This window comes from Triticum urartu, chromosome 6 (assembly GCF_003073215.2).
Source record: "Triticum urartu cultivar G1812 chromosome 6, Tu2.1, whole genome shotgun sequence".
Lineage (NCBI taxonomy): Eukaryota > Viridiplantae > Streptophyta > Magnoliopsida > Poales > Poaceae > Triticum > Triticum urartu.
Window position 1 is genome coordinate 309,567,734 of NC_053027.1, and position 144,179 is coordinate 309,711,912.

The window sequence follows — 144,179 nt, forward strand, 5'->3', positions numbered from 1 at the left end:
AACGAGCCAATAGTTAACGCTTGGCCGTGTTACCTCCTAGGTCATTAACAGGCCGACATCGAAGCGGGCAATAAGTGGGCCCATTCGACTTCACGGGCCGTTAACAGGCCGATACTAAGGTCGGGCTATACAAAGGCCCAATTGTACTGTGGGCCTTTAGCAGGCCGAAAGAGACAGTGGGCTCGTACTAGATCATGAAGAGCATGGGCGCCTAAGAGGCTGAAAGTCATGTTGGACTATATATGGCCCAACTGTGTTGTGGGCCTTTAGTAGGACGAAAGAGAAACTGGACTGGTATTGGCCATGAAGAGCATGTGCTGTTAAGAGGCTAAAAATCTGGTCCGATTGCAAATTTCCCAACTCCTTTATGGGTCGTTAACAGGCTGAAAGACACACCGGGCTAGAAATTGGCCAAACACTTAAATGGGTCACTAAAAGGCCAACCGTGGTACATTCTGAAAATTGACCCATCCCTTGAATGGGCCGTTAACAGGCCGAAACCACATCGGGCCGATATTGAGCCCAAATATATAGTGGGCTATCAACGGGCTCGAACTAATGATGGGATGCAATGGGTTAAATAGTTAATGGGCCGAATTGGCACATCTCATATGGGTCGTGGGCTTAAGTGTACCAGACACAAGTAGGCCCTATATGGGCCAGCCTAGTAATTTTGACTAGGCCAGCCTCTTCTAAATAGGCACTGTTGGACCTTGCCACGTGCCGACGTATCATAGTTTCCTATCATACAATGAGTGGATGGAATTTTTCCCAATGCTGAGCCGACACGTGGATGGTGAATGAGAATTTTACACGTGGAAAATCCCCATTGGTGGTCGTTGTTAACGGCTTATCAGATCCAAACCGGAACCCGATAACTTAACGACAACCTGTTATAGTGGATGCCACGTGTCCTTTACCTTGATGAAAACACTTCCATGACACACCATTTATCATGATGGAAGTGGACACTTCCGTGATGATAATTTTGGTATTGTCATGGAACAGTTCTACGACAGCACATGTATGACTATCTTGATTCTGTCATAAAATCGTCATGGATGTACACGCATGACAGAAAACTTGACCTACTGTAACAAACACGTATCATAACGAAAGTTTATTTTTTGTAGTGTAAGCTTGCTGGATGGTGATGGGTTGGATGAGATTTATCATGTAATCGATGTATTTTTGTTAGGGCTTGATCCCTAGTATCCACTATGTTCTGAGATTGATGTTGCTTTCAATTTTCTAGTGCCATGATTTCATATCTGAATGCTTTATGTTTTCATGAATATATTTGTGTTCTAGATCCGATCCTGCAAGTTGTATGCACTTGCTACATGATATGATCCGCATACCCCAATCAGACAATAATTGGGATTCTTTCCGGTGATTACCGTAGTTTCAGGAGTTAATGTATTCACTATGAGTTAATTCTTTGTTCTGGTTCTGTATTAAAAGGAGACCTTAATATCCCTGAGTTTCCTTATGGACCCCGCTACCACTCGAGGGTAGGACAAAAGATGTCCTGCAAGTTCTTATCGCAAGCATGCATGACTATATATGAATACACGCGTACGTTACATTGATGAAATGGAGCTAGTTCTATGTGGCCCTAGGTTATGACTATAATATGGTGAATATTATCCAACATAATCACCGATCCAATGTGTCGGTGCAACAAATCCAGGGTCAGTTTCCCAAACTGTGCATAGGCACAAGAACAAGATCACAACACCAAGGTTAGATTGAAGCACAAGGGACCAGTCATTTGAAGGATCCAAGTACAGATCAGGAAGACCAAGCAGAGCCAAAAGAGCAAGTTAACCCTAAGGAAAGAACCTCCCTTGTCGGGGAAACAAGCCTGGCGAGGTTAGGTTTGCCCCAGAAGCAAGATTCTAGATCGTCCCGGCAGGCCCGTCGGGGCTAGCGGAGGCAAGCCACGCTGCCGCTCCACCTCACAACCAACCCAAGTCGTGAATCAGTGCGGTGTCAAGCTGCAAAGAGACTAAGTGGCTGCTATTTTCCACATCGAAGCCACTTCCTATAACAAATACCTCCAAGCGAAACCCGTCCTACGATGTGTCAAGCAACGAGGCATGAAGCTGGCAAAACAGCCCAGCAGGGCCTGCGAGGCGAGTTGTGATGTGATGTTGAGCGGTGCATTTAATGCACCCTGTCAGCCTGCATAGTTAGGTAGGATAGCACTATTTGCTATCTAATCAGTGCGTAATGATTGATTTGCCACTGTGGTGAACCCTTAATCTGTAAAAGGAGGCCCATGGCGACTGTAGAAGGGGTTGGTTAGCTGGTTGGCTATTCCACACTCTCACACACTCCTACGTGCATAGCCGTTCTCGCCTCGAGGCAACACTGCCGGGAAAGCGTGTTGCGGTGACCTCCATTTTCCACCATCAATCCACCAAAGCAGGAGTAGGGTTTTATGCCTCACGGTGGCCCAAACTTGGGTAAGGATTAGCCGCGTGATCTCTATCGTGTTGTTCCACGCTCCTCCGCTCTTTGTGCAACATGCCATCCCCCCGCCGAATGAGAAAGGGGCTCTTGGTCCCAGGTGTCCATGGTTTCCCATGACATCTTTGGCGTGCCAGGTAGGAGGGTCACTTGCACGAACCTAAAAGCGTGAGTACCGCGTCATCTTCATCGCCATTTTCATCATGGACGGCTCCATCGACTATGGCGCCCAAGAAGAAGCCCGGTGCCACAGCTCACTCGTCCACCTCGAAGGCTCTGCCACCCGCGGCCACCAACGCCACGGGGAAGGCGGAGGCCGACGAGGATGTGGGCACTGCGGGGGACGTGGTCGGCGCTGGAGGCGTTGTCACCACCTCCCCCGCGGCCGAAGCAGGAGCGGGAGGCACTGGTGGAGAGAAGAATCAGCAGCATCCTAGCGGTCATGCTCCATGAGGTATGAATGATGGGGTTATTCTTCTATACCTCTCCCCCTCGCCGAAGGGCACAGCCAAAGTGGTGGCACCCGGTCTTGCACGAATCACCACCCTCCGGCCGCCCCCGCCACGGGCGCGACCACAGGGTGCGCTCCTCCCATGGAGCGGGTTGACCCAGCCACTATGCCCAATGGAGCCACTGGCCCTCAAATGCCTTCACCACATTGCCATGCCATCCAAGTGGCTGGTTGGCAATAGTCAGGACGTGACGCAGTCGCCACCGGCACCGTTAGAAGCCGGGCAACGATATGATCTAGATCATCATGATGAATGCCAGGCACCGCTACGGAGGCCATGGCGTGGGCCTAGCTGCTATTGAGGTTCCCGCTAGTGGCCGATCAGATGGATGACTAGAGAGCCACCATTCAGAGTCTGATTGCCTTCGCCAAGGCTGGGGGCTCATAGCGAGTTGGCCCGTCACGGCCTCCCCAGGCGATGACAATGGCTCGCGCTGCTGGCCATACGGAAGGGGCCACCCCCACTTTGAAGTCACCACCATGGCAATCAGTGTGGGAGCCGCGAAATAAAGAACCCAACAACGTCTCGATGGCTTCTTCCGACCCTTGAGCATCTCCAGGCCAACGGCGATCCTCGAAGGACAGGCGGAGGGGAGGCACGCGGGTCACCATCGAGCGGCGCCGTGACGACCGCCGCCGGACCAACTGGTGCGATGGCCCAGACGTCGACGAGCCTGCGCTCGAGGATGGCGGGTGCCTGCCTTTCGAGGTTTGTGCCCTGCCTTTACTCGTGAGCTACGGCAAGTGCGTTGGCCATCCGCTCACATGCTCAAGCCAGAGATACCCGAGAAGTATGATGGGAGGATGAACCTGGCAGAGTTCTTGAGCATCTACACCATCGCTGTTCAAGCTGCCGGGGGAAGAGATGAGAAGGTGTTCGCCAACTACTTCCCTTTGGCACTCAAGTCCAATGTGAGGTCTTGGCTCATGCACCTGCCGGAGAACTCCATTTCGTCATGGGCTGACCTATGCCATGAGTTCATTGGGGCCTTCACGGGCGGCCATCAAGAACCAAGACAACCCGACGATTTGCAGCTTCTCCAGCAGAAAGAAGGAGAGACTCGATGCATGTATTTGCAGAGATTCAGCAGAGTCCACAGAAACATCCCAAATATCCACTCGACGGCTGTGGTAGCTGCCTTCCAATCCAATGTGCTCAACCGTGGCATACATTCCAAGATGAATGTGCAGTTTCCCAAGACTGTGAATAATGTTTACACCTTGGTGGACAAATGCGCTAGGGTGGAGGAGGGAAGGAAACTCCATAGAGAGGAAGATTGTGTCGACATCAACTGAGAGGATGATGATGAATCCTCGAATCAAAAGAAGAAGAACAAGAAGTGAAACGAGGGGTGCAAGGATAAGGCAATGATGATCGTCGAAGGATCGGGCATGCTTAGTACCGGCAAGAAGGCTAAGGCCGAAGCCCCCGTCAAGGAAGCTCCCCCGTACGATGAATGCTGGGAGGCTGCGGCTGTCGAGAGGGCTGGGAAAGGTGATGGGCAAGATTCATCAGACCAAAGGCCACGATCTCCAAGAGTGTCATCAGGTTGAGCAGTACGTCAAGAGGTAGAGGGCCGAATATGAGAAGCGTGATAAGGAAAAAGGTCAGAGTGGGACTGGCGGGAATGGCCGAGGCAGTGAAGCAAATCGCCACGGCTAGGCTTTTCGGAACCAAGGAAAACCCTCCAGGGGACGAGAGAAGGAAGGTTGCAATGGTAAGAGTGATGGAGGGGTTTAAGAGGAAATCAACAAGGAGGAATTCCAGAAGGCCACTGATGCCCTGTGCATTGATGGGGGTGCATCTTTGCACTCCTCTCACCGCCAACTTAAAACGGTGGGCATGTGAGGTCAATGACATGGAGCCAGCGGTAGAGTCTTGGAAGTCGCTCAAATGGTCACGCACGCCCTTCATCTTTAACGAAGAGGACCATCCTGACCATACCACCATGGTAGGGTGTTTTCCATTGTTGGTGTCTCCAATAATTTGCAACCTCAAAGTCACAAAGATGTTTGTTGACGGCGGGCCGGGTTGAATCTAATTTCCCCAAAGGTTATCAGCAAGCTTCAGATAGCGGAGGAAGGGCCTAAGTTCATGGGCACGTTTCAAGGAGTCAATCCCGGCAGGAGTCATCCCAAGGGAAATATCATGTTGCCAATGACATTTGGGGAGAATTGAACTACCGGACTGAGAAGCTTGTGTTTGATGTGGTCGATCTCCCCCTATCATACAATGGGATCCCTGGACACCCAGCTCTGGCAAAATTCATGGCGGAATCCAACTATGCCTACAACACTTTGAAGATGTCAGGGCCGGTAATATTCATTTCCATTCTGTCAGATGAGAAAGACGCAATCATTTGCATGGATAACATGTACCATGACGCAGTCACGGCAGAGGTCGCGGCGGCAGCAGTACCCGCCAAGGAGAGAAAAGGGAAGAAGAAGGATGACAGGGACACCAGCAAGGAATCTGGGAAGCATACCTCTTAGGAGTGTGCTACACTTGTTGATGACTTGCCAGAGAGTTCCAACAGCACGAGATCCAAGGCTGCTGCACCACATGTGAAAAAGGTCCCGACAGGGCTGGCTGGCGTTGATGGTACCTTCACTATCAGCGCCACCCTTGATGACAAATAGGAAAGCATGCTCATTGCCTTCCTGCGGGCGAATATCGATGTGTTTTCCTGGCAACCATTTGATATCCCCGGTGTTCCCAGGGAGGTAATCGAGCACCACCTTGCTGTCTGCCCACATGCCCGACCCGTCAAGCAGAAGGTTCGAAAGTAGGACTTGGAGAGGTGGTAGTTCATTGCCGAAGACATTAAGAAGCTTGAGGCAGCTCGTCTGGTCAGAGGAGTACTACATCTGACATGGTTAGCAAACCCAATGCTCGTATGCAAGGCTAACGGAAAAATGGAGGCTTTGCATAGATTTCATAGATCTCAACAAGGCTTGCCCGAAGGACCTATTTCCCTTGCCGCGCATTGACCAGATTGTGGACTCCAGTTCAGGTTGTGATTTGCTCTCTTTTCTGGATGCATACTCTAGGTATCATCAGATCTTCATGTCCAAGGAAGACGAAGAGAAGACCTCATTCATCACCCCATGTGGTACGTACTGCTTTGTGCACATGCCTTTCGGGTTAAAGAGTGTTGGATCCACTTTTGTGAGAGCAGACCATATTGGTTTTGAACCACAGTTGCACAGAAACATTGAGGCTTATATGGATGACATTGTGGTCAAGACCAAGGACAGATCAACCCTCGTCCAGGATTTGGAGGAGACATTTGCTAATATGTGCAAGATGAACTTGATGCTAAATCCAGAGGAGTGTGTGTTTGGTGTTCCCTCCAGCAATCAACTCGGGTTCTTCGTGTTCCATCGTGGGATCGAAGCCAACCCCGAAAGATCAAGGCTATCGAGCAGATCCAGGCACCCATGACAGTCAAGGCTGTGAGGTGTTTGACAGGGTGCGTTGCCGCACTTAGCAGGTTCATCTCCTAATCCTCCGAGCGCACCTTGCCATTCTTCAAAATTTTCAAGAAGGCAGGGCCCATGAAGTGGACCCCAGAAGCAGACACATCATTACAAGATTTAAGACCTATTTGTCCTCTGTGCCCACTTTAATTGCTCCCAAACCACAAGAGTCGTTGCTGCTATACTTAGCGGCAACTAATCAAGTGGTTAGGGCAGCCCTAGTGGCACAGCGGGAAGTAGAGGAAACAGAGAGTGAGCAAAGCCGAGCAGGACCGGATGAGGATAAGGACAAAGAAGAGCATAGTGGCAAGGGTAACCCCAAGGACGCGACAAGGAAGAAAGTGGTGCAGCGCCCAGTATACTTCGTCAATTCCCTGTTACAGGGGCTTGATCGAGGTACTATGGTGTGCAAAAGTTGATTTTTGGCCTCATCATGGCCTCAAGGAAACTGCGTCACTACTTCCAAGCCCATGAGATTATGGTTGTCATCCGCTTTCCATTGCAAAGGATACTCCGAAACCCTAAGGCTACCGGCAGAATAGTGGAGTGGCCTTTGGAGTTATCCAGCTTTGGCCTAAAATTTGAGAGCACATCAACAATTCAGAGCAGGGCATTGGTAGAGTTTATTGCAGAATGGACACTAACCCCTGATGAAGAAGTGCTGGAAACAGTTACCCCCGGCAAGGAGGCACCCCAAGAATGGATTATGTATTTCGATGGTGCATTCTCCTTGCAAGGTGCAGGGCTGGCATGCTTCTCGTTTCTCCCACTGGGGAGTACTTGAAGTACGTGGTCTAGATGCATTTTCCTTGGGAGGAGGCAACCAACAATACAACAGAGTATGAAGGGCTCCTTGTCGGGCTTAGGATTGCCCTAGAACTGGGAATCAAGAAGCTGATCATTCAAATAGATTCACAACTTGTGGTGAGACAAGTCAACAAGGATTACCAAAGTCCATTGATGGAGGCGTACATTGAGGAAGTGAGAAGATTCGCGGAGCGCTTTGATAGATTGCAAACAGAGCACATCCCCCATGCAGAAAACGGCATAGCTGATCATCTGTCAAAGTTTGTTGTGCACAAACTTCCTGTGGAACCAGGAACTTTTGTTCTCCATCTTACTCTACCCTCTGTATCCCCAGCAACAATGGCCCGATAGAGGAGGAAGTAGGACTATGGTAAGTGAGGGAGTCCTGGATTAGGGGGTGTTCGGGTAGCCGGACTATACCTTCAGCCGGACTCCTAGACTATGAAGATACAAGATTGAAGACTTCGTCCCGTGTCCGGATGGGACTTTCCTTGGCGTGGAAGGCAAGCTTGGCGATGCGGATATTCAAGATCTCCTACCATTGTAACCGACTCTGTGTAACCCTAACCCTACCCGGTGTCTATATAAATCGGAGGGTTGTAGTCCGTAGGACAGAATCAACTCCATACACAACAATCATACCATAGGCTAGCTTCTAGGGTTTAGCCTCCTTGATCTCGTGGTACATCTACTCTTGTACTACCCATATCATCAATATTAATCAAGCAGGAGTAGGGTTTTACCTCCATCGAGAGGGCCCGAACCTAGGTAAAACAAAGTGTCCCCTGTCTCCTGTTACCATCCGGCCCAGACGCACAGTTCAGGACCCCCTACCCGAGATCCGCCGGTTTTGACACCGAGAGTTCCTCTGTGCCATCACAATCAGGAAGGATGCCTTGTCCCGTCTTTAAAGATGGTGCCGTTGCTAAGGGAGCCTTGGCTGTCGGCCAAACCCTCCGGCTAGGTGGTTTCCTCATGACCGCCTGTTCGGCTGTTGCACCGACGGTGACCTCTCGGGTCATCAAAAGCAACCTAGACAACAGCTCGGAGCTCGTCGAGCAGCTAGATCCAATGGAGCTCTCGTCCGTAAATGAGCTCTTGGATCACATCGCCGCCCTGGGGGTCGCTACGGATTACGACCAGGTTGGGCTTAAACCCGATCTAAGAGAAATTAACTCTCCCCAAGTCACCCACCACGTTGTCGTGGTAGAGGCGCAGTGCGGCGACCCTTCATCCATTTTAAGGACTATCTACGTCCGAATTCCCGACTCCTCCAAGCTGGACACCTGCGGAGGGGGGGATGTAACTGAAGACCTGAGCTTAGAATCAGGCAACGGGCTAGATTCGTTGGACAACATCCAAAAATCCGAACTTCAGAGTTCAGAAACTCTTCGGCCTCCGAATCTTGGATTGGGTAAGGTTTCAGATTCAACGACACCCGCCCACCCGAACATAAGCGATCTCTCCCAAATCAGGCAGAAGCCCGAGGAAACAGTACATCATTATTGGGCCAGATTCCTCCTGGTTATGAACAGGATAAAGGATTGCCGCGAGGAAGACGCAATCTCAATTTTCTGCAGTAATTGCACGGACGAGGGAATCCTTAACGCCGTAAGTCGTCGTGATATTACACGCTTCGCTGACTTGGCGTCCATAGTACAAAAATATTGTGCGATGGAAAGCGCCTGGAAAACCAAAATTAAATTTTGGGATAATCCGGCCTTGAATAGTAATCCTGTCCGAACTAAGAGGGTGCATCATCATAGGACACCCGGGATAAACACCAAAAAGCCAAAACCTTCTACAGGGCATGGAACCGTACTAGAAAGGTGGCTTGATGGACCCTGTAGAATTCACAGTACAGAGGACTCCACACCAACTCATAGCCTTAGAGCATGTTGGATACTCCGGCAGGTGGCCAAAATTGGCGAGGACCTCTTAATTCGGGAGGCCGCAGAAAACCAGCCCGAGGACACTAGTACCATTCTCACAGTCTCCGAGACTTTCACATCAAACAATGTGTGAAGAAGAACACTCCGCAGCCTAGCCGAAGTCTATCAAGTTGCATCAATAAATCCATGGAGCGACACTACTATTACCTTCAACGCAAGTGATGAACCTAAATTCCGAACAGCCCGAGCACCAGCCGCATTGGTCCTCAGTCCCATAGTGGACGGCTTTCGCCTCAGCAAGGTGCTCATGGATGGAGGCAGCGGACTGAACCTCATTTATGAGGAAACCCTTCAAAAAATGGAAATAGACTGGAACCGCGTCGAGCGAAGCAGCACAACCTTTAGAGGAATAATCCCCAGTCGGGAAGCGCGCTGCACAGGAAAAATCAAACTAGATGTGGTGTTCGGCACGCCAGATAATTACAGGTCCGAAGAAGTCACGTTTCAGGTGGCCCCGTTCAAGAGCGGACATCATGCTTTACTGGGACGGGAAGCATTCAAAATCTTCCAAGCAATACCCCATTACGGGTACATGAAGCTTAATGCCCGGGCCGAACGGAATTATCACTCTAGCTAGTGATCCGGATATAGCACTCCGCGCCGAAAACAAGACGGCCGCATTAGCCCTTAAAGCACGATCCGAAGCCTTAGCGGCCGAAGAACTGACTGCGCTGCGCTCCACGGTTAACAGGGATGATGTGATACTCGATAAGAGATCCAAATCCACATCCTTCAAGCCAGCCGACGAAATAGTCAAATTCCAGGTCCATCCAACGGACCCCAATAAAACAGCTTCCATTGGGGCATGACTGAGCCCTGATGTAGATGCCGCACTGCGAGAGTTCCTACAAGAGAACTGGGACATTTTCGCCTGGCACCCTTCAAACATGCCAGGGATCCCACGCAGGTTGGCCGAACACAGCTTAAATATCCTAAAAGGATACAAACCTGTCAAACAAGCCCTTCGGCGTTTTTCCGAACCCAAGAGATAGGCCATGGGAGAAGAGCTAGCCAAGCTATTGGAGGCCGGATTCATTAGAGACATAAAACATCCTGACTGGCAAGCAAACTTGGTAATGGTACCAAAGAAGGACAAATCCTGGCGCCTGTGCGTCGATTTTAAAGACCTTAACAAGGCTTGCCCAAAGGATCCCTTCCCCCTCCCCCGTATCGATCAAATTATCGATGCCACCGCAGGACACGAATCGTTGTGTTTCCTCAACGCATACTCCGGTTACCATTGAGCAAGATGGCAGAATCAGACCAAGCTGCAACAGCATTCATCACACCATACGGCCCATTCTGCTTCAACACAATGCCCTTCGGGCTGAAAAACGCCGGTGCAACATATCAGTGCATGATCCAGACATGTCTGGCAAATCAGATCGGCAAAACAGTGGAGGCGTATGTGGATGATGTGGTCGTCAAATCAAGACATGTCGAATCTCTAATAGACGACTTGAGGCTTACATTCGATAACCTCCGAAAATATGAGATCAAGCTCAATCCGGAAAAATGCGTCTTCGGCGTTCCAGCCAGAAAGCTCTTGGGCTTCATTGTATCCGGTAGAGGAATTGAAGCAGATCCAGCCAAGATCCGAGCTTTGTCACAATTGGATATCCCAAAGGACCTCAAGAAAAATACAAAAATTAACCGGATGCGTGGCGGCTTTGAGCCGCTTCATCTCTCGCTTGGGAGAAAAGGCACTACCCCTCTATCGCCTCCTTCGGTGCACCGAACACTTCGAGTGGACGGAGGCCGCCACGACTGGACTTGATGAAATAAAAGCCATATTGGCAACAAACCCAGTCCTGGCCGCGCCGAACACCGGCGAACCAATGTTATTGTACATTGCAGCAACACATCAAGTTATCAGCGCAGTGCTCGTTGTCGAGCGGGAAACGGATGGACACAAACTCCCCCTTCAAAGGCCGGTCTACTACGTATCCACCGTCCTCACTCCATGCAAATCACGGTACCCACATTATCAAAAGATTGCATACACGGTATTCATGGCATCTCGGAAGCTACGACACTACTTTCAAGTGTGTTCCATAACAATAGCCTCGGAAGTACCACTCAACGATATTATCAACAACCGCGACGCAACGAGCCGGATTGCAAAATGGGCCTTCGAGCTCCTCCGTTCGATATAACCTATAAGCCACGGCGAGCTATCAAATTGCAAGTTTCGGCCGACTTCGTCGCAGAATGGACGGAGGCCAAGCTCCCTAAAGAGTACGGCACATACTCAAACTGGATTATGCATTTCGACGGCTCCAAAATGTTGGCCGGACTGGGGGCTGGCATCGTCCTGACGTCCCCCACAGGAGACACAGTCCAATATGTGCTCCAGATCATGTACACGGATTCCAACAATGCAGCCGAATATGAGGCCCTCCTACATGGTCTTCGGATAGCAGTATCCATGGGTATCTAGCGCCTAGAGGTACGCGGGGATTCAAACCTCGTGATATCCCAAATAAATGGAGACTTCGACGCCAAGGATCCAAAAATGGCAGCTTACCGCAAAGCCGTCCTAAAAATGTCAGCTCGATTCGAAGGGCTGGAGTTTCACCATATAGCCCGAGAAAACAATCAAGCAGCGGACGTCCTGGCACGCATCGGAGCAAAACGCGATGCAGTCCCCCCAACATCTTTTTGGAAAGATTGTTCAAGCCATCCGTAACATGGGAGGGGGAACCCGTAAATAACAGCCTGGACCCAGCTGCACCACTCGACGCCGAACAATCTGACACAATTGGAGGCCCTGCCAATGAAATTACACCTTCAGCCCACGTAATAATGGCGGTCATCGCCCCGTGGACAGAACCTTTCCTAGCCTACCTTACTAGGCAGGAACTCCCGGAGGACCAAAACGAGGCCCGCTGCATAGTGCGGCGATCTAAAGCCTATAGAGTCCATGAGGGAGAGCTTTACAAGAAAAGCACTACCGGAGTCCTTCAAAGGTGCATCTCCGAAGAGGAAGGACGGAACCTTCTGGCTGAAATTCATACCGCACTCGGTGGTCACCACGCCGCTGCTCGGTCCCTTGTTAGCAAGGCTTTCCGTACAGGCTTTTATTGGCCGACGGCCCGGGTAGACGCTCAGGACTTAGTCCAACGATGCGCTGGTTGCCAACTTTTTGCCAACCAAAGCCATATGCCACCCACCGCACTCCAAACTATACCCATCACCTGGCCTTTTGCGTTCTAGGGGCTTGACATGGTCGGACCCCTTAAAGGTGGGACCGATAGGAAAAAATACTTACTGGTCATGGTGGACAAATTCACCAAATGGATAGAAGCCAAGCCTGTTAAAACGGCCGAATCCGGACCTGTGATAGACTTCATATCCGGGGTGGTACACCACGATGGCGTCCCCCACAGCATCATAACCGATAACGGTACAAACTTTACCGCCGACGAGGTAAAACTCTGGTGCAAAAACATGGGCATCAAGCTCAATTATGCTTCCGTCTATCACCCACAAACCAACGGCCAGGTCGAACGTGCAAATGGTCTTATCATGAGCGGCATTAAACCCAGACTGGTGCGGTCCCTCAAGGAATCTAACACACACTGGGTAGAGGAGCTCGACTCCGTGTTATGGGGGCTGCGGACCACACCAAATCGCACCACCGGATACACACCATTTTTTATGGTGTACGGCGCAGAGGCAGTCCTGCCCTGCGACATAATTCATGACTCACCTAGAGTGCGCATGTACGAAGAAAGAGAAGCTGAGCTCGATCGGCAGGACAACTTGGATGCCCTGGAGGAGGAGCGTGGCGTGGCAAAAGCCCATTCCGCATTTTATCAACAGCAGGCCCGAAGATATCAAAGCAGAGATGTACGGGCAAAAAATTACAATGCTGGTGAACTAGTTCTACGCCTGCCGGATAAGAAAAAGGACAAACTCAAGCCCATGTGGGAAGGTCCATTCATAATCGACCAAGTCCTGACTCGCGGGGCGTACCATCTGCGAGATGCGTCGGATAACCGACTCGAGCCGAACCCGTGGAACGCCACCCGTCTCCGAAGATTCTACGCCTAGCGCCGGACTCTGTGTTTGTCTCCTTCCTCTGTCCATTTTTTGCATTTTTCTGCCTTACATTTCTCTCCTTCCCCTCTTTTCTTTTGTAGCCCTTAAAGGCTTACCTAGTGACGCGCCACTCGCACTCATTAAACCTGGGGGCTGCTTTAACAGAAGCTTATTTATACGGGCTTCACGCCCAACACATGCGTCAAACTTCCGCATGTACCTTTTTCTTCACCATTATATGCATCAATATGACTTATGTTTTGGCCAAGCTGGGTTGCCTGGCTCCTGTGCTTACCCCTACGTTCCCGATTGTTCGGCTAGGTGGTAAAGGGAGCACCTCTGCGATTGTTACTTCCGGGTCAGCCGGATGTGTACCTCAGACTAGGTGAAGCCGAAAGCTAGCGTTCTTAAGAGAATATTCGGTCGGTGAGATAAAAGATGATCTTTTGGATTTTTCATATATGCCCCCAGATGCTTTTTTCTGTGTCTTTTTACGCAGTCCGGACATGCACTTTAGGGCATGCCTCCCAGCGAAAGGAACCCCTAACGGAACTATTCTCTCTGGAAGATGTTTCTTACTAACCATGTAATATAACATAACTAGTTGGGCACTTGTCTGATAAAGCACTAATGTCCCCTACGCCTAGTCTCCATGCATACCACGGTTCTTATATAACCGCTATGGTATTCGGACACACTCCGGACCGTCAGGTCTCGAGGTCAAAGCGAAAAGGTCGGCAACGACAAACGATCTACAATCCGGCTAGAAGGCATTACACATGTCAATTCAAAATTACATAGTCATTCTGACTGAATGTATTCCTCTTCTATACCATCTAACAGGCTGTCTAATTTACAGTCCTGCTGGGAATACTTCGCGGCCAACTCTACTTGGCCGTATTCTAAGCTCACAGGGATCTCCTTCCCGTCAGGCCCCATTGGTCCGACCTCGGCCATGTGGTTTGGGTCAGACTTCATAAAGCGGGTCTTCACCATGGCCCAGGCTTCCCTAGCGCCTTGTCGGCAGGCTGATATCTTCCACAACCGGAAGCGCCGCCGAGCTCCCTTCAGCTTCTCTACAAGCTCTCCAAGGCCCTCGGGCATGGAGTGGGTAGGCCACAAGGCTTGGGCAACACCTCGCATTGCCTGCCGAATTCGCTCGTGCAGTTGCATGAGTTCGGGAAGAAGGTCACCCATAGAACCGGGCATCTCCTCTGCAGGACGACCCGTGAGCATACCTACAGACATTACTCTGTTAGTCGACTTCTTCGCCGAACTCCTTTTTCAAAGTTCGTTCAAGCACTTACTAAAAATGCCACGTCGAAGCCGCTGATTCTCCTTCGTGGAGTCCGACAGCTGGCCACGAACATCTTTAAGTTCGACGTCCAGCTTGGTGTTGGCATCCTGAAGATCATTCTTCTCTCGCCTCACCCTTGTAAACATACTCTCACCAGCCTTTAGCTGGCGTAAGAGTTGTTGTTTGTCCGAATCAAGTCCGGCGCCATCTGCAATATGATTTGTCAGATTTACACCCACACCGCACAATACTAATCTTTCAAAGTGTATCTTACCTGAGGGGGTCTCTTTGGGCTCCCCTGCTGCGGCTAGTGCGGCCTCTAGTTGGGACTTGCACTTTTCCAGCTCCTGGGATAGTACGGTATTCTTCTTTGTAAGAACCTGCATATTAAATGATCCTTAAATCAGTTGCTCTAACTGTTTCAAATCTCGGGGGCTACTGGTATATATATATTTGACTAAAATTTTCTTACCCGTATGTCTTTTACATACTACTCTGTGGCTCTGGCTAAACCATTTTGAGCGGCACGGAGGTACGCATCTCCCGAATTAAAGGCATCTAAAGCCTCTTGGGAGAAACAAGCGTCGTGTAGAACTGTCCGGAGACGCCTGTGGTTCATGGCACTCTCCACTTCAGAATTTGTGGCAGACAGCCTGTCCTCATCCTCTGTCGGAGGTGCATCCGGTACGCGCCTTGTGCTCGCCTCCGCTTCCTGGCCAGCCGTTGGAGCCTAGCTGGTGGAGGCGCGATTGGCAACCTCTCCGGATATAGTCCGGCGAGGTCTCTTCATTCTGAAGATAGCACGAACGTTAAATATGCCCTGACAGAATAACACCAGGGAAACAGAGGTTGCGCTATACCTTTGTGCCGGCATTTCAGTCCGGACTTCATTCTTTTTTGCCCCACGGGGCCCTGCAGCCCCTCGTTGGCAAACCGCCGCAGGTTCGGTCTCCTGCCTCGAAAAACTCCCCTGCAAAACACGGTTGTCGTCAGAAACACCGAAATACGCGAGAATGCAATCTCTCTTAAGGGAATGAGACTCCGGTCTCTGTCACCTGGGAAGCCGGAATTAACCCTGGGTAATCAGCTAGGATGGCTACCAAGGTATTGTCCTTGCTTAGCTGATGGAACACCCCGTCGATAAGATCCACCGATATGTCCGGATCCTCTTCGGAGTCCGGATTGAGGGACCGTTCTGGGTCCTCAGGCTGTGGAGGGCGGCTGCTTATGTCCTTTACCTCCTGTCGCAGTTCCTGCATTGAAGTCGTTAGACTACCTATCTAACCATGGGAGTATAAAATAAACGGGCAAGTGCAATTGTTCACTTACCCAACTTGGAGGATCGTACATACTGAATCCGGCCTGTGGATTGACGTGGAGGAATTCCTCCTTTTCTCCCTTATACAAAGAGGATAAGATCTTTACTAAGGCGGCGGATGAGTTCGGCCCCTTACGACCGTAACGCGTGGCGTCATCCTCCCCATTGAAATCCCACATGGGGTGGCCTCTATATTGAAGCGGCTGCACCCCCCGCATGATGCATGCAGCCATGACTCCAATCATGGTTAGTCCGGAATGTGCCAGCAGTCTTATCCGGCCCATCAGGTAAAGGACGTCTCTGTCACTTTCTCTCTGAGAGCTCTGCGGACGCTAGCTCAAGCGTTTCTTCAATGGAGCACTGTTGAACTCAGGGAGACCGGCCCGGATAGGGTCCGGTAGCGGGACGTCATCTATGTAAAACCATTCCGAAGGCCAGTCCTCGGACACCTTCTTTGGGGTTCCGGATAGGTATCCGGTCCCAGCGATGCGCCATACTTCGGCTCCGCCCACTTGATATATAGACCCCTTTTTAGAACGGGGCACAAGGCAGAATAACCTCTTCCACAGCGCAAAATGAGCCTCAACGCCTAAAAATAACTCGCAAAGGGCGACAAAACCCGCAATGTGTAATATGGAGGCGGGCGTGAGATTGTGCAGCTGGAGGCCGTAGAACTCTAGAAGCCCGCGGAGGAAGGGGTGAATTGGAAATCCCAGTCCCCTCATTAGATAAGGGACAAGGCACACCCGCTCTCCTTTAGAAGGATTGGGGGTGCTCTCCGCTTGTTTTCCGCCATTATAGGTGGCGAGACCGGCTCGGACCGGGACCATACATGCCTGAGGGAGGAATCCCTTGGCCTGAAGTGACGCTAACTTGTTGTGCGGGATGGTGCAGCTCTCCCAGTCCCCGGGTTTGGGACCGGAGGGGCGAGGGGAGGAGCTGCGACGGCTGGTCATGTTGGAATGGACCTTTGCTGGAGGCTCTCTGATGATGACTCGCGGAAAGGAGAAGATGTGGTTCGGACCTAAATCCCCATCCCGTTAAATAGGCTGCTCGTTTATACGACTAGGGGTGTAGATGTAAAAACGCCCCGGCTTTTCGCATTTGTTTAAATACGTGGAAGACGGCCATTATTGGGCATGGAAGCCGAGGAGGACTACATTACAAGAATCGGACATTATTCCTACAGGTACACAAGATTTGGAGAGGAACCCGCCTTGCAATGCCGAACAATCTGCGCGCCGGACTCATCATCATTGAAGCCTGGTTCGGGGGCTACTGAGGGAGTCCTGGATTAGGGGGTGTTCGGGTAGCCGGACTATACCTTCAGCCAGACTCCTGGACTATGAAGATACAAGATTGAAGACTTCGTCCCGTGTCCGGATGGGACTTTCCTTGGCGTGGAAGGCAAGCTTGGCAATGCGGATATTCAAGATCTCCTACCATTGTAACCGACTCTGTGTAACCCTAACCCTACCCGGTGTCTATATAAACCGGAGGGTTGTAGTCCGTAGGACAGAATCAACTCCATACACAACAATCATACCATAGGCTAGCTTCTAGGGTTTAGCCTCCTTGATCTCGTGGTAGATCTACTCTTGTACTACCCATATCATCAATATTAATCAAGCAGGAGTAGGGTTTTACCTCCATCGAGAGGGCCCGAACCTGAGTAAAACAAAGTGTCCCCTGTCTCATGTTACCATCCGGCCCAGACGCACAGTTCGGGACCCCCTACCCAAGATCCGACGGTTTTGACACCGACAGTAAGCCTCTCCCGGTAGAGCCTCCCGGGGCTCGTGGTAGGGACCCTTCCGGAAACAACTCCCCATCGATTGCAGGGCTGTGCCCTCCTGCCGGGCCACTGGTCCCCACGGTTGAGGAATGCACTCCTGCTGATGAGGAGGTGCCGCTAGTCCTTGTGACCGAGCCCCACGCTCCAACTGGGGCAAGGCACATAGTCCATTTCCTCCAAACTAGAGATCTTCCCGATGGGCAAGATGAAGGTGAAAGATTAGCCTGTAGGGCCAGTGTGTATCAGTTTGTCGATGACACTCTATAAAGAAGGAGGCCCAATGTTGTGAAATTGAAGTGCATTTGCCAGGAAGAAGGAAAGGAACTGCTGGCAGAAATACACAAAGGCATGTGCGGCTCCCACATTGGATCAAGGGCATTACTTGGGAAAGCATTCCGGCAAGGATTCTATTAGCCTACATCCCTCCAAGATGCGGTTGAGCTAGTCACCAAGTGTGAAGCCTGCCAGTTCCATTCCAAGAACATCCATCTGCCTGCACAAGCTCTTCAGACAATCCCTTTGGCATGGCCATTTTCGGTCTGGGGGATCTATATCCTCGGCCCTTTCCCCCGAGCTGCCGGGGGCTTTGAATTCTTGTTTGTTGCCATCGACAAGTTTACAAAGTGGCCGGAAGTAGATGCCATGTGAAAGATGACTGCTCAGTCAACTATCAAGTTCTTGAAAGGATTTGTGTGCCGCTTCGGAGTCCTTTCCCGGAACATCACCGACAACGGCACCCAATTCACGAGCCACGCCTTCATGCAATCCATTCATGCCCTCAGAAGCAAGATCTCATTTGCCTCTGTTGCACATCCCAGAAGCAATGGACAAGTTGAGAGGGGGAACACTGAAGTGTTGTGAGGACTCAGGACAAGAACATTTGATATGCTGCAGAAGTGTGGCAGGCGATGGATCGATGAGCTGCCGTTAGTTTTCTGGTCCCTCAGAATGACTCCAAATCGAGCTACCTGGCAAACTCCCTTCTCCCCAGTTTATGGGGCAGAAGTAGTTATCCTCACATAACTCATTTTACCTCGAGTGCTTGCCTATGATGAAGTAGCGCAAGATCAACATTGGCGTGACGATGTTGTGCTTCTCGAGGAGAACCATCTCCGGGCTGCTACACATGCTGCACGCTACTAGTAAACCCTGTGTCGCTATCACAGCCACAGAGTTAATGCACGGTGTTTTGAGGAAGGTGACCTTGTCCTTAGGTGCGTTTAGTCTGCGAAGGGTGCAAACAAGTTGACCCCGAAGTGGGAACGCCCTTACCGGGTACTACGAGTCACCAGGCCTGGCGTAGTCCATCTGGAGACCAGAGATGGCATTCAATTGCAAAACTCATCGAATATTGAGCATCTCCGCATTTCTACCCATGAGGCGCGGCTGTCGGGCCCTGCTCGGCAGCCAACCTTTTGTACAGGCCTTGCCTCAGTTGCATGTAACCCCTTGTACAAAGCCAGGCGCAGACCCTAAGCAACAAAGAAATAAATGAAGCGTGGAGGCCCCCGACAAGTTGCATGCATGCATAAGCATTTCATGAGGATCACATGTTCATGTAGATAAGATTGCATCTGGCATCATTTCCATCTGCATAAAACTGCAAGTTCATGCCGAGAACTTGGCCTCCAAGGGAAGCTGGAAAGATGAACCAACACTACGATCTCCAGCAAGCCAAACAAATAAGCTCTATCTCTTGTCCATACGTGTTCTATAAGAAAAAACTTGTGCATAAGAGTACCTCACCATTTATTTTAAGTTTAAGTGCTCCCATCCCTTGACTCGAACGTTGCTTCGGTCAGGATGGTCTCAGTGGACATTGATGAAAAAAAGATTGGCGGGGGGCTGGTACATCGTCACTATTTGTGCCTGGTAGGCTTAACTCCCCAACAACGAAATAGAGGGTACCGACAAGATAGCCTGCCGGGGGAAACTCGTTTATATAAAAATATAGAGGCACTCCACCTCTGTATTGACATATACGTGCACGAGTCCCCGACAAGGTTCATCTTTTCAATTAATATGCTGATCAAAAAAGTACAGACCTTACAGGACACAGACATGGATTCAAGAGATTACATTATTTGAACTAAAATTTGGCAAGTGCCTATAGATTTAATATTGACAAAGGATAAGTGCCCCGTAAACTCCTCTCCCTGTCTCTCTTGTCCCGGGTATTGTAGTGGGAAGAAAGGGTGGCAAAAGGGATGCATAGGTAGATGCCACCCCAATCCCGTCATGGCCTGCCAGGCGCAGCTTGACAAGATCGAGAGTGGCAAGCCTATGAAGGAGAAGGATGGCAGGAGTAGCTCGGGCGGTGCCCTCGGCACTGCCTCCACGGTCAGTCAGAAGCCCCAGCACAAGCACTGGTAGGGAAGGCCGTCGGAACTCAGCTGGAAGACTGCTGGAGGAGGCGAAGGAACTAGGAGGGCACCCGTTCCCCAGCGACCGAGAAGTCGGTGATGACAGTGCCGGGGAAGGGAGGGGAAAGACGAGGTAGCAGGTCGGCAGTTCGAGATGAACGTGTCGATGCTATCGTACTCCGACCTGGCGGTCTGCCTCCCACCTTCTCTGTCTTCCCTAGCTTCATCTTCATCAAAACCACTCCAGGTAAATGATAGGCCCCCAGGCCGACGCCTTCCCCGGAGAAGCAACTGAGAGCCAAGACGGCCAGGGGGCTGGGGACGCGCCGCTCCCCACCTTGGTGGGCAAGAAGGTGCACCTCCTTTCAACATCAGCCTAAAATCCACCGAGAAGGGCAGTGCTGGGATTACCAACAATCCCTAGCCATGTATCCCGGGCAGGCATCGAGGGCTCCAAGAACCTGGTCACCTGACCAACAAGCGGCAGCAACTTAAGGCAAGATGCTGCGTTACCCGACGGACGACCGACCGAGGCAGAGGAGACAAGCATTTAACTACAATGGAAAAGCTTGATATCTCCCACACCATGGACGATTCATCTGCCGCGTCTTCTTCGGGCCTGGACCAGACTCACTCCCCAAGCATCAGCACAAGAATTCGGTATAGCCAACCTCAAGCTACTGCCTAGGGCCTGGCCCCAGGCTCTTCCCTTCAGCATAACAAGCAGAAAGTAGAGGATGGGGGAGAAGGGATGCGAGGATGAATGCCTCCGCTCCTCCCCCACCCCTCCTTTCATAGGCGGGGCGAGAAAGAGAGCCGATCCCTCAACGGGAAACCACCGCCCTCCTCCACCAAGTGAAGAATACCGGGCCCCTTCCTTGATGCTCTCCCGCACCACATGCCTCTGCTACCTACCCCGCGTAATGCATGCAAGATACGTGGCTGAGGATAAGGGCGTGGTGGGAAGAGCGAATTGGTAGTTACTCCCCCGTGCATTAAAGTCATTCACAGGCCATTACAAGATTGGCCCGACCAAAATTGGCTTTATGCGACACATAGGAAAACCGGAAACTGGCCCAGACTCAAGTTAATGAAGAAGCAAAGAAGATCTCAAGGGGCCATCCACTCCCACGCCCCTGCCTGTGCACTGGTTAGGGCCTACCCCGACGATGCCCGGCAGCGCATTCGGGCCAGGCCCAAGGTCTTCTGTCGGTTCATTAAACCTTGGGTCTGTTGCCCAGACTGTGCACATGCACGAGAACAAGATCACAGCACCAAGGTCAGATTGAAGCACAAGGGATCTCTCATTTGAAGGATCCAAGTACAGATCAGGAAGACCAAGAAGAGCTAGAAGAGCAAGTTATCAGTACGGAAAGAACCTCCCTTGTCGGGTAGACGAGCCTGGCGAGGTTAGGTCTGCCCAGGAAGAAAGCTTCCAGATCATTCTGGCAGGCCTGTCGGGGCTAGCGGAGGCAAGCCACGCCACCACTCCACCTCATAACCAACCCAAGTCGTCAATTAGTGTAGTGTCCAAATGCAAAGAGACTATGTGGCTGCTATTTGCCACATGGGAGCCACTTCCTACAACAAATACCTCCAAGCGACACCCGTCCTGTGATGTGTCAAGCAAGCAAGCGCGAAGCTGGCAAAACAGCCCGGCAGGGCCTGCCGGGCGAGCTGTGATGTGACGTTGAGCGGTGCATTTAATGTGCCCTATCAGCCTGTATAGTTAGGTATGATAGCACTGTTTTCTATCTAATTAGTGCGCAATGACTGATTTACCACTATGGTGAGCCCTTAATCTATAAAACAAGGCCCATGGCGACCGTAGAAGGGGTTGGTTAACTAGTTGGCTAATCGACACCCTCACACACTCATACGCGCGTATCCATTCTCGCCCCGAGGCAACCCTACCGGGCAAGCGTGTTGTGCTCACCACCAGTTTTCCACCATCAATCCACCAAAGCAGGGGTAGGTTTTTATGCTTCACGGCAGCCCGAACCTGGGTAAAGACTGCTCACGTGATCTCTGTTGTGCCGTTGCACGCTCCTCCGCTCTTTGTACAACGTGCCATCCCCCCGCCGAACCAAAAAGGGCCTCTTGGTCCCATAGGTGGCCGTGGTTTCCCACGACACAATGCCTACAAGATTTTCATAAATTGATCTTTGCTAAGTTACTATTACTATTGGTGTTGTCGCTGTTGTCACAATTGCTACAATACACTACTGCTACAACTACTGTTATTGTTACTGTTGTTCCTACTACAATCAAACTACCATATTACTGTCCTACTTCTCACTCTGCTGCAGATATTTAGTCTCCGGGTATGGTTGAATTGACAACTCAACTGCTAATACTTGCAAATATTTTTTGGCTCCCCTAGTGTTGAATCAATAATTTGGGTCGAATACTCTACCCTCAAAACCTCTTGTGATCCCATATTCTTGTGGGTTATCATTGGTGACCATGAAATTGAGCTGGCATGTTGAATTCATTGATTCTAAGTAGTTTGAATTCTTGATATAGCCTCTAAACACTTGTAGGAGTTGTTGTTATCAATTTTTTTGAGTTTTTATTAACCTCCTTTTGTGGCCCAAAAAATCTAGAAATTTCTAGTAAAATGAACATGTCCAGGAGGAGGTCTTCAGGGAGTTCCTCCAGCCACAGCTCGGCATGACAGGCTTACCATGAGCCTCATGCATGTTTAGTGTGAGGTGCCAAAGTAAAATCATGTCAGTGCCTTTGCGACACCTTCATGATAGTTGCTGGCATCAAGCAAGAATTTGATCAATATATTGAGAAGACCGAGTTAACCGCCTTCCTCGCAGATAAGTGCACCCAGCATTATCATCTCACTAACTCATTTCTTTAGCAATTTGAGTTTTTGTCTGCCACTCCTAGAGTTCTTTTTCATCTTTATGAGAAATCCTAATTTACCTTTGGAAGAATCTTGTCGTGCCAGTAAGATTTTGTATTCGGAGGATAGAGGCGTGACACGGGCCAGAATTAGGAGCATTCAATTTCCTGCCATTTGGTACTTTGCTTATTTCATCGGGAGGTATTTAGTTGGCAAGCATGACAGTAGTGCCCTTTGTGCTCCTTACTTGAGTATCCTTCATGGTATCGTATTTTAACTTTGGGGCCATTATTGCATGATTGTTGAGTAGAAATGCGGTGATGGTGATCTGTATGGTGGAATTTAGGCCTCTCACTTAGCCGTTGCCTTGGAGTTTCTATTATATCCAATGATCATGTGCTCCCTGATAAGTATTTCAATTTTGAGGCGATGCAACACCATAAATTTATTAGGAAGGATACACATGAATATAAATATAACCTGACAATTAATAAATACCCTAATGTGTCTATCCTTTTGCCTACACCTGCCTTGTTTGACTCTCAAGGTAAAATGAGATACTATGTCCATTTGGATGAGGTCAAGGCCCACAACACGGCAGTGGAGGCTTCTCACCTCGGTGAGGAGGCGGTGCAGAGCATGTCCCCGAGCTACCATTACGATTATTACCCTGACTACCAGTGCCCATAGACCAAGTTAAGCCAAAAGCCTAAGCTTTGGGGAGTACATATTCTCACGAACACATGTTAACACATTCATTGCACTTGTCGGTGTTTCTCGTTTTTTTTGTATGTGTTTGTTTAATTTCTTTTGTTCATTTCAAAAACATAAAAAATTCAAAAAGATTCTCGCTTCTTTTCAGTTTTTCTTTCTTGTTTTGTTAGTTCGTAGTGGTAAAAGAAAACCCAAAAAGATTTCTCGTTTCTTATTTTGCTGTTTGTTAGGAGTACTTCGGTGTTAATAGTTTTTCTCTATCTTAGTTTTTCTTCTTCATTTTTCTTTCTTTAGAATAACAAAGAACTCCAAAAATATTTTAGTTTGTTTCTTTGAATTTCATTTCATTTCTTTGAGTCATCTTGAGGAGAAGACTTAGGAAGAATTGTTGAGTGGCTCTTATATGCTTTGTAGTTAACCTAACAAAGGTCCAATATGTCCTTGTCTTCTCCATTGAATAAAGTGTTTGTAGATTCTAGATTAGTCCACAACACTCTTACACTATTATTATTTTCACATCATTCGCCCATGAAAATGAAAGGTAACAATGACGAGGGCTTGATGAAGTGAATGTGGCAAAGGAAATCTGGTATGAACTCTTCTTGTTTTTGTTTTTGTAAGTATATTTAACTCAGTAGTCTTGATTCAGCATGTTATGAGTAAACATCTTTGTGATGACAATTAGATATTCTAGTTGATCATGTCATGCTTAAGTAGCTAGGAGTGAATAATGATTTGTCTTGCGTGTCAACATGCATTAAAATGGTTGTGATGTAGTATGTCAAAATGGTATCATCCTCTGAAGAATTCAACTGGCTTGACTTTGCACATGTTCACACATGTTGTTGATTCAAAACCAATCCAGCCTTTGTGATATTTATGTTTAGAGTGTTTATCTCCCACTCATGCTCATGTTCGGTGACTAATTATTCGTTGCATGATTATGACTGTTGTCGCTCTCTAGTTGGTTTCTTCTCAATATATTTGGTTGCCTTCACCTGTATTAAGCGGGAATACTACTTATGCATCCAAATTAATGAAAACCAAAGTTTGTGCAAAAAGAGTCCACCATATCTACCTATATACGGTATTTCCCTGCCGTTCTATGTTAATTTGCATGAGCCATTTATAACCATTCAAATAAACATTTGTTTTGTGTGCTCGTACCACTCATGGAGCAACGGGGCGGTCAATATCTTGCATGCTAAGCTGTTTATTCTCACAATGAGAGTTTATTCACTTCTCCTTCATGAGAGAGGCTGGTAAAAGGGATCCCTAGTCATGCATAACTAAATAAGAATAAAAACAAAACTCCCCCTGGAAAGTTGATTTATTCGAGGGTATACATGGATTCGTCTAGCCATGGCTTCTGATTGTATGGTTGTGGGGGAGTAAAACAAAATTCTTCTTTCATTTTGGGAACCGCCACTAATGTATTTAGCATGGAAGATGTTGAAATTCTTTGCCGTGGCATTGATAGGAAAAGCACACCACTCAAAATGTATTCATCTCTGTTTTAAGCTCTAAGCTCTGGCACCTCTGCAAATCTCTGCTTCCCTCTGGGAAGGCCCCTTCTATTTACTTTTATTTTGAGTTATCACCTTCTCATTCAAGCACAAACATAGAGAGCGCTATTGTCATTCTTACTTTAACATGCATTGAGTCTAGTTAATGTTGGATGTGAGAATGACTGGATCTCTTCTACCCCGAATTACAATGTTTAGTCACTGCTTGAGCTTCAGAGGAGCTCTGCAATTATGTTTTGTGGTCTCAAAAAGGGCTCGCAAGCTACCATTCCATCATATTATATCATTGTTGTTTTGACAAAGTGTTGGCATTTGAAATATATTATTATTGCTCGCTAGTTGACTATGCCATTGATATGAGTAAATGTGAGTTGTAAGTGTTATCATTCACATGGTTAGTTCATGATCTTTGCTAAAAACATGGTTGCTAGTTAAGCTTATTTGCAACAACAGAAACAAAAGAGTTTGTAAAAGTTTTTCTTTGTCACCCTCAGTTTATCAACTAAGTTGCTTGAGGACAAGCAATGAATTAAGCTTGGGCGAGTTGATACGTCTCCAACGTATCTAATTTTCCAAAAACTTGTGCTTTCATTTTGGACTCTAATTTGCACAATTTGAATGAAACTAACCCGGACTAATGTTGTTTTTGGCAGAACTACCATGTTGTTTTTGTGTAGAAATAAAAGTTCTCAGAATTGGACAAAACTTGGCGGAGATTTTTATTGAATAAATAAAAAATACTTGCACAAATATCCTCTAGAGGGGGCTACCAGTTGCTCACAAGGCAACAAGGCGCGCCCACCCCTGGGTGCGGCCTGATGCCTTGTGGGGCCCACATGGCTCCGTCTGACCTAATTCGACTTCCATAACTACCGTATTCCCGAGAAAAAAATAAAATAAGAATTTCTTCACATTTTATGATACAGAGTCGCCGCCATCTCATGTTCTTCATCGGGAGGGCTAATTTGGAGTTCGTTAGGGGCTCCGAAGAGGGGATTCATCATCATCATCATCATCAACCCTGCGTTATCCCCAATTACATGATGCTGACCACCGAGAGTAAGTAATTCCTTCATAGGCCTGCTGGACGATGATGGAGATGGATGAGCTTTATCATGTAATCGAGTCAATTTGTTGGGGCTTGATCCCTAGTATCCACTATGTTTTGAGATTGATGTTGCTATGACTTTGCTATGCCTAATGCTTGTCACTAGGGCCCGAGTGCCATGATTTCATATCTGGACCCTTTATATTTTCAGTAATATATGAGTTCCTGATCCTATCTGCTAGTTATATGCACTTGTTATTGTCCTAAACCGTAGACCACAAGGTGACAATAATTGGGATACTTTTCGAGGATGACTGTGATCCGAGAAGTTCATGTATTCACCATATGTTAATGCTTTGATCTGGTTCTCTATTAAAAGGAGGCCTTAATTACCCTTAGATTTCCTTATGGACCTCGCTACCATGGGAGGGTAGGACAAAAGATGCCATGCAAGTTCTTATTATAAGCACTTATGACTATATAAGGAATACATGCCTACAATAAGTTAATGAATTGGAGTTATTGTGTATCACTCTAGGTTGTGATTGTTACATGATGAATGACATCCATACAAATATCCATTGTTCATCAAATGCCTACGGTTTGCCCATATTGTCTCTGCTAGTTTACTACTATTGTTGTTGCTACGGTTACAATTCCTACAAAATTACTATTATCACTGTTATCGATACTATTGCTACTGCTACCTCTACCGCTACTATCAAATTAATATGCTACTAGTAGTTTGCTGCAGAGAAATAACTTCTTAGGTGTGATTGAATCGACAACTCAATTACTAAGGCTTATATATATACTCTTTGGCCCCTGTTGTGTCGAATTAATAAATTTGGTCTTGTTGAAACATGTGAAATTATGCAAGTGCATACCAGCATCTTTAGAAGTAGAGCCTCCAAATTGGTCTTGTTGAACCATGGAAAGTAAGATTGGCTTAATCTCATACTCAGTGACAACAACTTTAGGTTGTACTATAGGTTCACACATAAAGTTATTGCTGGGAGTAGTAAAATTTCCAAGATTACGAGCCATGGTAATCTTTTTGGGCATTTTCAACTGACAAGACTTGCAACAAAAATAAAACTAAAACTAAAACATCAACGAAAACTCCAAACACAAAGACTAGCAACACTCAATGCCTTGCCGACAATGGCGATAGTAAAAGGCCTTCATACTTCCTTTTTGTGATCCTGATATGGAGCAAAAACTATTCACACATATTTCCCCATAGTAGACCCTGACTTATCGAAGCAACGGGAGGAAGGTGCCCTTTGTCGGTGTTCGGGAAATCGGGGTACCCAGACTTGCCTGCCTATGGCCCATGGTGTGGCTCCCTCGAGGGCCTAGTGTGGCCCATCAGCAAGACCACCAAGACAAGATCATAGCGAGTGGCCAGGCCTCGCGTGGTGGGCGACACAAAGACCTCCAGAGGGTGCGGCCTCCTAAGGAGGAGATATTTCTATGCAGGTACGTAGCCTCACGAGGCAGCGATGACGTGAGCCATGATGACCAAGGCCAGGCGAGCGCCAGCTGGCGCAGAGGAGGTGATACGTCTCCAACGTATCTATAATTTTAGATTGTTCCATGCTATTATATTATCAACCTTGGATGTTTTTGTGCATTTATATGCTATTTTATATGATTTTTGGTGCTATACATACCATTAATGATGAGAGTGATTATGATTATGATATGAAAAGGCCCAAGCTTGGGGATGCTATGTTTGATGAGAATGACATGTTTGAGAATGTATATGCTGCAATTAATTTTTTTGCCAAGCTTGGGGATGCTATGATTAATGAAGATGATATTTTTAGTCTCCCAAGTTTTGATTAGCAAATTTACTATGATGATAGCAAGCTTCCTATTTATCATGATTATATTGATGAAAGTGGGTTCGGAAGAGTGTCACCTTTAGGAAGTAATGATCCCACTATTTTGGAGGATGTTGAATCTTATTGTGATAATTTTAAAAGTGGATTTGGAGAGATCATGACTTTATTTAGTAATCATTCCACTATCTTGGAAGAGGTTTCAATTGATTATGATGAGAGCAAAGTTGCTACTTATGATGATTATTGTGATGACACTTATGCTATAACAAGTAGTGATGATTATATTTATAAAACTTGTCATGATTATGATTACCCTCTTTCTGAACATTACTCTTTTAATGTGGAAACAATTTATAGTATTCTAGTTTCTTATGATACTCCCACCATTCCAATTGAGAAGAATCTTGCTTATGTGGAGAGTAGTAAATTTTATATGCTTGTAGAACATGAAAATAATGCTTTATGTGATAGTTATATTGTTGAATTCATTCATGATGCTACTGAAAATTATTATGAGGGAGGAACATATGCTTGTAGGAATTGCAATAATATCAAGTTTCCTCTCTATGTGTTGAAAATCTTGAAGATTTGCTTGTTTTACTTTCCTATGCTAGTGGATTATTGTTCCCATAAATTGTTTGCTCACAAAATCCCTATGAATAGGAAGTGGGTTAGACTTAAATGTGCTAGTTATATTCTTCATGATGCTCTATTTATGTTTCAATTCTTATCTTTTATGTGCGCATCATTGAAATCATCATGCCTAGCTAGGGGCATTAAACGTTAGCGCTTGTTGGGAGGCAACCCAATTTTATTTTAGTTCCTTGATTTTTGTTCCTGTTTAGTAATAAATAATTCATCTATCCTCTATTTAGATGTGGTTTTATGTTTTAATTAGTGTTTGTGCCAAGTAGAACCTTTGGGAAGACTTGGGTGAAGTCTTTGCGATGTTGCTCTAAAAAACAAAAACTTTTGCGCTCATGAGAATAGCTGCCATTTTTTACTGGAGAGTGAGGTTAGGCTGATCCGTTTTGAATATGATTAATAGACAAACTACTAAGGTCCACCAATTTATTTCAGAATTTTTGGGGTTATAGAAGTATTCGAAACCTACAGATTACTAAAGATTGTTCTGTTTTTGATAGATTCTGTTTTCTATGTGTGGTTTGCTTATTTTGATGAATCTATGAGTAGTATCGGAGGGTATGAACCATAGAGAAGTTGGAATACAGTAGATATTACAAAAATATTAATTTATAATGAGTTCACAACAGTACCAAAAGTGGTGATTTATTTTCTTATACTAACGGAGCTCACGAGTTTTCTGTTGAGTTTTGTCTTGTGAAGTTTTCAAGTTTTGGGTAAAGATTCGATGGACTATGGAATAAGGAGTGGCAAGAGACTAAGCTTGGGGATGCCCCGGAAGGCATCCCCTCTTTCGTCTTTACTGGTAACTTTACTTGAGGCTATATTTTTATTCACCACATGATATGTGTTTTGCATGGAGCATCTAGTATGATTTGAGTCTTTGCTTTTTAGTTTACCACAATCATCCTTGCTGTACACACCTTTTGAGAGAGACACACTTATATCTTTTTAGCTAGATAATTTTGCTCTAGTGCTTCACTAATATCTTTTTAGAGCACAGTGCTGGTTTTATTTTATAGAAATTATTGATCTCTCATGCTGCACTTATATCATTTTGAGAGTCCCTTAGAACAGCATGGTAATTTGCTTTGGTTATGAAACTAGTCCTAATATGATAGGCATCTAAGATGGGTATAATAAAAACTATCATAGAAAGTGCCTTGAATACTATGAGAAGTTTGATACTTGACAATTGTTTTGAGATATAAAGGTTGTGATATTAGAGTGTGCTAGTTGAGTAATTGTGAATTTGAGAAATACTTGTGTTGAAGACTGCAAGTCCTATGGCATGCACGTACGGTAACCGTTGCGTAACAAATTTGAAACATCAGGTGTTCTTTGATTGTCTTCCTTATGAGTGGCGGTCGGGGACGAGCGATGGTATTTTCCTACCAATCTATCCCCCTAGGAGCATGCGCGTAGTGCTTGGTTTTTGATGACTTGTAGATTTTTGCAATAAGTATGTGAGTTCTTTACGACTAATGTTGAGTCCATGGATTATACGCACTCTCACCCTTCCATCATTGCTAGCCTCTTAGGTACTGTGCATTGCCCTTTCTCACCTTGAGAGTTGGTGCAAACTTCGCCGGTGCATCCAAACCCCGTGATACGATACGCTCTATCACACATAAACCTCCCTATATCTTCCTTAAAACAGCCACCATACCTACCTATTATGGCATTTCCATATCCATCCCAAGATATATTGCCATGAAACTTTCCACCGTTTCATTTATGACACGCTTCATCATTGTTATTTTGCTTTGCGTGATCATGTAGTTGACATCGTATTTGTGGCAAAGCCACCATGCATAATTTATCATACATGTCACTCTTGATTCATTGCCCTTCCCGGTACACCGCCGGAGGCATTCATATAGAGTCATACTTTGTTCTAGTATCGAGTTGAAATCATTGAGTTATAAATAAATAGAAGTGTGATGATCATCATTAATAGATCATTGTCCCAAAAAATAAAAAAATAAAGGCCAAATAAAAAAGGAAAGTCCAAATAAAAAATAAAAAAAGAAATAAAAAGGGACAATGCTACTATCCTTTTTTTCCACACTTGTGCTTCATGATAGAGAGTCTCTTGTTTGGTCACTTTCATATACTAGTGGGAATTTTTCATTATAGAACTTGGCTTGTATATTCCAACAATGGGCTTCCTCAAATGCCCTAGGTCTTCATGAGCAAGCAAGTTCGATGCACACCCACTTAGTTTCTTTTGTTGAGCTTTCATACATTTATAGCTCTAGTGCATCCATTGCATGGCAATCCCTACTCCTCGCATTGACATCAATTGATGGGCACCTCCATAGCCCGTTGATTAGCCGCGTCAATGTGAGACTTTCTCCTTTTTAGTATTCTCCACACAACCCCCATCATTATATTCTATTCCACCCATAGTGCTAAGTCCATGGCTCACGCTCATGTATTGCATGAAAGTTGAAAAAGTTCGAGATTATTAAAGTATGAAACAATTTCTTGGCTTGTCATCGGGGTTGTGCATGATGAGAGCATTTTTGTGTGCCGAAAATGAACCATAGCCAAACTATATGATTTTTTAGGGATAAGCTTTCTTTGGCCGTGTTATTTTGAGAAGACATAATTTCTTAGTTAGTATGCTTGAAGTATTATTATTTTTATGTCAATATTAAACTTTTGTCTTGAATCTTATGGATCTGAATATTCTTGCTACAATAAAGAGGATTACATGGATAAATATGTTAGGTAACATTCCACATCAAAAATTCTGTTTTTATCATTTACCTACTCGAGGACTAGAAGGAATTAAGCATGGGGATGCTTGATACGTCTCCAACGTATCTATAATTTTTGATTGTTCCATGCTATTATATTATCAACCTTGGATGTTTTATATGCATTTATATGCTATTTTATATGATTTTTGGGACTAATCTATTAACCTAGAGCCTAGTGTCAGTTTATGTTTTTTCCTTGTTTTTGAGTTTCACAGAAAAGGAAAAGCAAATGGAGCCCAATTGACCTGAAACTTCACAGAACTTATTTTTGGGCCAGAAGAAGGCCATGGAGTAAAAGAGTTGGGCCAGATGAGTCTCGGGCTGCCCATGAGGGTGGGGGGGGCGCGCCCACCCCTCTAGGTGCGCCTCCCTACCTCGTGGACAGCCCGGAGACCCCCTGACTTGTTCTCGATGCCAAAACCTCTTATATATGCTGAAACTTCCACAAAGAAACCTAGATCGGGAGTTCCGCCGCCAGAAGCCTCAGTAGCCATCGAAAACCAATCTAGACCAGTTCCGGCACCTTGCCAGTGGGGGGAATCCCTCTCTGGTGGCCATCTTCATCATCCTGGCGCTCTCCATGACGAGGAGGGAGTAGTTCTCCCTCGGGGCTGAGGGTATGTACCAGTAGCTATGTGTTTGATCTCTCTCTCTCTCATGTTCTTGATTCGGCATGATCTTGGTGTATCGTGAGCTTTGCTACTATAGTTGGATCTTATGATGTTTCTCCCCCTCTACTCTCTTGTGATGAATTGAGTTTTCCCTTTAAAGTTATCTTATCGGATTGAGTCTTTAAGGATTTGAGAACAGTTGATGTATGTCTTGCATGTGCTTATCTGTGGTGACAATGGGATATTCACGTGATATACTTGATGTATGTTTTGGTGATCAACTTACGGGTTCCGTGACCTCGTGAACTTATGCATAGGGGTTGGCACACATTTTCGTCTTGACTCTCCGGTAGAAACTTTGGGGCACTCTTTGAAGTTCTTTGTGTTGGTTGAATAGATGAATCTGAGATTGTGTGATGCATATCGTATAATTATACCCATGGATACTTGAGGTGACATTGGAGTATCTAGGTGACATTAGGGTTCTGGTTGATTTGTTTCTTAAGGTGTTATTCTAGTACGAACTCTGTGATAGATCAAATGGAAAGAATAGCTTTGTGTTATTTTACTACGGACTCTTGAATAGATCGATCAGAAAGGATAACTTTGAGGTGGTTTTGTACCCTACCATAATCTCTCCATTTGTTCTGCGCTATTAGTGACTTTGGGGTGACTCTTTGTTGCATGTTCAGGGATAGCTATATGATCCAATTATGTTATTATTGTTGAGAGAACTTGCACCAGTGAAAGTATGAACCCTAGGAATTGTTTCCTAGCATTGCAATACCATTTACGCTCACTTTTATCATTAGTTACCTTGCTGTTTTTATACTTTCATATTACAAAAACCTTTATCTACCATCCATATTGCACTTGTATCACCATCTCCTCGCCGAACTAGTGCACCTATACAATTTACCATTGTATTGGGTGTGTTGGCGATACAAGCGACTCTTTGCTAGTTGGTTGCAGGGTTGTTTGAGAGAGACCATCTTCATCCTATGCCTCCCATGGATTGATAAACCTTAGGTCATCCACTTGAGGGAAATTTGCTACTCTCCTACAAACCTCTGCACATGGAGGCCCAACAACGTCTACAAGAAGAAGGTTGTGTAGTAGACATCAGGAGGCGGTTTCCTCTTTGGTGCTAAGGAGGCCAAGACATGTGTGGGTTCCCGAGGAATCTCCCATAGGTTTCCATTCCAGAGCTACAAGAACAAGACCATAGGCTCAGTAGGACGGATGTCATCACCGCGCCCACTGCTTCGTCATGACCAGAAGCTTTGCAGGCAAAGACCACCTTTCATCAGGATTAGATATTCTACTTGTTCCGCTTCAAATTGGCCATTATGGGATCCCTTCCTACCTAATTTTTGAGGGAAGGGGACCAAGGCCACTATAAATATAGGTTAGCCACCACCGTAGAGAGGGATTCGGATCCAACCCTTTCCACCCACACAGAACAGCCCTCCCGAGGTTGTTCATCCACTATGCTAGCTCATCCTCAGCCCCTCGTGAGGCCAATTCACCACAAAGCAGGAGTAGGGTTTTATACCGCAAGGTGGCCCAAACCTGGGTAAACTATCGTGTTCATCTTCTTCCTTCTTCATGTGAATTTGGCTAGGCTAGGCTAAGGGGCAAATGACGCCAAGCTTGGGAGGTTGAGATCGTCGCACACACCCTAGAGTTCGAACCTTCTTGGGTCTGTAGAGCCCTGAATCCGACATTTAGCGCACCAGGTAGGGGCGTGTCGAAACCCTGCCTCCTCATCAACCATGCTCCATCCTCGCCTTGCCGCACCAATGACAAGGGCCAGTCGAGCCCGTGCCAACTAGTGGGCCACGCCCTCCGATTAGACGGCACCATACAACCGAGGCATCTCCCGACGTGCCCCACTTTCCTCTAAGCGGCGTCGCCAATGGCAGGATTCGTCGCCATCACCCTGTAACACCCACAATGCGGCTATATCTCCCACGTGTCGGGGCACGACTTAGAGGCATAGCCGCATGGTAGGTTTGTCTCAAGAGGGGTAATCTTCACACAATACCATGTACTAAATAAGAATGGGATAAAGAGTTGGCTTACAATTGCCACTTCACACAAATACAAGTTAAACATACATCATCCGGAATACAATCAAGGTCCGACTACGGAACCAAAATATAAGAAGACAACCCCAAATGCTAGATCCCCGATCATCCCAACTGGGCTCCACTACTGATCAACAGGAAATGAAACAACACAACGAACACGATCTTCATCGAGCTCCCACTTGAGCTCAGTTGCGTCACCTGCACTGGAATCATCGACACCAGCAACTGTTTGGAAGTATCTCTGAGTCACGAGGGCTCAGCAATCTCACACCCGCGAGACCAAGACTATTTAAGATTATGGGTAGGAAAGGTATTGAGGTGGAGCTGCAGCAAGCACTAAGCATATATGGTGGCTAACATACGCAAATAAGAGCGAGAAGAGAAGCAATGCACGGTCGAGAAACTAGAAGTGATCAAGAAGTGATCGTGAAACTACTTACATTCAAGCATAACACAAGAACTGTGTTCACTTACCGGACTCCGCGGGAGAGAGACCATCACGGCCACACACTCTGTTGATTCATTTTAATTAAGTTAAGTGTCAGGTTTTCTACAACCGGACATTAACAAATTCCCATCTGCCCATAACCGCGGGCACGGCTTTCGAAAGTTCAAACCCTACAGGGGTGTCCCAACTTAGCCCATCACAAGCTCTCACGGTCAACGAAGGATATTCCTTCTCCCGGGAAGACCCGATCAGTCTCGGAATCCCGGTTACAAGACATTTCGACAATGGTAAAACAAGACCAGCAAAGCCGCCCGATGTGCCGACAATCCCGATAGGAGCTGCACATATCTCGTTCTCAGGGCAACACCGGATAGGTCAAACTACGAGTAAAACCAGCTCTCGAGTTGCCCCGAGGTGGCCCCACAGGCTGCCCGGTTCGGACCAACACTTATACAAGCACTAGCCTGGGGGGGGGGGGGGTTTAAAATAAAGATGACCCTCGGGAGCGTGACTCCCAAGAGAAAAGTAGGTGGTGGTGAGGCAAATGGTAAAACCAAGGTTGGGCCTCGCTGGAGGAGTTTTATTCAAATCAAACTGTCATGGGGTCCCCATAACACCCAACCGCATTAGGAACACAAAATCAAGGAACATAACACCGGTATGACGGAAACTAGGGCGGCAAGAGTGTAACAAAACACCAGGCATAAGGCCGAGCCTTCCACCCTTTACCAAGTATATAGATGCATTAATATAAATAAGAGATATTGTGATATCCCAACATATCCATGTTCCAAACATGGAACAAACTTCAGCTTCACCTGCAACTAGCAATGCTATAAGAGGGGCTGAGCAAAGCGGTAACATAGCCAAACAACGGTTTGGTAGGACGGTGGGTTAGAGGCTTGACATGGCAATATGGGAGGCATGATATAGCAAGTGGTAGGTTGCGCGGCATTGCAATAGAGCAAACAACTAGCAAGCAAACATACAAGTGATTTCGAGGGTATGGTCATCTTGCCTGAGATCCCGCAAGGAAGAAGAACGAGTCCGTGAAGAAGACAAACAGACATAGTCGAACGGATCCTCACAACTCCGGAATGAAACCAAAGCTAACGTGATAAGGAACCCGGAAAGAAGCAAACAACATAGTAAACAACCACCACATAAACATGGCATGATGCGCAACCAAGTATGATGCATGTCCGGTTTAATTAGGCATGGCATGGCAAAGTGCACAAACAATACTACAAATTAAGTGGAGCTCAATATGCAATGAGTTGCATATTGATGGAACAACACATTCAAGTTATTTGGTTCGATCTCGTTTATGTACCCAACAATATTAAATGTTGATTAAAATGGCAAGAGGTGAAGCATAATTACGCTAACTATCTAGTCAAGTTTAAATGAGGCCGGAAATAAAAAACAACAATTCCGGAAAATCCTCATGTGCATATTTTAGGTTCGGTACTGGTCTGCCCTAAACCATATTTTAGGTTTGTTAAACATGCAAAGTGATGCCACCATGTTAAACTAGGCATTTTTTTACCCATTCACATATAAAGTTTATTAAATTTGGAGCTACGATTATTTAGTTATGAAATAAATCATTTTAACATGGCATTAAAGCAAAATATATGCAAACAACATTTTAGACATTTTAAACATGATTGAAAGTGGTATATTATGAAACTACACGCCGGTGAACCAAACGAACCGCGCCAGTTCGCCGGTCCAGGGCGGTTCACGAGCGGGGCGGAGGTGTCACCGGCACCGGCAATGACAGCGCGACGGCGCGGCAGCAGGGGGGCTCTGGCGGGGCTAGAAGAGGCCAGGCAGGCAGGGCAAGGCGGATCTGGCCACTCCCGGCCAGATCCAGTTGGCGGAACCAGTGGTGGCGACGGGATCCGGCCAGTTGGGCTCATCGGAGATCCAAAGCGGCGCAAGCGCTGCTGTTCTAGGCAGAGAGAGGAGGGAGATTAGGGAGCAGTGAGAGAGTGGAGATGGAGGAGACGGGTCGGGGTGAGGTCGACCTGGTGGCGGTGCGGAGCACCTGAGCGGAGGAGGTCGCCGGCGGCGACTCCGGCGGGAGCAAGCCGGCGAGGGCAACGCGTTGGTGCGGCCAAGCTTCGGGAGCCATGGGGAGGCAAAGCGGGCTCACGGTCGCTCCAGATAGGCTCTGCGGGCCGACCCCGGGCCCGGGCGGGCCGCGGCGGCAGGGTGCGAGGAAGGGGACAAGTGGCAAGCTAGGGATGGGTGCGGGTGGCGGCTAGGAGGTGAGGTGGCGCGAGCGGGTTGGCTGGGGGCGGCTCGCGGTGGCGCTGCAGCGTTAAGGGCGCGCCAAGTGGCTGTGGGGGTGCGGCCGGCACGGAAATGGAGGTGGGCGGCGGCGCTGATGATTAGGAGGCATTGAAAACGAGGAGGAAGGGAAGGGATGTCCAGATTTGGAAGGAGGGTTTCATTTTATAGCAAAAGTGGCTAGGGTTGGGGGTTTCTGGACCCTTCCGGAGCCTCCGATCACGATCCGACGGTTCCGGTCAAAGGGTGGATTTAGTGGGCTGCAGGTGGGCTGAGCAACGTGTGAAGAGCTAAGAGGAGAGAAGAGAAGTGCAGCCCGGCAAGGTTTCCGGAGACCGAAAACGTCCGCCGCGCGACCGACTATACTGCCGCTATAAGTTTCACGGTTGGGCTATCAAACGAGCTCCGAATGCGATGAAACTTGGTCGGCAGCCTACCTACACTATAACAAGACCGCACGCCAACTCTCATTCCATTCCGAGAACATTTTCCAGCCACTTATAAAATAATAATTCGAACATGTCGCGGGTGCGTGCAAGTGTGTCTGGGCTCAGAACGGACAACGTACGGAATTGGGGGAACCCGGACGAATGCAAGTTTTGAAAACAAGATGATGCAATGCACATGATGACATGGCAAGATGCAACACGCTAGCAAAGGACAAGGCAACAACAGCGGATAACTGGGAGACACCTGGCGCAATGGTCTCGGGGCGTCACTCGCCCCCCCGCACCGCGCCACGCGTGTGCAGCCATGCCTTCCGCCACCGTCACCATGGCGTCGTCCCTCCGTGCCATGTGGGGGCTAACAGGTGGTAGGCCGCACACCTTTCGGCGCGCGAATTATTGCGCTATCTCCCCGTGAATAGTGACCATGTCGTTTTGCTCGACCGGGTCACTGAGCTACTCGACGTCCCCTGCCAGGGTATAGAGCCCCTATGCGACCCTCCCCCTCCCCCCTCGCCCATGGTGCGACCCTCGCCACGGGCCCGAGCGTGCCCTTGCTGCATTTGCTCGCCCCTTTGGGGAGGACCTGGTGGGCCAAATGGCGGAAAGGAGGCTAGCGGGGTCCTCCCCTCGACCCAGGAAGCGTTCCCCCGAGCTTTGGGCAGGGTGGACGGCCCCCCGTTGGAGGCGCCGCAACGGGCAACCTCTCGGCCATCGTGACCCGCCAGCAAGGGTGGCAGTTGCCCCGGATGTCAAAAGCCAGCCCACGCTAGGGCCTCGACCATGCCGTTAAACGCCCTTCCCCTACCGCAACAAGTACTTTCAGAACATGTGTGCTAATTTTGGGATGCAGGTGAACTACGCTTCCGGACAAAGCATGAAAAGGCACGTCGGGCGTATTGTGGTGCCCCAAGTGAGGACAGGGCCCCAAGGGGGCCCAAGGACCTGAGGGGCCCACGAGGTCAGGGAGCCTCATGAGGGTCCGGGGTCTCCAGTGCTGCAACCGCTCGAAGTGGGGGCCTAGAGACCCAAAGGCTCGGGAGGAGTCCGAAGCCTGCGCCACGAGCCGGATAGGCGGCACGCGGCCAGCGGGAAGGCGCATTGCACCGACTGCTAGCGCTCACCGGGTCGGCGACCTTGCCCTAGGCCACCAACGCCTTAGGCTCGGCGGCGCGCGACCAGAAGGCCAGGGGTGGGGTACCCTCTGGGGAGGAAGGCGTCCGCCTTGCACCCATCCAGTCTCTGCCCTTGACACTCTCGTGAAATAATGAGTAGGGATGGACACGCCATGGAGTCTCCTGGGCGCTGCCCTCGAGACTCACGGGGGCTCCCACCCACGCCCAAGTGGAAGCCCCATGCTCTGCGCTGGCTGATGACACGGTCAATCAGCGACTATGCCCATGCCTGGTGGAAGCCACATGCTCCACACTGCCCGGAAGACTAGAAGACTAGCGTAGGTGCCAAACGCAGCTGTTCTTTGCTTTCTCTTGTAACCGAATTTTCTATTTCTTGGGGTGAATTTGAAGTCCTTGCATCTTTATTTTTTTTAAAAGGGGGGCTCGCTTTCTTCTTCTTGCGGTGTTTCCTCTCTTGGTTTTCGTCTTTGCGAAGGTGGCAGGCACCTGTGGCTCCACACATCGTGCCTTGCAAGCCGGGGCTGAGCGCGGTGCACACGCTTGGGTCAGCCCAGCGGTGCCGAAGATGCCCTGGGGCCCAGGCCACGGCACCCGTGGGCTTACCCGCGCACATACTGATACGTCCATTTTGCATCATGCTTTTATATCGATATTTATCGCATTATGGACTGTTATTTCACTTTATGTCACAATACTTATGGCTATTCTCTCTTATTTTACAAGGTTTACAAAAGGAGGGAGAATGCCGCCAGCTGGAATTCTGGTCTGGAAAAGGAGCAAATATTAGAGACCTATTCTGCGCAACTCCAAAATTCCTGAAACTCCACGAAGCGTCTTAAAAGAAATAAAGAAAAATCCATGCCAAAGATGAAGGCCAGGGGGCCCACACCCTTCTCACGAGGGTGGGGGGCGCCCCCCGTAGGGCGCGCCCCCCTACCTCGTGGGCCCCCTGGTGGCCCTCTGATGCCCATCTTCTCCTATATGAGGTCTTTCGATGAGAAAAAAAATAAGAAGGAACTTTTCGGGATGAGACTCCGCCGCCACGAGGCGGAACCTTGGCGGATCCAATCTAGATATCCGGCAGAGCTGTTCTGCCGGGGAAACATCCCTCCGGGAGGGGGAAATCATCACCATCGTCATCACCAACGGTCCTCTCATCGGTAGAGGGCAATCTCCATCAACATCTTCACCAGCACCATCTCATCTCCAAACCCTAGTTCATCTCTTGTATCCAATTCTTGTCTCAAAGTCCGGGATTGGCGCTAGTAGGTTGCTAGTAGTGTTGATTACTCCTTGTAGTTGATGCTAGTTGGTTTATTTGGTGGAAGATCATATGTTCAGATCCTATATGCATATTATTACCCCTTTGATTATGAACATGAATATGCTTTGTGAGTAATTATGTTCATTCATGAGGACAAGGGACAAGTCTTGCTATGAGTAGTCATGTGAATTTGGTATTTGTTTGATATTTTGATAAGATGTATGTTGTCTAGCCTCTAGTGGTGTTATGTGAATGTTGACTACATAACACTTCACCATTATTTGGGCCTAGAGGAAGGCATTCGGAAGTAATAATTAGATGATGGGTTGTTAGGGTGACAGAAGCTTAAACCCTAGTTTATGAGTTGCTTCGTAAGGGGCTGATTTGGATCCACATGTTTCATGCTATGGTTAGGTTTACCTTAATACTTTTGTTGTCGTTGCGGATGCTTGCAATAGAGGTTAATCATAAGTGGGATGCTTGTTCAAGTAAGAAGAGCACCCAAGCACCGGTCCACCCACATATCAAATTACCAAAGAATCGAACGTGAATCATATGAACATGATGAAAACTAGCTTGACGATATTCCCATGTGTCCTCGGGAGCGCTTTTCCTATTATAAGAGTTTGTTCCGGCTTGTCCTTTACTACAAAAGGATTGGGCCACCTTGCTATACTTTATTTACTTGTGTTACTTGTTGCTCGTTACAATCTATCTTATCACAAAACTATCTGTTACCACTTATTTCAGTACTTGCAGAGAATACCTTGCTGAAAACCGCTTATCATTTCCTTCCGCTCCTCGTTGGGTTCGACACTCTTACTTATCGAAAGGACTATGATAGATCCCCTATACTTGTGGGTCATCAAGACTCTTTTCTGGCTCCGTTGCCGGGGAGTGTAGCGCCTTTGGTAGGTGGAATTTGGTTAGGAAAAATTTATATAGTGTGCTGAAATTTACTGTCACTTGTTACTATGGAAAGTAATTCTCTGAGGGGCTTGTTCGGGGTATCTTCACCCCGTCCATTAGAGTAAAGAGTTGCTCCTCAACCTACTGAACGTATTGAAAATGAAATTCCTTATGAGTATCCTTCAGGTATGATAGAAAAACTGCTAGCTAATCCTTTTACAGGAGATGGAACAAAGCATCCTGATGAGCACTTAATATATGTGGATGAAGTTTGTGGATTATTTAAGCTTGCAGGTATACCCGATGATGTTGCTAAGAAGAAGGTCTTCACTTTATCTTTGAAGGGAGACGCATTGATATGGTATAGGCTATGTGATGATATGAGATCGTGGGACTATAAAAGATTAAAGCTGGAATTTCATCAAAAGTATTACCCTATGCATCTTGTTCATTGTGATCGCGATTATATATATAATTTCTAACCTCGCGAAGGAGAAAGCATCGCTCAAGCTTGGGGGAGGCTTAAATCAATGTTATATTCATGCCCCAATCATGAGCTCTCAAGAGAAATAATTATGCAAAGTTTTTATGCTCGGCTTTCTGAAAACAATCGCACCATGCTCGATACTTCTTGTGTTGGCTATTTTATGATGAAGACTATTGAATTCAGATGGAATTTATTGGATATAATTAAACGCAACTTTGAAGATTGGGACCTCGACGAAGGTAAGGAGTCAGGTATGACACCTAAGTTTGATTGTGTTAAATATTTTATGGATACCGATATTTTCCGTAAGTTTAGCACTAAATATGGACTTGACTCTTAGATAGTAGCTTCTTTCTATGAATCTTTTGCTACTTATGTTGATCTCCCTAAGGAGAAGTGGTTTAAATATCATCCTCCCATAGAAGTAAAAGTAGCTGCACCTATTAAAGTTGAAGAAAAGACTGTCACTTATAATGATCCTATTGTTCCTACTTCTTATATTGAGAAACCACCTTTCCCTGTCAGAATAAAGGATCATGCTAAAGCTTCAACTGTTGTTCGTAAAAGCAACATTAGAACTTATACACCTCCTGAGCAAGTTAAAGTAGAACCTAATATTGCTATTGTTAAAGATCTCTTGTCTGATAATATTGATGGGCATGTTATTCAGTTCAAAGGTGAAACTGCTAGAATTTCTAAACCTTGTGATAAGGATAAACATAGACCTGTGGTAGGCGTGCTTGTTATTTCGGTTAAAATATGAGAGCATTGTTATCATGGCTTATGTGATATGGGTGCTAGTGCTAGTGTTATACCTCATGACTTATACAAAGAAATTAAGAATGAAATTGCACCTGTTGAGTTAGAAGATATTGATGTTACTATTAAACTTGCTAATAGAGATACTATTGCACCAATTGGAATTGTTAGAGATGTCGAAGTCTTGTGTGGGAAAACTAAATATCCTGCTGATTTTCTTGTTCTTACTTCTCCGCAAGATATCTTTTGTCAAATTATATTTGGTAGACCCTTCTTAAATATTGTCAATGCTACCATAGACTGCACTAAGAATATTGTTACTGTTGGTTTGGATGATATGGTTCACGAGTTTAATTTCTCTAAATTTAGCAAACACCATCGTGAGGAAGAATTACCTAGTAAGGATGAAATTATTGGTCTTGCTTCTATTGCCGCACCTCCTAGTGATCCTTTAGAAAACTATTTGCTAGACCATGAAAATGATATGTTCATGAAAGAAAGAAGGGAAATAGATGAAGTATTCTTTAAACAGGAACCTATTCTGCATCACAACTTGCCCGTTGAAATCTTAGGGGATCCTCCTCCACCCAAGGGAGATCCCGTGTTTGAGCTCAAACCTTTGCCTGATAATCTCAAATATGCTTATCTTGATGAAAATAAGATATATACTGTTATTATTAGTGCTAACCTTTCAGAGCATGAAGAAGAAAGATTATTGAAAACTCTAAAGAAGCACCGTGCTGCTATTGGATATACTCTTGATGTTCTTAAGGGCATTAGTCCCACTCTATGTCAACATAAAATAAATTTGGAAGCAGATGCCAAATCAGTTCGTGATCCTCAACGACGTCTGAATCCTAAAATGAAAGAAGTGGTAAGAAAGGAAATACTAAAGCTTCTGGAGGCATGTATAATCTATCCCGTTGCTGATAGTGAGTGGGTAAGTCCTGTCCATTGTGTCCCTAAGAAGGGAGGTATTACTGTTGTTCCTAATGATAAAGATGAATTGATTCCACAAAGAATTATCACAGGTTATAGCATGGTAATTGATTTCCGCAAATTAAATAAAGCTACTAAGAAAGATCATTACCCCTTACCTTTTATTGATCAAATGCTAGAAAGATTATGCAAACATACACACTATTGCTTTCTAGATGGATATTCTGGTTTCTCTCTAATAGCTGTGTCGGCTAGAGATCAATCAAAGACTACTTTTACATGCCCTTTTGGTACTTTTGCTTATAGACGTATGCCTTTTGGTTTATGTAATGCAACTGCTACCTTTCAAAGATGCATGATGGCTATATTCTCTGACTTTTGTGAAAATATTTGTGAGGTTTTCATGGACGACTTCTCTGTCTATGGTTCCTCTTTTGATGATTGCTTGAGAAATCTTGATCGAGTTTTGCAGAGATGTGAAGAAACTAATCTTGTCTTGAATTGGGAAAAGTGCCACTTTGTGGTTAATGTAGGTAATGTCTTGGGGCACAAAGTTTCCGAAAGAGGTATTGAAGTTGATAAAGACAAGGTTGATGCTATTGAAAAGATGCCATGTCCCAAGGACATCAAAGGTATAAGAAGTTTCCTTGGTCACGCTGGATTTTACAGGAGGTTCATTAAGGACTTCTCAAAAATTTCTCGGCCTCTAACTAATTTATTGCAAAAAGATATACCATTTGTCTTTGATGATGATTGTGTAGAAGCATTTGAAATACTTAAGAAAGCATTAGTCTCTGCACTAGTTGTTCAGCCACCTGCTTGGAACCTACCATTTGAAATTATGTGTGATGCTAGTGACTATGTTGTAGGTGTTGTTCTAGGGCAAAGAGTTGATATGAAATTAAATGTTATTCATTATGCTAGTAAGACTCTAGACAATGCTCAAAGAAATTATGCTACTACTGAAAAAGAACTCTTAGCAGTTGTATTTTCTTGTGATAAGTTCAGATCTTATATTGTTGATTCTAAAGTAACTATTCAAACTAATCATTCTGCTATTAAATATCTCATGGAAAAGAAAGATGCTAAACCTAGACTTATTAGATGGTTTCTCTTGCTTCAAGAATTTGATTTGCATATTGTTGATGGAAAGGGAGCTAAGAACCCCATTGCAGACAACCTGTCTAGGTTAGAAAATATTCTTGATGACCCACTACCTATTAATGATAACTTTCCTGATGAACAATTAAATGTTATAAGTACTTCTCGTAGTACTCCATGGTATGCTGATTATGCTAATTATATTGTTGCTAAATTTATACCACCTAGCTTCAGATACTAGCAAAAGAAAAAGTTCTTCTATGATTTAAGACATTACTTTTGGGATGACCCACATCTTTATAAAGGAGTAGATGGTGTTATTAGACATTGTGTACCTGAGCATGAATAGGAATAGATTCTACACAAGTGTCATTCCGAATCTTATGGAGGACACCACGCTGGAGATAGAACTGCACATAAGGTATTGCAATCTGGTTTTTATTGGCCTACTCTCTTAAAGGATGCCCGTAAGTTTGTCTTGTCTTGGGATGAATGTCAAAGAATTGGTAATATTAGTAGATGTCAAGAAATGCCTATGAATTATTCTCTTGTAATTGAACCATTTGATGTTTGGGTCTTGGATTATATGGGACCTTTTCCAGCCTCTAATGGATACACACACATTCTAGTTGCTGTTGATTACGTTACTAAGTGGGTAGAGCCTATTCCAACTAGTAGTGCTGATCATAACACTTCTATTTAAATGCTTAAAGAAGTTATTTTCCTGAGGTTTGGAGTCCCTAGATATTTAATGACTGATGGTGGTTCACACTTTATTCATGGTTGTCAGTGTCAAAACCGGCGGATCTCGGGTATGGGGTCCCGAACTGTGCGTCTAGGCCGGATGGTAACAGGAGGCAAGGGACACGAAGTTTTACCCAGGTTCGGGCCCTCTTGATGGAGGTAAAACCCTACATCTTGCTTGATTGATATTGATGATATGGGTGTTACAATACTAGATCTACCACGAGATCAGAGAGGCTAAACCCTAGAAGCTAGCCTATGGTATGATTGTATGTTGTGATTGTTGTCCGACGGACTAACACCCTTTGGTTTATATAGACACCGGAGAAGGTTAGGCTTACACAAGGTCGGTTACAAAGGAGGAGATGTCCATATATGTATTGCCTAGCTTGCCTTCCATGCCAAGTAGAGTCCCATCCGCACACGAGACGAAGTCTTCAATCTTGTATTTTCATAGTCTAACAGTCCAGCCAATGGAGATAGTCCGGCTGTCCGGAGACCCCCTAATCCAGGACTCCCACAGTAGCCCCTGAACCAGGCTTCAATGACGATGAGTCCGGCACGCAGTTGTCTTCGGCATTGCAAGGCGGGTTCCTTCTCCGAATACATCACAGAAGAATTTGAATACGAGGATAGTGTCCGACCTTGCAAAATAAGTTCTACATTTCACTGTAGAGAGAATAATGTTTTCGCAGATCTAATAAGCTAGCTTGTTTTGGCAACATGACATTACGTCATGGCCCGGTGATCATTCGAACTATTTCTTTTAACCAGCCCCACACATAACGCGAGGCAGTTTTTCGACATGTCTTGTCAAAGTAGAGACCGTGTCCCCTTATTACGTGATTCTCATCAATATGGGCATGGGTAACCCAACCACGCCATCAATTGCGGCGCTTGGGGGATAAGCGAGTTTTACCAGGCAAGTGGGGACGCTTAGTTTTGTCCGCCCATATAAAGGGATAAGGATTCACCTTTCTATCCACGCCTTCTTCCTCCTCTGCTCATTTGCTCCCGCACACTCGAGCTCTAGCACCCAAGCCCTCACTTCCATCTCAACCTTCTCCAACCATGTCCGGAGCAGGAGGCAAGTGGATGGTCTCCTCCATCAAGGAGGGAGACGTCAAGAAACTGAGGAGAGCCGGATACCTGCCCGACGATATCGCGCACCAGCTCCCAGATGAGGGGCAACTCATCCCCACCATCGAGCCCCATGAGAGGGTGGTATTCCTCACCCATTTCCTCTGCAGATAGGGATTCCCTCTCCATCCCTTCGTCCAGGGTCTCATGTTTTATTACGGCCTGGATTTCCATGATCTGGCCCCGAACTTCATCCTCAACATCTCGGCGTTCATCGTCGTGTGCGAGGCCTTCCTCCGCATCAAGCCCCACTTCGGCTTATGGCTGAAGACCTTCAATGTCAAGCCAAAGGTAGTGAGCGGCCACCAGGCGGAGTGCGGAGGTGCCATGGTGGGAAAGATGCCCAACATCACATGGCTCGAGGGTACCTTCATGGATACCATAAAGGGGTGGCAATCGGGTGGTTCTATATCACCGAGCCGCACGACCCCGCATGGGTAGCGGCCCCCGAGTTCTGATCTGGCATCCCCATGCGGCTCACCTCCTGGAAAGAGAAGGTCCTGTCCTGGGGTAATTCAAAAGAGCTGACCGGACTCCAGTCATGTATTCAGAACATGGTGGACAAGAAGCTCAAGCTTGTCAACATAGTCCAGGTTATGCTCGTCTGCCGGATACTCCCTTGCCAACAACGGGAGTTTACCTTGTGGGTGTTCAATCCGGCGCAGCACCGAACTCTGAACAGGCTCTTCGATACGACTCATGAAGATGCCTGGAGGGTGTTGTTCAAGAGCGTCGAGGTCCCTCCCCCCATTACTGAGGATCACGGATTCAGCGCGAAGCGCCATGCTAGTGCGGTAAGTTGTTTTACCTTTCATAGGATACTTATTTTTATATAGATTGACTCTATGCAGGACCTAAACTCCTGTAATTTTGGCAGGGCTGGCAGAAGATGGCCGGACAGATCGACTGTCCGGCTCCCTTGCCCGAAGGCCCCGCAGACGCTCTTCTGACGAAGATGTTGGCTCCGGCCCATTATAAGGTGCCGGAGAAGACCAAGAAGGCCAAGGGAAGTCGAAAGAGTAACGACGCTAGGCGTCGTCGGACTCACCGTCCGATGACTCTGCGGCGCACTCTTCCCCCGAAGACGAGGAAGAGGAAGAAGAGGCTCCCCCACCGACTGGGGGAAGCAAGAAAAGGAAGGCCGCCCCAACTGGGGAGGCCGGAGGGTCCAAGAAGGGAAGGACTCTCCTTCCAGACAGCTCCACCGCTGCCGATGAAGGTGGGGACGAGTGGTTGCCCAGGGCGAAGCCCCAGGGGAGATCGTATGTATTCAGATACCAAAGTAACCCATAGGATTCCTTTGTCGCATTGCTTTCCCTAATACCGAACTCAATTGTGCAGGCCGCCCCGGACCAATATCGAGGTATCCTCAGACGGCTCCCTGGGCTCGTCGGACATGGATAGCGATCCAGTCCCCACCGCCACCTCCCCTCATCCAGCCGACAACGCCGAGGTGCTGTCTCAAGAGGCACCGGATCGAGGGGGGACAATCCAGGAGGCGCCTCGAGGCGACCTTCCGGACTCTGGGAGCCGAGGGGACAGGGTCCCCGAGAGTTCCGATTTCGGCCCTCAGTCGAACACCGTGCTGGACCCTCCAACGGTTCCGAGCTCGGGCGGGCGGTCCCCTTCTAAGTGGGGCGAGACGCCTGTGCCGGTGACTTCTGTCCATCCAGAGGCGCCGGACACTATGTTGGAAGTGCTTCGCAGAGCTTCCATCGAGGAGGAGCACCGCACTATCATGAGTGCGGTGATCCAAAAGGTTCAGTCCGCCAAGAGCGGATTGACTGAAGCCTGTACTAGTCTTCTAACAGGCTTCGAGGTAAGTGTTTTAAAATGTAGTAGAAGTGTTACCGCATAGACAGTAGCCCCTGATGCTTTGTTCGGTGTTCACAAAGAAAAGCCGAACAGAGGATCAAATAATATCCCAGGAGTCTAATATAAGTATGTCAATATGCATATGCAGGCTTCGCTGCTGGCATCCGCCGCACTAACTGCGGAGGTCGCCGTACTGAAGGAGGCCCTCGAGGGGTCCCAGAAGGAGCTCGGCCTTGCTAAGAGGCAGCTCAAGGAGAACAAGGTTAAGTAATACCCCATCTGTAGATGAGAAAAAGGACGCGATTGCTAAATGACAGGATCATTGTATGTTTGCCAGCGGCCACGATCGAGGTGGCGACCCTGAAGCAAGCGCTATCCGAGGCCGAAGAAAAGGCAACCCAGGAGCGCACCGAGCGAGAGAGGCACGAGGCTCGGGTGGGCGAGGTGCAGCAAGAGCTCCAGGCTCTCGTGACAAAGCACGAGCCGTTGGAGCTTGACTTGAAGACGAGAGAATCTGAGCTTGCCGCGGCCCGTGAGAGCGCGAAGAGTGCTAAGGCCGAGACCCAGAAGGCCCTTCAGGAGATCGACGCGATGAAGAAGATAGCGGCGGGTAAGGCTTTCTATATGCAAAGCAAGCATGTAAAGGTGCATTACCGATTACTTACCCGAATCCGGAGCTCTTCAGGAGCATTCGCAGTTTTGCCCCGCAGTGTGTCCGATGCCGCATTATTCTACCAGGCCGAGGACGGAAGCTCGACGGAGAAGTTGTTCTGGTCTCAGTATGCTGAGGCTGAACATCCGGTGCCAATGAGCGACCAGCTGAAGCAGATGGCCGAGCTACATAAGGCGGCCGATCAGGCCATGAAGGGCATCATACTCGGGTTGTGGCCTGGCGACGCCCTTCCGAACAGCTTCTTCAGCCTGGTGAGGCGGCTTGTGGATGCCTGCCCCAGGCTGGAGGTCGTCAAGCGAGCCGTCTACATTGAAGGTGCATGCCGAGCCTTCGCCCGTGTAAAAACGTAGTGGGTCAAGCTAAACGCCGTGAAGCTGATCAAGGAGGGGCCGCCGGAGGGCAAGGAGCACCGCCACCCCGAGATGTACGATGAGGGTGTTCTGTCGGGCGCCCATCTTATGGCGGATGAGTGTTTGCAAAATATAATATTTGAATGAGACTTGCTTGTTTTGTCCTGTATGTATGAAAACTTGTATCGTATTCGCTATGAAACGCTTGTGCGAATTTAAAATATTACCATATGTTTGGCTGTTTATCCAGTCTGAGAGATGGCTACTCCTCGGCTTCTGCCCCCATGCCACGAGTGCCGGGGTGTTCGGGATAAACCTGAGTACTCTTGTTCCCATGTTTGGGTCCTTCGAGGGAGGTGCTCAACACAACGAACAAGGCAACCAGACTAATAATGATTTATCACTCTCACTGAGCCATAGAATTCTATAATTTTAAATTTCGGCGAAGCCCCTGGTATTCAGAAGGCCGAATTTGGGGCGCGATACACACCTATAAGCCGGACGGAGCCGGCCCCTCGCCCTAAGCGGCATAAGTCTTTAGGGACTCAAAAAACCTCGCCGAATAGCGACCAGTCTCTCGCCTTATCATGACAGTCAGTTTTAGCTTTCTCTACTAAGGTGCTCGGCCCGGCAGAACCGGGGCACAATCGCAGTAGTTCTCCTAGCGCTAACTTATCCGATAGAGCGGAACGTAAGGTACCAAAACATAGGAGCCGGGCAAACCCAACATTTGACCAAAGACATGATTCGAAGCTGATGCATATAATGCTATAAGTTCGGGGTGCCGCACTTGTGAAAGTGTTCTGACTTTTCACACCATATTGTGGGTACGTAAGCCCCTGGTGCATTGGCCGTACTAGAGTGTACAGTTGCTAGGCGTTATTAATGAACACATAGATATGTATATATATAACAAAAATGCGATAATAGTTGTAATGTCATGTATTGTATATTGAAAAATTGCATTAAAGCAGAGTGATACAGATAGTGTAATAAGCAAAAGAGTAGGACTATGTCCCTTCCAAGGGCGGGCTTAGGAATTATATGAAATCTGTAATCCACCTGGGAACTCCGTAGTTGTCGGCCTCCTTGGTTGCTGTATCATGTGTTCGGCAATAGAGCTGCCGGACAGTGTTTCCGGAGATTGATGTCCTGAAAGAAAAAGAAAAATAACCAAATGGGAAGCCCCTGGTGCGGTTGAGGCCGCATTTTGGGGCGTGCCGTAGTTGCGCCTCCCCCTCCCCATCGGTGCACATGGTATTTTTAATGCGTAATTATGTACGCGTGGCATGAACAACGCCGTTGGGCTGGGATTGGGGTGGCCGCCGTATTGCTACGCGAGCTCAGATCGTGCCAGGCGGTCTGTTTGCCGATTGCCCCGAGCACGCTTGAAGGTGTCCGGGCTTTGAAACGCCGAACGGGTTGATTGCCTTGAGAGGTTGCTTTGCGCTTCTGCTGCAAGGGCCGCGGTGTGCTCCTCTGTTCGGAGAGAGCGGTCTGTGTTTCCATTGACTGTAATAACTCCGCGAGGTCCTAGCATCTTGAGCTTGAGGTATGCATAATGTGGTACCGCATTGAATCTAGCAAATGCGGTTCGTCCGAGCAACGCGTGATAACCACTGTGGAACGGGACTATATCAAAGATTAACTCTTCGCTTCGGAAGTTATTCGGGGATCTGAAGACCACTTCCAGTGTAATTGAGCCTGTGCAGTGGGCCTCTACGCCTGGAATGACGCCTTTAAAGGTCGTTCTTGTGGGTTTTATCCTTGAGGGGTCTATACCCATTTTGCACTCTGTGCTGATAAAGCTTGTTCAGGCTGCTGCCGCCGTCCATAAGGACTCGAGTGAGGTGAAATCCGTCAATGATTGGGTCTAGGACCAGTGCGGCGAATCTGCCATGACGGATACTAGTGGGGTGGTCCCTGCGATCGAAGGTGATCGGACAGGAGGACCAAGGGTTTAACTTTGGGGCGACTGGCTCCAACGCATATACATCCCTGAGCGCACGCTTCCACTCCCTCTTGGGGATGTGGGTTGCGTATATCATGTTAACCGTCCGCACTTGTGGGGGAAACCTCTTCTGTCCTCCAGTGTGCGGCTGCCAGGGTTCTCCTCGTCATCGCTATGCGGCCCCGTGTCCTTGTTTTCGGCAATTAACATGCCGGCCTGCTTGAACACCCAACAATCCCTATGGTGTGATTGGCTGGCTTGTCTGGGGTGCCGTGTATTTGACACGAGCGATCGAGTATACGGTCCAAGCTGGATGGACCCGGCGTACTTTGTTTGAATGGCTTTTTCCGCTGACCAGGTTTAGAGCCTTTGAATCCGGCATTGACTGTCGTATCCTCAGTACTTTCGCCGTTAATGCGGCGCTTATGCTTGTTGCCCAGGGGAGATCGTAAGTATTCAGATACCAAAGTAACCCATAGGATTCCTTTGTCGCATTGCTTTCCCTAACGCCGAACTCAATTGTGCAGGCCGCCCTGGACCAATATCCAGGTATCCTCAGACGGCTCCCTGGGCTCGTCGGACATGGATAGCGATCAAGTCCCGACCGCCACCTCCCCTCATCCAACTGACGACGCCGAGGTGCTGTTTCAAGAGTCACCGGATCGAGGGGGGACAATCCCGGAGGTGCCTCGAGGCGACCTTTCGGACTCTGGGAGCCGAGGGGACGGGGTCGCCGAGAGTTCCGAGTTCGGCCCTCAGCCGAACACCGTGCCGGACCCTCCAACGGTTCCGAGCTCGGGCGGGTGGTCCCCTTTTAAGTGGGGCGAGACGCCTGTGCCGGTGATTTTGGCCATCCAGAGGCGCCGGACACTATGTTGGAAGTGCTTCGCAGCGCTTCCATCGAGGAGGAGCACTGCACTATCATGAGTGCGGTGATCCAGAAGGTTCAGTCCGCCAAGAGCGGATTGACTGATGCCTGTACTAGCCTTCTAACAGGCTTCGAGGTAAGTGTTTTAAAATGTAGTAGAAGTGTTACCGCATAGACAGTAGCCCCTGATGCTTTGTTTGGTGTTCACAAAGAAAAGCCGAACAGAGGATCAAATAATATCCCAGGAGTCTAATATAAGTATGTCAATATGCATATGCAGGCTTCGCTGCTGGCGTCCGCCGCACTAACTGCGGAGGTCGCTGTACTAAAGGAGGCCCTCGAGGGGTCCAAGAAGGAGCTCGGCCTTGCTAAGAGGCAGCTCGAGGAGAACAAGGGTAAGTAATACCCCATCTATAGATGAAAAAAGGACGCGATTGCAAAATGACAGGATCATTGTATGTTTTGCCAGGGGCCACGACCGAGGTGGCGACCCTGAAGCAAGCGCTGACCAAGGCCGAAGATACACCAGCCAAGGAGTGCACCGAGCGAGAGAGGCACGAGGCTCGGGTGGGCGAGGTGCAGCAAGAGCTCCAGGCTCTCGTGACGAAGCACGAGGCGATGGAGCTTGACTTAAAGACGCGAGAGTCTGAGCTTGCCGCGGCCCGTGAGAGCGCCAAGAGTGCCAAGGCCAAGGCCCAGAAGGCCCTTCAGGAGATCGACACGATGAAGAAGATAGCAGCGGGTAAGGCTTTCTATATGCAAAGTAAGCACGTAAAGGTGAATTACCGATTACTTACCCGAATCCGAAGCTCTTCAGGAGCATTCGCAGATTTGTCCCGCAGTGTGTCCGATGCCGCACTATTCTACCACGCCGAGGACGGAAGCTCGACAGAAAAGCTGTTCTAGTCTCAGTATGCTGAGGCGAACATCCGGTGCCAATGAGCGACCAGCTGAAGCAGATGGCCGAGCTACATAGGGCGGCCGATCAGGCCATGAAGGGCTTCATAGTGCGGTTGTGGCATGGCGACGCCCTTCCGAACAGCTTCTTCGGCCTGGTGAGGCGGCTTGTGGATGCCTGCCCCCGGCTGGAGGTCGTCAAGCGATCCGTCTGCATTGAAGGTGCACGCCGGGCCTTCGCCCGTGTAAAAAGCAGTGGGTCAAGCTAGACGCCGTGAAGCTGATCAAGGAGGGGCCGCCGGAGGGCAAGGAGCACCGCCACCACGAGATGTACTATGATGGTGTTCTGTCGGGCGTCCGTCTTATCGCGGATGAGTGTTCACAAAATATAATATTTGAATGAGACTTGCTTGTTTTGTCCTGTATGTATGAAAACTTGCATCGTATTCGCTATGAAACGCTTGTGTGAATTTAAAATATTACCTTATGTTTGGCTGTTTATCCAATCTGAGAGATGGCTAGTCCTCGGCTTCTGCGCCCATGCCACGAGTGCCGGGGTGTTCGGGATAAACCTGAGCACTCTTGTTCCCATGTTTGGGTCCTTCGAGGGAGGTGCTCAACACAACGAACAAGGCAACCGGACTAATAATGCTTTATCACTCTCACTTAGCTATAGAAATCTATAATTTTAAATTTCGGCGAAGCCCCTGGTATTCGGAAGGCCGAATTCGGGGCGAGATACACGCCTATAAGCCGGACGGAGCCGGGCCCTCGCCTTAAGCGGCATAAGTCTTTAGGGACTCGAAAAACCTCGCCGAAAAGCGACCAGTCTCTCGCCTGATCATGACAGTCAGTTTAAGCTTTGTCTACTGAGGTGCTCGGCCCGGCAGAACCGGGGCACAATCGCAGTAGTTCTCCTAGCGCTACCTTATCCGATAGAGCGGAACGTAAGGTACCAAAACATAGGAGCCGGGCAAACCCAAAATTTGACCAAAGACATGATTCGGAGCTGATGCATATAATGCTATAAATTCGGGGTGCCGCACTTGTGGAAATGTTCAGACTTTTCACACCATATTGTGGGTACGTAAGCCCCTGGTGCATTGGCCAAACTAGAGTGTACGGTTGCTAGGCATTATTAATGAACACATAGATATGTATATATATAACAAAAATGCGATAATAGTCATAATGTCATGTATTGTATATTGAAAAATTGCATTAAAGCAGAGTGATACAGATAGTGTAATAAGCAAAAGAGTAGGACTATGTCCCTTCCAAGGGCGAGCTGAGGAATTATATGAAATCTGTAATCCACCTGGGAATTCCGTAGTTGTCGGCCTCCTTGGTTGTTGTATCATGTGTTCGGCAATAGAGCTGCCGGACAGTGTTTCCAGAGATTGATGTCCTGAAAGAAAAAGAAAAATAACAAAACGGGAAGCCCTTGGTGCGGTTTAGGCTGCGTTTTGGGGCGTGCCGTAGTCGTGCCTCCCCCTCCCCATGGGTGCACATGGTATTTTTAATGCGTAATTATGTACGCGTGGCACGAACAATGCCGTTGGGCTGGGATTGGGGTGGCCGCCGTATTGCTACGCGAGCTCAGGTCGTGCCAGGTGGTCTGTTTGCCGATTGCCCCGAGCGCGCTTGAAGGTGTCCGAGCTTTGAAACGCCGAACGGGTTGATTGCCTTGAGAGGCTGCTTTGCGCTTCTGCTACGAGGGCCGCGGTGTGCTCCTCTGTTCGGAGAGAGCGGTCTGTGTTTCCATTGACTGTAATAACTCCGCGAGGTGCTAGCATCTTGAGCTTGAGGTATGCATAATGTGGTACCGCACTGAATCTAGCAAATGCGGTTCGTCCGAGCAGCGCGTGATAACCACTGTGGAACGGGACTATATCAAAGATTAACTCTTCGCTTCGGAAGTTATTCGGGGATCTAACGACCACTTCCAGTGTAATTGAGCCTGTGCAGTGGGCCTCTACGCCTGGAATGACGCCTTTAAAGGTCGTTTTTGTGGGTTTTATCCTTGAGGGGTCTATACCCATTTTGCGCACTCTGTGGTGATAAAGCTGGTTCAGGCTGCTGCCGCCGTCCATAAGGACTTGAGTGAGGTGAAATCTGTCAATGATTGGGTCTAGGACCAGTGCGGCGAATCCTCCATGATGGATACTAGTGGGGTGGTCCCTGCGATCGAAGGTGATCGGACAGGAGGACCAACGGTTGAACTTTGGGGCGACTGGCTCCAACGCATATACATCCCTGAGCGCACGGTTCCACTCCCTCTTGGGGATCTGGGTTGCGTATATCATGTTCACCATCCGCACTTGCGGGGGAAACCTCTTCTGTCCTCCAGTGTGCGGCTGCCAGGGTTCTCCTCGTCATCGCTATGCGGCCCCTTGTCCTTGTTTTCGGCAATTAACATGCCGGCCTGCTTGAACACCCAACAATCCCTATGGTGTGATTGGCTGGCTTGTCTGGGGTGCCGTGTATTTGACACGAGCGATCGAGTGTACGGTCCAAGCTGTATGGACCCGGCGTACTTTGTTTGAATGGCTTTTTCCGCTGACCAGGTTTAGAGCCTTTGAATCCGGCATTGACTGTCGTATCCTCAGTACTTTCGCCGTTAATGCGGCGCTTATGCTTATTGCGGTGTGACCTGCTGTTGCCGTCCTTGGTATCTGAGGTACCATGGTTCTTTGATATGTTGTTACTGCGAGCCAACCAGCTGTCTTCTCCCGGACAAAAGCGGGTCATGAGCGTCGTGAGGGCTGCCATAGATTTCGGCTTTTCCTTGACCAAGGTGCTGGCTAGCCAATCATCTCGGATATTGTGCTTGAAAGCCGCTAAGGCCTCCGCATGCGGACAGTCGATGATTTGATTTTTCTTTGTAAGGAACCGAGTCCAGAATTGCCTAGACGACTCTTCTGGCTGCTGAATTATGTGGCTCGAGTCATCGGCGTCTGGTGGCCGCACATAAGTGCCCTAAATGTTGTCGAGGAATGCGGCTTCCAGATCTTCCCAACAGCTAATGGAGTCCCCTGGCAAGCTATTAAGCCAATGCTGCGCTGGTCCTTTGAGTTTTAGTGGGAGGTACTTGATGGCGTGTAAGTCATCTCCGCGGGCCATGTGGATGTGGAGGAGGAAGTCCTCAATCCATACCGCGGGGTCTGTACTGCCGTCGTATGATTCAATGTTTACAGGTTTGAAACCTTCCGGGAATTGTTGTTCCATTACTTCGTCTGTGAAGCATAAGGGGTGTGTGGCGCCTCTGTATTGGGCTATATCACGACGCAGCTCGAATGGGTCCTGCCCGCTGTGTTCAGCCCGGCCAGATTTGCTTCTACTGTATCTGGCGTGACGTTTATCGTCTGGTAGTGTGGTGCGCCCTCGTGATCCGTAGATCGATCTTGAATGCTTTGCTTTGTCCTCGAATATGTCTCGCATGTCTGGCGTATCTCACCATGCATTTTTATTTGAATGGCGTTGGGGTGGAGGCTGAGCTTTTGGCCGGAATGCCTCTCTATCGCGGCCACGAGGTGGCGATCAGCCGTTTCATACGCTTCTTCCTCTAGTCGGGGAAGTAACCTGCGCCTTGGATAACTCTTGGAGGGACACTCAAGTTTATATTGCTCAGCCACGAGGACTTCAGTCCATTTGTCAGCTAGCAGTTCTTGATCAGCATGAAGCTGCTGCTGCTTTTTCTTTAGGCTATTTGCCGTGGCCATAAGCCTGCGCTTGAAGTGCTCTTGTTCGACGGGATCCTCTGGTACGGCGAATTCATCGTCGCCGAGGCTTGCCTCATCTTCGGAGGGGGGCATGTAATTTTCATCCTCCTGCTCTCCGCCGGCCGCTCTCTCAAGAGAGCTAGCTCCTTCATCCTCCTGCTCTAAATCTTGCTGGAGGGGGTTGTTGTTGCCTTCGGCGCTATCCGGAGTGTTATTATCTCCTGCTCCATTATCACCACCTTTGCTTTGGCGGGACTTAAAGCGGCGCCGCTGACGTCGGCGCTTGGGTTGCTTCTTGGAGGGGTCATCCTCCGCTATCTCATCGTCGTTGCCTTCATTGGGTGTATCCACCATGTATATGTCATATGACGAGGTGGCTTTCCAGTGCCCTATAGGTGCTGGTTCATGTTCCTCTCCTACATCGTCCTCCATAGCGTCGATGTCTTCGGAGTCAAAGTCGAGCATGTCGGTTAAATCATTGCCAGTGGCTACAAAGTGGGTGGTGGGTGGGCGTCGAATTTCTTTGTCGTCCGCATCCCAATCCTGTTGGCCATAATCCGGCGAGGGCTCTCCTGTCAAAGAGAGAGACCTTAGTGAATTCAGAATGTCGCCAAAGGGCAAGTGCTGAAAGATATCCGCGGCGGTGAATTCCATGATCGGCGCCCAATCGGATTCGATTGGCAGGGGCGCGGATGGTTCGGGGTCCGGAAGAGAGTCCGACACCTTGGAGTCACAGGCTGTCCAGAGGATTATGCTGGTGTTCGGCTCGATCACCATTGAAAATGCAGCCCCTGAGGCGGTGTCTAGCCACCCGTCCTCGATTGGCGCAGTTGGCTCCGGGCTAAGGGTCGGAGCTGATGCGGGTGCTACTTTTGGGGTACCGTCCGGTGGCAGAGCTAGGTCATACTCATCGCGACAGTGCGGCGCGCCTGGATGTGGCTCGAATCCGTCGAAGATCAAGTCCCCATGGATATTGGCCGTGTAATTCAAACTTCCAAATCTGACCTGATGGCTAGGGGCGTAGCTTTCAATCTGCTCCAGATGGCCAAGCGAGTTAGCCCACAGTGCAAAGCCGGCAAATACGAAGATCTGTCTGGGGAGAAAAGTCTCACCCTGGACCGCATCGCTATCGATGATAGAAGGAGCCATCAAGCCTAACGGCGATGACATAGAGGAACTCTTAATGAAAGCACCAATGTCGGTGTCAAAACCGGCGGATCTCGGGTATGGGGTCCCGAACTGTGCGTCTAGGCCGGATGGTAACAGGAGGCAAGGGACAGGAAGTTTTACCTAGGTTCGGGCCCTCTTGATGGAGGTAAAACCCTACGTCCTGCTTGATTGATATTGATGATATGGGTGTTACAAGAGTAGATCTACCACGAGATCAGAGAGGCTAAACCCTAGAAGCTAGCCTATGGTATGATTGTATGTTGTGATTGTTGTCCTACGGACTAAAACCCTTCGGTTTATATAGACACCGGAGAGGGTTAGGGTTACAAAAGGTCGGTTACAAAGGAGGAGATATCCATATACGTATTGCCTAGCTTGCCTTCCACGCCAAGTATAGTCCCATCCAGACACGAGACGAAGTCTTCAATCTGGTATCTTCATAGTCTAACAGTCCGGCCAATGGAGATAGTCCGGCTGTCCGGAGACCCCCTAATCCAGGACTCCCAAAATGGTGCTTTTCGTAAAATGCTTGCTAAATATGATGTCAATCATAGAATTGCATCTCCTTATCACCCACAGTCTAGTGGTCAAGTAGAGTTGAGCAATAGAGAGCTCAAATTAATTTTGTAAAAGACTGTTAATAGGTCTAGAAAGAATTAGTCTAAGAAACTTGATGATGCGTTATGGGATTATAGAACTACATACAAAAATCCTATGGGTATGTCTCCGTATAAAATGGTTTATGGAAAAGCATGTCACTTACCTCTCGAACTAGAACATAAGGCATATTGGGCTATTAAAGAGCTTAACTATGATTATAAACTTGCCGGTGAAAAGAGGTTATTTCATATTAGCTCACTTGATGAATGGAGAACCCCAGCTTATGAAAATGCCAAGTTGTTTAAAGAAAAAGTTAAAAGATGGCATGACAAAAGGATACAAAAGCGTGAGTTTAATATAGGTGATTATGTATTGCTATACAAGTCTCGTTTATGATTTTTTGCAGGAAAACTTCTCTCTAAATGGGAAGGCCCCTATGTTATCGAAGAGGTCTATCGTTCCGGTGCCATAAAAATCAACAACTTCTAGGGCACAAATCCGAAGGTGGTAAACGGTCAAAGAATCAAACTTTATATCTCAAGTAATCCCATTAATGTTGAAACCAATATTATTGAAACCATAACCCCGGAGGAATACATAAGGGACACTTTCCGGAATGTTTCAGACTCCGAAAAGGAATAGGTATGTGGTACAGTAAGTAAACCGACTCCAAAACAATTTTTAAGGCAATATTTCTCCGTTTTGGAATATTTAGAAAAATAAAAAAAATAAGTAGCAGTCCGAGAAGGACACGAGGGCCCCACGAGGGTGGTGGGCGCGCCCCCCTACCTCGTGAGCACCTCGTGTGCCTTCCGGACTCCGTTTTCTTGCATGTTACGTATTTTGGTCGGTAAAAATTCATTATATATTCTACCGAAGGTTTTGACTCCTGTATCACGCAAATTTCCTTTGTTTTTGTTTTCGAGCTGTTGCTACTACAGATTAAAGCAAGATGTCTTCTCAAGAGTCGATCGGGGAGAGCTGGGTATCTAATCCGGCACCGGAACCAAGGCAAACAGCGACGCTGACCACTTTGGGCCAGCAACGGAGGAGGAGACGGAGGCTGACTTGATGAGAGTAGATGCTATGGAGGATCAAGAAGTCACCTCTCGCCTCCGAGCTGGGTTCACGATGGGGGAACTACAGAGCTCAGCTATTCCAAACTCGGTTATCCCTTCTAATGTTAGATTTCTTACTTATGAAAATATGAAGAGGAGTGTCACTTGTTCTCCCGTAGCTATGCAACACCCTTGGGTGGAAGGAGCTTTAGCTGTCACAGGAAAGCTTCATAAGGAAATAATGGACCTCAAGCCGCAAGTCAATAAGCTCGAGGAGGAGAACCGTATCCTGAGAGGAATAATCGCCAAGAATATTACCCCAACAACAAAGAAGGACATATAATCACATGGGTATGGGCACTCCCCTTGGCAACTGCCAAGCTTGGGGGAGGTGCCCCGGTATTGTATCACCATCACTTTTACCTTTACCGTTTTTCTTAGTTCGATCCTTTTGATAATATCTTGATCTAGTAGAATAAAGTTTATTGCATGATCTAGTTTTGAGTTTTGCTTTATGATCTCTCTATGTAATCGAGTCCGTGAGCTATATATAATAAAGATTAGTGTTGAGTCAATGGCTTGATTATTTTGCCATGATCTTGGGTGAATAAAAGAAAAGAGAAAAAGAATAAAAAGAAACAAAAAGTTCATATTGATCTTATTGAGAGTAATGACTTCACATAGAAAGAGTATGATGATTAAAAGTTGTTGGGAGTTGTCAGACATAGCTTTGGTCATTGTTGCAATTAATAGGAAGTAATAAGGAAAGAGAGGTTTTCACATATAGATATATTATCATTGACATCTTTTATGATTGGGAGCACTCATTAAAATATGACATGCCAAAGAGTTGATGTTGGACAAGGAAGACAACGAATGAGTTATGTATTTCTTATATCTGAGATAAAGTATGTTGTCATGGATCCTCTAACTTGTTGAGCTTGCCTTTCCCCCTCATCCTAGCCAAATTCTCAGCACCATGTAGAAATACTACTTGTGCTTCCAAATACCATTAAACCAGTTGTGCCATGAGAGTCCACCATATCTACCTATGGATTGAGTAAGATCCTTCAAGTAAGTTGTCATCGGTGCAAAGCAATAAAAATTGCTCTAAATATCTATGATTGATTGGTATGGGAGAAATAAGCTTTATACGATCTTGTGATGTGGAAGTAATAAAAGCGACATACTGCATAATAAAGGTTCATATCACAAGGGGCAATATAAAGTGATGTTCTTTTGCATTGAGACTTTATATATCCAACCATAAAAGTGCATGGCAACCTGTGCTTCCCTCTGCGACGGGCCTATCCTTTATTATTATCTTCTACCTTATGCAAGAGTCAGGGTGATCTTCACCTTTTCTTTATTATTTAATCCTTTGGCAAGCTCAGCATGTTGGAAAGAACATGATATATATATCTAATTTGATGTAGGGGAGCATGAACCATTATTGTTGACATTACCCTTGAGGTAAAAGGTTGTGGGGCAAAACTATAAACCCCTATCTTTCTCTGTGTCCGATTAAAACACCATAACCACAAAGTATCGCGTGAGTTTTAGCAATTATGGAGGACTAAATGATAGTGGAGTATGTGGGCTTGCTTTTTAGCTCTGACATAGACTCTTTCTGATTTTATGATAAATTGCAATTGCTTCAATGACTGAGGTTATAGTTTGTCAGAGCCCAGTAAGGTTTATGATTTATACTTTTGCATTGTGAGTAGATCATCACTTGAACATAAGTAATCATATGAAAAAATATATATATGTTGCTGTTATGAGAATAATGGTGATGCCTTCATGTCCGTATTTTATTTTTATCGACGCCTCTACCTCTAAACATGAGGACATATTTATTGTTATTGGCTTTTCGCTTGAGGACAAGCGAGGTCTAAGCTTGGGGGACTTGATACGTCCATTTTGCATCATGCTTTTATATCGATATTAATCGCATTTTGGACTGTTATTTCACTTTATGTCACAATACTTATGGCTATTCTCTCTTATTTTACAAGGTTTACACAAGGAGGGAGAATGCCGGCAGCTGGAATTCCGGTCTGGAATAGGAGCAAATATTAGAGACCTATTCTGCGCAGCTCCAAAAGTCCTGAAACTCCACGGAACGTCTTAAAAGAAATAAAGAAAAATCCACGCCAAAGATGAAGGCCAGGGGGCCCACACCCTTCTCACGAGGGTGGAGGGCGCGCCCCCCCTAGGGCGCACCCCCTACCTCGTGGGCCCCCTAGTGGCTCTCCGATGCCCATCTTCTCCTATATGTGGTCTTTCGATGAGAAAAAATAAGAAGGAACTTTTCGGGACGAGACTCCGCCGCCAGGAGGCGGAACCTTGGCGGATCCAATCTAGAGCTCCGCCAGAGCTGTTCTGCCAAGGAAACTTCCCTCTGGGAGGGGGAAATCATCACCATCATCATCACCAACGCTCCTCTCATCGGGAGAAGGCAATCTCCATCAACATCTTCACCAGCACCATCTCATCTCCAAACCCTAGTTCATCTCTTGTATCCAGTTCTTGTCTCAAAGTCCGGGATTGGCGCTAGTAGGTTGCTAGTAGTGTTGATTACTCCTTGTAGTTGATGCTAGTTGGTTTATTTGGTCGAACATCATATGTTTAGATCCTATATGCATATTATTACCACTCTGATTATGAACATGAATCTGCTTTGTGAGTAATTACGTTTGTTCCTGAGGACAAGGGAGCAGTCTTGCTATGAGTAGTCATGTGAATTTGTATTCGTTTGATATTTTGATAAGATGTATGTTGTGTAGCCTCTAGTGGTGTTATGTGAACGTCGACTACATAACACTTCACCATTATTTGGGCCTGGAGGAAGGCATTGGGAAGTAATAAGTAGATGATGGGTTGCTAGAGTGACAGTAGCTTAAATCCTAGTTTTTGCGTTGCTTCGTAAGGGGCTGATTTGGATCCATATGTTTCATGCTATGGTTAGGTTTACCTTAATACTTTTGTTATAGTTGCGGATGCTTGCAATAGAGGTTAATCATAAGTGGGATGCTTGTTCAAGTAAGAACAACACCCAAGCACCGGTCCACCCACATATCAAATTATCAAAGTATCGAAAGCGAATCATATGAACATGATGAAAACTAGCTTCATGATATTCCCATGTGTCCTCAGGGGCGCTTTTCCTATTATAAGAGTTTGTTCCGGCTTGTCCTTTGCTACAAAAGGATTGGGCCACCTTGCTGCTACAAAAGGATTGGGCCACCTTGTCCTTTTCATATTTACTTTTGTTACTTGTTGCTCGTTACAATCTATCTTATCACAAAACTATCTGTTACCACTTATTTTAGTACTTGCAGAGAATACCTTGCTGAAAACCGCTTATCATTTCCTTCTGCTCCTCGTTGGGTTCGACACTCTTACTTATCGAAAGGACTACGATAGATCCCCTATACTTGTGGGTCATCACATACCACTCCAAGACTTTGGCGTCCGGACCCTTGCGCGGCGCTCTCGAGCAAGCCAACGGGTACGTGTGGCCCACGGCTTTCAGCAAGCGTCTGCCTCCGGACCTTGGCCAGGCATTGCGACCCAACCTAACAATAGCAGCCGCCACTACTCAGGGGTCGCAGGCGTGTGGAAAGCAAAGGAAAGGCGAGATCAGGGAGTGCAATATTACTTAGTACATCATGGCGAAGGTTCTTCCAAAAATACTTCCGCATCCCAGCAGGGTCACATCCAAAGTCTTGATAGGAGAAAACAAGCCTAGGGAGACACGTTGTCACTGTCGCTACCGCCACCGTCATCATTGTCAGCCCCGCGTTCCTCGACCACAGACACGCCCGCATCCTCGGCAAGTGTGAGCTCCGCAATCAGGTCATCCACATGATCCTCTACCCAATCCGCCAGGGTGCCTTGGATCACTTTGGGCACGGGGGCTATCACGGCCTCGAAGTCAAAGTCAATATTGAAGTGGCGAAGGTGGCTGAAGGCACGCGAGAACGCGCGCGCAAGAATATCGCCGCTCCTCTCCTTGGCAAGACGGCGCTCCCCCCGGCCCCACCTTCGAGGTGTGCCACGACCTTGGTGAAGAAGTTGAGGTAACTGGCGTCATCAGCAACAAAGCGGGCTAGAACGTTCTCGTCGCAAATGCTTCTCAGGGCCTGGTTGGCCCTGCACCCGAGGGCCTCAAACATCTCGGAGTGCTCATGCTGCAGCACCCAGGCTCGGCTCGCCTTGTCTGAAGCTTTCTCCATGAGGGAGGAAACGCCTTGAACCTACATGTAAAGGAAGGGTAGTTAGGCCTCAGTAGCAGCCCGAGCGTCCATCGTGGCTTTCTTGCGCCGCTCCATCGCGGCCGACTTCTCCTGCAGGCTGTTGTCCTCGCCCTTTAGCTCATCACGCCGCGTGCAGAAGTGAGCCTCCTGAAGCTCCAGCTTCCGGCGGTATTCCTCGGCGAGAGCCTTGCGGACTCCCGCCACCTTCTTGTCGACCTCCCTCTGGATGTTCACCTCCCGAGAGGCAAGGGCGTCCTCAACAGCTGCCACTTGGCGCTCCATCACCTCCAGCCGATTGCGCTCTAGGCTCGATCCAGTGCCTCTAGCGCCAGTGTGTCCTCGAGCATGCGGGGCCTCGCCTCACCTGTGGGCGGCCCACCCGCTGGGGTGGCGGGCGTGGCTTTGCGCGCCTGGACTTGTCACTCAAGGATGGTATTTGAAACTAGGAGCTCCTTCTCGCGCACCTCGGCCGCTTCGTGCAGGCATTCTGCAGCTCCGGCCTCCTCCAGGGCATGATCGCAAGCCTCCCTCATCGCGGCGAGGGACCCCTCCGCCTCTGCGTGAGCATGCTCGCGTTATAGGCGGCCAAAGTTGATGGCGACTTCTAGCTAGCACCATTCACGCGATAGGCGTAGGCGCTCCGCCTCAAGGCAAGCGTCAACGTCACCAAGCTCCACCCCAAGGCGGCCCAGCATGCCCGCCGCTAAAGAAGGCCGTGTAGGATAGCGCTGCGCCCACAAGCGATTTGCATCGCTCGGCTCGGGCTTTCCTCCATGCCATGTATCGGCTGGGGAGGCGCGTGAGGGCTTGCTCGTCTTCGGTAGGAGCCCAGGGTCTAGAACTCCTTCGCCCACTCCACTAGCCCGAGATGGGGCCCGACGCGGACTCACCCTGCTGCTCGGGGGTCGTGTGATCCCACTGGTTGCCCAGCTACCGCCAAGGATCAATGGGGGAGCCCTTGGCACAGCCCGCGCAGTCTGGAGACCACCCCGAAAGATGGACGCCGGGAATCTAGGCCCAAGCCCACTCAGGGACGACCTTGGTCCGGGTGCGGGCGCCCCCTTGCGCACAACCGCAGGGCTCATGTGGCTTGAGGTCGCGGCGGGACTAGTGCCATATGGAGGTTGCACTTTGAACTTGCTTGTTCCCTCATCGGAAGGGATCCTATGGGGCAAGAGTCAGGCAGTGATGCGATATGTCAGGGATCAAGAGGAAGGCAAGAAACTTACTCATCCACAGTGATCCACTTCTTGTTCTTTAGGGTCCTTAGGGAAGGACTACGATGGCCCCCGAGCTCCTTCCTCTTCTGGGCAGCCCCAGGGTCCATAGGGGACGCGCTGGGGCCTAACGTGTAGCCCTCTGCGGCGAGGACAGCAGCTGCATCCACATGCGTGGCACCTCCCACGCCACCCGTGGGGCTGAAGGCGAATGCATGGGGAGCGCATGGTGGGGTATGCCCCCATGTGTCTGCTCGGTGAGCGCGCACCTCAGGGCCTCCGTTCCCTGGGGTCACCAAGAGGGGGTTATCACGAGGCCCCACGTGGCCCGCGAGGAGTAGCCCCCACTCGTCGAAGCGCGACATCTTCTTGGCGAGGGCACACCCCGCTTGGGTGATCATAAAGAGGGCATCCGTCCGAAGGGAGCCCAACAGATTCTTCGCTTGTCAGGAGGCGGAGCACTCCACGCAGCATGTTGGAAGGAAGGGGAGGCTCCTGAAGCGTCATGTCATTTGTGGGGCCGGTGAAACCCCACATCGGACGGGAATGGCATTGGAGTGGAGCGATGCGCCGCTGGACGAACTCCTCCACCACCATCGCCATCATCACCCCCGTCTTCCTCAAGTTGTCCACCCTGGTCATGACTCGAGCAAGCCATGGGTCAACCAGCCCCGCGTGGCCCCATCCGAAGCTCAGATCCGCATGGGCTGATGGGATCAGTAGCAGGGGGCAGTACACAGTGGCGTCCATGTACACCCATTGCCTCTAGAACCCCCCCCCCCCACGTTCGATGCCAGAACCTGCAGTCGCCACCACCGCCTAAAGCGACACGCAGCCCAAGCGCTGCTCGCCATCGACCAACTGAAGGGAGAAGAAGTGTGGAGCAGGGCTACGGATGGGACAATGCCCATGAAGGCCTCGCACAAGAACATGAAGGCGGAGAGAAGGACGACAGAACCGGGATCCAATTGTAGAAATCGGAAAGTAGCGGCAATAGACTGGTGAAAAGGACGTGAAGATGAAGAGGGATCTCGGTGGCCACAATGTCGATTAGAAGTCAGGAAGCTGGCCAGATCTTTGTTACCTTCCACTCGTTGGAGTCGGTGGCAATCGCATGTCGGACCTTTTCCAGCCCCTCGTGGTTGATCATGGTGGACCAGCCCTACGCATGCTCCGGCCCTGCCGGGGGTTCCATCGTAGCCGGGACCTTACCACTCTTCTTCTTGGGGCCATGATGGTGAGGCAATTCTAAGCTGGCGTGGAATCTGGCAAAGAAGGAATAAGCTTTCAAGGAGGAGGAGGAGGAGCAGAAGGCAAGCACGCAGTAGGGCAATGACGGCTCTATGGGCTTGGAGGAAGGCGTCCGCATCTCGTCAACCGCCACATGTCATAAGGGCCAGCAGGCGATTGGGGCTTGCAGCGCTTCATCTTTGCCCTTCGGCTTCTCCTCAGAGCCAGCTCGAGCGCGCCTTGGGCTCGAGGGCTACTATCAGTGTTCTGGGAACTGGGGAACCCGGACTTGCCTACCTGCGGCCCATGGCGTGGCTCCCTCGAGGACCTAGTGTGGCGCATCTGCAAGACCACCAAGACAAGACCGGGCGAGGGGACAGGCCTCGCGAGGCAGACGACACCAAGACCTCCCAAGGGAGCGGCCACCCTAGGTGGCCTCTCGAGGAGCGGAGATTTCTATGCAGGTACCCAGCCTCATGAGGCTATGATGACGTGAGCCATGACGACCAAGGCCAGTCGAGCGCCATCAGGCACAGAGGAGGCAGTTTCCTCTTTGGTGCTAAGGAGGCAAGGACAGGCGTTGGTTCCCGAGGAAACTCCCAAAGGTTTCCTTTCCGGTGCTACAAGACCAAGACCATAGGCTCGGCAGGAAGGACGTCATCACCGAGCCCACCACTGCGTCACGACAAGAAGCATTGCGGGCGAAGAAACCTTTCCTCAGGATTAGATGTACTACTTGTCCCCTTTCAAATTGGCCTATGTTGGATCCCTGCCCGCCTAAGTTTTAAGGGAAGAAGACCAAGGCCACTATAAATATAGGTTAGCCACCACCATAGAGAGGGATCCGGATCCAACCCTTTCCACCCTCACCAGGATAGCCCTCGTGAGGTTGTTCATCCACTGTACTAGCTCATCCTCAGCCCCTCATGAGGCCAATCCACCACAAAGCAGGAGTAGGGTTTTACACTACAAGGTGGCCCAAACATGGGTAAACTGTCGTGTTCATCTTCTTCCTTGGTCACGCAAATCCGGCTAGGCTAGGTTGTGGGGCGAAGGACACCAAGCTTGAGAGGTTGAGATCTTTACACACACCCTAGAGTTCAAACCTTCTTGGGTCTGCGAACCCCTGAATCCGACACTATTGAAGCCTGGGTCTCTAGCAAGCTTACGTTAAACGAACAGTTCCACCTTTTGACCATATCAAAATCAACAATCATGAGTTGAACACTTATAATAAAAATAGGTACACATATGTGTTCTTAATGCTTACAACCATGTATTTGTGATGGGACCAAATATGATCTTAATTTGTGCACTGGAAGTCACTCACTACAAATAAACACTTTCGTGATGGTACGTCTTTGTCACAGCAGGTCACGTTTTCTGTCATGAATGTACATCTATGACAATTTTATGAAAAAATAAAGATAGTCATACCCATGCTGTCTTAGAAGTGTTCCATGACAATACTCAAATTATCAGGATGGAAGTGTCCACTTCCATGCTGATAAATGGCGCGTCATGGAAGTGTTTTTGTCAAGGGAAACCGACTTGTGGCATCCACCGTAATGGTTCGCCGGTAAGCTATCAGGGTCCAGTTAGGATCCAATAACCCATTGAAAGCCTGGACCAATGGCGATTTCCGATGTGTAAAATTCTCATGGGCCAAAGGAACCATGTGTCAGCTCAGCGTTGAGACAAATGTCAACCATCCAATGGATAGGAACCGCCAATGAAACATCACGCGTGGAATGGCCCAGCAGTGGCCCATTTAGGATAAAAGGGCCAGCCCAGCAAAAGGCCCACAAGATTTCGTCAGATACAAACAGGCTGGCCCATTAACAGTCTACCATGTTTTGGGGCAAATTGCGGCCCATATCAGATCCAGCCCGTTAACAGCCTGCCATGTTTTGGGCCAAATTATGGCCCATATCAGATCCGGCCCGTTAATGTCCTGCAATATTTTGCGCCAAATTATGGTCCGTATAAGATCCAGCCCGTTAAAAGCCTACCATATTTTGTTCCAAATTATGGCCCATATTGGATCCGGCCCGTTAACATGCCATGTGCTTTTTGGCTCCTTGAGGGCCCAATTTGCACTTTGGCCTCAAAAAGGCATGTTTAACAGTTCGGCCCAATATTACTTTCGACTGGTTAGCGTCCCTTTGTACATATGGGCCGGTGTCGGCCTGATTTCACTATTGGCCATTTAATGGCCCTTGCTGCATCTAGGCCTATTTCTGGTCTAAAGTGACTTTCGGCCTAGCCCATCGCCTACCGCAGGCGACGTAGCCCATGGAGAGCCTCCGCCACCTCCCAGTCGAGACGTCGCCCTCGGACCAAGGCGCGCGGCCCCATGGCGTGACCCGCCACGCAGGGCGCCCGCGCATGAAGAAGGAAGCTGCCAGGAGGTCCAGCGGCCACAAGAAGGTGCTCCAGCACTCCCTACACCATCACTTCAATACCGCGCGCCGCCTGCAGTGGTGGCGCGTGAGCGCCAAGATCAGGCTTGACCTCCACACTGGACTCCCGTGACCACCGCGGGCTGCCGAGCCTTAACTCTCGAGCTATGCAGCTTCGTCTGGCCGGGGAAGTTCAAGCCCGACTTGCCTCCACGCTACGACGCCACCCCCGACCCTACGGAGTTTCTGCAACTCTATGAGATGAGCATTGAGGCGGCCAACGGCGATGAGAAGGTCATGGCGAACTGGTTTCCCATGGCCCTCAAGGATGGCGCACACTCGTGGTTCCTGAACTTGCCCGCGGGATCAATCTCCTCCTGGAGCGAGATGCGCATGCACTTTGTCGCCAACTTCCAGGGCACTCACGACTACTCGCCTATCGTTGGTCACCTGCAGCGCATCAAGCAGCAGCCAGGGGAAACCCTACAGAAGTACATCTAGCGCTTCAACCGCGTTCCTCTCAAGATACCCAAGGTTTTGGATGAGACCATCATATCAACGTTCTTTGATGGCATCCGCGATGTCAAGATGAAGGTGGAGCTCGCCATCCATGAGGACCTATGCACAGCCTTAGAGATGTTCAACATGGCGACCAAGTATGCGAGAGCTGCGGAGGGCCACCTCTCCCTCCTCGAGCTCCCAGTGGTCGACCTAGAAGACAAGAAGGCCAAGGGCAAGGACATGAAGCGCAAGGGGGCGGTCGTGCTCGTGGGTGAACCTAAGATGAAGCGCGATTGCGACCACCCAGAGTCGTCCAAGAGTAGTCGTCCATTCTGTGTCTTCCACAACATGCATAGCCATAACAGTAATGACTGTCAGGAGCTCAGGGCTATCCACGATGGGCGCCATGGTCGACGCACCAAGTGCAACGATCGAGGCTACGGCTGTGGAGGAGGTCGAAGTGGAGGATGCTGGGATGACCACGGCCCCCGCCAGGAGTGGCACGAGGAGTCTCGTGACAACCGCTGGTAGGGCCAGCCTCGCGAGCATGCCTGGAGAGATCAGCCTCTTGAGAGCCGTCCCCAGGGCAACGCAGGCCTCCCTCCGCTGCCACCACCACCAAGAAGGAATGACGACCACCACCAGGACGAGGGGGTTGGGGGATTTCAGGAGCCTCAGGCCATCGCCTGCATCCTGGGTGGCGCTCAGGCCCCAGCCTCTCATTGCATTTTCATGAAATTCACCTGTGAGGTAAACGTCACCAAGACCCTCATCAATGGCGGTGTGGGGCTCAATATTCTTTCCATCGAGACGTTCGACCACCTCCAAGTGCCCTATGATCAGCTGCATCCCACCAAGCCTTTCTCAGGAGTAACCGACAGCTCCAGCACCTGGATAGGGCATATCCGCATCCCTGTCACCTTCGGCCAGCGTGACAACTATTGCACCGAGCTCACCGACTTTGATGTCGTCCATATCTGCCTCCATACAATGCCATCCTTGGATATCCAGCCCTGGTCAAGTTCATGGCGGTGACTCATCATGGTTACAATGTCCTCAAGATGCCAAGGAACCGCGACATCATCACGATCACCTGCGAGGAGAAGGATGTGGTGTGCTCTCTCGAGCGTGGCTACCAGGCTGCAGTAGTCGAGGACCCAGACAACGATGGCATCATCTACCATCCAGAGGCTGTCCCCAAGAAGAAGAAGCAGCTGCTCCGCCAAGAGCCTCAGGAGAGCGGTGTCACCAGCGGCACTACCTCAGGACCTCAGCCTGATACGTCTCCGTCGTATCTGTTATTTTTTATTGTTTCATGGTGATATTATACAACTTTTACATACTTTTGGTAAATTTTTATATGATTTATTTGGACGAACTTACTTATCTAGTGCCCAGTGCCAGTTCCTATTTGTTGCATGTTTTTGTTTCGCAGAAAATCCACATCAAACGAAGTCCAAACGCAATAAAAATTTACTGGGAATTAAGTTGGAATATATGTGATTTTTAGGTGGTGGAATCAATGCAAACGGGGGCCCATAGTGCCCATAACCCGCCAGGGCACGCCAGGCACCCCTTGGTGCGCCCAGGTTTCTTCTGCCCTGCTCGAAGGTCGGTCAAGGCCCTTCTTCTGGTGCAAGAAAGATAATTTATGGAAAAAATCATGTAAAATTTTTAGCGCAATCGGAGTTACCAATCTCTGGGAATTAGAGAAACTGTAAAGGGCCAGATCTGGGGAATGTGAAACGGAAGAGAAAAGAGAGGGAGATCCAATCTCGGAGGGGCTCCTGCCCCTCCACCGCCATGGAGGCCATGGACCAGAGGGTAAACTATCCTCCCATCTAGGGGGGAGGCCAAGGAAGAAGAAGAAGAAGGGGGGCTCTCTCCCCCTCGCTTCCGGTGGCGCCGGAGTGCCGCCGGGGCAACGATCAGGACGGCGATCTACATCAACAATCTTCCTACCGTCAACAACAAGTTTCTCCCCCTATATCCAGTGGTGTAACACCTCTTCTCCCCTCTGGAATCTCTACTTAAACATGGTGCTCAACTCCATATATTATTTCCCAATTATCTATGGTTATCCTATGATGTTTGAATATATCTCTTTTGTCCCGTGGGTTAATCGTGATCTTGGTTGGTATGATTGTATATTTTCATTATGGTGCTGTCCTATGGTGACCTCCGTTCTCGCGCAAACATGAGGGGCCCCCGCTGTAGGGTGTTGCAATATGTTCAAGGTTCGCTTATGGTGGGTTGCATGAGTGACAGAAGCTTAAAACCGAGTAGGTCGGGTATGGCGTATGGGATAAAGAGGATTTGATACTTATTGCTATGGTTGTGTTTCATGACCTTAATGATATTTAGTAGTTGCGGATGCTTGCTAGAGTTCCAATGATAAGTGCATATGATCCAAGTAGAGAAATTATGTTAGCTCATGCTTCTCCCTTAGATAGAATTGCAAGAATGTTTACCGGTACTTGTTATTGATTGCCTAGGGACAAATAACTTTCTTGTTGACAAAAACCCTTTTACTAAACACCTAACTTTTATTATCTCACAAAGTACTTCTAGTTTTATTCTTGCAAAGTAGTTCTAGAATCACACCTACAAACTAGTTTCATACTTGTTTTTGGTAAAGCAGACATCAAGTGTGCATAGAGTTGTCTCAGTGGTCGATAGAACTTGAGGGAGTATTTGTTCTACCTTTAGCTCCTCGTTGGGTTGGACACTCTTATTTATCAAAAAAGGCTAAATGATCCCTTATACTTGTGGGTTATCAAGAATTATTCTAAGTTGTTCTCTACCTTTAGTTATGGATATGGAACACGAAACACCAAAAAATTAGTGGTACTTGCTACTCATGGAGATGGGGAACCTCCTAAAACCCTCGATGCTCGTTATGTGAGAGATATTATGCACTACTTTGATAATTCTGAGAAAACCGCATTCAACTTGATAATGGGAGTAACGTTGGATCAATGTGAATACTTTAGGGATTATCGCTTGACACAAAAAGGGAAACTTTTATGGGATCAAATTTATATGTTGCATTGGTACGCTTGGGATCTATGCTTGAGACATGATTATATTTGTTGCTCTAGAATGAATGCTCCACATCTTCCCTTTTCATGCAAATTTAATGATAATGAAACCTTAGCTTCTTATGCTAAAGGTATATATGATTACTATGATGTGAAACGGATAGAAGAACTTGTTGCTTTTAAGGGTGCATATGAAATTGAATCTTTGTTTGAAAAGCTTCAAGATTTCGATGATTAAATTTATAGACTAAAAATCTTGATATCCATAAATATTTCTATGATAATTATAAATACAATTACGATATTGATGTATTTTATTGAGAATAACCCTGCTGTCCAAGAAAAGACTAATATTTTGTAGGAATCTATGGAAGAAGAAAATGATGAAACTGTGAGCTCATTGGATGAAAAGAATGTGGAGGAAAGCGAAGAACAAACGGAGGAAGAGCGGATTAGCTACCCGTGCCGACCTTCTAATGAGATTAACTCTTCAACTCGTACATTATTTAATTTCCCTTCGTTCTTACCGAGGGATGAATGCTATGATAATTGCTATGATCTCGTTGATTCATTTGAAATATCCCTTTTTGAGGAACTTGATGCTTGTTATGCTTGGGCCAAGATGGCAATATGAATTATGCTTATGGAGATCAACTTGCTATAGTTCCTTATGTTAAGATGTCAGGACCCCGATTCCAAGTCACATCGATCTAGCCGGTAACACCTCATATCACTTTGCGGCCTCACGCACGGTATCCCATGGGTGACGCCTTACCATGGCCCGGGACCATTTGCGCCTTTTGGCTCACCTATATGACAGTGTCGCTAGCATCCATATGACAGAGAACCCGGGCCGACATGGCTAGTCGTGAACCCAAAGCGGCACAGACCTATGGAGACAGGCATACATGCATCACATCGAACATGTCGGTCATCAACGAGTGATTCCGGGCTGTAGCACTGGGCTAACAGGACTCCGGGGAACCCCGGGCTGTAGCAGGCTAGGCAGGACTCCGGAAGTCACCGTGTGACATTTCCCCGAAGGGACAGACATAGGGACGAAGTGAAACACATGCCAGCCAGTCAAGTGTCCTGAGCAGTAGTGCTGGGCTAGCAGGACTCCGGTGAACCGGGCAGTAGCGGACTACTATGGCTCGAGGAACACTAGACTACATTTCCCCATAAGAAAGGCTGTCAAGGATAAACAACTAGATTGTCGGATCCCACTCATACCAAGAATTTCAATCATACACACAATATGCCTGATATGAGTACATACAACATGGCATCACAACAAAACTCTGCAACTCAAGTACTTTATTTAAAGGCTCCAAAGAGCCATACATAACATGTTCATACAGATAGGGGTCACATGACCCGACACTCAAGTCATACAAACATACAAGCACATGCAGAACCAAATAGTCTCGGTACTGACTCTAGAAAGAAAGAAGGCATCTCGAAGCTTGTCTATCTACATAGGCCCTCCATGGCCAGGGTCACCACCTGGGTGGCTAGTCACTCGTCGACGTCAAGGTCTACATAGAACCCATCGGAGGGGGCAGTGTTGTCGTCTGAAAACATTAAATAAGCAAAACATGAGTACAAAGGTACTCAGCAAGTCTTACATCAGAACCTACTATACATGCTTATTCTCAAGAAGGCGGTGGGGTTGATGCAGCAAGCCAGCTTTGACTCTTGGCTAAGCTATCCTACGAAACTTCACCAGTAAAATAGTTTTCGCACACGAGTCCACTACTCACCAACACAATACTCCACCGGGCATCCTCCCTCTTCATCCTACGAGAGGGCCATCCTCGGTACTCACACTTTATCTTGAGTCTTTTAGTAGTATCCATTAACTTGTCTATGAACTGTATATGCAACCAAGTAGTCCTTTACCGTGGACGCGGCTATTCGAATAGTTTTATACCCTGCAGGGGTGTACTTCGTCACACATGTTTCCACCAGTTAGCGTCTGCACACGACATGTGCTCGGCAGACTTCAAGCAAAAACCGACGTGGGTGTAGACCACGACCTGACTAACCTCACAAGTCTCTAGTCTAGGGTTATCGCCTATTGAGGTTCCATCCGCAAGGAAATCCGGCCGGGGTGTCCTCAACGGCCCCAAATGATGTGAACAGGGTTCCTGCGACACCAAATGGGTGACTCGGTACACCGTGCCACGGTGTATCTACCACAACATAGCCCACCCCTAGGGTCAGCGCTACGCACGACCGCCAACATGTGTCCTACAAACACCATAAACTAGTTGCAACTCCTGGACAAAGGCGAGAGGGGTCAGTAAGTCGAGCGGGGTCATATTTCAGGGCCCAATGTGTGGTAGTAGCTGAATCTTAAATCACGCATACAGATCTCAGTGCTTAGGGATGGCCTCAATGAAACAACCCACCATGTACTCCTACATGGCCTCTCATCGATACCTTTACCAAGACATGTTCAACGCATCCCTCACATTACAGGCATAAGCATTTCACTCTAGCCCATCTCGAAGCCTGTCTATCTACATAGGCCCTCCATGGCCAGGGTCACCATCTGGGTGGCTAGTCACTCGTCGACGTCAAGGTCTACATAGAACCCATCGGAGGGGGCAGTGTTGTCGTCTGAAAATAATAAATAAGCAAAACATGAGTACAAAGGTACTTAGCAAGTCTTACATCAGAACCTACTATACATGCTTATTCTCAAGAAGGCGGTGGGGTTGATGCAGCAAGCCAGCTTTGACTCTTGGCTAAGCTATCCTATGGAACTTCACCAGTAAAATAGTTTTCGCACACGAGTCCACTACTCACCAACACAATACTCCACCGGGGATCCTCCCTCGTCATCCTACGAGAGGGCCATCCTCGGTACTCACACTTTATCTTGAGTCTTTTAGTAGTATCCATTAACTTGTCTATGAACTGTATATGCAACCAAGTATTCCTTTACCGCGGACGCGGCTATTCGAATAATTTTATACCCTGCAGGGGTGTACTTCGTCACACATGTATCCACCACTTAGCGTCTGCACACGACATGTGCTCGGCAGACTTCAAGCGAAAACCGACGTGGGTGTAGACCACGACCTGACTAACCTCACAAGTGTCTAGTCCAGGTTTATCGCCTATTCAGGTTCCATCCACAAGGAAATCCGGCCGGGGTGTCCTCAACGGCCCCAAACGATGTGAATAGGGTTCCCGCGACACCAAACGGGTGACTCGGTACACCGTGCCACGGTGTATCTACCGCAACATAGCCCACCCCTAGGGTCAGCGCTACGCACGGCCGCCAACACCTGTCCTACAAACACCAGAAACTAGTTGCAACTCCTGGACAGAGGCGAGAGGGGTCAGTAAGTCGAGCGGGGTCATATTTCAGGGCTCAATGTGTGGTAGTAGCTGAATCTTAAATCACGCATACAGATCTCAGTGCTTAGGGACGGCCTCAATGAAACAACCCACCATGTACTCCTACATGGCCTCTCATCGGTACCTTTACCAAGACATGTTCAACGCATCCCTCACATTACCGGCATAAGCATTTCAGTCTAGCCCATCTCCCAGATGAACCAGACCTGACACAACTCTAAGCATAGCAGGCATAGCAAGGTAAGAATCACATACATGGCTCAATCAACTCCTACACATGCTAGTGGGTTTCATCTATTTACTGTGGCAATGACAGGTCATGCAGAGGATAAGGTTTCAACTACCGTAGCACACAGCAGTTTGAATCGTGTTGTCTTAATGCAGTAAACAAGAGCAGAAGCGAGAACATGGGTTTGTATCGGAACGATCAATGGTTGCTTGCCTGATGGAGTGGTAGTGGGATACTGCCCTTCAGTTGGATACTCGTGGATATCCTCGGAGGCAGAACCTACCACGAAGAACACATCGTAATACAATCAACACATGACGATATGCAACAATATGATGCATGCTATGACATGGCAATATGAATGTGTCTTGGCCTAATGCAAGTTATATTAGAAAGGAATGAACTCATTTGAATCAAAGATTCAAATATTAGCTCATTAAACATGGCCTTAATAGTGCTTTTCCTTATTGTGCCTAAACAGCAAGGTAACTTGTTTTGTCATGCATGAAACCATTACAGTTGGATAGACTGAATTTTTCTGATAATTTTTCATATATAATTTATATCATTTGGAGCTATGGTTGAATTTCTATGAATTTTTGAAGTTTGAACTATTTTCTGGAATTTCCTGAATAAGAATAAATCCAGAAAATCAATTACTGCGTCAGCATTGCGTCAGGGTGACGTCAGCAGGTCAAAGGCGCCAGCCCAGGTCAAACCTGACTGGTGGGCCCCTTCTGTCAGCCTCTCAGCTAATTAGCAAAATTAGATTAACACTAATTAGTTGTTAGTGGGGCCTGGGCCCACATGTCAGTGACTGATTTAATTAAAATTAATTAAGACTAATCCTAATTTAGTTAGCCGACCAGCCCCACCTGTCATAGACTCAGGGGGGGTCTTCCTGGGCCCACCCAGGGGTCAAACTGGGTCAACTTGCCGGCGGCTCAACGCCGGCGAGGCCTGAGACGGCGGAGGGCTTCGGATTTGGTCCTCCGGTGACCAAATCGACGGCGGAGACGTGCTACTCGTAGCTGGGGCTCATGCGCATCTAGTGGGGTAAGTGGGAGGAGCTGGGGTGGAGCGAGCTCGCCGGAATCGAGCTCGTGGCGGCGGCCGGAGTTCGGGCAAGGTCGGTTTCGAGGCTACGATGCATGGGAGGAAGAACTGGTGGTGGCTACGGGTCCCTGGTGCTGCGCTGAGCATGGTGAGGCGCTCGGACGCGTGCTTGCACGGCCGTAGCCACGACGGCGGCATGGCCGGCGGCGAGGAGCGCTCGGGCTCGGAGGGGGCGGTGGCTACGAGGCGTAATCGAGCACGGGAACTAGGGGGAAAGGAAGAGGAGCTCACAGCGGAGTCGGAGAGGGGGTCAGCGGGCTCGAGGAGGTCCTGGCGGCGGCGAATTCGACCGGAGATGGCTCGGGTGCCCGAGGTTGAAGACGAGGGCGAAGGCAGTGATGCAGGGCCTCCGGCGATGCGTGGCTCGGTGGGGAGGACGAGGGAGTCGAGGCGGAGCTAATGGGCTCGTCGGAGGGGCGAGGGGGTGTCTGTGGTGGCCACTACGGCAATCGGCGGCGAGGTACGCGCTCGGCCTTCGCGGGAGAGAGAGGGGGAGACGAGGGGGAGAGTGAGCGAGTGCGAGAGGGAGACGTGGGGGTCACGTGGCACTTCAGGGCGTCTCCCGGGCGTCGGCGGAAGCAGGAGGTGGCCGGCGTGTGGCCGCGGGCGCCGGCCACGCGCTCCGCGTCCTTCTGGCGCGAGGAGGGCGACGACTGGCAGTGCCAGCAGGCTAGGCCGAGCCAGGTGGCTGGGCCAGCACAGGTAAGGCCCAGGTGGGCTTCTTTCTCCTCTTTTTTTTATTTAGTTTCTGTTTTCTATTTAACTGCAACTGTTTAGCTTTAAATAAAATACTAAAACATTTCCAAAAATCCTGAAAATAAATGTGGCCTCTGTTTAGATTATTTCCAACAGGAAACATTTATTCCCAGAATTATTTGCGCATTTAGATTATTTTATAGCATTTAAATGCCCAAATTCAAATACTTACGATTTAATTCAATGGCCTTCTGTTGACCTAGAAAATTGTGCACCAATTTTGCCAGAGGTTCTAACCTAAGACAAAGAGGGTGAACTTTTTAGAAGGGCATTTCAGGTTCATTGAAAATATTTTTAGTAAACCCTAGTTGTTTCCAAGGGGGGTGTGTTGGGGGTTCTGTCTTCCCCAATTCAAATTTAAGAGGAATTTAAACATGATGCACATTCTAATGCTTGAACTAGCTAGGGTGTGACATAAGAATGACATTATTGCTATTGCACCCACATATGATAGTCCTATTATCTTTTGGAATTCTCCCAACTACACTATATCGGAGAAGTTTGCTCTTGTTAAGGATTATATTAATGGGTTGCCTTTTACCGTTGCACATGATGATTTTGATGAATATAATATGCATGTGCTTGCTGCTCCTACTTGCAATTATCATGAAAGAGGAAGTACATCTCCGCCTCTCTATGTTTCCAACACGAAAGAATTGCAAGAAACTTCTTATGCTATGTATTGGCCTTTACTTGATGTGTATGAATTGTTCTTGTATGACATGCCGATGCATAGGAAGAGAGTTATACTTCGTAATTGCATGATATATGTTGCTTTGTGCTCACTACTAAATGCTAAATCATTGTTGATTCAAATTGGCTTTGATATACCTTGGAATCCGGGTGGATTCATTACTTGAGCACTTTATGCCTAGCTTAATGGCTTTAAAGAAAGCGCTGCCAGGGAGACAACCCAGAAGTTTTAGAGAGTCATTTATTTCTGTTGAGTGCTTTTATAAAGTCTAAAAACAAAAAAAATTATAGAGGGTAACCCAAAACTTTTCAAAAAGGAAAGTGTAAGTGAGAGAGACAAGCACTGTTGAAGTGGGGGAGCTCCTTGAACTTTGTTCATGCTCATGGAAACTTTGTGAATCTTAATTACAGAAACTTTTCAAAAAAAATAATTATCCAATTGTACAATTCCATTGTACTATAAAAATAATGTGCCAAGGTTCGCCTTTAGGATGAATAAATTGCTTGTTGGTTTGTGCGGTGCAAAACAAAAACTTTGGCTATAGTGCTCAATTTTACATTTTTTTACTGGAAAATCAAATGGTTCTGAAACCTTTTGTATTGTCTTTCTATACAAAATGTTTATCTTTCCAAAAAAATCAAAATTTTTAGAGTTACACAAGTATGGTGGATGTTCGAATCTTTACGACTGTCATGTTTTCATTGATTGCTGTTATAGCTTCATTATTTGCGTATGTTTGAATTCTTGTTGAAGCCTCCTTCAGTTGAGACCATAGAATTGTGATAGCATACAGTGGGTAATGTTTGTTTATAATTATACAATAATGTTACAGCAGTACATGATGGGATTTCATTGCCATATTCACTAACCCCGCCACTAAAAGTTCGATTGAGTTTTGTGTGGATGAAGTGATCAAAGATCGAGGAGGTATCGATATGTGGAGAAGGACGAGAGGCAATAGCTCAAGCTTGGGGATACCCACGGCACCCCAAGTAAATATTCAAGGAGACTTAAGCGTCTAAGTGTGATATCCTGACATATTAGGGATGATAGACTACTAATATCAATAAGGAATTCCTTCTTTTCTGGGAGCCCATTAGGACAGAACTCCAAATATAAGTGAGGGAGACCTGGATTAGGGGGTCTCCGGACAGCCGGACTATATCCTTTGGCCGGATTGTTGGACTATGAAGATTCAAGATTGAAGACTTCGTCCCGTGTCTGGATGGGACTCTACTTGGCGTGGAAGGCAAGCTAGGCAATACGGATATGCATATCTCCTCCTTTGTAACCAACCTTGTGTAACCCTAGACCCCTCCAGTGTCTATATAAGCCGGAGGCTTTTAGTCCGTAGGACAACATACAATCATACCATAGGCTAGCTTCTAGGGTTTAGCCTCTCTAATCTTGTGGTAGATCAACTCTTGTAATACTCATATCTTCAAGAACAATCAAGCAGGATGTAGGGTATTACCTCTATCAAAAGGGCCCGAACCTGGGTAAACATCGTGTCCCCTGTCTCCTGTTACCATCCGCCTTAGATGCACAGTTCGGGACCCGCTACCCGAGATCCGCCGGTTTTCACACCAACATTGGTGCTTTCATTGAGAGTTCCACTGCGTCGTCACCATAAGGCTCGATGGCTCCTTCATTGAGAGTTCCACTGTGAGGCTTTTCTCCCTGGACAGATCTTCATATTCGGCGGCTTTGCACTATGGGCCAATTCGCTTGGCCATCTGGAGCAGATTGAGAGCGACGCCCCTGGCCATCAGGTCAGATTTGGAAACTTGAACTATAGGGCCGACATCCGTGGAGACTTGATCTTCGACGGATTCGAGCCCATGCCGGACGCGCCGCACACTCACGACGAGCAGGACGTAACTCTACCATCGGACAGTGTTCGGGAGATCGCATCCGCAGTTACTCCGGCTTTTAATCTGGAGCAAGTCACGCCATCCGAGAGTGGAGGGATGGACCCCGCCATGGAGGCTGCACTTTTAGCGGCGATAGAGCCGGATACTGACTTCACCCCTTACGAGAGTCGTGTCGCCAAACCACTGGATTCATCTGCGGCCATGGACTCCGAGTCGCTCGTATCCATGCCCGTCGAGTCCGACTGGGCGCCGATCATGGAGTTCACCTCCGCGGATATCTTTCAGCACTCACCTTTTGGAGATGTGCTAAATTCATTAAGGTTTCTCTCCCTGTCAGGAGAACCTTGGCCGAACTATGTCCGACTAGAATGGGATGCGGACGACAAAGAAATTCGCTCCCACCCACCACCCACTTAGTAGCCACTATTGAAGTCTTAACCGACATGCTCGACTTCGGCTCCGAAGACTTCGACGGTATTGACGAGGAAGCCGGAGACAAACAGGATCCACCGCCCTCGGGGCACTGGACCGCCACCTCATCATATGATATATATATGGTGTACACCCCCAGAGAAGCCAATGGCAAGGAGAAAGCGGAGGATGACCCCTCCATGAAGCAACCCAAGCGCTGACGTCAGCGGCGCCACTCTAAGTCCCGCCACAATAAGAGTAGCGATACCGGCACAGGAGATAATAGTACTCCGGATAGCACCGAAGACAACAACAATCCCCTCCAGCACGGCGAAGAGCTGGAGGACGAACAAGCTAGCCCTCCAGAGCAGGCAGCAGATGGAGAACCAAAGGAGGACAATTACATGCCTCTCTCCGAAGACGAGGCGAGCCTCGGCGACGACGAATTTATCGTGCCTAAGGACCCCGTCGAGCAAGAGCGCTTCAAGCGTTGGCTTATGGCTATGGCAAATACCCTATAGAAGAAACAGCAATAGCTTCAAGCTGATCAAGACATGCTAGCAGATAGATGGACCGAAGTCCTTGCGGCCAAGGATCATGAACTCGAGCGCCCGTCCAAGAGTTACCCAAAATGCAGGGTGCTACCTCACCTCGAGGAGGAAGCATTCAAACCTCATTCACCAGTGTACAATGCGGCTGACCGGACACTACGCGGCCGAGCAAAAGAGGCGTTTCATCCCAAAGTTCAGCCCACACCCCGTCGCCACTCAGTCAAAGATACTAAGCCCTAGGGCAACATAGAGGACGTGCCAGACATCTTTTACAGCAAGGCAACAATCGCGAGGTCAATATACGGGACACGAACACGTGCGCCACACGGACGATGATCGTTGTGTCGGATACACCAAGAGTAAATCCGCCCGGGCCGAATACAGCAGACAAGACTCATATGAACTACGTCGGGATATAGCCTGGCACAGAGGCGTCGCACACCCCCTATGCTTCACTGATGAAATTATGAATCATGAATTCTCGAAGGGTTTCAAACCCGTAAATATCGAATCATACGACGGCACAACAGATCTCGCGGTATGGATTGAGGATTTCCTCCTTCACATCCACATAGCTCGCGGTGACGATCTACATGCCATCAAGTACCTCCCGCTAAAACTCAAAGGACCAGCTTGGCATTGGCTGAATAGCTTGCCAGCAGATTCCGTCGCCAGTTGGGAGGATTTGGAAGATGCATTTCTTGACAACTTCCAAGGCACTTATGTGCGGCCACCGGATGCTGATGACTTGAGCCACATAACCCAGCAGCCAGGGGAATCGGCCAGACAATTCTGGACACGGTTCCTGACTAAGAAAAATCAAATTGTAGATTGTTCGGATGCAGAAGCACTAGCGGCATTCAACCATAACATTCGCGACAAGTGGCTCGCACACCACCTCGGCCAAGAGAAGCCGAAATCTATGGCAGCCCTCACAACACTCATGACCCATTTTTGCGCGGGCGAGGACAGCTGGCTGGCTCGCAGCAACAACACATTAAGGAATCCGGATACCTCGGATACCAAAGACGTTAACGGCGATAACACCAAAAATACGGCAGTGAATGCCGGATTCAAAGGCTCTAGATCGGGTCAGCGGAAAAATCCATTCAAAAGAAATACTCTGGCTCCATCCAGTCTAGATCGCATACTGGATCGCTCATGTCAAATCCACGGCACCCCTGACAAGCCAGCCAATCACACCAACAGAGAATGATGGGTGTTCAAGCAGGGCGGCAAGTTAAATGCCAAAAACAAGGACAAGGAGCCGCATAGCAATGACGAGGAGGAGCCCCGACCGCCGAACCCAGGAGGAGAGAAGGGGTTTCCCCCACAAGTGAAGACAGTGAACATGATATACGCAAACCACATTCCCAAGAGGGAGTGGAAGCGTGCACTAAGGGACGTCTACGCGATGGAGCCCGTCGCCCCGAAGTTCAACCCATGGTCTGCTTGTCCGATCACCTTCGATCGCAGGGACCACCCCACCAGCATCCATCATGGCGGATCAGCCGCACTGGTACTAGACCCCATCATTGACGGATTTCACCTCACTCGAGTCCTTATGGACAGCGCCAGCAGCCCGAACCTGCTTTATAAGGATAAAGTGCGAAAAATGGGTATCGATCCCTCAAGGATCAAACCCAGCAAAACCACCTTTAAAGGCGTCATCCCAGGTGTAGAGGCCCATTGCACAGGCTCAATCACACTGGAAGTGGTCTTCGGATCACTAGATAACTTCCGAAGCAAAGAGTTAATCTTCGACATCGTCCCGTTTCGCAGTGGCTATCATGCACTACTCGGACAGACAGCATTTGCAAAATTTAATGAAGTGCTGCATTACGCATATCTGAAGCTCAAGATGCCAGGACCTTGCAGGGTCATAACAATAAATGGAAACATAGAACGCTCGCTCCGTATGGAAGAGCACACTGCGACCCTTGCAGCAGAGGCACAAAGCAGCCTGTTCAGACAGACCACTCATTCGGCGATACAGCCCCCGGACACCTTCAAGCGAGTCCGGAATAATCTGCAACAGGATCACCTGGCGCGATCAGCGCTCGCCTAGCAATCCGGCCCCCGTCCCAATCCCAGTGCAGCGACGAAATTCGTGCCGCCCGTACATATCTACGCGCTGAAAATACCATGGACATATGCGGAGGCACAATCAGGACACGCCTCGCATTGTGGCTTAACCACACCAAGGGCGGTATACCTGTGACATTCTTTTTCTCTTTCAGGGCCTAACTCTTGGGAAGCCCTTTCCGGTAGTCTGATTGTCGAACACATTCCGGAAGCAACAACCAAGGCTGCAAGAAGCTAAGACGAACACGGGAACCGCCAGGTGGTCTCTAGTACTACTGGATATACCCACTTTTTCACTATTTATGCGTAGCTTGCCTTGGGATAGGGCATTTCGAATTGTTCTACTTCATGATTATTGCATACTTGTATGAGTACACTTTGACGTATTATTCAAATAAATGCATATTATTAATCTGTCATTACATGCTTTAAGTTTTTCTCTTTCTCTTATATGTCCATTTACGACATTCCACACCTGCCCGTTCGGGTACGGTCAGTACGCCAGGGGCTCTCGTTTACCCCATAGTACGGCTCAAGAAGTCCGAACACTTTTGATAGTGCGGCACCCCGAACTTATAGCATTATATGCATCAGCTCCGAATCATGTCTTGGGTCAAATGTTGGGTTGCCCGGGTCCCATGCTTTGGTACCATACGTTCCGCTATATCGGATAAGGTAGCGCTAGGAGAACTACTGTGATTGTGCCCCGGTTCTGCCGGGCCGAGCACCTTAGCAGAGAAAGCCAAAAACTGACTGTCATGATAAGGCGAGAGACTGGTCGCTGTTCGAGAGGTCTCAAGTCCTTAAAAACTTTTTCCGCTTCGGGCGAAGAGTTGGCCTTATCCGGCTTAGGCGTGTATAGTGCCCCAAATCCGGCCTACCGAATACCAGGGGCTTCGCCAAAAATTTAAAATCATAGACTTCTATGGTTAAGTGAGAGTGTTAAAGCATTATAGTCTGATTGCCTGGTTCGTTGCGCTGAGCACCTCCCTTGAAGGACCCAAAATTGGGGTAAAGAGTGTTCGGATTTACCCTAAACCCCAGTACTAGTTACATGGGGGCAAAAGCCAACGACTGGCCAACTCTCAGATTTTATAAACGCCCGCACAGAAGGTAATATTTTAAATTAAGAAAGCGTCGCATGTCGCAAAAGAACTCGTTTCATATTACAGGATCACATGGGCATGTTCATTCAAAAATTACATCCTTGGCACACTCATCTTCCACTAAGCGGGAACCCTTCAGGACGCTCTAGTAGTAATTCTCATGGCGGCGATGCTCCTTGCCCTCCGGCGGCAACTCCTTCACAAGCTTCACGGTGTCCAGCTTCGCCCAGTGCACCTTCGCCTGGGCAAAAGCTCGACGTGCACCTTCGATGTAGACGGATCGCTGGATGACTTCAAGGCGTGGGCAGGCTTCCAGCAGCCGCCTCACCAGACCGAAGTAGCTGCCGGACAGGGGCTCGCCAGGCCACATTCGGACTATAAGGCCCCTCATGGCCTGTTCGGCCGGCTTGTGAAGTTCGACCAACTGCTTCAGTTGGTCGCTCAAGGACACGGGGTGTTCGGTCCCAGTATACTGAGACCAGAACAACTTCTCCGCTGAGCTCCCCTCCTCAGCCCGGTAAAACTCTGCGGCATCCAGCACACTGCGGGGAAGATCTGCACACGCTCATGGAGTGCTCCGAACTTGGGTAAGAAAACAGAAAGTCTCCTTCACATGCTTGCTTTGCATATTGAATGCCTTACACGCTGCTATCTTCTTTGCCGCATCAATCTCCTGGATGGCCTTGTGGGATTCGGCCTTGGCGCTCCGGACGCTTTCAAACGCCTCCGTGAGCTTGTACTCCCACGTCTTGTAGTCAAGCTGCAAGGACTCATGCTTTTTGCCAAGAGCCTCGAGCTCTTATTGCACCTCGCCCACTCGGGCTTCTTGTTTCTCCCGTTCAGTAAGTTCTTTGGTCGCTTTGTCTTCGGCCACGGACAATTCCTTCCTCAGGGTATCCACCTCGGTCGTGGCCCCTGACAAATTCATGATGATCCTATTACTTTACGCCGAACTGGGGTATATAAACTGGGGTATATCTTACCTTTGCTCTCTTCGAGCTGCCCCTTGGTAAGGCCGAGCTTGTCCTCGGTCCGCTTCAGGGCCTGCTTCAGTGCAGAGACCTCCACAGTACGTGCGGCAGCAGCCAGCAAGGAAGCCTACACATAGAAATAGATACACTCTAGTTAGACTCCTAAGTTATCATTTGATACTCTATTCGGCTTTTCTTCTCGAATGCCGAACAGAGCATTAGGGGCTACTATCTATGCGGTAATATTTTTATATTTTGAATGCTTACCTCAAAGCCTGTTAGGAGGCTGGCGCAAGCTTCGGTCAGTCCATTCTTGGCGGACTGAACCTTCTTAACCACCACACTCATGATAGTGCGGTGTTCTTCATCAATGGAAGCGCTGTGAAGCGCTTCCAGCAGGTTGTCCGGTGCCTCTGGTTGGACAGAGGACACCGGCACGGATGGTTGGCCCCCCTTAATGGGGGACCGCCTGCCATAGTCCGGAACCATTGAAGGTTCCGGTGCAGTGTCCGGCTGGGGCCCAAACTCGAAGCCCGTAGGAGCCTTGCTCCCTTGGTACCCAGGGTCTGGGAGGTCGCCGTGAGGCGCCTGCATGACCGCCTCCCCTTGTGTTGGTGCCTTTTGAGACATCACCTCGGCGTTGTCCGTAGGGTGAGGGGTGGAAGCCGTCGGAGGAGAACCGATGTTCATATCCGACGTGCTCAAAGAGCCGCTCGATGAGGGTACGTCGAGACGAGCTCGGGCCGGACTGCATAAATAGGATCAGCATAAGCAAAGGCAGTACAATAAAACATACCATGAAGTACTATGGTGTCCGGGCACTTACGATTTCGCCAGGGGCTTGTCCCTGGGTAGCCACTCGTCGCCGCTGTCTGCGGCCATCGTGGCACAGTCCGGAGGGAGGGTCTTTCCCTTCTTGGACCCTTCGGCCTCCCCGGATGGGTCGGCCTTCCTTTTCTTGTCTCCCCCGGCTGGGGGGAGAACTTTTCTCCTCCTCCTCCTCCTCCTCCTCCTCGTTTCCATGGGAGGAGTGCGCGTCGGACTCCTCGGATGATGAGTCCGACAGAACCATCCTGCGCCGGAGACCCTTTTGGGTCCCTGCGGACTTCTTCTTGGTCGTCTTTTCCGGCACCTCGTAAGGTGTCGGGGTCAGCATCTTCGTCAGAAGAGCGTTTGCCTGATCTTCCGGCAGGGGGCTGGGCAATCAAGCTGCTCCACTATCTTTATCCAGTCATGTTAATGACATAAAACCTTAGATGCAGCACATAACTAAGCCGGGGCACATAAATAACCTGAGTGATGTAAAAGCCTACCAGATGGGCGCGACGCTTTGTGCTGAGTCCGCGGTCCTCGGTGAGGGAGGCGGGCATCTCGGCGCCCTTGAACAGCACCTTCCAGACGTCCTCATGCGTCGTGCCGTAGAGCTCTCGCAGCGTCTGGTGCTGGGCGAGTCGAACTCCCACAACACAAATGCCCGTTGTTGGCATAGAAGGATCCGGCAGGAGAGCATAACCTGGACCACGTTGGCGGGCTTGATTTTCTTGTTCGTCATGTTCTGGATGTAGGTCTGGAGTCCGGTCAGCTCTACCGAAGAGCCCAGGACAGGCCCTTCTTTTTCCAGGAGGTGAGCCGCTTTGGGATTCCGGATCAAAATTTGGGGGCCGCCACCCAGTTGGAGTCGCGCGGCTCGATGATGTAGAACCACCCCGATTGCCACCCCTTTATGGTATCCACGTAGGTGCCCTCGAGCCAGGTGACATTAGGCATCTTGCCCAGCATGGTGCCTCTGCATTCTGCTTGCTGGCCGCCCACCACCTTCGGTTTGACATTGAAGGTTTTCAGCCATAGGCCGAAGTGGGGCCTGATGCGGAGGAAGGCCTCGCACACGATGATAAACGCCGAGATGTTGAGGATGAAGTTGGGGGCCAGATCATGGAAATCCAGCCCGTAGTAGAACATGAGCCCGCGGACAAACGGTTGGAGAGGAAATCCTAGTCCGCGGACGAAATGGGTAAGCAAGACTACCCTCTCATGGGGTTTGGGTGTTGGGATGATCTGTCCCGCATTCGGCAGCCTGTGCGTGATATTCGTGGGAAGGTATCCGGCTTCCCATAACTTTTTGATGTTCTCCTCCATGACGGAGGAGACCATCCACTTGCCTCCTACTCCAGACATGCTTGGAGTGGTTGGAGAAGAAGAACGCGATCTTGGGCGCTAGAGCTCAACTGTGCGGGAATGGGTAAGCGAGAAGGAAGAAGGCGTAGGTTAAAAAAGTAGATCTTTGTCCCTTTACAAGGGCGGAGGAGGCAATGAGTCTCCCCACTTTCCTGGCAAAACCGCTTACTCCCCAGGCTCCGTAATTGATGGCATGGTTGTGTTACCCACGTCCGTATTGATGAGAATCCCGTGATAAGGGGAACACGAACACGATCTCTACTTCGACAAGACATACCAAGAAAACCGCCTCGCGATATGTGCGGAGCTGGTCGAGAAAAGCGGTTCGAATAATAACCAGGCCATGGAGTGATGTCATACTATCGAAATGTGTCAGCAGATGAGATTTGTGGAAGTATTGTTCTCTGTACGGTGGTATGTGGAACTTATTTGGTAGCGTCGGACACTATCCTTGTATTCAAACTCTTCCATGATGTATTTGGAGGAGGAACCCGCCTTGCAATGCCGAAGACAACACTGCGCGTCGGACTCATCGTCATTGAAGCCTGGTTTAGGGGCTACTGAGGGAGTCCTGGATTAGGGGGTCTCTGGACAGCCGGACTATATCCTCTGGCCGGATTGTTGGACTATGAAGATACAAGATTGAAGACTTCGTCCCGTGTCCGGATGGGACTCTACATGGCCTGGAAGGCAAGCTAGGCAATTCGGATATCCCTTTTTATTTTCCTTCTTTCCATTCGTCTTTTCGTTTGCCTCTATGTTTTCCTTAGCTCGTTGCTTGTTTGCTTGGCATAATTGTGTATTTTATTGAAAAACAGTAAGCAAAGAGTTTATGGATCCTCATCCACTTGCTAATCTTTTTAAGAGATCCAATTATGATGAACCTATTGCTTGTGATTTGAGTGCACTAGATTATCTTTATGAAGTTTTGCTTGAAATTGGTGAATCTGGAAATTGTGATGAAGTGTTAAAAGAAGAAATTTATGAAGTGATTCATTATAGCTCCATGGATGAAAAGCATGATTGCTATGTTTCTACTATAAATTCTATTAATGTCAGTTGTGCTAATGATATGCAAAACCCTAAGTTTGGGGATGCTAATTTTGTTATGTCCAGTACTTGTTGCAATTACCATGATTGGGGTGATTTTTCTTATGATCTTGAAAATTTATTTAAGCCCCATGATGAATATGTTTGTAATAATATTGAAAGTGGGTTTGGAAGAGTGTCAACTCTAGGTAATAATGATTCCACTACTTTGGAGTATGATCAATCTCATTAATTTATTGATAAAAGTGGGTTTGGAGAGGTCATGACTTTAGTTAATGTCAGTCCCACTATTTTGGAAGAGTGTGTACTTGGCATGCATGTGGATCATCTAGAGAATATGTTATGTGAAATCTATATTCTTGAATTTGAATATGATCCCACATGTAATTATTATGAGAGAGGAAAATATGGTTGTAAAAAGTTTCATGTTACTCAATTAAATCTCATCATGTTGAGATTGCTATTGTTTCTTCCTTCTGCATTGCATATGATAGTTTTTTGTTGCCTTGATAACTTGTTTTCTTATAAAATTCCCATGCATAGGAACTATGTTAGACTTAAATATGGTTGTCCCATGTTTTATGATGCTCTCTTCGCATTTTAATTGCCATAAAGAAAGAGCTTGTTGGGAGATAACCCAATATTTTTATTTTCTATTTTTGTGTGAATACACATTATTACCTCTGTAGTAATTTTTTTGGTGTTTTAATTAGTGTTGTTTCTAAGTAAGACCTTTGGGATAGCTTACGGTGATAGTTGATTTGATCTTGCTGAAAAACATAAACTTTTGCGCTAGTCCCAAAAATTTTAAAAATCACAGATGCGTGATAAAATTCTGAATATTTACACAAGATTCATATACAAATTGCCACTGTTGTCCTAATTTTTCAGAATTTTTGGAGTTATAGAAGTATCCAGATTACTACAGACTATTCTGTTTTTGACAGATTCTGTTTTCTATGTGTTGTTTGCTTATTTTGATGAATCTATGAGTAGTATCGGGGGGTACGAACCATGGAAATGTTTGAATACAGTAGATATTACACCAATATAAATAAATAATGAGTTCACAACAGTACCAAAAGTGGTGATTTATTTTCTTATACTAACGGAGCTTATGAGATTTTCTGTTGAGTTTTGTGTTGTGAAGTTTTCATGTTTTGGGTAAAGATTTGATCGATTATGGAATAAGGAGTGGCAAGAGCCGAAGCTCAGGGATGCCCAAAGCACCCCAAGCTAACATTCAAGGACAACCAAGAACCTGTTGGATGTGGGGTTCCGGCTAACCCTTAAGGTTCGAACAATGGGGTGCGCGCGAAGTCTTTCCCTCCTACCGATCGATGCTCTAGCTCGCTAAGATCTTGCGGACGAACTCGACGAACTCACAACATAGAAAGACACGAGGTTTATACTGGTTCGGGCCACCGTTGTGGTGTAATACCCTACTCTAGTGTGGTATGGTGGATTGCCTCTTGGGCTGATGATGAACAATACAAGGGGAGGAACAGCCTCCTGAGGTTGAGGTGTTCTTGTGCATATGAACTTGTGCTTTGTAGATTCCCTGAAGCTAAGATGAGATGCCCCTACTATGGTGGTGGCTAGTCCTATTTATAGAGGCACTGGTCCTCTTTCCAAATATTGAGCGGGAAGGGAGCCAACAAAGGCGGGCTAATTTGAAGGGGGATAGCTAGTACAAGCTCTCCTGACAAAAGCGGTCGTCGCCTGTGAAAGGCTCTGGTGGTCATGCTATCTTGGGCTCCACGATGACCTCCGTCTTGCCGTCCTTCTGGTCTTGGTCTCGTTGCACCGAAATGGCAACCTTTTCCTAGGGCCTCAGTACTCCTCGCCTGCGCTTGCCTCCTTAGCACCAAAGAGGAAATGAGGACGCTGCGCGCACTGGCGCCCGCCTGGTATTGTGCGTCATGGCTCACGTCACGATAGTCTCGTGAGATTCGCTGTGCCTTGATATCTCTGCTCATCGCGAGCCTGCTTGAACAGGACGCTCGAGACGAGGTCTTGCATCGTCCGCCTCGCGAGGGTCTTGGGTGCCTTGTTGACGGAGATGGGCCGTACGGCATGCTGGCTCAGCCACGCCATGGGCCGCATGCACGCAGGTCTCGGGACCCCCGTTCCCAGTACGCCGACAGTAGCCCCCGGGCCCAAGGTGCGCGCGGGCTTGGCTTCGCGGCGAAGCCAAGGGTCAAGTTCGGAGCACCACGGGCCCCAAAAGCCTGTGGCCTCGGTTGATGCATGGCGGTTGATTGGACGTGGGCGTCTCCGCTTCTCCATGTTGCCTCGGCAACTGCTTGACCTGACAAAAGGCTGGCGCGGGCGGCGCTTGCCTTCATTGCTTCTTCATTGCTTCTTTGTTCTGCGTCGGTAGAGCCTGGCCCCGTGCATACCTCAACCGCCATTGGGCCGACTGGAGACCAGGACGGTCCAATGAGTGAGGGGCTACGTGACCAATTAGGCTCCTGAGTCGCGATGCTCAAGAGTCCCCCTTGACGTGCGAACAGCATATAGGGAGAGTTCGTGAGGATAGATTAATGTTCTACGTCAGCAGAGCCTGGCCCCGCGCATACCTCAATCGCCATTGGGCCGACCAGAGACCGGGACGGACCAAGGAGTGAGGGGCTACATGACCAGTTAGGCTCCTGAGTCATGATGCTCAGGAGTCCCCTTGACGTTCAAACAATTTCCATACCTGCCCTCGCCAAGGCCTCGGGAGGGGCGTGCGACGCCCAGGTCCGGAGGACCTGGTTGGGTGGCGTGCGCTTGGGCGTGACCCGAGCGCAGCCCCCGTGCCCAACCCCCTCGCGCGACTCTCCCGAGGGGAGGCATCATGGTGAGGCTGGGCGCTGAGCTCTTGGCTCCCTGAGGTTGGTACGACCATGGGGTCGCCCTCAGTTGTTTATCACCAGCGCGGAGCATAGTGCTTCCGCTTGTGCACGGGCATAGCCGCTCCTCGGCAGTGTCGACAACCAGCGCGGAGCATGGAGCTTCCACTTGGGCATGGGATGGGGACCCCCCTCCGGGAGGAGCCCCCGGGGCATGTATAGCCCCGCCCTGACACGTGGCTTGCACGGCAGGGCTGCGAGGTGTATGTGGGCACTCGTGAGCCAGCACGGGACTCACGAGGCCCTACCTCAAGGCGGGTTGCGCCTGGTCTTGAGTCTTGGTGACTGTATGTCCCTGCAAGGCGGTTAGATGTAAGCACTCTACATCCTCAGGTCCCGGCCCTCGAGCGAGCTCAGCCGCCGCTGGTCAAGGCCAAGGGGTGAGGGATGGAGAGCTAGTAAGAGCCCCTGAGTCGCGATGCTCAGGAGCCCCCCTTTTAACGTGCAAGCGGGTTGCATGGGATAAATAGACCCGCGGCGGGCGGCAACCGAGCAGGCGATAGCCGTTGGAAGGTTAAGCATGAAGAGCAGATTGACTTGGATAAATGCAGGAAAATACATGCCACTGGGTCTAGCCCGAGCGGCTTAGGGATGATGCAGCCCGAGGGGCGCCCCCAGCAAGGTAAGTTAAAGACATAAGCAAAAGGGATACATGCCATTGGGACGGACCCGTGTGGCCTAGGAATAATGTAGCCCGAGGGGCGCTGCCAGCTTAAATGTGCTTGGAAGATGTCACCTGGTTCTGTAGACGAAGTAGAGTTGGTGCAGCTGAAGCCATGCGTTGAAGGAATGGCTCCACATGAGCCACCGGGACCCTGAGCCTTGGGAGGCTCTGGGGGCTCAGGAGGGTTCCTGAAGACCGTCCCCACTTCCTCCAGAACTGTGTGGAACCTGGCCTCCTGAGCCGCTAGGACTTGCCGCACGTTGCGCTGATAGGCCGACGCCACGCTCGACAAGCCGAAGGGCATGCGAACTTAGCTGTGTGGCGGACCCTCATAGCGGCCCGCACGTGATGGCCAGAAGCGTTCCTGAGATGCGGCCCTATTGAGCCCTGGGACGTCGACGCAAACACATAGACCGGCATCCTCGCCTGGATGGGGGGCTGCGCCTAGTGAGCGGCTATGGCCGTGGTGAGTGAATGGCATTGTACGGCAGGAGGATGTGCGCGACGTCGAAGTCGATGAGCTCGGTGCGGTAGTTCTTGCGCTCCACGAAGGTGACAGGCAGGCGGACTTTCCCTATCGGTGTGGTGGAACCATCAGTCACTCCTGAGAAAGGCTTGGTTGGCTAGAGCTGCTCATAGGGCACTTGGAGGTTGTCAAACGTGTCGACGGATAGGACGTTGAGCCCTGCGCCGCCGTCGATTAGAGTCTTGGTGACTTGCACATTGCTGATGACTGGGGAGCATAACATAGGGACTGCGCCAGTGGTGGCTGCGCACTTGAGCTGGTCTGCCGAGTCGAAGGTGATGGAGAATTGGGACCACCTGAGCGGGCGCGTGTCCTCGAGATTGGGGAGCACCGCGTCGCGAGTGAACTGTCTGAAGATGCGCTAAGAGGCTAGGGCCTGAGCACCGCCCAAGATGCAAGCAATTGCACGCAGCTCCCGGAAGCCCCCAGCCCCCTTCGTCCTGGTGGTGGTCGTCGATCGTTCTCGGTGGCGGCAACGGGGGAAGACCAGCATTGCCCTGAGGGCGATCCTCATGAGGCGGGTCCCTCCAGGCGCCCTCGCAAGGTTGGTCCTGCCAGCGGTCCTCACGAGGCTGGTCATGCCACTCCTGGCGCGGGCCACGGTCGTCCCAGCATCCACCTCCGTGTAATCCTCTGCGGCCGTAGCCCCGGTCGTTGTGCTCGGGGCGTCGACCGTAGCGTCCTTCCCATATGGCTCTGAGCTCTTGGCAATCACTGGTGTTGTGGGTGTTCAGATTGTGGAAGGCGCAGAACGGTGAGCCGTTCTTGGACGACTCGGGCTGATCTCTGCCTTGCTTGGTGTCGGGCTTTGCTGCGAGCACTACGGCCTCTTTGCGCTTCACATCCTTGGCCTTGGCCTTCTTCTCCTCCACTCCTTCAGCTGGCAGCTCAAGGAGAGAGAGGCTCCCCTCCTCTGCTCTTGCACACTTGGTCGCCAGGTTGAACAGCTCCTGAGATGTGCAAAGCTCCTCGTGGATAGCCAGCTCTTCCTTCATCTTGACGTCACGGACGCCGTCTGAGAACGCGGTGATGATGGCTTCGTCCGTGCCCTTGAGGATCTTGAGGCGGGTGTTGTTGAAGCGCTGGATGTACTTCTGTAGGGTCTCTCCTGGCTATTGCTTGATGCAGCGTAGATCGCCCGCGGACGGTGGGCGGTCGCGAGTGCCCTGGAAGTTGTCGACGAAGCGGTCGCGCATCTCGTCCCAGGAGGAGATCGAGCCGTGCTGCAGTTTTAGGAGCCAGGAGCAGGCCCCATCGTTGAGATCCATGGGAAACCAGTTCGCCATGACTTTTTCGTCGCCGTTGGCTGCTTCGATGCTTAACTCATAGAGCTACAAGAACTCCGCGGGGTCGGCGGTGCCGTCGTATCGAGGAGGTAGATCTGGCTTGAACTTGCCTAGGCAGGCGACGCTACGCAGTTCGGGGGTGAAGGCGCGGCATCCAGCCGTGGTCGCCGTGGCCTGCTTCTGAGGCGGAGCTTGGTCTTGGCGAGGTCCGCGCTGCGCCACTGCAGGGGGCACGCGGTCTTGACGAGGTGGCGCGGGGAGGGCCGGTGCAGCTTCTTGCGGCCGCGGGATTTCTTGGCAGCTTCTTTCTCCACGCACGGGCGCCAGGCATGGCGGGTCACGCCACGAGGGTGCGTGCCTTGGTGCCAAGGCACCATCTTGGGATCAAAGCGGTGGAGGCATGCCATGAGTCGCGTCGCCCGCGGCTGGTTGAGGGGGAGGCAGAGAGTGGGATGACATCGGGGAGCCCCCTGCGGCACGGATGAGCTCGGCGACGCGGTTGAGCCACTCCTCATAGAGGTCATCGACGGGGCGGTAACGCAGGAGCTCGTTCGCCGCGATGAGCGCGGCCCATGCCTCCATGGGAGCACAGTGCACGTGAGACAAAGAACCGACAGGGGTGAGTGATGGAGTAGTGGTGCGGCCGTCCTGCCGCACTGATGGATGCAGCGAGGATGCCTGCTGCTCGTTCCCCATCGGGCCGGTGGCAGCGTTGGCGGCATGCAACGGAGAGCGACGAGGTGGCCCACCTACGGGAGCCGTCTGAGCGACACGGCCGGAGAGGGCAGCCTGACGCTCAGCTCGAGCATGGCGAGCGTCCGCCATGAAAGCCACGGAGCAACGAACCGACGGAAGGGAAACTACAATGCACCCCTACCTGGCGCGCCAAATGTTGGATGTGGGGTTCCGGCTAACCCTTAAGGTTCGAACACTGGGGTGCGCGCGAAGTCTTTCCCTCCTACCGATCGACGCTCTAGCTCGCTAAGATCTTGCGTACGAACTCGACGAACTCACAACACAGAAAGACACGGGGTTTATACTGTTTCGGGCCACCGTTGTGGTGTAATACCCTACTCTAGTACGGTGGTGGTGGATTGCCTCTTGGGTTGATGATGAACAATAAAAGGGGAAGAATAGCGTCCTAAGGTTGAGGTGTTCTTGTGTGTATGAACTTGTGGTGTGTAGATTCCCTCAAGCTAAGATGAGATGCCCCTACTATGGTGGTGGCTAGTCCTATTTATAGAGGCCCTGGTCCTCTTCCCAAATATTGAGCGGGAAGGGAGCCAACGAAGGCGGGCTAATTTGAAGGGGGACAGCTAGTACAAGCTATCCTGACAAAAGCGGTCTTCGCCTATGAAAGGCTCTGGTAGTGACGCCGTCTTGGGCTCCACGATGACCTCCGTCTTGCCGTCCTTCTAGTCTTAGTCTCGTTGCACCGAAATGGCAACCTTTGCCTGGGGCCTCAGTACTCCTCACCTGCGCTTGCCTCCTTAGCACCAAAGAGGAAATGAGGATGCTGCACGCGCCGGCGCTCGCCTGGTGTTGTGCATCATGGCTCACGCGATGAGAGTCTCATGAGGTTCGCCCCGCCTTGATATCTTTGCTCATCGCGAGCCTGCCTGACCAGGCCGCTCTAGAGGAGGTCTTGCGTCGTCTGCCTCGCGAGGGTCTTGGGTGCCTTGTTGACGAAGATGGGCTGTATGGCCTGCTGGCTCAGCCAGGCCATGGGCCGCAGGCAGGCAGGTCTGGGGACCCCCGTTCCTAGAACGCCGACAGAGCCTAAGCATGGGGATGCCCCGGAAGGCATCCCCTCTTTCGTCTTCGTCTATCGGTAAATTTACTTGAGGCTATATTTTTATTCACCACATGATATGTCTTTTGCTTGGAGTGTCTTGTATGATATGAGTCTTTACGTTTTAGTTTGGCATAATCATCCTTTTTGTACACACCTTCTGAGAGGGACACGCATGAATCGTGATTTATTAGAATACTCTATGTGCTTCACTTATATCTTTTGGGCTAAGCAATTTTGCTCTAGTGTTTCACTTATATCTTTTTAGAGCATGGCGGTGGTTTTATTTTGTAGAAATTTTTGAACTCTCATGCTTCACTTATATCATTATGAGAGCTCTGAACAGCCTGGTAATTCGCTTTGGTATGAATTTAGTCCTAATATGATAGACATCCAAGAGGGATATAATAAAAACTTTCATATAAAGTGCATTGAATACTATGAGAAGTTTAATTCCTTATGATTATTTTGAGATATAAAGATGGTGATATTAGAATCATTCTAGTGAATAATTGTGGACTGTAGAAATACTTGTGTTAAAGTTTGTGATTCCCGTAGCTTGCACGTATGGTGAACTGTTATGTGATGAAGTCGGAGCATGATTTATTTATTGATTGTCTTCCTTATGAGTGGTGGTCGGGGATGAGTGATGGTCTTTTCCTACCAATCTATCCCCCTAGGAGCATGCGCGTAATACTTTGTTTCGATAAATAATAGATTTTTGCAATAAGTATGTGAGTTCTTTATGACTCATGTTGAGTCCATGGATTATACGCACTCTCACCCTTCCACCATTGCGAGCCTCTTTAGTACCGTGCAACTTTCGTCGGTGCCCTACACCCACCTATTACCTTCCTCAAAACAGCCACCATACCAACCTATTATGGCATTTCCATAGTCATTCAGAGATATATTGCCATGCAACTTTCCACCATTCTGTTTTATTATGACATGCACCATCATTTTCATATAGCTTTGCATGATAATGTAGTTGACATTGTATTTGTGGCAAAGCTACCTTTCATAATTCTTTCATACATATCACTCTTGAGTCATTGCACATCCCGGTACACCGCCGGAGGCATTTATATAGTATCGAGTTGTAAGTAAATACAAGTTTGATGATCTTTATTATTAGAGCATTGTACCATGTGAGGAAATAAATAAAAGAGGCCAAATAAGCCCACAAAAAATATAAGAGGACAAGAAGCACACCAAAATAAAGAAAGAGAGAAAAAGAGAGAAGGGGCAATGTTACTATCCTTTTGTCACTCACGTGCTTCAAAGTAGCACCATGATCTTCATAATAGAGAGTCTACTATATTTTAACTTTCATATACTAGTGGGAATTTTTCATTACAGAACTTGGCTTGTATATTCCAATGATGGTCTTCCTCAAATTTCCCTAGGTCTTCATGAGGAAGCGAATTGGATGCACACCCACTTAGTTTGTTTTTGAGCATTCATAAACTTATAGCTCTAGTATATCCATTGCATGGCAATCCCTACTCACTCACATTAATATCAACTGATGGGCATCTCCATAGCCCGTTGATATGCCTAGTTGATGTGAGACTAACTCCTTCTTTTTGTCTTCTCCACAACCACCATATTCTATTCCACCTATAGTGCTATTTTCCATGGCTCACGCTCATGTATTGCGTGAAAGTTGAAAAAGTTTGAGAACATCAAAAGTATGAAACAATTGCTTGGCTTGTCATCAGGGTTGTGCATGATTTGAATATTTTGTGTGACGAAGATAGAGCTTAGTCAGACTCTGATTTTGTAGGGATAAGCTTTCTTTGCCATGTTATTTTGAGAAGATATAGTTGCCTTGTTAGTATGCTTGAAATATTATTGTTTTTATGTCAATATTAAACTTTTGTTCTGAATCTTATGGATCTGAACATTCATGCCACAAGAAAGAAAATTAGATGGATAAATATGTTAGATAGCATTCCAAATCAAAAATTCTATTTTTATCATTTACGTACTCGAGGATAAGCATGAATTAAGCTTGGGTATGCTTGATACGTCTGCAACATATCTATAATTTTGATTGTTCCATGCTATTATATTATCTGTTTTGGATGTTTTATATGCATTAATATGCTATTTTATATTATTTTTGGGACTAACTTATTAACCTGGAGCCGAGTGCCAGTTTCTGTTTATTCCTTGTTTTTGAGTTTCGCAGAAAAGGAATACCAAACGGAGTCCAAACAGAATAAAACTTTCTCGAAGGTTTTTCTTGGACCAGAAGACACCCCGGAGACTTGGAGTTCAAGTCAGAAGAGCCACGGGGCGGCTGAGCGAGTCCAGGATTATGGGGTCCTCGGGCGTCTGGGCTACGTGACGTGGGCCCGACAGATGGGCCATGAAGATAGAAGATAGAAGGCCTTCCCTTGTGTCTGGATGGGACTCTCCTTGGCGTGGAAGGAAAGCTTAGCATGTGGATATGAAGGTTCCTTTCTCTGTAAACCGAATCTGTACAACCCTAGCCCCCTCCGATGTCTATATAAACTGGAGGGTTTAGTCCATAGAGGCAATCACAATCCTAATCATATAAGCTAGACATCTAGGGTTTAGCCATTAGGATCTCGTGGTAGATCAACTCTTGTAACCCCTATACTCATCAAAGTCAATCAAGCAGGAAGTAGGGTATTACCTCCATCAAGAGGGCCCGAACCTGGGTAAACATCGTGTCCCATGTCTCCTGTTACCATCGATCCTTAGACGCACAGTTGAGGACCCCCTACCCGAGATCTGCCGGTTTTGACACTGACATTGGTGCTTTCATTGAGAGTTCCACTGTGCCGTCGTCGAAAGGACCAATGGCTCCATCAATCATCTACAACAATGCTACCGCGAAAGAGATTTTTCTCCTTGGCCAGATCTTTGTATTCGGCGGCTTCGCACTGCGTGCCAACTCGGTTGGCCACCTAGAGCAGATCGAAAGCTACGCCCCTGATCACCAGATTAGTTTTGTAAATTTGAACTATGCCGCTGATATCCCAGGAGACTTGATCCTCCAAGGGCTCGCGGCGTCAACCACCGCTCTGGCCTTAGATCCGGAGCGCTTCATTAGGTCCGATGACGGTAGTCTAGATCCCGCCAGACTCTCTGTGGCCTTGGAGCTCAACACCGAGAGAATAGCATCTCTGGCAATCATTGCAAAGCCGGACTCTTCTCCGGACACTAATTCCGAACCCTGGAGGCCCACGGCATGCGAGCTCAGCCCAGAAACTTCCGACCCCATCCAAACCCCACTCTTAAACGAGGCTCTGGACTTAATGCGATCCCTCGTCATCATAGAGGAACCGCTTCTGAATCACGCCCAGTCCGGACTACGGGCTGCAAATAGGGAATTTTACTTCCCACCTACCACCCACTTCATAGCCACTTTCGAGGACTTAATCGACATGGTTGATTACGCCTCCGAAGACATGGACAGTAATGATGACGATCCCGGAGAGGGGCAGGCCCAAAACCCGCTGGTCACCGGACGTTGGACGGCCACCTTCTCGTATGACGTATACATGGTGGATACAACTAAAAACGGTGACGGCGATAATGAGAAAAACCCAGTCGAGGACGAACCTCCTGAGATACCACCTAAACATCGACGTCAGCAGTGCCGCTCTAAATTGCGTCGTGGTAAGAACAGCAATACCGGCACCGAAGACAATGATACTCCGGAGAACGCCGAAGACCAAGAAGACCCCATCGAACCAACATCCGAATAGGATTATCGGGAGGACGGGCAAATTGATCCCAACGAGCAAGCAGGGAACGAAGACTCGGAGTACAACAACTATCTAGCACTCTCCGAGGACGATGTGAGCCTCGGCGATGAAGATTTTATCGTGCCAGAGGAACCCCTCGAACAAGAGCGCTTCAAGCGCTGGCTAATAGCTATGTCTAGAAGCCTAAAAAAGAAACCACAACATCTTCGTGCTGACGAAGATCTTCTCAACGAGAGATGGACTGGTGTCCTGGCGGGCGAAGAGTACGGACTCGAACACCCAACAAAGAGTTACCCAAAGCGTAAGCTGCTACCCCAATTCGATGACGCGGCGCTGGGGCGCATACCGCGCGCATGCAATGCGGCTGCCGGACCAAACCGACCACCACGTGGCTAGGGCAGAACGACAACTCAAGCCGAACACCAGCCCGCTCCACCTCACCGTAAAAGCAGCGAAACAACAGCTCGAGGATACACATATGACCTACGACAAGACCTGGAGAATAGAGAGGGTCCGAATAGATCAATCTATGGATCGTGGGGGCACGCCCCGGCACAAGAGGATGGTTACCAATCCCAGCGCGGCACTAAAACCACGCCCCGGCCGAAAACCACATACAGACCTCATCCGAACTGCGCCGTGACATGTCCCGATATAGGGGCGCTACACACCCCCTATGCTTCTCTAATGAAGTAATGGAGCACCAATTCCCAGAAGAGTTCAAACCCATGAACATTGAATCATAGACAGCACAACAGATCCCACTGTATGGATTGAAGACTTTCTTCTCCACATTCACATGGCTCGCGGTGACGATCTACACACCATCAAATACCTTCCCATCAAACTTAAGGGACCAGCACGGCACTGGCTGAACAGTCTACCAGAAAATTCTATTGGTAGCTGGGAGGACCTGGAGGATGCATTCAGAGATAACTTCCAAGGCACCTATGTTCGGCCCCCAGATGCCGATGACCTTAGCCACATAATCCAGCAACTCGGGGAATCGGCTCGACAGCTTTGGACAGTGTTCCTAATCAAAAAGAACCAGATTGTGGATTGTCCGGACGCAGAAGCCCTCGCGGCCTACAAACATAGCATCCTAGACGATTGGCTTGCCCGACACCTCGGCCAAGAAAAGCTGAAGTCCATGGCAGCCCTCACTGCACTTATGACCCGTTTTTGCACGGGAGAATGCAGTTGGCCTGCTCGCAGAAGCAATAGGACCAGCGACCCTGGTACCTCCGAAACTAGGGACGGCAATGGCAAGCCACGACTCGAGAGGCATAAGCGTCGAAACAATAATGAAGGAATGCAAGACATGGCGGTTAACGCCGGATTTAGCGGCCCCAAACCCGGTCAATGGAAAAATCTATTCAAGGCAAACAGAGATGGCCCATCCACTGTAGACAGAATACTTGATCAGCCTTGCCAGATTCTTGGTACCCCTAATAAACCCGTCAATCATACCAACAGAAATTGTTGGGTCTTCAAACAAGCCGGCAAGCTTAACATCGAACACAAGGGAAAGGGTCACCAAGCGACTACGAGGACCGAGAGCCCCGTCAAACGAACACAGGAGGATAGAAGCAATTTCCCCCTGAGGTAAAAATGGTGAATATGATATATGTCACACAGATCCCTAGGAGGGAGCGCAAATGCGCACTACGGGACGTCTACGCCATAGAGCCAGCCGCCCCCAAATTTAACCGATGGTCGGCTTGTCCGATCACCTTCGATCGAAAGGACCACCCAACCAGTATCCGTCACGGAGGTTCGGCAGCTCTGGTCCTTGGTCCAATCATCGGCGGATTCCACCTTACATGAGTCCTCATGGATAGCGGTAGCAGTATCAATCTACTTTATCAAGATAGTGTTCGCAAAATGGGCATTGATCCGTCAAGAATCAAGCCCACTAGAATTACCTTCAAAGGAGTAATACCTGGCAAAGAGGCCCGCTGTACAGGCTCAATCATGATGGAAGTAGTCTTCGGCTCGCCGGACAACTTCCGAAGCGAAGACTTGATCTTCAATATCGTCGCCTTCCGCAGCGGCTATCACGCACTGCTCGGACGAACCGCTTTTGCGCCATTCAATGCGGTCCCACATTACGCCTATTTGAAGCTCAAGATGCCCAGTCCATGTGGCGTCATTACAATCAATGGAAACATGGAATGCTCCCTCCGTACTGAGGAGCATACAGCGGCCATTGCAGCCGAAGTACAAAGTGGCCCTATCAAGCCGCACACCACCTTGGCCATTAGGCCCATGACTTCTCCATGCAAGACCGATCAGTCCTACATACCGGCAGCCCGAAAACTACAAGGCTGGATTAGCAGTCCAGCCTTCGTCGACTGCCACGTACATCAGCGGAATTCGTACCGCGCATGCACAATTATGCACTCAAAATACCTTTGGCATCGGTGGAGGCAATATACAGACAGGCCTATAAAAAGATTTTGCCTTATATGGCCTTCCCCTTTATTTAATCATCTTTTCTTTTTTTACCAGAGGTGAATCAAAACCTACTCATATTTGGACCCACGGTGACTCTTTCTGAGCCTGGTTCCGTATACATGGCCGAAGACCATTCCTTCAAAGGAATCTTTCTCATTTGGGTGAAAGCGGCGCAGACGTGTGGTAGGAAGGTGCAAAGCATTTTGTAGACCACAACATCGCTTAAGAACCTGTATAGAGCTTTCCCTCAGCTCTGGACCCCCGGCATGTAAAATGGCCTTGGTGATTATGTTACCTTCTATAAACAAATTTTTGACGTATCGATCAGATTTCAGTGAACCAATTTTTTTATTCCGCCTATTAAGTGGTCCCACGTGCACACCTCGGCACAAAATTGCTAGGGGCTCTATAAGGCAACATATGTGTTGCCAAACAAAAATCCGAACAGCTTTACAGCACAATTCAGTGCCCCGAGCTCAGCATTATATGCATCGGCTGTGAATCATGTCTTCGGTCAATAGTTGGGTTGCCTGGCTCCTGTGCTTGCTACCTTATGTTCCGTCTGATTGGCTAGGGTAGTAAAGGGAGAACTACTGCGATTGTGTTTCTGGTTTGTCCGGTTAAGCACCTGAGTAGAGAAAGACGAAAACTGATTGTCATGCGGTGAGAGCTGGTCAGTCACTCGGCGATTCATTACAATCCTTAGCAATTTTTTCGTATTACATGAAGGACCGTTTCCCGGTCACATATGTAATGCATCCGCATCCGGGTAGCCGCGTACATACCAGGGTCTACCTAATAGACCCATTGTCAAAGTCATATAGCTAAGTGAGAGCAATAAAACCAAATAGTCGGATTGCCTGGTTCGCTGCACTGACACCTCCTTCAAGGACCAAGACATTGGGTTAAGTGTAGTTATGTGCAATTTCGAACACCCAGTAGCATGTACATGGGGGCTGAAGCCGATGACTGGGAACTCTCAGATATAATAAACGGCCACATAGGAGGATAACAACTTTTCATCAAGGAATGAATACATTACAAAAGACTTAGTTTATAAACACAAACCCTCGGACAGTTTGAACTCTTATATTCGATAACTACGTCTTTAGAGCATTGGCCCTCTATAAGGCGAGCACCTTTTAGCACGTCCTCAAAATAGCGCTCTGGTGTGCGGTGGGCCTTGCTTTTGGGAGGACCCTCAACTGCCACCTTTTCGGTATTCATTTTCACCCAGTGCATCTTGACACAGGCGAAAGCCATACGTGCTCCTTCTATACAAGACAACCTCTTGACGGCGTCAATCCGGGGCAGCGCATCAATAAGGCACTGCACAAGGCCGAAGTAGCTGGCCGAAATGGTCTCGGTGGGCCATAACCGGACTATGACATCCTTCATGGCGCGCTGAACTCCTTATGCAGCTCCGCACATTGTGCCATCTGGCTGCTACCAAAAAAGACACATCTGTGACATTTTGGGCCAAACGAAAAAATATTGTCATACTTATGACACTTCTATAACGATAATTGAGAGAAAACCCGGTATCATCATAGATGTGGTGGGGTCCTACTTCTATGAAAAAAAATCATGACAGAAAATGGGCTTGTCATCCTGGGCGGGCCGGAGATGCAGCTGCATGACATTCTTTGGGCCGTCGATGACGGAAAAACCCCTGGTAGAAGCGAGGGCGAGAAAAATATCGGGGAGTTCCCAGTTACGGTGGGTGGTCGGGGGGTGAGCGATGCGTGTTTCCCTCATACGTATGCCTGTGTGTGCCAGCTGAACCCGAGCGAAGCAGTGGGCTCTAACTGAACCCGAGCGATTGCACTGCAGGCTATGCATTGCTGAACCCGAGCGATCGATCGATGGCTGTTAACTAAACTCGATCGAGCGATTCCTTCGCTACTGCTGCTAACTGAAGCCGATCGATGCTGCCTCTCGATGAACAGTGAGCGTTGTTGGGGGGGGTTGGATGAATAGTTCCTGATGGGGGTTGGATGAATAGGAACCCGTGGTAGTAGAGGCCTTTGCCACTAGATGAACAATACCCCAATCGATCAAGCCGGTGGATGAATAGTACCTTGTGGAGGGCTGGATGAACAGGACCCCGTGGAGGGCTGGATGAATAGGACCCCGTGGAGGGCTGGTTGAACAGTAGCCGGTGGAGGGCTGGATGAACAGTAGCCCATGGAGGGGTGGTTGAACAGGACCCCCATGGAGAGGGCTGGTTGAACGGTAGCCGATGGAGGAGCGTGCGGTGGAGGCTGGATGAACAGGAGCTCGTGGATGAACAGTCGCAGGTGCAGGCTGGAGGAGATTGACGGTGGATGAACAATAGTCCGTGGAGGCTGGAGGAGGTCGACATTGGAGATGAACAGTATCCCGTGGAGTCCCATTTTGCGGTACGCCACACCCCTCCCGATGAACAGGACCCCCGTTTCGACCGTAGCGCTCCAACACAAGTCCGTTTCCTCCGTTTTGTGGTAGGCCATACCCCTCCCGGTCAACAGGACACCGTTTAAACTATAGGAGGTCCAAGAGAAGTTCGTTACCTCCGTTTTGCGGTACGCCAGACCCCTCCCAATGAACAGGATCCCGTTTCGACCATGGTTGGTCAAACACAAGGCCGTTTCCTCCATTCTATGGTACGCCAGGCCTCGTTTCTATCTGCTATTCCATCCAAGCCGGTTGGCTCCCGATGAACATGATGATGCATTCCGTTCCGACCTAGCCGGTTTGCTCCCCATGAACAGGATGACGATGCAGTTTCGCCGTTCCGACCCAGCCATGTACATGAGTAGGCGTTCGAGACCCCGCCCGTATGTATGTATGTGGCCGTATTTACTTTCTTGCACCCTGGCCGTAGAACGTATATGTACATTCTACGTGCACTTCTCTACTACGACACGTGCGTGCCTATACTACGACACGTGCCCTTCCTTGCATGACCACGGTTCATCACTGCAGCCTGCAGATAGACCGATCGTATGTACATACACGTTCGCGACCAGAATGACAACGCTATGTACGCTTCGACCGGGTGCGTCCTGACTGTCAGGCACTTCCTTGCGTGCGAAGATGTAGTTGGTGGGTCCCAGCAGTCAGGGGGGAAACGTTTTTTTTTTGTGAAATACGGTGGCCTGTCCGGTGGGTCCCTGCTGTCAGGTGGAGGAATCATCATTTTGCGCGTAATAAGGAGGCACTTCTTTGCTGTGGCCGTGGACCCAACTATCAGCCTCTCCATGTACAGTACTCTTCCCATGGAATTCGTTCATTGACCACATAGACCACACCACGCCGAGAGAACCAAGGCGGTGGACTACGGCGAGGACTAGGAAGGGGACGACACGGATCCGGGGAAGACACAGTAGTGGATGCCCACGCGAAGAAGAGTACGAGGGTTCACTGGTTCGGCTGCGGTGTGAGGTTGCCGTTGCCGTAGGTCCTAGCCAGCGGTGGGAATACTAGGGGGCGGTGAGGCCTCCGCGGTAGCACAGCCGCCCACGGGAGGCAGGAGTAGGCGGCACGACCGGCGCTGCTTTGGGCGGCTGGAGCACGAAGACCAGAGGTTGAAGAAGCACTACGGCCATTGGATGGACATCGTACGGTCACAGGAGCTAGAATCGTTCATATTGACTAAGTTGACAACGCCCTCCATCCCCGTCAACTTAGTAGGCCCACATGTCAGCCTCCCACTATGTTGGGTCCCGGCTAGCAGGGGGAGTATTCATTTTTTTTGCGTAATAAGGAGGCACTTCCTTGCGTGCGAAGATATAGCTGGTGGGTCTAACCTGTCAGCGGGGAGGCATTTTTTTTGCGAACACAGAGGCCCTTCTTGTGGGTCCCAGATGTCAGGTGGAGGAATCATTATTTCGCGCGTAATAAGGAGGCATTTCCTTGTGTGCGGCCGTGGACCCAGTTGTCAGCCTCTCCATGTACAGTCCACGTCCGATGGATGTCGTTCGTTGACCACGACACGCCGAGAGCACCAGGGCGGTGGACGACGGCGAGGCCAAGGAAGGGAACGACATGGAGCCGGGGAATACTCAATGGTGGTTGCCCACGCGGTGGGGAGTACGAGGGTTTACTGGTCCGGCTGCCGTCGCCAGAAAATAACAGGAGGTGTGGGTGAGAAGAGGAATGGCCGGGCCAGCAATGGAGTAGGGTGGGGCGATGCGGGAGGCGGGAGCAGGCAGTCCCACCGGTGCTGGTTTCGGCGGCTGGAGCAAGAAGGTCAGATATTGAATAAGCAGCACGGCCGTTGCATTAACATCCAACGGTCACTGCTGCTACATCGTTTGTGGACTAAGTTGACAAATCCTTTCCTACACGTCAACCTAGTAGTCCCACAAGTGAGCTTCCAAATCTGTCCCAAACGGCATATAGCCCAAAATTTCTAGCCAGATTCAAATTAATTTAAAAACTAAACATACCTTAATTTAAATCCAATGAAATTTTACCCGCACAAAAACAATGAAATTTAAAATATCAAAATCTAAAAGAAAAAAAGTATTTTGGAACTAATTGCCTGTTTGCTGTATTTTTTCATTTTATAGCCCATTTAGTATTACTTATAGCCCATTTTCTAGGCAAAATGCATCCCTCCTCATCTTGAAAGATTGCCAGCCCAGCAGGGCGTAGAAAAACAAGTAGGCCTACGTTGGTTATTCTGCAAAAAACAAAATAGCTGGGCTAGCCATTTTCAGAAAGGAAAAAAACAAACTGGGTTGATCATGTGCTAGACGAGCCACAACTCCCGAACAACCCAGTTAATACCCTTCTCCGTCCTGAAAAAACAAAATTACTGCGTGTGTTGTTGGGTCCCTACTATCATCCTCACCATGTACAGTCATCTCCTTATTCCTCTCGGTTGTTGACCATGTTGACAACACCGGAGGGCGGCGCCGCGGCGAGTGAACCAAGGCGGAGGACGATGGTGAGGACTCGGACGGGAACGAACAGGAGCCGGGGAAGATGCGCAGGGTTTTAGGGTGTGATGTGGCCACTATGCGTGCACGGCAGCATAGCCAGCCATGGGAGGCGGGAGCAGGCGGTCCCGCCGGCGCTGGTTTGACTTTGGCGGCTGGAAGAAGAAGAGACTGAAGAAACACGATAAACGTTGAATGTCAATCCAATGGTCAAGGTAGGCACAATCCCTGGTTACTAAGCTGACACCAAGTAGCATAATTTTTTATATATAGGAAGAAAAGAAAAACTGGGCTACTTCGCCTGATAACATTCCCGAAACTGCGACCGTCCGATCTTGCGTCGCAACTAAAACTGCGAGGAAAATGCGTTCATCTGCCGTCCTCCTCCCAGGGAACGTTCGCCACGTAAGTGACTAGCACCCTTGGTTGTGAACCGAGAGGTTTGGGTTTGAGTCCTAGGAAATCTCAATTTGGTCCTCCTTCCTTCCTCGCAAAAAAGAAAGAAAATCAAAGACTTGAGAAGGCGTATAGAACAAGCTAGTGTACCAGTAAAGACAGGTTGCTTAGTTTTAGAAAAAAGAGAGATGTGCTCCTGTAGCTGGTTCAAATCCAAACCTAGACGATGACTATATATGGTGCCATACTACTCTGCAAGTAATGAAACTGACATATCCAACATTTGCTTCTCCTCTTCTCTACTTACTCTGCCTAGCATCAGAAGCTCTGGCCGCAACAACCATGTCCGCTGTCTTCTCGTCCACCTGCTCTTCAGCAGGCAACAACCAGATATGCGCCAAGTCGCCACCTGTACCATCGCATGTGGGTCTCATCACACCCCCGCCAGCACACGCACCGTAGCGGGTTGCTCATCGCAACCCGCTGTCGTTGGTGTGGTGCCACTGCTGCAAATCACGCAGAGTCATCCGTCGCATCTCAACCACAATCCTCAACCATGGCCAAGTCTTCTACAAATTCCCGAATCATGGGTTAATAATGTGTTTAAGTGTTGTTCTGCTGCTTTCAGTTGATGATATTTTTAATAGTTTGGTTGATGATCTTCCATTTTGATTCTTGCAGAAAAGGGAAGATTCGTGTGATTTGTATTTCTAGGAAGTTGCTGATGTGGGGAAACACAACTATGATGATTATTTGTTTAGCCGAGGAATCCCAATACCAGTAGGTTGGGGTGTTGGACAAGTAACTAGAGGAATGTCAGAAGAGGAAGATGCAGAGCAGAAGGTTAAAGATGCAGTTCCTCTGATCATGGCCAAGCAACAACTTCTGAACGGCCATGAAAGCAATGAGGAGATGAAAGAGCTTGTAAAGATAATGGGCAAAATCGATGTGCTCTGTAGGATGATTGTCTCTTTATTTGCAGTGTATCCAGCATTCGTGACGTATTCAGTGGCTATGACATGAGCACTTTGTTGAATCTAGTAATGAATGAAACATGTGTACAGGCTGGGCGTAGTGATGTGAACATCTAGTGATTTCTATTAACAGAAATCGGGGGGTATCCCCTTTTTCTCATAAATAAATAAATAGCATAGGCCCTTTTGGTAATAAATAAATAAATAAATTAGAAGAGGCCCTGTCGGGTCAGCTTTGTTCCCATTCGAAAACGTCGAGCAAATTGCAGTCCAACAACAAACTATGTCATCAAATTCAAGTTTCACAGCCAAATATGAGTACAACTAAACAAAAATGTCATCATGTTTTAGTCGTCATACAATCACCAAACACAAATGAACATACATAACAAGTGATGTTCTCACAGCAAAATACTAAACAACATGTTCATCAGGTTTCAGTTGTCATAGAAAACACAATTTCACATAGTAGATAAAAAACATCTTCTGAGAGGCAAATACGACGAAAGCAATCTAATCATCATCCGCAGCAGCATCATCAACATCTTCACCATGTGTATCAGTTTGAATCGTAATTCCCTAGATTGTCATCTTGTTCTTCGTCCTCAATGTCCTCGAATGTTGGCTTCTTCTTGATCAAATCTTGTATGTCCACAGCACGACAGGCAATGTTTTTGCCAGCGTCATTGACATGATGGTTCTCAAAGATATTAGGAACATTTGTGGAATCTTGTACATCAGGAGCAGTGTAAGCATCATCTTGTTGTGCAACTTCATTAAACGAATTCCTCTGCTCAAACCTTTACAATACTCTCCAGTCATCTCTATGTGCAAATGTGTCTTCCAAGCAAAATATCGGTGTTGCTTGATTTGCCAAAATAAAAGGCTCGTTGGTCTGGTACGCCGCCTTGACATTGATAGATTTGAAATAGTCATCAGCTCTGGGTTTTGCGATCCTAGAAAACAGGTTATACCAACGACAACACAACAGAACCACACACCGATGATCCTCAAAACCGGAGATATACTGCAACTGAACAATGTCTGTTATGTTAGCATGCATTTTAGTTGTCACTATGCCGTACGTATCCGTGCTCATGGTGGCACTGTTTTGTGTCTTCCTGTCGTGTGCAAGGGTGTTGTAGCACACATCTCCAACAACGCAAGATTCATAATGTCTTACTCGAGTATCAGGACCCATTGCTAGTGCATAAAGGGCATCATCAACTGCCTACCCATCCTCCCGCATCTTCTTAACCTATGGTTAGAAAATAGACAAGCTGACCATCTTATGTACCAAATATATTAAAAAACTAACAGTGCAATTCAAAAGCTTACATGGCTCTTGAACCATTTCGCAAATCCTACCATAACCAGTTTGTCAATGTTTCTTGGATTTTGCGGCAGTAACTCCTTTTCGTAGATGCTGCACAACATAGTGATCGCGTCAAACATCTAAATGTATAAGAATGTGCTGCAAGTTTAGTAGATTATGATGTATAAGATGCAGTACTTAGGACTTAATTGATATAAGGTAGTATCTCAGGACAGTTATTCAACACATACCAAACCATTTTGTCCAAATCCTTAGGTTTGTCCTCTTGTCGACTCTTCCCAGTAACTCGAACAAAATAATCGAAAATATTCAACACATAACTTGCTAAGCTGATCAACTGTTTCAATGTATTTTGAGCAGAATGTCAACGCTACTGTAACAATGTAGGCCTCTACAATGGAACCCTCGGGTCTAGCTCTGTTCCTAAAATAGCCCTTGAAAGTGTCGAGCCGCCTTTCAATAGGGTACATCGAGCCATACTGTACTGGACCTCTAAGTAGTGCCTCGTCAAGTAGATGAACAACCAAATGCACCATCACATCAAAGAAGGATGGAGGATATATCTTCTCAAGGTCTCATATGATAGTTGGTATCTTGTCTCTAAGACGCTCCAAAGCATCTACCCTGATATTTCTACTGCAGAGTTCCCTGAAGAATTGTCCCAACTCTACAACTTCTCTGTATAAGTTAGGGCAACCTAATCCTCTAAGGATAATAGGTAAAACCCTTTGAAGTAGGACGTGGAAGTCATGAGTTTTCAACCCTTGTACCTTGTTTCCGTCTGCACTGACTCTCCTCTCAGGGTTGGAAACAAATCCATGTGGGAATCTCACACATGACAGGACCTCGCAGAATTCTTTTCTGTTTGCCTTGTCCAAGACGTACACAACTGGTGCCATATCTAGTGGTTTACCTTCATCTTGCACCTGCAAATCCTTTCTGATACCCAGGTGTGTCAAATCAATCCTAGATTTTAAGGTATCTTTCGTCTTGCCTTCAATATTAAGAAGTGTGTCGATAATGCTGTCACATATATTTTTCTCGATCTGCATCACATCATGATTATGGCGCTGATCAAAATCTTTCCACTCCAAGTCCCACAAAGTGGACCTGTGGGTAAACAATAATCTCTCTTCTGCCCGGCCACGCTTCCTTTCCCGCTACCATTATCAGGATGGTTTCCTGTTGTAATATGCCTGACCTTCTCTAATTCCACTTGCAACTCATCGGTGGTGAGCCTCTTTGGCGCATTGCGGTTTTCATGCTTTGCACTGAACACATGTCTTCGGTATTTTGTAGGACGCGTATTGTCCTTGGCAAGGAAACAACGGTGTCCAATGTAACAAATCTTGCTAAGTATTGCGTATGACAGCGGATTCCTGTCACAGTGAACACATGCATTGTAACCATGTGTCGTTCGCCCTGACATAGTGCCCAAAGATGGATAATCATGGATGCACCAAATTATACCAGCACATAGAAAGAAATTAGCTGGTGGGCTGCTATATAGGTCTCGAGTGAGAACACCTCTCTATAGTTATTGAAGTTCCTCCACAAGAGGCTCCATGAATAAATCAAAATCCTTTCCAGGACTTTTTGGACCTGGGATGAGCAAGGCCATCATGTAGTTCGATTCTTTGGTGCGGACATTTGGAGGCATGTTGTAAGGGATAACAAGCACTGGCCACATGCTATATGTGGCGCTCTGGTGGCCAAATGGGTCAAATCCATCTGAAGCTAAGCCAAGTCTACTGTTTCTCGAGTCACTAACAAACTTTTTGTGTTTCTGATTGAAGCTTTTCCACTCACTACCATGTGATGGATGGATCATTACATTCTGATCTCTGTACTCCTGGTTCCTAGAATGCCATAGTTACATCCTCTCTTGTTTCAGCATCATGAAACAACCTCTGCAATCTTGGTATAATTGGATCATGTCTTAGAACATTATGTGGAATCCTCTTCACAATATCGCCATCTTTCCATCTTGATGATTTGCATTTCGGGCATTCACTTAAGTTCACATAATCCTTCCGGAAAAGAACACAATTATTCTTACAAACATGCATCATATCATATCCAATTCCAACTGCATGAAGGAAATTCTTTATTTTACTGTAGGTGTGTGGCAGCTCAGACGCATCTGGGAAAGCTTTTCAGAAAGCAGCCAACATCGCATGGAATGATATGTTGGTCATCCGCTTAGATGTCTTCACCTGAAGATAGGTGACCATAGATGAGAATACTGACAGCTTATTTCATGGTGTGACAGCCACGTTGCATTGTTCCAACATGCGGGCCCACCGTTTTTCTTCTGCAGGTGAAAGTTCACGAAATGCATGAGTATTTCATAGCATTGTTTCAATGTTGGTTAAACTCACTAGCTCCACCACCTCCTCCTCCTCCTCTTCCACATGAGCATCAGGCAGATCAAGATGGTGATCTGGTGCTTCCACGTAGTCAGTAACATTGACGTTCACAGCTTCACCATGATGAACCCACCTAGTATATGTGACTGACATCCCATACAAGTGTAGATGATTTTGCACAGTTGACTGGGGTCTTGTAACTGAATTCATACAACTGTTACATGGGCAGAGCACATTTGGTTTCGGACCACCGTACTCAGCTTTGATAAAGTTCATGAAGTTTTCAAACCCCTCGACATATGCAGCGGAGAATCTTCGAGCAGAAGTAATCCAAGTCATGTACATCTATTAGACATACAAATTAGTTCTACTAGATATTACAGGAAAACATATATGCTTTTTTATGAAGTCCAGAAAAAATACCTAGGTCGATGTATAAAGCTATGGCAGGATATTTGGACGAGCAGATCTAAGTAACGAAATATATTTAAAGCTAATTCAACAAACAAATTTGAGTGCTAAATTATGGCAGGCTGTTTCAGCAGTCAATAAGGCCGAGCACACAACCATCAAACTATCAAAGGCCATCGGAGCAACAAAGATCGAGTATAAAACGGTGTAGATCTATTTCACCTAATAGATTGGCTACTAGACCATGGAAATCTATGTCACAATAAATATATGGCAGGATATTTTAGCAACTAATCAGGCTTGGCATGCCATCTCAGCTAAGCAGATTGAGTGCAGAACAGGGCAAGGAAGCGTCTTAAGCAAAGCATATTGACTATAAACTACTTCGGCAAACAGTCAGATTAACAGCGTCTATCGGCTAACTTTCAGCGCTATACCGACATGCACGGGGCCTCGGTCTAGAATGCGCGTACTGTGGGGGAAGCGGACCGCCGTGCGTCGCCGCACGAACATCGCCAGTCGTGGTAGCACTGACCGTCGTGCACCTCCACAAGAACATCGCCAGCGGTGGTGGCGCGGCTCGATTACGGCAGTCTACGAGAGCTTACTATAGGAGCAAGAGGATCGTCGTGCGTCCCCTCGACGAACCGCGGTGCCGAGGTATCAGCGTGGCGGAGAGGGCGGCTTTGGCGGAGCGAATTGTGTGGAGGGTGCGGGGAAGGGGGGTTTGGGGAATATTATTGGCTAGTTGGCCGAAGGGCGGTTGAATTTGGGATTGGGTGGGAATTGTTTTTTGGGGGGTGGCGGTTCGCGCGGTGGGCGGGGGGGAGCTTGGCGCATGGTCGGTTTCTCCAAGTGCAGTCCCACGTGTCAGTGAAGAGGCAAGCCGAAGCGCGTTCCGTTTGCGTGAGCTGTGTGCAAGACCGAACGTGTGCGGGGTGCAATGCGACCGCGACAGGGGTGCTGTGAGTGTACCCCCTTTTTCTTGTTAAACTAGGTGCTTCGCCCCCTCAAACAAAACTTTGTGCTTCGTGCGATCCATCGATACTACTACTAATAATCCGGTAATCCCGACTAAAACGGCGTGGCCGGGTCTTTTCCCGCGCGATATGCTGGGAGGTTGGCCTAGTTGGTTTTTTTGGACGAGTAATGCTACACCTACATAATCCCAGTTACGTAATTAATGTAATGTGAAACGTGTGAGCAGTTGATTGTAGATTGGGGGAGGGAGGGGCCCACCACCATGAAAATCAGGGAGGAGAGAGAGAGGCAATTTAAGTTAACCCTTTCGTAGGTTCCCGTAGATGTAGAAAGATGTGAAATGCGTGAATGTGTAGTGGACGTACTATTGGAGTGCCTAAGATAAATTGTGTATGTATACCCTATGTGTTTATTTACTTCGCATGTTAGCTTTGTCTCGGTTGAATAAAAAGCAGAGTTGGTGATAATGGTGTGCCTGCCATCCTGCAATATAGGTCATCCGATCTATATCTAACGGATAGGAAGGAAACTATGACAATTAACCCGCACTCCTCTCCACATTTGCAGATAAGGCCTTCCCTTGTTCATCCTTTTCTCCCACAAGATCTTGATATTCCGTGCAATGCACATGCATCTTGCTAGTACTCCTACAATATACAATATTATTGTGAAAGTTCATATACACTGGCTGAGATTAATGCAAACACGGTAGATTTCCTGTCAGGACCCCGATTCTAAGTCACACCGATCTAGCCTGTAACACCTCATATCACTTTGCATACATGAATCAACATTGAGCATGTCGGTCAGCAATGTGCGAATCCGGGCTGTAGCACTGGGCTAACAGGACTTCGGTGAACAGGGCTATAGCAGGCTAGGCAGGACTCCGGATGTCACCGCGTGACATTCCCCCGAAGGGACAGACACAGGAACGAAGTGAATCACATGCCGGCCAGTCAAGTGTTCTGGAGCAGTAGTGCTGGGCTAGCAGGACTCCGGTGAACTGGGCTGTAGCGGACTACTATGGCTCATGGAAGCACAAGAATAAATTTCCCCATAAGAGAGGCTACCAAGGATAAACAACTAGGTGATGAACAAGGGGGTTTTGCTTGCCTGGCAATTCTGAAGATATTATAACTCTTCAACGGTGTCATCGAACTCATCGTCGGGATATGCCTACCGAGAGGGGACAAACACCGGCAATAGAGAAGAACACAATCAATGCACTTGCGACAATGTGATGCATGATCATGACATGGCAATATGCTGTGATTTGAGCTAATGCATCTAGTTATGATTTAAATGAAGTTGGTTTGAATACATGATTCAAATTCCAACGCAATATATGATTATTTAAATGCCATTTAATTGTTTTGTACAAAACATATGACAAACATTGTTCAAACATGCATGAAAATGGTACAGATGGATTCCTTGAATTTTTCTGATAATTTTTCATATATAAATTATTTCATTCTGAGCTACGGTTGAATTTCTATGGTTTTTAGAAGTTTTGGATATTTTCTGAAATAAATAAATCATTTATGATTTCTTTAAATTCCCAAAAAGGATTACTGCGTTAGCCTGACATCATCATGACGTCAGCAGGTCAACGGGGCACGGTCCAGGTCAAGCCTGACCAGTGGGACCCACTAGTCAGTGACCCAGTGACATTTAGTGTCACAGACAAGTGGGTCCGGTCAACGGCCACGTCAGCGAGGTCAATGCTGACGTGCGGGGACACTGTGTTTAGAGTAATCTTAATCTATTTTTGTTATCTGGTTAGTTAGGAAGTGATGCCCGCATGTCAGCGAGAGTGTGGGTTAATTAGCGGGGTCATTAACAGCTAATGATGGTGCCACGTCGACGGCTAAACGCCGGTGCTAAGCACAGCACGATGACGTCACCCCTCTGGCCAACTCTGGCGACGAGAGGTCATGCGGCTGGGCGCGTTGGAACACCCGCAACTGGGCGCACCCGATGGTGGTGGTGGCTGGACCTAGGGTGGTCTGTGACGGCACTGGCGATGACAACAGCGGCGGCCGGAGTTCAGGATAGTGCGGGCGTGGCGCTGCAGTGCTTGGGCGAGCCAACGGAGTGGCTAGGCATCCTCCTCGAGGTGTCAGGAGCACGATGCGGTGCAAGGTCGTGGGTGGTTCGAGCTCGGGCCATGGCGGCGACAAAGCCGGGCGGCGGTGGGTTTCAGTCATCAGCGGAGCGGCAGCTATGGCGTGCAAAGGAGAAAACGGAGAGGGGGAGGAGGAGCAGCAGCTCATAGCGGTTGCAGCAGGCGTCGAAGTGGGATCGGGGAAGCTCGGGCGGCGGTGAATCAACAACGACGATCTCCGATGGCCGACGAGGGAAACAGCACCGGTGGCGGCGTTGCAGCGCGTCCGGGGCCTCATGGCTAGTCGAGGGGGTCGGGGACGTCGAGACGGAGCTCGCAGGCACGGCGAGGGGTCGAGGGGGAGGCGGTGGCTGTGGCAACGACGAGCGGCAGCGACGGCTCCACTCGGCTACGGAAGAGAGAGGGAGAGCAGAGGAGAGGAGGGCCACGGGGAAGAGTGAGAGGGGTCAAGGGGTTGCGTGGCGTCTCCCAGAGGCGTTTAGCAACGAGCAGGCAAGCAAGAGGTGGCCGGCACGTGCACGCGCGCGTCGGGCACACGCCTTTCGTCCTCCTGGCAAGAGGAGGAAGACAACAGGGGGAGGTAGAGATGGGTTGAGCAGGCTAGCTACAGTGTTGGGCCGGTTGGTGGGCTGCACAGGTGAGGCCAGGTACGATTCCTTCTCTCTCTTTTATTTTCTGTTTCCTATTTTCTTTAAATCTGTTTTGATTTGATTTTTAACCCAAATCATTTTCTGAGCTTCTATAAATTGTTGTATGGACTAGTGACATTAACATAAAGCCCCACAACAATTTCCAGAATTATTGGATCATATTTGAAATATATCAAATATGAATCCAATGCAAATAATTATTGAATTAATTCCAAATGCCCAAAATAAATATTCATGAGCTCCTGAACATATTGGTTTGAATTTTAGTTCTGGCCAATATTTTCAAGGAGAAACATGAACATTTTCTTGGACCCATTTGAAAAGATTTTAATGTTGATTATTTCTAAAGTGACTTCTAAGGGTTTCAACTAACCTCAATTCAACTTTCAGAATTTAGACATGATGCATGATGCTCTCAAATGCAACTAATGACCAACAAATTCTAGGGCTGTGACATTTCCATTATATTTCAAACTTTTATAGGACAGAAAAATAAAAAACCCGACCCTAAACCTATGCTACGGCGGCGACCGACGTCCTCCATCTACGATCTCGATGTACGGGGGCGGGGTTCAAGACGAAGGCGCGGTCTCCGGCGAGGAAGAGTAGAACATGGGAGACGGGCCGGCCAGTCGGCACAGAATGCCCTGCCGCCTCCCATGCCCTACTAATCCTCGGAGGAGTCCCTGACCTCGGCGGTGCCATACGTTGGACGGAGGCAAGTAGGACATGTGGCTGACGGTGCTCTCGTCGTCAGCTACCATCATGCCACCGCTTGTGCGGTCACGTCCGCGTCCGGCTACGCCGCTATTGCATCGCGAGCGGCGACTTGAGCTAGGGCAGCTACCTCGAGCCTCATCCCTGAAGACATAGCTCTCCCACAGAGCGTTCACGCTCGCGGTCATGGAGGATGTGGTGCCAGGTTGCAGGACGATGCGCTATGGTGTGGAGGTTAGCTGGGCATTGCCGCTTTAAGTAGCGCATTCCGGTGAGGCCAAAGCGTTCGGGCGTGTCATTAAGTCGCCGGAGTTTGTTCCTCGCGCACCGAGCCTCTTAACGACGGCATATAGATGGATGACATGAATGCGGGCAGCTGGCGTCGGCTGGGAACGCACCGCACAACGGCGCGAGGGACAAGGGTTTTTGTTGTGCTAAGGTAGTCAGCTGCGGTCGTGGAAATGTTGGAGATTCCCTTTGCTCACATGCGACCCCACATGTCATTGAAAAATCAAGACGACCTGGCATGGTCTCATGTCTTGGTGATGCAGTTGGCCGCGCTACACCACTCCGGGATGCCTGGCGGCGCGCGCATGCTTCGGCGCCCCGCATCCTTGATGAGCCGCGTGTTGATGTGCTAGTCGTGCCAAAACACTAACGCCACCATCGGCACAATGAAACCGACCGTGTCTAGCGACGATGAGCGTGTCGCTCACCACGGTCGCCCTGTCCAAAGGCGGTGCTGGAGCTGTGCCACATTGCTGGGCCCCACGACCCACATGAACGGTTGCCGGTGGCGAGGATGTCGTGGGACAGCTCCTCCATTGGACTAGTCTGCGCCACATTGTCTTGGTAGGTGTGCCCCACATGTCGGTTTCCCTGTTTTCCCGGCCATATTCGAGCGCCAGTGCTCCGCGTAGCGCATTAGGCGCAGAACAGGTGGTTTTTGTGCCCTGGTTCAAATGTGGTACAGTACCAAGTTGTTACCCTAGCCCCAAGTGTGGTGGTTTTGGGTACGATGACACCCTTTTCCTTTCAAGTAGTGAAGCGTAACACATGATTAAGTAGCCAGATGGTGTGCTAAATGTAGGTGTCTGACTGTTTGAAAGAATAATTGAGGTGTGCCCGGTCCGTGCCCGCATTTAGGGGTCCAACTTACCATGTTCCAGCAGTAGTAACTATACTAGTCCCTGCGTACTCCCTCTGTTTTTATTTACTCTGCATTTTAGCTTTGCTCTAAGTCATACTTTGTAAACTTTGAAAAAGTTCATAGACAGAAATAATAACATATACAATAACAAATCAATACCATTAGATTCATACATATTTGCTATTGTAAATGTTCATATTGCTACTCTTACTAGTAAGATGCCCGTGCGTTGCACGTAACATCAAGATGCGTTTCTATGACTAGTTTATCTTGTGAGAGAAAAGGATGAACGAGGGAAGGCCTTATTTGCAATTTTGGAGAGGTGTGTGGGTACCTTTTTGCAAAATTGCCATAGTTTCTTTCCTATCCGACAAATATAAATCGGATAGCCTATATTGCAAGATGGTCGGCACACCATCATCACCAACTCTGTTTTTTATAAGAGTCCGTTCGATTTATATCTGACGGATAGGAAGGAAACTATGGCAATTTTGATGCATCTTAATGCATCTCCCACAAGATAAACAACTCATACAAATGCATCTTGATGTTCCATGCAACGCACGGGCATCTTGCTAGTGTACATAAAAAGCAGAGTTGGTGATGATGGTGTGCTTGCCATCCTGCAATATAGGCCATCCTATCTATATCTAATGGATAGGATGGAAACTATGACAATTTACCCGCACTCCTCTCCACATTTGCAGATAAGGCCTTCCTCGTTCATCCTTTTCTCCCACAAGACCTTGATGTTCCACGCAAGGCACGGGCATCTTGCTAGTTTTCTATAAACTTGGTCAAATTTTATGAAGTTTGACTTCAGTCAAACCTAATATGGAGAGTTTATAAAAACAGAGGGAGTATCTTACTCTGTGACCAGGACGGAAGCGAAAACGAGACAACTTATTGTTTATTTGAGCCATTCAAGTATAATCATGCGGCGTTGCTTATTTCTCATTCCTCCCCAACCCTCTTCTCCATCGATCATGACGCCCTCCGGTCGAGTCCATCCTCCCGCATGCGTCATTTCAACATTCCTCCGAGTATCATTCGCTTGTATTTGCAATGTTGTAATTTGTACGACATGCATACAAACAAACGGCTCGTTTAAAGTTTCACTTTGCCTCCACTATGTGTCGCTTCCCATCTTAGTTTTGACATCCCATTCGGTTCATGCCCCAACACATCTTGATGAGATCGATTGATGTTTGAGACATCAATTGTGTGTCGTGCAAGGAGATAACGGTTTGGTCTGTTTCTATGATAGAATGATAGAAATGACCCGCGGGGTGTCTATGGGGATCAGAGGGAGTATATTGTACGTTCATAAGCGAAACAAATGTATTGTACCCACCCTGGTCGTCTTTCAATCGATCTCCGGACCCCGAGATGAAATCGAGAGAAAACGAGTGGGTGCATGTGTGATACCTAAGGCGGATTGAAAAATTTGAACCAGTGATCATAGCATCCGCAAATCATATATGAAGGATATTCAATGTTCATTTCACTTTTGAACCTACAATATACTCCCTCCGATCCTTTCTAGTTTACATATAAGTTTTATGTGTAGTCAAAGTATCTCTACTTTGATCAAACTTACAGAAAAAAGTATCAACATTCAACAATGCCCAATCAATATTGTTAGGTTCGTACGTACTCCTAGATTTGTATTCAAACAGATATGGTTTCCAATTTGTTTTCAATCACGTGAATGTGCTTTGTTCTCACACATGCTCTTCCTACTAGGATTTTGCCACGTATAGCCAGTCCAATAGTATCTTTTTTAGGCTCCCTATCCAATAGTACTAGTGGAGTACTGACAACATCTGTAGTAGAGTATGCAGTGCTCATAGTACTCCCTCCTTCCATTTATATAGGGCCTAAGAGAAACTGTAATAAGGCCTAGTCAGCAGGCTATAAGACTTGTCATGTCATTAAAATCCTACTTGGAGGAGTGAGAAGAGAGGAGAGAGAGTGAAATGGGCTCTTATATTCTACAGCCCGGCCATAACACATAGATCTAGAAAACAAGTATGCATGCAACTCTCTTCAAATCAAATACGTCGCTCATGCAAATATTAAATGGTTAGAGACAACCTAATAGCCATTAAGAGCCAACTTACATCGCACTTTTGCCAATGTGAAGGAGAGACATGTGAAAAAGTAAGGGGCGTGAGCTCTCATGCAAGAGACTAGCTATAGACGCATTCCTAGGTAAATACAACAAATATGAAGAAAGAGATAGTAGAGAGGAGATGGGAAAAGTTACTAATATAATAGCCAACCTTTTATATTATTTTTTTGCGGGAAATAGCCAACCTTATAGCCCACACTATTGTATTAGTGCATATAGATCATGTCCATAGATGACATGGCAGTTCCTTATAGCCATCGGCTGGCTATATTATTAACCATGCTCTAATGCGGCTTTCGAAACCGCCTTTGACCATTGACAAGATTAATAGTACATGAGATCTATAATGTGAAAATTATATCATTGGAAGCTCCTTTCACATATGAATTTAACCATATGCTTTGTGTAAGTTGCATGTCATATATTATTACTCTGATATTTGGTCAAAGTTAGCCTCGAAAAATGCATTAGGCACTACTATGGAAAAGCCTAGCAGCAGCGCGGGTTTTGGGCCTATTAGTAGCGCGGGGACCGGTGCTACTAATAAGGCGCTATAGCTAACGTATAGAAGTAGCGCGTGTTGTCCCACGCTACTGCTATACATGAATAGCTGTAGCGCTCTTTAGAAAAGGGCGCTGCTGATATTATCTGCAGTGCTGTTTATACAATAATCTTTAGCATATCATACACATACAAATGTAATCATAGCATATACATACAATTAGTCACATCAAATCATGTCATCATCATAATCATCATCCAACACAAAGTGGTCTCTCGTCATAATCTTGAAAATAGCGATACAAGTCTCAATTACTTGCAAATACATCGTCATCCATCTAAACAATGATATACGCGAGAAGATCTATCACTTTGAGTACATGAGTTCGTATCCCTCTCTCGCATTAGCCTTGTCCAAGTGAAAACGCCCGTCACCAAGGAAGTAGACAAATTTGCAACCACCTGTTGCGACTGTCTGAGATGATTTCTTCTCAACCACAATCTCAACCTTCTTGTCGATGTTTTCTTCAGTTAACCTCCGTCTTTCCTTTCTCTCCTCCGTGGTCTCACGGTAGTACTTCTTCCACGTGGCTCCGTCTCCGACACCGTGCACGCGTCCATACGACGGTCGAGTATCCACCGGTTGTCGTTTCAATATGTTCAACGCCCGGTTGAATGGAGTGTCCCACTTGGGCCTCGCCAATGCCTCAGACGGCGAGTCGCTTTCAGTCGCAATCCGGTGCTGCTCTCTCTGCAAAAGGCACAAGGGTCGTTTACAAATATGACTAACGTGTGCAGTCGAATTGATTAGAAACTAAAATTACCAGCAGTCTCATGAACTCCGTAATGACCGGTTTTGTCTCGTAAACCTTCTTCACTGGGTCCCAACGGTGCCGGGCCCTGAGGACGTCACGCTCCTGCGGGACGGTGAAATCCGCCAAGGGGTCTGGGATGCCCAGACTCGCGGCTTCTGCGTCCCCCTTGGCCCATTTGGACCTCTTTCCGCCGTAACCACGGCTTCCGAGGTGGTGGCTCCCACTGTTCCTCTCTTGAGGCCCCTTCATGAACTTAGACTTTTTTTGGCAGCTTCGGTCTCGCAAGCCTCCTTGAATATTTGAAACTGCTCTTCTGTGATTGTTGGATTATCCTTTACAATCTCAGAGTAGGGTTCGTTCTTGTCGATGATCTTTGCTTTCACTCGATTTTTCCAGGCGGCCAACGCGTCGCTAATCTTGGTCATGGTGTGTTTGTTTATTTTCTTCATTGTCGGGGTCCTCATCTAGATCTTTATAATCCTTCTCATTCCGGCCTAGGAACAAGAATATCTGGTGAAACTTCTTTAGGAGGGAGCTCCTCATATTTTCTATCTTCTATAGTTTCTCATCGTTGATGGTGGCGGTTGTCCGTACGATGCAGCCTATCTGATTGCCATAGCATCGACGCGTCCACCTCTGTGACCACCAGTCTAGTAGTCCTGAGTTTGTTAGGAGGTCGTTGCCTCTTTGCTTTTGGTTCTACACCGGCTCCTCTCCCCGAGGCAGCGCCGGTCTCAGTCCAAGCGCCGGTCTCGATGCCGGTTTGAGTCTCAGCACCGGTCTCAGTCTCAGCGCCGGTCTCGATGCCGGTCTGAGTCTCAGCGCCGGTCTTAGTCTCAGTCTCGATGCCGGTCTGAGTCTCAGCGCCGGTCTCGATGTCGGCCAGGCTAAAAAATTCGTCTGCCGCCTAGTAGACATTGTCGCATTCACCAGAACCATGTCCTTCATTGTTGCTAGCCATGTTTCCTACGATTAAATCTAGTCAACTAAATCTAGACCTAATAAAATGAATAATGACATAAAAAAGGCCTATTGTTTTGCAGGAACATTGACTCCTTCCCGGTGCGGCAAATCCCGGGCACTCGATATGTCCTAGTTTGTAGCACAAGTCATGCCGAAATTCATGGAAAATTTCGGCATGACCATTTCTAAAAAGTGGACAAATCAAGAACCTTAATTTTGCCGGAACGGAAATGAATCAACATTCTGGCAAAACATAGGCCACTCGGTTTCATTCCCTGGAAACAACAAGAGGACACTTGGGCACAATCGAACCACTTCAATGTCGATTATGATCAATGAGCAAACACAATTGAGGATTTTTCATATATCATGACCACTTCAAATTTTCATCTCCTAGTGTATGAACCCTAGAACTCAAATTATGAACCTAGAACTCAAATTATGTCCTACATTTTTGTCCTAATAAAAATTCACTAAAAATTAAGAACCTACTAGACTTGCAACACTAATAGAAATTTATATTTTTATATTGATTTTTTTCTCTAAACTAAATCCTACCACCCTAGTTAACATCTAGTTAAACCTTACTTTCCTAACATTTGTAATTAAACACTACAACCCTAACCCTACTGCCCTAGTTAAGCATATACATTTTTTCCTACGATGAGGGAGGTAGGGGCATCTCTGTCAAATTAACCAAACTAATTAACCTAACTAAATTAACCTAACTATTTTTTTTTCATAACTAAATTAACCTAACTAATTTAGAGATAGAAAGAGAGGAGGGGTGGGGGCTTACAGAGGATGGCTCCGTGGTGGCGCGGGAGGCAGTGGTGGCCAGGGAGGCGGGGGCGTCTCCGCTGACGGCGAGGGAGGCAGTTGCGTTGAGGGAGGCTCTGGTGGCGTCCACTGCGGCTCCGGTGGCGTTGATGAGGCCGCGCGGCTCCGGTGGCATTGGGGGCGGCTCCGGTGGTGTCGATGGCGCGTGGCTCTGGTGGCTCAGGGGGAGTCGACGTCGGTAGGAGACAACGGCGAAGTGGGGCGATGGTGAATCGGGGAGACGGCGGTGGGGTGGGTCGAGGGATTTGGGGGAGAAGTGGTTGCCGGGGGGAAACGGTTTTTTGGTTAAGTCAAACTTAGTGGTAGCGCTTTTCATGAAACGCGCTATAGCTAAGTTAGCTATAGCGATTTTCACAAAATGCGCTACTGCTAGAGCTATGTAATTTCCTTCATCTTTCTTATTTCCTTTTCTATTTCTACAGCGGGGGTCTAGGAAACGCGCTGCAGCTACGTTAGCTATAGAGCCTCTTACGAACAAACGCTACTGCTACGTCTTTCTCCTTTTTTCCGCTTTCTCATTTATTTTGCTCTACATTTTAGTTTTTTCCTTTCTCCTTTTTCTATTTCTTTCTTTTTCATTTACTTTTCCATTTGTTTTTTTATTTTATTTTATATCCATTAGCAGTAGCGCTCTCCGCGTGAAACGCGCTGCTACTTATGTGCTAGCGGTAGCGTGCTTTCCTCAAGACCGCTACTGCTATGCATAGCCTATCGGGGGTAGCAAAGGGGATACTAGTGGTAGCGTGTTTTCATGCGCACGCGCTACTGCTACTATTGTATCTGTAGCGCGGTTTAAGGACATGCGCTACTGCTATTTAGCACTAGCGCCCTTTTTTGACACGTGCTACTGCTAAATTTCTGTGTATAAGGTTTTCCCTAGTAGTGGGCCCTGTAGATGGAAGGAGGGAGTAGTAGTGGAAGTGGATCCTCTGACGTAGGATCCCTGCCTTACCCTCCCTTTCGGTCACTTACTAGAGTACCCATGCTTACTAGGCCCCGCATGTCAGTTACTCAATGGGTTCAGCCACGTCAGGGGATCCTCATCCATAGTATACTCCCTCTGTTTTTATTTACTCCGCATAAAACGGAGGAAGTAGTAGTATAAATGACGCGAGCAGGGGAGGGGGAGGGACGCAGTTTGCTCTCAACTTCGGTCCCACAAGCGAGGGAAAACGCAAGACGAAGCGCGTTCCATCGGTGAATGACATGGAGGGTCCAGCGTGACGGGGTGCAACGGGAACACGATAAAAGCGATGTACAGTAAAAACCGATTGACCGGTCATCACCGAAACCACTATTCACTCCAGAACCTTCGCTGCTCGGCCTACGCCAGCCACTGCCCCAAAACCACACCTCCTCTCAGCCCATTCCCCCACATTTCGATCCCCTAGCCCGCATCAAGCGTCCCCTAGTTCACCGGAAAGCCATGGTGTGCCGCAGGATCACGTACTACAAGATGCTGACGCCGGAGCGCTGCACAGAAATCGCGGCAGCGGTTGGCACCATAGACCCCCATTCCCAAGCTCACTTTTGCGGTGGGCCAATCCCTGAGTTCTCTGGTGCCAAGCTACTTGGAGGAGGAAGCCGATCCAATGTTGATGGTGGAGGTCGCGATGCAGAAGGCCCCCGATGGTTATGAGACAATGGACGTCGACTTCGTGCCGGTGTCCGGGTCCCTCATGGTGCAGGCGGACCAGCGGTTCAACCTGGCGATACTAAAGGAGGACCGGGAGGCAGAGGCTCAACTCGATGCGGAGCGCGCGCATGCCGCTGCCATTGAGGCTCTCCTATAGGCAGAACCGGATGTCGTGGATGTGAACCGGGCGGCAGAGGCTCAACTTGACACGGAGCGCACGGATACCGCTGCCATCAAGGCCCTCCTGCAGGCGGAACCAGACGTCCTGGACCTGAATCGGGCGGCGGGGGCTCAACTTGACGTGGAGTGCACGGATGCCGCTGCCATCGAGGCCCTCCTGCAGGCAGAACTAGACGTCCTCCACTTGAACCGGGCGGTGCTCTCGTCCATGCAGAGCACCCGCACACTCCGCGTGAACGAGTAGCTGGAGGCCGAGGACAACCATGGTGCGGAGACACACGTCAGTAGCTAAGCTGCTTCGTGCCGGCAGCCAAAGATGACGAGGCCATCTCGTTCCGCGAGCAGTGATAGTTTTCCTTTAAGTTGTTGTTTTTAGGGATCTTTTGCTACGTAAAAACATATATTGTTATGCAAGCCGCCTGACTTTCATCATTTGGGTCAGTCTACCATTTCAGGCCATTGGATGAATATCCTATGTCTCCTAACCCTTCTTCCTGAACTCTTCTTCTTCCCCAACAGACCACCGCATGAGTCGTACGGATCCACCCCAACATGCGGTTGGATAAACATAATGTATGAACGAAAATTATCTGTCAGCGGTAGCATATGTCAGTGAGGGTGTGTTCCCTTGGTTGGGTTCGCGGCGTGCAGGAGCGACTGTGTGAGGGTGCGGTGCGACCGCGGCATGCATGAGCGACCATGTGAGGTTGCGGTTCGATACAAATCATTGTTTGACGTGTCAATTAATGCATATTTTTTCTCCAAAGCCCAAAGAGCTAACCATGTCAATCCTCATCGCTTGATTAATGCAGCACCATGCAAACAAACCTTCTCACTTCCGCATGCATGCAAGGGTATATTAATGTCCTTGGTTGCTAGTACGAGGCAAACCCCATCAATTTTGCCTCAATTAGTGTTAGTGGCCTTTGCAAATTGTAATTTTGATATACTGGCCTAGTGTACAAAAAAATGGAGGCAGTAACTATTTTACTTCCTTCCCCATTGCGGTGACGTTGACGATATCTCGAACGTTGTGGTTTGGAGTAGTGCGTTCGACGGAGAACACCATTGAGGGAGATCACGGGAAGTCATTCGTAAGTGCCGCCTGCAAGCCGAGACAACCGCCTTATTTGCATCCAGGAAGTTCGTTGAACCAAAGGACGCGTAAATGTACTAGTACTACTAGTACACAATAGCGTCGTCCGTCCAGCTTAGTGTGCTGAGGTGGTTTCTCGAAGAAGATGACGGAGAAGCGGAGTCGGCGAAGAGTGAAATGATTGTTGCTTCGTCCGTGCTTTGTGATTTGACGCCTCACTGCTTTGTGATTTGTGATAGAAGGGACAGGGGAGTAGACTCTATGCCCTATACTGTACATGCATCCAAGCATGGGAGAAAGAGGAGAGATGTTGCATTTTTCTATTCCTTCAATCAATCAATCAACGAGGGAGTTTCAGTTCCATATTTTTGGCTTTGGCAGCACCGTCCACAAATGGTTCCCAGTGATGACAAAAGCCATTTTCACATTTGGCTACACATTGTGGATGCCCTTAACTGTACCACTTGGTTTTGCTCCTGTGTGCTCTCTATACAAATCTCAATTATATTGATCTAAAAATTATAGAATCGGGATTAGTAAAAAGGAGGTGATTTTGCCGCGCGGATGGCGGGGGAGGTTTCTTATTTTTAGGGGACGTTGGCCTGGCGGTTTGCTAACATGCGGTCCCACGTGTCAGTGCTTTACCAAGCCGATTCGCGTCCCACATGAGGCAGAACAACGATAGAAGCAACACGTGGTTAACTTGAAGAAGATGAGGGAGAAGAGGATTCAGCAACGAGTGAAATGATGGTTGCTTCATCCCTCCAACTTATTTTTTTACTAGTATTATTATTACTTCATCCCTCCAACTTAACTGCGGGAAAGGTGCAGCTTTCTGATTTGATGCCTCATTGCTCATTACTACGCTGGCGCCATGACTGGGGTGCTTCACCCTGCTACTCTGCACTGTATTTCGGTATGGCACATGGACCTGGTAGCTTCATGTCCCACATGTCGGCGAAAGGGAGTAGAACATTCATGAAAGCGAGCGCTCCACTCGTATGATGGAGGAGTACACGACATGGCGGCCAAGTGAACTGTCACTTGTAGTGTATACTAGTACTATAGTTTTGCTGTTTCCCATGATCCATCGATACAAACCCTATTAAACAGGAAAGGGAGGGATTTTCCCACGCAGTAGATGATACTGGCCATACATTTCAAAGGAAATTTTAATGTATGCAAACTGAATAATTAAGTAACAATATGATATCTAGTAAAACTAACAACCCATATGATTTATTGTGTTAGAGTGTAGTAGTAGTGCTGTATTGCATAGTTGTTAGATGTAACATGCGAGAACGTGTAGAGATGTACTTTTGGAGGGCCTACAGAGAGAAAGCATAATACTGTCACCGAACTTCACAATACGCTCATTACGGTCACTATATACATTTTGCGGTGATTATACATTTTGCACTCTGTTGACCGGCCAAATAGTCTGCATGGCACCATGTTGACTAGTTAAATTGACCACGTTCCTTGTGGGTCCCACTTGTTAGTTCACATAGCAAAAGGTCAGATAAACACAAATTTACGCAGGTGTGACAAGACTCCAACCCGTGCGTGGGAATCACCTGGTTGTGTATGTGTCTGTCAGGGCCTGATGTGTGCGCATGCATGTGTAGGATGAGAGTGTGTGTTGGTCGTGTGGTGTGTGCATGCATGCGTGCGTGTGTGCATGTGAGTGATGCGTGCATGCGTGCATGCATGTCTACGTGTGAGTGTTGCGTGTGTGCGTGGCTGCATGTGTACGTATGAGTGTTGCATGCATGTTGTTCGTGTGCATGTGTGCGTGTGTGTATAATCACCACACCAGCTCCTGTGTGTTAAAACAGACGGCTCAGCATACCAATACAAGGCCACCTTGTCTGCTGTGCTCGCGGTCATGACTTCGAACCACCGTCCAATATTTTTTTTGTCATTTGTTTTCATTCTTACTAGCAAGATCCCCATGCATTGCATGTAACATCAAGATGCATTTGTATGACTAGTTTATCTTGTGAGAGAAAAGAATGAATGAGAGAAGGCCTTATTTTCAAATGTGGAGAGGTGTGTGGGTACCTTTTTGCAAAATTTCCATAGTTTCTTTCCTATCCATCAGATATAAATCGGACGACCGATATTGCAGGATGGCGGGCACACCATCATCACCAACTCTGTTTTTTATAAGAGTGTAGAAGAGTAGATACAAGCCGGCAGGTGGGCCCAATGGTAGTGGGATAATGTGTTGCAACACTAGAGGTGCCACATGGAGCGTTTAACTGGTCAACTAGTGGTGTCTTGAGCAAATACAGAGCTATACGATGAGCCCGTGACTGTATAATAACCAAAAAACGTAAATGGTGACTGTAATGAGTGGATTCTGAAGTCCAATGTACGTATTGTGCTTTCGCTCCAAATGCAATGATCGTTACTTTATATATCGCGGGAGAAAGATTAAACATGCGTGAATGTGTTGGGGGCTTAATTTTAGAGGACCCAGAGATAGTTTGTGTGCGTACGTGAAAGGGGCATAGAGGGGGTGTGTGCGATGGGGAGAGAGATGCTCTTCGTTTCTCTTTATTATGACTAACTTTATATGTAGCATAAAAATATAAAAATTCACAGTGCGGAATAAATATCATTATGGGCACCATGCAACAAATTAACGTTCATACTCCTCCATATTACTTTGTAATGTTGTATATATCTAGAAATTCTAAAATAATTTTTTGGCCACACTTTATTCAAAAGGAATGTTGTATGCGAAATAAATGTGAAGATGGCTTTTTAGATTAATGGGGTACGTGATGTAACATGTGTGAATGTGTAGTTGATGTATTTGGCAGGGCCTAGAGAGGTATGTGTATGTATTACGTATTCGAGGGAGGCATGGATAGTGGGGCCTGGGGGAGGGGTGTGGAAGAGATAGCACGAGCAATGAGAGAGGTCTAGAGAGAGAGACTAATATGATGTCATGGCCAGAGATTCCCTTGAGTGTGTATATGCAAGGGGGGATGGGATAGAGGCATGAGGAGATTTTTGTGTGGTGTCTGTGTTGGTCTGTGTGGGTGTGAGAAGATAACAAGACATGGGGGCAGAGGGTGTGTCACTGCGTGATGTCTAGTGGGTCGAGGTGAGGCCCTTGGTTCGGTTCCTGCGCCACATTGGTCGGCCCGTGACGCATTTAGGGAGATCTATGGATGACTTGTAGTACAAGGCAACGATAGAAGAATTGTGAAGGACTCTGTGTCCACTGACAAAGCCGGCTAAGATTTGTAACCCTGGGTTCTCGGACTAATGTAACCCCTTATCTCTGATATTACTATTCATCCAACCTAACTTTAAGGGGCATCCTACATAATGATCTGCTAGAATCATACTCGTCGATTAGGAACAGAGGTGTGAGATAATGCGTGAGAGACAGACCTAAAGACAATGTGCGTACAGGAGACACGTAGGCAGGTCTATGTATATAGAAAGGGTCGATGGGGATTGTGCGTGTGTATGCTTGTGAGAGGAAGAGTGCTTGTGATAAAGGTTAGTAAAAACAGTCGTAAATGGTTACAAGAGGGAGCGAGGGTTATATCGGGAGCATGTATGCAAGAATGACACCTTAGGAGAGAGTGTGTGAACATGTGTGAGAGACCACCGATGGAGAGTGAAACTACACGTAAAAGACTGATGTACACATTGATTAAAGATATAAATTGTATCCAAATATTAGGATGGGATCATGCTTGTAGCGATCCGACCTCAAACGGTCAAATCTATGTGCATAAGTGTCATCCCTGGATCGGTAATGCTGACACACACAGTACTTGAAAGATTTATAACAGAGTAGCAGTCACACACTTATTACATCGAATGTCTCAAAAGAGAACTTATTACAATAAGTATGGCTTAAGGCTATCTAAATAAGATAACAGCGGAAGGCTTGGAAGATAAAGTGAGTCCATCAACTCCAATGGCATAGCTGAGTGCATGAAAAACGACCTAGCGCACCTTACTCTTCGTCTGAAAAGTCTGCAACATGACATGTTGCAGCCCGAAATGGGTCAGCACATGGAATATGCTGGCAAGATAACAAAGTAGAGCAATGAACAAGTAAATGCTATCACTACATGCATATATGGCTGGTGGGGGCTCTGTGGTTATAATGTTTTTGCGAAAAGCGAATTTTACCCTACAACAAAGGAATATATTTTATTTAACTATCATGGTAGTTGAAAGATTGAGAATGGTACCCCCATCTCAATCCAAATTAAAAGTAATTAACATCCCAACAAATTAATTTAGGGTGATCAGATCCACATGATAATTCAAGAACCAGATACTCAAGATGTCTATAACCGGGGACATGGCTAATCATGATTAGTTTGTACACATTGCAGAGGTTTGCACACTTTTCCCCACAAGACTCGATCTCCTCCGTTGTATTTCTCGCACTGCATGGTGTTTGAGAAACGGATGATCGAGACACAGTCTTTCTAAAGAGGTCACCTTAACCGACAGATAGGCCGGTATACCTACAATCCCCTACAACTGCTAGCCCATCATGGAAAGTTTTCCCACTACTTACTCGTCTATGCCAGAGCCCATAATGGCATGTGGCTACACACGAAAGTTTCCAGCATGAATTATCTTATGATCCCCTTGAGCCTGGGTGGCAAACCAAAAAGACAACACTGGTATATCCCCAGGTGCCCGCAACCAATCCACCAAGATGTGTGTTTAGGTAGCAACCTTAAGTAAACCATTAATTAATAATCTCACATCTGTCATGGATACACTCAAACCCAATCTACGTCTACGAGCATAGCATGGCAATAAGCAGCACAACGTAGAAGTAACTCCCAGGGTTTGATAATAAAAAGGATAATAGGTTCTACCTCATCATCTACTTCCCAAACCCACAAGTTAAGAGATCCTACTCATGCAATATTTGAGGGCTGTAACTAATGCATAAAAACTGGGTAAAAGGGATATGATCAAAGCGTTACTTGCCTTGCTGATGATCCGCAAAACCTAGTGACTCATAGTAGGATGCTACGCACTCCGGGATTCTAGCGCAATCAAACAATAGCATACATAAGCACTCAAGAAAATATGCAAGGGGAAAACTTCAAATAAGAAGATCCAAACGGAATGTTGAACTAAAAAGGTTCGATTTGCAAAAAGAATCGATCAAAGCGGAGATACGGAACTGGAACTATGGTCAAAAGAACTTCGTAGACAAATCTGCTTGAAAACAATTTTTAATTTGTCAACACATTGTTCAAGTCAATTAAGCAAAAAGAGGGGTTCGAGTGAAGATTTTGGCATTGGTTTCACTGGATTTGGACAAACGGTTCAGAAATGGCGAGGGTTTGAAGATCAGGGGCTAATCTTCGATAAAAATAATTACGGATAGGTCCCTTGCCGAAAATAAAATAAAAAGATAAGTCTAACGAATGAACGTTCACTGTCTGAACCTAACCGGCGAACAACGTTCGTAAAAACGAACGGATGTCTTCTAAACCGACGAAAATCGATCTAAGAAAAATAACCACAAATACTAAAAAAGGGTTTTTTTACCTAAAACCAAAAAAAACAGACACGACGAGATCTGACGGTGGCGGCACGGATTTCGGCGAGGTGCGGGTGGGGCGGCGGCTCCGGCGGCGTGGCAGCGGGACGCGGCGCGGGCAGCGATGGGCGACGCGGAGGGGGCGGCGGCGGCGCGAAGGCGGCGGTGCGGCTCAGGAGGCGGGCTGCGGTGTAGCGGCGGTGTGGGGCAAAGGGGGGCGGCGATATTTATTAGGAGGGCAAAGGTGGCGTGGGGGAGGGGCAACAAACAGGGCTGGCATGCGTGGCGCGGACTCCGCAAGGGAGACGGCGGCGCGAGGTGGGCCGGCTTGGCTGGGCCGCTGGCCCAATCGGGCGTTGACCCTTTAAAAAACAGATTCCGCCGGAAAAATCCTAAAAAATAAAATAAAAATCTAAAAATGTCAAAACAAATTTTCCCCGCCTAAATAAAATATTTAGGACAAAGTGAACATTTTCTTGGCCTAATAATGCAATTTTTAAAAATGCATATTTTTTCTAACTCAAATAAAATAGCGATAAAATCCAAATAAAATTATTTATTTGATTTTAATAATTTTCCTCCAATATTTCAATTACTTTGGAGAAGTCATATTATCTCCTCTCATATATTCTAATATTGGAAATATTATTTGGAGAGAAAATAATTAAAACCAAAATGATCCACTTTTCAGTGTTTGAGAAAATTCAAATATGAAAACAATAAAATCCCCAACTCTCTCTGTGGGTCCTTGAGTTGCTTAGGATGTTGGGATCACAAAGCCAAAATGCAAATGATATATGATATGCATATGATGACCTATGTATAACATTCCAAATTGGAAATTTGGGATGTTACAAACCTACCCCCCTTAAGGTGAATCTCGCCGTCGAGATTCGGGTTGGCTAGAAAATAGGTGTGGGTGGTCTTTCCGTAGATTATCCTCTCGTTACCAGGTGGCTTCATCCTCGTCATGGTGGCTCCAATGAACTTTGCAAAACTTGATAACCTTACTACATGTAACTCAGCTGTCAAACTTGAGAATCTTGACAGGTTTCTCCTCATAGGTCAGATCACTATCCAACTGAATTGCTTCCAGACAACTGTATCTCCCAGATGAATATCGGCCATCTCAGCATGACACTTCTTCAACTGGGAAACGTGAAACACATCATGAACTCCTGACAGTCCTTCGGGTAACTCTAGCTTATAGGCAACTTCGCACATACGTTCCAAAACTCGGTATGGTCCTACGAATCTTGGGGCTAGCTTTCCCTTAACTCCAAAACGTTTAACTCCTCGCAGGGGTGACACCCGAAGATATGCTCTGTCTCCGATTGCGTAGACTACCTCCTTTTGTTTTGATTCTGCATAACTTTTCTGCCTGGACTGAGCTACCATCAGTCTGTCCCGAATCAACTTAACCTTCTCTTCTGACTATTTGATCAAATCCGGTCCAAACAACTGGCGGTCTCCAACTTCATCCCACATCAATGGTGTCCTACACCTTCTTCCATACAAAGCTTCGAAAGGGGCCATCTTTAGACTAGCTTGATAACTGTTGTTGTAAGAAAACTCTACGTAGGGCAAATTATCATCCCAACTAGATCCGTAATCGAGCGCACAAGCTCTTAACATGTCCTCCAGAATCTGATTGACTCTCTCGGTCTGTTCATCTGTCTGCAGATGAAAACCTGTACTGAACTCTAGCCTGGTGCCCAAAGTCTGGTGCAGCTGGTGCCAAAACAGTGAAGTAAACTGTGTTCCTCTATTGATACAATAGTCCTCAGAACTCCATGCAGACATACGATCCTGGTCATGTATATCTTGGCCAACTTCGCACTGGTATAGGTGGTTTTCAGGAGGAAAAAGTGACCCACTTTGGTCAAGCGATCCACTACTACCCAAATAGAATTGTATCCCGATCGTGTCCTGGGTAATCCGGTGATAAAATCCATGCCAAGCTTATCCCACTTCCATTCGGGTATCGGCATTGGCTGCAGTAATCCTGCTGTCTTCTGATGTTCTGCCTTCACTTTCTGACATACATCACATACGACTACATAATCGGCAATTTCCTTCTTCATACCCGTCCACCAGAAACGCTCCTTCAAATCTAAATACATCTTGGTGTTTCTAGGGTGTATCGATTATGGCGAGTCGTGAGCTTCCTGGAGTATTAACTTCCTGATCTATGCATTATTGGGCACATATATACGGTCCTCAAACCACAAGGTGTCATGCTCCTCCTCACGAAAACCTTTGGCCTTTCCTTTGCTCATCTTCTCCTTTATCTCAGCAATTTCCTTATCATCCTTCTGAGCTTCTTGAATTTTTCCCAATAATGTCGACTGAATTTCCAATGCTGCAACAAAACCTCTAGGGACTATCTCCAAACGTAGCTCCCTGAGATCTTCAGCTAACTCCGCTGGCAATCCTCCACTTACGAGGGTATTGGCGTAACTCTTCCGGCTCAAAGCGTCTGCTATGACATTGGCCTTGCCTGGATGATAGTGCCACTTCATATCGTAATCCTTTATAAGTTCCAAGCATCTCCTTTGCCTGAGATTCAACTCCTTCTGTGTGAAAATGTACTTCAAACTCTTATGATCCGTGTACACATCACAATGGTTTCCAATAAGAAAATGTCTCCAGGTTTTGAGTGCATGCACTACGGCTGCTAACTCCAAATCATGTGTGACATAATTCAAATCATGCGGTCGAAGCTGACGTGCGGCATACGAAACAACTCTTCTGTCTTGCATAAGTACACCTCCAAGTCCTAAGCGAGACGCGTCACAATATACTAGGAAATCCTTGCGTATATCTAGCAGAACCAGCACTGGGGCTGCAGTCAAACGTTTCTCTAACTCTTGAAAACTTGCCTCACATTCATCTGTCCATTTAAACGTGGTGTCCTTCTTCAATAACTCTATCATGGGCTTTGCAATCTTTGAGAAATTCTCAATGAATCTCCGATAATATCCCGCGAGTCCTAGAAACTACAGATCTCTCCAACTGAGGTGGGTGCCAACCACTCAGTGACTGACTGAACCTTAGTAGGGTCTACTACTATACCTTCTCCTGATATAACATGTCCAAGGAATCCAACTTCCTTCAACCAAAACTCACATTTGCTGAACTTGGCGTATAACTGATGTTCCCCGAGCTTCTCGAGAACTAAACGCAAATGCTCCTTATGCTCTTCTTCATTCTTCGAGTATACCAGAATATCATCAATGAACACCACAACAAACTTATCCAAGAACTCCATAAACACCTTGTTCATCATACTCATGAAATAGGCAGGGGCGTTAGTCAATCCGAATGACATAACTGTGTACTCATATAGCCCGTACCTTGTGGTGAAGGTTGTCTTGGGTATATCATGTTCTCGAATCTTCAGCTGGTGGTATCCTGATTGAAGATCGATCTTGGAAAATACTTTAGCTCCTTGCAGCTGGTCAAACAAATCATTGATCATTGGCAGTGGGTACATGTTCTTGATTGTCACCTCATTCAATGCACGATAATCAACAACCATTCTCAGATATTTATCCTTATTCTCAACCAAGAGTACTGGGGCTCCCCATGGTGATGAACTTCGTCGAATGTAACATTTCTCCAATAGCTCCTTAATCTGTTTCTTAATCTCCTCCAAATCATTTGCAGGCATCCGGTATGGTCTCTTAGATATTGGTCCGGTGCCTGGCAATGCCTATATCATAAATTCAATGTCTCGATCTGGGGGCATCCCTGGTAGTTCCTCTGGAAATACATCCAGGTAATCCTTCACTACAGGCACTTCTTCTTGAACAACTCATGTGAGGGAATTTACGTGAGTACTCTTAGGAGTATGCCTAGATACATACTTAATCATTTTCCCCTCCCGTGTGGTGAGTAGAATTGACCTACTGGCGCAATCAATGTTTCCTCCATACTTTGATAGCCAGTCCATACCGAGTATCACATCAAATCCTTGTATTCCAAAATTATTAAGTATGTGGGGGAAACATGCCTACCTATGGTCAATGGCATCTGAAATCATCCACATCTTTCCCTATACTCCGCTCCAGATGAGCTTAGTAACATAGGTGTCTTAAGAACTTTGGTGGGAAAATTATACTTATCCACGAATCCCCTTGATATGTATGAATGTGATGCACTAGTATCAAAAAGAACTATTGCAGTAAATGACTTAACCAAAAACTTACCGATAACTGCATCTGGCTGCTCCTCAACCTCCTCCAAGTTCAAGTGGTTCACATGTCCTTTGTTGAAAGGGTTGGGCTTCTTCCCCAAGCTTCCATTTCCATTTCCATTCTTGAGTTCTAGGCACTCATTGGCATAGTGTCCAGTCTTCCCACACTTGAAACAAGTAACATGGCTTTGGTCCTTCTTGGCGGGTGTGCTTGGGTTAGCGCGGTTCTGACTACTTGCTCCACTCCCATTTCCATTCCTAGGGTCATTTGTGGTTATGCGAACTTCCTCCATTGTGGTTATGGCCTCCATGGTTATGGGTATATCCTCCCGGGTTCAGGGTGAAACGAGGCTTTTGCTGCGTTCCTGAATTGTTCCCTTGTCCATACTTCCTTTTGCGGCTCTCAATCTGTTGCTGCTTCCCTTCAATCATAAGAGCCTTATCTACCAACTCCTGGTAGTTGTTAAATGTTGCCACCATCAACTGCATACTCATTTCATCATTCAGCCCTTCCATAAACTTCTCCTGCTTCGTAGCATCTGTGGCCACATCATCTGGGCATAGCGGGATAACTTACTAAACTCATCCATGTAATGAGCTACAGTACGGTTGCCCTGGCATCAGTTGCGAAACTCACACTTATTCATGCTCATAGCTCAAGTTGAGACATGAGCAGTGCAGAATGCTTGCTGAAATAGCTCCCAAGTAACATTGGCTATGGGGAAGGTGGCTGTGTAATTCTCTGTAACGCCCCGAGACCGATGTGCCAGGTGTCGTCCAGTTATTCGCTGTTGTTGCGTTGTCATTGCTTGCGTGTCATGCATTGCATATGATGTCATCACGTGTTTTTCAATTGCATACATGTTCGTCTCATGCATCCGAGCATTTTCCCCGTTGTCCGCTTTGCATTCCGGCGCTCCATTCTCCTCCGGTGGTCATTTCTACCTTTCTTTCATGTGTGGGGATTAAACATTTCCGGATTGGACCGAGACTTGCCAAGCGGCCTTGGTTTACTACCGGTAGACCGCCTGTCAAGTTTCGTACCATTTGGACTTCGTTTGATACTCCAACGGTTAACCGAGGGACCGAAGAGGCCTCGTGTGTGTTTCAGCCCAACACCCCTCCAATTTGGTCCAAAACCCACCTAAGCCTTCTCCATCATTTAGATCGTTCAATCTCGATCGTGTGGCCGCAAACCGCACCTCATTTGGACTCTCCTAGCTCCCTCTACCTCTATAAATAGACCCCTTCCATTTTCGTTTTAGGATCTTTGCCCAAAACCCTAAAAACTCCTCCTCTCGCGCCGCCGGACGCGTCCATGCCGCGCCGGACGTGTCCACCGCGCCCCTCCACGTCGCTCCGATCTATGGTGTCGCGCCACATCGGCCTCAGCCGCCTCCGCAGCCAACCACCACTCGCCATGTGGCACCCTCTCTCTCCTCGCCCGCGTGCCACCGAGGCCCGCCGCGGCCCGCGCTCGGCCCTCCCGGCCCGGCGCCCCGCGCCGCCGTCCACGCGCCTGCCTCACGTGCCCGAGACCGCGTGCCTCCCACCGGCTGCCTGCGCCGCCGCCCCGCCGATGCGCCGCCGCTGCCGCGCATCCCGCCGCCGCCTTGCGCCTCCCCGCGCCGCCGCACTTGCTCCGCCGCCGCCGCGCCCGACTCTCCTCCGGCACCGCCGCCGTTCGCCAAGCCGCGACCCCGCCGCCTCGACCGGCCTTGCCCCGCCGCCACTCCGGCCGTCTCCCCCGTCTCCGGCGAACTTCTCCGGCGAGATCCGCGAAGCGGGATCAGATCCACCAAGTCCACCAACCAAACACGTGCCCTCGTCCCAGATCCACCCCGTCCCGAAACCGCTCCGTCCCGCGTTGACTTTTCGCGGAGGTATATTTCCATGAAGTCCCGAAATTCCTAGATCCATGTGCCCATGTTCATCTTGCCGTAACTTTGCATATGTGGCTCCAATTCATGCATATAGCATATCAAATTGTTCATCTCGGAGAGTACATCATTTCATTCCATCGCATCATTTTCATTTGAGTTCATCTTGATGCCCGAAATGCTGTTAGAAGAGGGCTACTTGAATTAATTGCCAGATCTGCTACTCCATTTAGCTTTTTGTCATTTTTGCCATGATTATTGTGTGCATGTTATGCCCTAATGCTCTACATATGTTTTGTTAAGGGTTTTGTCATCTTTCCAGAGGTGCAACCCATGTATTTTTGTGATGTGTGTGGTGACTAGCACAAGCTTGCAAAGTGGTGCACATGTTAATTATGTTTTCAGGGACATAGCATTTCCACTAAGTCCTTGAGCTGTTTACCTCATGTTGTCATATGTTCGTGTTGTTTCCTATTGATCCGTGCCTCTTTTGAGGATGATCAGTAAGGATGTTTTATTAATCTTGTAGTGCTATATCCATCCATGTCTTTGTTTCCAATTATGGAGCACCCTAGCTTGAGTCAATCGAGCTCTACTTTTGCTACTTTGTGAATCTGGGCAGATTGTCAACTTGTTTGCAATTTTGCCGATGATGTTGTAGTTGATCCGTGAATGCTATGCTATTGTTCTTGCCATGTCTAGCTTGCATTTTGTGTGTTCTTGATAGATGTATGCTTAGATTGTCATGTCTTGCTCTGTAGTGAGTGCATCGAGCTCGTTAACATGCCTACTTCAGTTATGTTTCTGCATGCTCCAGTTTTCACTAAGTCTGAAAACTGATTATGTTTTTTGCTATGTTCGCATGCTTGAAATTGTATTTTCTGAACCCTTTTGGCTCAGGGTCACTAAGGGACTTTTGTTAAACGCTTTGGGTAGCTACATGCCATGCTTTACTTTGCCATGTTCAGGTCCTATAGCATATAGTTTCGTTGCTCCGAAGAGTGCTACCTGATCTGATATTCCAGACAAGTGTTAATTTCACTAAGTCTGATATCTGTTTGCCATATGCATTTTTGCCATGCTTGTCTGAACCTGTTAGTGGATGAATTGGCCATAGCTCAGTGCTAGACTTTTGTCAAGCATCTTGAATGCATCCCTGCCATGTATTTTGTTGTCATGTTTGGGTGCTGTAGCATGTTCATTTCATTGCATTTAGATGGCTACTTGTTGTAAATCGCAGACCGGTGCCATATTTGAATCGCTTGTCATTTCCAAACCGTAACTCCGATTCCGGTGATCTTTATATCGTTTTCAAGAGATTTCATCTCACCTTTCCAGTGGCACACTTGGATTTCCAAGTTGAGGCCAGGTTCATTCATTCCTTTGCAAATCATGCATATGCATCGCATACCGCATCTCACATATCATACCATGTTCATGTGTTGGTTGTTTACTATGTTGTGTACTTATTTTCCGGTGTTTGCTTCTTCGGGTTGGTTCCGGTAACGTCGCATTTGTGAGGACCCGTTCGACTACGCCCGTTTGTCTTCTTCATGCACTCGTTCTTCTTCCTTGCGGGAGGTCAGCCAAGATGACCATACCCTCGAAATCACTTCTATCTTTGCTTGCTAGTTGCTCGCTCTTTTGCTATGCCTATGCTGCGATACATACCACTTGCTTATCATGCCTCCCATATTTTTGAACCAAGCCTCTAACCCACCATGTCCTAGCAAACCGTTGTTTGGCTATGTTACCGCTTTGCTAAGCCCCTCTTATAGCGTTGTTAGTTGCAGGTGAAGATTGAAGTTTGTTCCTTGTTGGAACATGGAGATGTTGTTCCTTGTTGGAACATGTTTACTTGTTGGGATATCACAATATATCTTATTTAATTAATGCATCTATATACTTGGTAAAGGGTGGAAGGCTCGGCCTTATGCCTGGTGTTTTGTTCCACTCTTGCCGCCCTAGTTTCCGTCATATCGGTGTTATGTTCCCGGATTTTGCGTTCCTTACGCGGTTGGGTAATAATGGGAACCCCTTGACAGTTCGCCTTGAGTAAAGCTCTTCCAGCAATGCCCAACATTGGTTTTACCATTCGCCACCTAGCCCCTTTTTCCCTTGGGTTTCGCGGACTCAAGGGTCATCTTTATTTTAAACCCCCCCCCCCCGGGCCAGTGCTCCTCTGAGTGTTGGTCCGACCGAGTAGACTGCGGGGCCACCTCGGGGCAACTTGAGGGTTGGTTTTACTCGTAGGATGTCTCATCTGAGTGTGCCCTGAGAAAGAGATATGTCCAGCTCCTATCGGGATTTGTCAGCACATTCGGGCGGTGTTGCTGGTTTAGTTTTACCCTGTCGAAATGTCTTGTTGTACCGGGATACCGAGTCTGATCAGAATGTCTCGGGAGGATGTCTATTCCTTCGTTGACAGTGAGAGCTTGTGATGTGCTAAGTTGGGACACCCCTGCAGGGAGTTGAACTTTCGAAAGTCGTGCCCGCGGTTATGGGCAGATGGGAATTTCTTAATGTCCGGTTGTAGATAACTTGAACCTTAACTTAATTAAAATACATCAACCGCGTGTGTTACCGTGATGGTCTCTTTCCGGCGGAGTCCGGGAAGTGAACACGGTGTTGGAGTTATGCTTGACGTAGGTTGCTCTAGGATCACTTCTTGATCATAGATTTTCGACCGTGCTTTTGCCTTCTCTTCTCGCTCTCATTTGCGTATGTTAGCCACCATATATGCTAGTCTCTTGCTGCAGCTCCACCTCATACCTTTACCTTTCCCATAAGCTTAAATAGTCTTGATCACGAGGGTGCGAGATTGCTGAGTCCCCGTGGCTCACAGATAGTTCCAAAACCAGCTTGCAGGTGCCGATGAGTCCGTGCAGATGACGCAACCAAGCTCAGGAGGAGCTCGTTGAAGATCTTGTCCTTTGTGTTGTTTCGTTCTAGTTGATCAGTAGTGGAGCCTAGTTGGGGTCGATCGGGGACCTTGTCGCATTTGGGGTTCTTCTTTTATTTTGGTTCCGTAGTCGGACCTTGATTGTATTTGGATGATGTAATGCTTTATTCATGTATTTGTGTGAAGTGGCGATTGTAAGCCAGCTATGTATCTCTTTCCCTTATGTATTACATGGGTTGTGTGAAGATTACCTCACTTGCGACATTGCTTTCAATGCGGTTATGCCTCTAAGTCGTGCTTCAACACGTGGGAGTTATAGCCGCATCGAGGGCGTTACAAGTTGGTATCAGAGCCTTCCCCGACCTTAGGACCCCATTGCTTGATCATTTTTAGCGGCCGAGTTGTGTCTAGAAAAATGTTTTGAGTCATTTAGGAATTATATATCGCAGAGTTTAGGAATTCTTTTTACTTCCCAGTCTCTTCATCGCTCTGGTAAGACATCCTGACATAGAGTTTTCACTCTTCTCTTCTCAAATTTCACTAAAAAAAATTTTAAGATCATGCGGGTATCTTGGAATTGTTCCGATGGTTTTATGATGAGAACATTGTCTTGGTGCCTCATGTCAGGGGTTTAGTGGAAGTGTCCCGGGGAGTTGAGCTCTGAGGTGTTGTCGTCATAATTTTATCGTTGCGGTTCTGGAATACCTGAGTTTAGTACGCCGACATCGAAAATCTCTTTTATGCAGTTCGTTGGTGAGATAACCTCGACGCCACCCAATACTAGGGCGGGAGTTCGGGAGTATCGCCATAACTTGTATAACGGATGCTTTTCAAAGGTTGAGGTAGATGGTTTCCGAAGTTTTTCTTGGTTATGTGTTGAAGGATGGATACAGCTGGATGTAGGATTTGCTAGATTTGGGTGAGATATTATGCTTCCCCTGTATCCCCAACACCTGATTGCATAACCGGAAAGGTTCGGGAGTTTCATAGGTGGGAATTCAAGTAGCTCTTAGGATATCCTTCCGACAGATGTATGATATGAAATTGGGTTCGACGTCTAGTGGTCCGCCTATTCACGGTCGGTTTTATAGTGGTCTCATTGTGTCTTAAAGAGTCCTTGGCTATGGCGACTCAGGGACGCTTCGTATGTCATGTGCACTGCCTTGTACATGATGGTGTTGTACGATCGAGCCCGTGTAGGCCCCACCACGAAAACTTCGGACGAAATCTCTATCATATGTTTGTTCTGGCTTATTCTGCAAGCCAATCCTTTGTTTTGTTTTGAGTTGTGGTACTCGAGTTGCTTCGAAGTCAAATGTTGATTCCATACCTTCCCCAAATGGTGTTTTCATACTCCGATGTGAATACCAATCCTTCATGATAACCGAGATTGTCATGTCAATCCTTTTCACCGGTGTGTTTCTCTTCAAGTGGATCCGAACATTTCAACATCCGCAAGATCCAATCTCAGCTTTCTCAACGGTGTTCGTTCATCCATCCCAAGTTGTCTTTGTTTTCCCGCCCTCCCTCCCTTGTTTTCCTTCAACGACTCAGATTTCTTAATCAAGTATCCATTTTATTGATGAGAAATCTCTCCATTCTTTTCCATTAGTATTCTTATCCGGTGATTTTCATGAAGATTTCAACGGAGCTTAAGGTTCACTCTTCACTCATTTTCTTCTCCGGTGAATCCAATTCAAGCTTTCGGTGTTGATCATATTCTTTTCCGTATTTCAAATGCTTTTCTTATGCTGGTGTACCTCATAATCATTCCCCGCTTGCTATTCATTTGTTCTGGAGTGCTCAAGATATCTCGAAGATTCGTGTTTCCACTCTGCTTTCGTAATCCTTTCAAGCTCTTTCGAGGTTGTTATCTCATTCTAGCCATTTAAATCTTACCGGTGCAATCTCTCTCTTTAAATCATTTCAACGGTGTTTCTTTTGAGTGGGCCCTAACCCACAGGTCTTTTTCCAGGATCGTACCTGACTCTTCTTATTTTCCGGAGTTATTCTCAAATTCTTTTCGAAGTTTGACGTAAGAATGAGTTATCATCAGTCAAATGCCTTTCTCCAAGATCGGTTTATTACTTTTCATCGTTGGCTCAACTTCTTCGTTTTGATTCTTCCGGAGTGTCTAAATAATTCATGGTGGTGTTCTCGTCGTAATTCTCAGATTTTGAAGACCGAAGAAGATTTTCTTTCAATCTTGCTCTTTTCTCTTCAAGATTCGTGATTCTAGCTTTATGCCATTCTCTCATAATTATTTTCGGTTGTGAGAATTCTTTTCACCCATCTGGAGTAATTCAGAAGTCTTTTCAGTTTGATTTTTCCGGAGCCCATCATCTAAGATTTATTTATTCCAGCTTTCAGCTCTCATACTCTAAATCATACCGGTGCTTAAATCAAGTATTCTCTTATCAGCTCGTAATCTTTTCGCTCTCATGGGTCTAAATTCTCTCAAGCATCTTCGTTTAATTGCTAATTCTTCCCGGTGTGTCTTCATGTTTTAATCGTTCTTTTCAATTCTTACGGTGGTTCTTCCAAGATTCTTCTTCCTTCGTTTATCATATCTACGCATTTGTGCTTTTCAAATCCTACCGGTGTTTCGTTGAAGACCTTCTCAAGTTTGATATATATCTCTCTTAAATATTTTCTACGAGAATAAGTAATATGTCAAATCCGTTGATTGTCATCAATTTAATTGGTGAAGGATAAGCATAATGTAATTCTTGTTCTTGTTTCATCCAAGTGATTAATTCCTTATTCCGGAGGCTCACAAAATTCTTGATCTCAATGGTTTCATCTTCTCTTTTCCCGGAGTTCCAAGCTTTCATCATCATGAAGATCCATCTTATCATTGCAAGGCTTCAACCTTATTATTTTCATCCTTCATTTCGTTTGATCATTCTTTTATTACCGGAGTTCTTCATGGAGGTTCTACATGATGGATTCATCAAGGATTTAATGCCTTCTTGAAGTGTTCATTGACAGTCTTTGCTAAGAAACTCAAGCTTTCATCATCTTGCTATCCGGAGTGCAATTCTTTCAACCGTATCATTCGAGGTGGTATTATGTCATTCTTGATAATTTGAGTTCATGTCTCATGGTTCACACGTTGTTAAGAATGAGGTATTTTAAATCCATCAATCTCTTCATTGCTATTATCTTGGGTTATTTTTTCACCTAAAGCTTTCCCTAAGGATTGTTGTTATCTATGGTGCTTATAAATGATCCAATTTCTTCATTTATTTTTTCCGGTGCGATATACTTTCTCGTCAATTTGTTCATACCAATCCAATTCTTTTTCCTGTTAGTGGCAGGTTGTCACCTCATAATTTGAGATGTAGTCCATAATACCATGTCAAGCTTATTCTTTTCGTTGTTGTTTTCCAACAACTTCGTTCGACCCTTCTTCTAAAGATGCTTTGTCGAGCTCTTTTGTGGCAGATGTTGACATTTTCTTCTCCATTCTCCTATTTTAATCATCTATCTTCTATTCTTTTCTCACGGAGGCATTGTTATGTTGCTCTCTTCATCCCATCTTTTCGTTTTTTCAGGATCATGTTCTTTTCGTGCCTATGCATTTAACCGGAGTGTTGTGTCCTCTGCTCAAGTTCTTTCCATCTTATCTAGTTTCATATCACTTTTCAACCGGAGTGCTGCTCGATTTTTTTCTTCCTTGCCCCTCTTTTCTAACGGAGTGTTTTCAACTTCTTTTATCTCCATTGTATTCTTTTCTCGAATGGTTTAACATTTTCAAGGCTCCTTGGTTTCACTCATTGGTAAAAGAAGCAACTTAGTTTTACCTCTTCTTTTTCTCTTCCGTTTTCCCTCCGGTGCCATTCTAGATCTCGGGACGAGATCCTCTCGTAGTGGTGGAGTGTTGTAACGCCCCGAGACCGATGTGCCAGGTGTCGTCCAGTTATTCGCTGTTGTTGCGTTGTCATTGCTTGCGTGTCATGCATTGCATATCATGTCATCATGTGTTTTTCATTTGCATACATGTTCGTCTCATGCATCGGAGCATTTTCCCCGTTGTCCGTTTTGCATTCCGGCGCTCCGTTCTCCTCCGGTGGTCATTTCTACCTTTCTTTCATGTGTGG